The 110,836-nt window shown below is 37.9% G+C and overlaps 8 protein-coding genes across 15 annotated transcripts; 4 read left to right on the top strand and 4 right to left on the bottom strand.

Annotated features, from left to right (window-relative positions):
* Positions 1-286: 286 nt before the first annotated feature.
* olfm1a (olfactomedin 1a) lies at positions 287-21,144 on the top strand. 3 transcript variants are annotated; one of them, XM_084415433.1, is made up of 6 exons: positions 366-746; positions 9,934-10,083; positions 10,226-10,381; positions 12,490-12,709; positions 17,197-17,303; positions 20,273-21,144. In XM_084415433.1, exons 1-6 carry the CDS (start codon positions 681-683, stop codon positions 20,945-20,947), a joined length of 1,374 nt encoding a protein of 457 aa, XP_084271559.1. In that variant the 5' UTR covers positions 366-680; the 3' UTR covers positions 20,948-21,144. The 3 variants fall into 3 exon arrangements, with proteins under 3 accessions (XP_084271560.1, XP_084271559.1, XP_084271558.1); XM_084415432.1 differs by lacking the exon at positions 366-746 and adding an exon at positions 7,658-8,071; XM_084415434.1 differs by lacking the exons at positions 12,490-12,709; positions 17,197-17,303; positions 20,273-21,144 and adding an exon at positions 11,979-12,319 and having other exon boundaries at positions 287-746.
* A 33,652-nt stretch (positions 21,145-54,796) lies between these two features.
* Positions 54,797-69,737, bottom strand: lix1 (limb and CNS expressed 1). The gene is made up of 7 exons (XM_084414589.1): positions 69,663-69,737; positions 66,136-66,246; positions 61,461-61,624; positions 58,765-58,905; positions 58,064-58,159; positions 55,844-55,921; positions 54,797-55,576 (listed from the first exon to the last, which is right to left on the bottom strand). The coding sequence occupies exons 2-7, from the start codon at positions 66,176-66,178 to the stop codon at positions 55,187-55,189; spliced, it is 912 nt and encodes a 303-aa protein (XP_084270715.1). The 5' UTR covers positions 66,179-66,246; positions 69,663-69,737; the 3' UTR covers positions 54,797-55,186.
* A 1,819-nt stretch (positions 69,738-71,556) lies between these two features.
* On the top strand, positions 71,557-78,244 carry lrrc8ab (leucine rich repeat containing 8 VRAC subunit Ab). Of its 2 annotated transcripts, none has more exons than XM_084412889.1 (4): positions 71,557-71,712; positions 72,323-72,605; positions 72,765-74,886; positions 76,224-78,244. In XM_084412889.1, the coding sequence occupies exons 3-4, from the start codon at positions 72,772-72,774 to the stop codon at positions 76,497-76,499; spliced, it is 2,391 nt and encodes a 796-aa protein (XP_084269015.1). In that variant the 5' UTR covers positions 71,557-71,712; positions 72,323-72,605; positions 72,765-72,771; the 3' UTR covers positions 76,500-78,244. The 2 variants fall into 2 exon arrangements, with proteins under 2 accessions (XP_084269015.1, XP_084269016.1); XM_084412890.1 differs by having other exon boundaries at positions 72,323-72,389.
* A 205-nt stretch (positions 78,245-78,449) lies between these two features.
* ppil3 (peptidylprolyl isomerase (cyclophilin)-like 3) lies at positions 78,450-80,898 on the top strand. Its single transcript, XM_084413107.1, has 6 exons — positions 78,450-78,554; positions 78,837-78,911; positions 79,010-79,103; positions 79,312-79,379; positions 80,243-80,361; positions 80,535-80,898. The coding sequence occupies exons 1-6, from the start codon at positions 78,552-78,554 to the stop codon at positions 80,659-80,661; spliced, it is 486 nt and encodes a 161-aa protein (XP_084269233.1). The 5' UTR covers positions 78,450-78,551; the 3' UTR covers positions 80,662-80,898.
* Positions 80,899-81,188: 290 nt separating this feature from the next.
* LOC311293087 (3-oxoacyl-[acyl-carrier-protein] reductase FabG) lies at positions 81,189-85,093 on the top strand. 2 transcript variants are annotated; one of them, XM_084413106.1, is made up of 9 exons: positions 81,189-81,340; positions 81,484-81,654; positions 81,766-81,944; positions 82,536-82,629; positions 82,759-82,828; positions 83,880-83,916; positions 84,004-84,067; positions 84,160-84,350; positions 84,843-85,093. In XM_084413106.1, the coding sequence occupies exons 1-8, from the start codon at positions 81,317-81,319 to the stop codon at positions 84,316-84,318; spliced, it is 798 nt and encodes a 265-aa protein (XP_084269232.1). In that variant the 5' UTR covers positions 81,189-81,316; the 3' UTR covers positions 84,319-84,350; positions 84,843-85,093. The 2 variants fall into 2 exon arrangements, with proteins under 2 accessions (XP_084269232.1, XP_084269231.1); XM_084413105.1 differs by having other exon boundaries at positions 84,160-85,093.
* Positions 84,468-87,469, bottom strand: zbtb26 (zinc finger and BTB domain containing 26). 4 transcript variants are annotated; one of them, XR_014627885.1, is made up of 4 exons: positions 87,159-87,469; positions 85,721-86,762; positions 85,365-85,473; positions 84,478-85,054 (listed from the first exon to the last, which is right to left on the bottom strand). XR_014627885.1 is itself a non-coding variant. In XM_084413103.1 (3 exons), exons 1-2 carry the CDS (start codon positions 87,342-87,344, stop codon positions 85,518-85,520), a joined length of 1,431 nt encoding a protein of 476 aa, XP_084269229.1. In that variant the 5' UTR covers positions 87,345-87,469; the 3' UTR covers positions 84,468-85,054; positions 85,506-85,517. The 4 variants fall into 4 exon arrangements, 3 of the variants coding, with proteins under 3 accessions (XP_084269229.1, XP_084269230.1, XP_084269228.1); XM_084413103.1 differs by lacking the exon at positions 85,365-85,473 and having other exon boundaries at positions 84,468-85,054; positions 85,506-86,762; XM_084413104.1 differs by lacking the exon at positions 84,478-85,054 and having other exon boundaries at positions 85,318-85,473.
* Positions 87,470-93,075: 5,606 nt separating this feature from the next.
* Positions 93,076-100,640, bottom strand: krt1-c5 (keratin, type 1, gene c5). Its single transcript, XM_084415385.1, has 10 exons — positions 100,508-100,640; positions 99,743-100,177; positions 99,544-99,626; positions 99,261-99,417; positions 97,277-97,441; positions 97,029-97,154; positions 94,567-94,784; positions 94,418-94,443; positions 93,515-93,626; positions 93,076-93,197 (listed from the first exon to the last, which is right to left on the bottom strand). Exons 2-10 carry the CDS (start codon positions 100,136-100,138, stop codon positions 93,155-93,157), a joined length of 1,326 nt encoding a protein of 441 aa, XP_084271511.1. The 5' UTR covers positions 100,139-100,177; positions 100,508-100,640; the 3' UTR covers positions 93,076-93,154.
* Positions 100,641-103,577: 2,937 nt separating this feature from the next.
* Positions 103,578-106,379, bottom strand: lhx6b (LIM homeobox 6b). Its single transcript, XM_084415134.1, has 7 exons — positions 105,895-106,379; positions 105,674-105,799; positions 105,404-105,525; positions 104,536-104,750; positions 104,334-104,416; positions 104,068-104,163; positions 103,578-103,951 (listed from the first exon to the last, which is right to left on the bottom strand). The coding sequence occupies exons 1-7, from the start codon at positions 106,099-106,101 to the stop codon at positions 103,814-103,816; spliced, it is 987 nt and encodes a 328-aa protein (XP_084271260.1). The 5' UTR covers positions 106,102-106,379; the 3' UTR covers positions 103,578-103,813.
* Positions 106,380-110,836: the final 4,457 nt, after the last annotated feature.

Here is a 110,836-nt window from a genome sequence, read left to right on the forward strand (position 1 = left end):
AGCATATATATATATATATATATATATATATATATATATTTTTTTTTTTTTTTTTTTTTTTTTTTTTTTTTACCAGGGATACCCAAGGAGGAGTCTCCATGGCAACCTCGCCACTCTTTTTATTATCCTTAAGTGAAACCCTGGCACTCTGAACTGCGCTGTTTCTCACCCGCACTGAGAGCTCATGTCCAACAGTGATGGCAGATCAAGTGCGCGCTCTCCACTCAGCTTCTCACGCTGCGCGCGCGCTGCTCATGTCCCTCTGAATACGTTTCTTGAATTTCCCACTCCAGTCCGTGTCACATCCGGTACAGCACCACTGCTTGGCCCCGCTTCTCAAATTTCCTGCCCACACCTTCCCTCTCGTATTAACCAAGCCAAGTTTGTCCAGTGATGAAGTAATATTTTCGCCGCTTCCGTGCACATCCCTACATTCGCGATCGGATCGGTGGTCCAGGAAGAAAGAGGACGAGGAGGCGTCGAGGAGCTGAGATGAGATAAATATGCAAAGAGACGCATCTGTAAACCATTCCAATCTTATTTTCCCATTATTTTGGCGCTGAATTAAAACATAGCCTTTACGCAATTTCAAGAGGAGCATCTAATAGAGAGCCGGACAACTGGACAGAAAACAGCTCTGCATGTGATATCTTCGGATAAGGTGGCATCGGCAGCTGAAGATGCAGCCTGCAAGCAAGCTCCTGAGTCTCACCCTCCTTGTACTGATGGGCACTGAACTCACCCAAGTAGGTTTATAAACGCCATTTTCAGCGCACATCTCGGGCTAATTAGGCAGATATGCTCAAAATAAGCCGGTTTCATGTATTATCATAAGTGCAGACTAAACTATTGGGCAGCAGAGATCGGGATGGACTGATTTGATAAACCTCATTTAGAAGAAAATCACAGCGGGGTTTCTCGTATAGAGCCTTCGTACCACATGGCTAGAGGGGCTATTTTATAGTAACTTTTATGTAGGTTATTGTGCATGATAATGAATGTGTTTTCATAGTAATAGTTGACAGTTTTAGTATTTAAAGATAAATGCCTCTTGGAAGCAGTGAAGTCTCTGTGTGTGTGAGTGATCGTCAGTATCATTGTATCATTTGTATGATGATTCCTATCCAAGATAAAACACTCCAGGGCTTGTGCAGTGTTTTCTCATTATCCACACTGTGATTGTCTCTGACACTCTACAATCTCACTTTGAAGACAGAAATAGCAAGCAAATTGCTTTCTCCACACACATTGATGCTTTCTCTTCAGTAACTGTCATTTCTTACGCCTTTGACATTTTACACTGTTGGTGAGTTAATCAAATGGAAAAAGCTATACTGAAGGGGCAAGGTCATTTGCTTTTATGTACAGAAAAATAACTTAGCCTCTTTTCTAGGGTGTTTGTTTTTGTCTTTCATGGGGCTTTTTTATTATTATTATTATTATTTCACCTTAACACTACAAGCTATTAAGAAAACATGCTAATATTGTGTTCGTTTATGAACTGTGATTTATTGTATGATTCATTTAGTTGAATCAGTTGTCTGAAACTAAGCGCCCTGTGCCATGATATGTAATCTACCCCAAATTATAAATCACTGAAGGAGAAAAGAAAGCTCCTGTTTCATTTGATAATAATGCAGGTTGATACAAAATTGACATTGTTTCCAATTATTATATTATGGAGTTAGAAGCACTTCATATTACAGCATGTTAATACATTCAGAAGTAAAACATTCTTTTAGACGATATGTTTAATCTTTAATCAAAATAAGTTGATTTGCACATTATTATTATTTTATAAATTTGCTCAAAACGTTCGTGAATATGGTTGACCTGCACAGGAAGGACATTTCTCATGTGTAAATCAGTGACCTGTCAGGTATTCCCCCTTTTGTGTTAGTGCAGGTGAAAACCAAATAGAAAAAGGACAGAAAATGAAGACGATATAGAGGAAAAGGATGTTCTTACATTAAATCTGTTTAAAATGTCTGGCTGTGAGTGCTATTTGTCACCAGTTCATTAGGAACATGTATATGATGTATATATGTAGCCTAGTACAAACCAAAGATGTTTTATTAAAAAAATATAAATAATTATCTATATGCTGGGCAAGGGGGTGGTGGGTGGCAGGGCGTCTGATTGGAACTTGTCAAAATGTTAAAAATGAGAAGGAAACCTGTACTGCCCTCTTTTGGTCAAATAATATCATGACACGCTGAAAGACAATTGGTCAGCTATCCTTTTAAAATTCCCCTGTTCAGAAGCGACTCATAAATGAGTGAGTTATCTTTTTAATCTAACATCTGCTGATATTTTAGAGTTTAATTAGCCTACATGCTTAACAATCATAGTAATTTTATTTTATCTAGAATAAATAATCCCAGATAGCAAGCACAGTCGGGCCGATTCCGGCTGAAATGCGTCACTGTTGGCTCACTGTCGGCACCGGTGAACAGATAATGGGCCAGATCCGTGCCAACTGTGCATAACACATCTGGCTGACTTACGGCTTTTTCTGTATGGGCCAGCCTCGGCTGAAAGCAGTTGTACTTGTGTCAGGTCCATACTCGGTATAGCTGTGTGTATTTATAATCGGCCCGAGTTAGTTTTGTCACAAGCGGGCCACTACTACAATTAAGGAACTCAGCCGCTTGAAAAAAAGTTTTGGCGGTTAACATACTCGGTATAGCTTTGTGTATTTACAATCGGCCCGAGTTCGTTTTGTCATAAGCGGGCCACTACTACAATTAAGGAACTCAGCCGCTTGAAAAAAGGTTTTGGCGGTTAATTTAAATCCTGAGGAAGATCCTGCAGACGCAGACCAACGTTTTCGAGAGGAATCATTCATCTGAAAAAACGAGTAAGTAATTTAATTCATTTATTGTTCTAGTGCTGTTTGATGTATTAATTGTCAAGATAAATATAGTTTTGTTTTATATCTAACGTTAGATCAGATGTTTACGATGATAATACGTTAAAAATCCATTCGGTCCCGGAGAGAGTGTTGATGAGAAGGCCTAACGTTACGGTCTCTTTTTAGAATAAATTTGAGTCTTTTTTTTTTATTAGAAATACTGCTGTTCTGTATCCAGTGCACTGTGATTTTGGCTAATGAAATGATATTGAGTTATACCGGTATTCTTGTGCTCAAATTTAGTCAGCCAATTCGTCTTATTCAACGAGTGATTAGTTGGTTCATAGGAGTCGAATCATAGGAGTCGGACTAACGTTGCGCTTTCGGCGCCATAGTTCTCTATACAGGCGACTCTTTCTGATTTGATTCACTAACCTCTCAAAAGAGTCATTTATTTGTGATTCGAACTACACTGACCACAGTGTACAACTTACACCCGCGGAGACGTGTAGGCTACAATCTGAAATAAAAAAATAAGATTTATTTGCTTTTAACACTGCTGTGGGGAACTCCAAAATGGAAAAGCGCTGTAAGATACAAGAGAAGCTGCAAAATAAGTGCAGCTTCTTAATTCATTGTCTTTGGCACGTCTTGTGTTCTTGAATGTAGCGTAATCTGCGTTAGCATTTTAGAGTTAAAGAAAAATGTAAAGCGTAGGCTATATATCACTGTGTAATGTTATTAAAATGGTAGTTCTTCTTAACATTTTACTGCAGAGGGGATTACTGGGATTACTATGATTATGATCGAACATCTGAACGCACTGTTTGGAATCTGACCCAACACTTTTTACAGATATTTTTGTAACACTACAATAAGGTTTCATTCGTTAATATAAGTTTAACTACATTAGTTAAGATGGACTAAGAATGCACAATACTTAAGCATTTATTCATTTTAGTTCATTTTCATTTTAGCATTTGCTAATGCATTATTAAAATCAAAATTTGTATTACTTAATGTTAACATTAGTTAATGCACAGTGAACTCATTTTTATTATATTTTTTTATTGTATTTTTATTAGCTAATGTTAACAAAGACTGTAACAAATGTATTGTTCATTGGTAATGTTAGTTAACACATTAACTAGCCTAATTTTAACAATTGAGACCTTATTGTAAAGTGTTGCCTATATTTTAAACTGCTGTGTGAACTCTGGCAACAACATTTGTTAAACCTATGTGCTTAAACTAATGCTTAAGATTTAATATTGACCTCACAATATCTATTCCTTTATTTAACAGATGCAGTTCAGAGAAACCCTCACAGCTAATGCTGCTGAGATGGAGATCGAGGTATCATGGACTGGCAGCAGATCGAGGGGCAGACACAAGATAAGTTTAAATCTATGTAAAAACACACACCTCTTTAACCTAGCATAAACATAACACACTCTCACATTTCTAAAATTCACATCTGTTAAAGGATTGTTAGGCTGCATAAATTCGGTCAACCAGAACCGGAAACACTTCCCATAACACTGAATGTACTTGTTACATCGTAAGAAGAATGGCATCTATGCTAATGTTAGTCTCTCTGTCTCAGTCTTATCCCAAGGTTACTGTAGTCAGCCGGATCTAGGCCATATCCAGACCAGATGATGGACCTGGACCCTCAGATGACCACAACAGCCCTGAATGCCAGACCAGAACATCACAACTAGACGAGACCTAGACACAAACACTGTGAAGACCCCTTTGACACAACAGTCCTCAGCACAGTCATCGGATCAGATCCACGAGAACCAGACCAGTCCTCCGCACAGACCCAACGGCCAGCTTCAACTTTTATTGTACAAATATCTATTGTACAAGTTCTCAAATTCACATCTACATGCTCTCGAGTTTTGCTACTCTTTTACCTTGATGTAATCTTTTCCAATCTTCAAGCAAAAGGAGCTGAATAAAATACTCTGAATGATATCAATCCACAATCTGACTTGTGAAGCGACCTGAATCCTAACACACACCATGTTCGTTGTTTGACCAGAGGAGAACTGCCCCCCTGACTAAGCCTGTTTTTCTTTCTCCATTCTGTCACTGATGGAGTTTAGGTTCTTGGCTTCTTGCCACTGTCGCCTCTGGCTTGCTTAGTTGGGGACACTTATTCTTAATAATATTGATCTGCCTGCATTGACACCATTATATGAGAACTGAACTGAGCTGGACGATGACATCACTGTTTTCTGCAGAGCTGTTTAATAATGAAAATGAACTCTTTTTATAATTGATATACTTTATACAGTTATTGAACAGAACTGAATCAACACTGAACTGAATTCAGCTGAACAATGACACTATTTTCTTTTTAGAGCAGCTTTACAGCCAAATTGAACTGTTTGCATCATTGATCATTGTCCTGTTTAACCCTGTAAAGCTGCTTTGAAACAGTCATTACTGTATATAGCGCTAGATATTTAATGGTGACTTGACATTTGCAAAAGGAATTTATTTAGTGTTAAAGAGTGAAAGATAGTTTGTGTGTGAAAGAGTGATGTTTTTATTTTAATCGTATACAGTAAATATAATTTACTTGTTATTTTGTAGTTTACATATTGTGTTGTAAATAAATGTTAATAGTGTGTATTTGTTCATTGTTAATACAGGTTTATATTAAAGTGTATTAGTTCATTTTATAATAAAAACCCTTAATCTGTTTAAATGGTTGAATTTGTGTTTCACTGCCACTGTTTCACAGTTTCTGGGCCACATCTGGCCCGGGGACCCAGCCGACACTCAGCCAGATCTGTCTTACAGTGCCTGGGCCAGACCTGGTCCATATCAATAAATAAGAGTCATTTTACAGGGTGTGGGCCACATATGGCCCGGGGACCCAGCCGACTCTCAGCCAGATCTGTCTTACAGTGCCTGGGCCAGACCTGGGCCATATCAATAAATAAGAGTCATTTTACAGGGTGAGGGCCACATCTGGGCCAGAGGAAGTTGTTTAAGTCCGTTTTCAGTGTGTTGGGCCAGTTTTGGGCCGGGGACCCAGCCAGAACTGGGCCAGAATTGAAGCAAGGATGAGGCCCAGAGGTGGGCCAGACAAATTTTGCTACGTGGGATGTGTCTAGCATATCTAGCATATTCTATCTAGCATAAATTGTGTGTATGCTATGCCTACTGTGTGTACTACATACTGTAGAGAGTCGCGGTACAAGTAATCGTTATTATTACACCGATGAGCCGCACTATTAGGTTACACAGCGCGCAAATTATTCGACTTTGTAATTCTCGCGTAAACCAAATTGCATTGTCTCCAGCACATTTGCCCCTTTGTGTGTATGTCTGTTATGTAGGCCTAAATTTATAACAAAACAAAAGCAAAAGCAAAAAACTTGCCACAGGCGAACGCGCCTTCTGTTCGCAAACGTCTATTTAGCACATATTCTGAAAAATTTTTAGTCCGCCCAGCAAACACATTTGCGTTGTGGCAACGTCTGTGGCACGTTACATTTCTGCTATGGCAAGGTCGCTGTCTACGTGATCGCAAAATTGTAACTACGTAGAATTGTAAGACGCACCAGGGCTGTAGCAACATTGTTGCGCGACATTCAGCAAATGAGAGACGACGTTCTGGCCATTTTTTTTATTTATTTTTTATTTTTATGCTAGATATAGATATCCCCCATTTAGCATGTTTTGTGGTTAATTTTTAATTAGTCATATGTTAAAAAATTATATACTTTTTAAATATTGTTTATTCCTATTATTATTTAGGTTACCTAATTCAACTTTATTAAAACTGCATATGGTAATCAAATTGCACTTCCAAAAGTCATACATTTGTGAGAAAACAAAACAAAACAGGGAGTGGATTAACGTTAACTAGCATGAGCAGACATGAGAAAATTTAGCAAAGAAACGAATATGAGATTTAAAAAAAAAAAAAAAACAGTTGTGCGAGCAGTTACAAACATTATTTTATTTTTATTTTTTCTGTGCGTTTCCAGAAAAAAAAAAAAGAAAAAAAAAAAGGAAAAAGCATTACACGCGCTGAAATCAATTAGGCTATCATTAAAGTCATTTTGGCTTCATACTTTTGGCATAAAGTTAAATATTTGTCATACCTGACCAGAAGATGTTCAGATAAACGTCACATTAGACAAGGAAGTTGTAGGTTGTGTTTGAATAATTACGTATCTTATTTAGCTGAGGTAAATTAAACGCAATTCTCACGTAAGGATTGCTCGATGAAGAATGAGAGACTGCCCAATGGTCAGTTGAAATTTAAAAGGCTGATTTTCGCGCTTCAGGGCAGTGACGAGTACATCATCCAGTGTTGTCCAGACACCCTAGACACAACCTTAAGCAATGGCCCTGAACGATGGTTCAATGCCAACATTGTGACAACGCTGTAACAACCTTCACCACACAACGTAGTTATAGCAACCTTTTGGCTTTTTGTGCCAACGTTCTGTGTTTGCTGGGCGCAGGGCGTTATCCAACTTTGATGCATACTGAAACGTTGTTTCATTACACTTTTTAAATATTTAGTTAATTACTTATTAAGACATCTCTCTCTGCATCAAAGGGAGGCGCCTCTTACAGTAAGGCTATTTAGGAGCAGAGTGCATTTTGTCTATTAACTTTTTAAGTATAGCTGTCAGTGTGGGTATCGTGATACTAAGGAAAACTTTGTACATGTTCAGTGATTCCGTTCGTGCGTCGAGCGCCAGGGGGAGGTTTGTGATATTTATGAATTTTTCACCAATACTGGGTGGGCGGGGGCACGGAACCAGTGAGATGAGATCGTCTGCTGAACTGCCGTCGTTCGTTATTCGCGTGAAGAAAGGAGACAGCACATCACTCTGCTTATAAACCGAGAGAGCTTGCGTGATTCTAAAGTTCAGTATAGTATAGGTGCGAGCAGAAGCGTCCGAGATGAATTCATTTACACTGAGTGCTTTACAAAAGCACATCACCTCTGTCAGCAGCGCAGGTTATCAGAACAGTTCTCTACTGGAAAGTGTATAATGAAGGTTACTGGGAAAGAGAAGAGCAGAGATGTCGGTGCCTTTGCTGAAAATTGGAGTAGTGCTCAGCACGATGGCGATGATCACCAACTGGATGTCGCAAACGTTGCCCTCTCTAGTTGGTCTGAATAGCACCAAATTAAGCGTGGCACCTCCGGGTGTGCCGGACCGGAGCACTGGCGTGAGTTTCCTTATTCTCTTTGTTCATGTTCAATTTAGACAATATGAGCTGCAAAAAAACATTTATATTATTTATACGTTACAGATGGTTATGCTATTTGAATAATGCATGTTATGAAATGGAAAAAAAATATGTAATTCGGCTATAAAAAATACATTCCAAATAAAAAGAACAAACAAAAAAAACGTATTTTATATTTTTGTAGACTATGCCAATATAATGTTTTATACATGGTGGTGCATAGTATTCTTTTAACTAGGCTACTGTTCATTGGAGTAACATATACCATAATATGAATATGGTAATTCTTTAGTACTATAGATTGAAGTATATGGTATTACCCTGTGATATCATTACCTTGGTGGTACCGCCGTATACTTTTTATAAGGAGAGTTTCAGTGTGCAACTATATAAGTGTTTAATGTTGATTCAGATTTTGTGCATTAGTGGAATTGTTGCTATATATAATATTGTATAATAATTGTTATTGCTTGGAATTTAATCTCAGTCACAGACCTCAATTATCCAATGGGATTGCATGACTTTAACTGTACAGTACCTATTCATCTTTTACGTCACTGCACGAATCAATGTAGAAACACAAAAAGGTGGCAAACAATAGCCTACAATGACAAAAAAAAGAACACATTTTTTTGACACTGTTTGAACAGATGCATTATCATTAGTTCTGTGTGTGTGTTTGTGTGTGTGTATTTTTTTTTTTTAAGACATTAGACATTTTACTTTATTGACTTTGAGTGGGTTTGTAGTCTTGGGTTATTGTTATGAGTCACCTATATAAATGCTGTTGAAATCTATATTATTTAAATCAGTTATTTGTGAGCAAGACAAAGATACTCTTTTTTCTATTTTTTTTTTTTAAATGTATGCCTTTACTATTTTGATATTGTGGTAAGATCTGTCCTCACACAATAAAAACAATAGATTGTATTTTAATCTGAATTCAGCATTACAGTAGCAGCAGATTTACAAAGATGTTCCTTAGATTTAATAAAAAGTGCTTTCTGTCCGCATTGGTTTTGAATATGGATTATTCATTAGATTACTCAGGATTAGGGCAAGACATACGGAAAACGCTCACTCTTCCAGATGGCTCTTTTATGTAAAACCACTGGGTCATAAAATCTCCTTCGAGAAAATACCATTTCACATCAAAGAACCAATTATGAAAATCCTTAGAAAACTGTATTTTGTCAGTATATTGACCACGAATGCACTGCTCTGCTCTTGATGGACAAGGACAAACAAAATGAGAGAGAGAGAGAGAGAGAGAGAGAGAGAGAGAGAGAGAGAGAGAATAGATACTGTAGCTTGGCTCAATAATAAGTTTCCTTAGTCCTGCCACAAATGATCATATATTATTTTGTTAAGTTATAGCCTACACTTTATAAACACTTTTGGTGGAACACAACTGCATACAGTGTGACACATTACTGATTTGTTTATCATTTTTATCTCATTTTGAATAAAACTCATGCTTTCAAGATTAGCAAGTCGTTCTTACAATCACAAAATCTTCATCTATATCAGCCAGCTAAATAACATTACCTTGGTGACATATTTACTTCAGCAGAATTGACAAAAGCAACATTCCATATAAACCACAGTCACCAAGTGTTTAAAGAAACACATGATTGATTAAATGTAAGATTATTGCAACGTAAACATTAAGACATAACGTAAGAAACATAAGAACTGGCATGACCGTTTCCGTCAACTGGCCAGAAAACTTTTCCAGTCTGACCCTTGTGTAAGTGTTCAGGCAATTAACCTCCAGTCACTGACCTTTTTTCCTGATCCGTCACTGACTTTTTTTCCTCTTTGTTTTGCCCCTTGCCCAGGTGCTGCCTGCTAACCCCGAGGAGTCGTGGCAGGTGTACAGCTCAGCGCAAGACAGTGAGGGCAGGTGTGTGTGCACTGTTGTGGCTCCTCAGCAGACCATGTGTTCACGGGACGCCAGGACCAAACAACTGAGACAGCTCCTGGAAAAAGTAACCTTTGAAAATAATCCACACACACACATATCCACGCAAAGCCCTACTGTCAGAATAAATAGCTCACTTTCATAGATCTTTTCGGCAGGGTTGTCACCCAGCACATGGCTTATTACTCGTCTCTTATGTTCTCTTTCAGGTCCAGAATATGACTCAGTCCATCCAGAGTCTTGACCAGAGGACCCAGAAAGACCTGGAGTATGTGCAGAGAATGGAGGTGCAGTTGAAAGGCCTGGAATCTAAGTTCAAACAGGTGGAGGAAAGCCACAAGCAGAATATCGCAAAGCAATACAAGGTGTGTACAAATATATGAACTCATCCAAATTTTCTTCACTGTGGTTATTCCATTTGTAAATGTCATATTTAATTCATAACCGCATACAATGTTTCCCATTTAGAAAAAGGTTAACTCACTTATTTAATTCCGCTCCCAACACTGGCCTTTAACATTACATTAACTAATCGATCTTTGAGAAAACAACTGAGCATATTCATTTTCTGAATATCTGCATGCCAAGTGAGCTCAGGATATATGTAATGAATGATTTCTCCTCCTGAGTGGATGACACAGGCATTCTCCCCACAAGTGAATTACAAAACATGATTCATTTTCCATCTTAGGTATTGTTAGCTGCCTGATATCAATTGCATCTGCATGCTAATGAGGCTGTTGCTATTTTTTGAAATGGAGGCGCAGTGATTTGTTGCGCATTGCAATTTGTAGTGTGTATCCGGCTCCCAAAGTGGCATAGATTTTATAGATCTGTCTAGCACAATCTTTTAGCTCCTTCAGCATCATCTAGCCATTCAAAGTCTTTAAAAAAAATGGTGCATTGGACATTTTGTTTTTGTTTTAACTGAATGTTATGGTCAGGAATGTGCACACAAATCACGCAGCTCAGAAGGCCAGTGTTGGCAGCAGCTCTTTTTCATTTACCAAGTAAGAAAACTACTCAAAACATTTTAAGGCTTGACCTTTAAACATTTATTACATGAAAGCATCAAATATTTGGATGCAATCACTGGAAAAGGTCATCGTATACACCGTCATGATCTTTATACCAGAGCCTACATAGCGCTGTTCGCTCTCAGAAGTTCAGGTATACACAGAGCATATATACAAACATGGCATTTCAGGTGAAGTAGGAAACCATAAAGAATGAATCTGATAAGTGGAATCAAAGGACATGGGAAATGCATTTTCTTTGTTTGGACGAAGATTATTTTGCACTTTATGATCCCAGTACAATATAATATTTATTTATTTACAGTATGACATTTCAAATATTACAAAAGTTTTTCTATTTCAAATAAATGCTTTTCTCTTGAACTTTCTATGCATAAAAAAATAGTGAATTTTTTTTATCACCATTTTCTCAACAAAATTAAGCAGCACGACTGTTTTCAACACGGATAATAATAAGAAATGTTTCTTGAGGAGCAAATCAGCATATTAGAACGATTTCCGAAGAATCATGTTACACTGAAGCCTGGAGTAATGATGCTGATATATATATATATATATATATATATATATATTATAAAATAATAGTTATTTTAAATGATAAAATCTCACAGTGTAACTGTTTTACTATATTAGTTTTTCAAAAATATAGAAACATTTTGAACTAACTCTTGACTTTTTGAATGGTAGTGTGTGTATATATCTTAATCTATGTCCTCATTTGTGCGTAAACTTGGGCATAAACCGTCATGATTATTTGCACATCTGCAAATAATGTCAAGCATGCATTTGTGTGTTAGTTCATCATTCTTTTTCATATAAAATGTGTTGCATTATTTCTTTACATACAGCTGTATCTGTGAAAATGTGTGTATTAGAAAGGCTAGCGAGTTAGCTATTCAACAAAATTTTATTTTCTTGCTTGCAGGGCTAACTTTATGAATTAAATCAAAGCTGCAGAGACTGAAGAACAAGTTCAATCCCATTGTAATCCTCAGATGGTCAACTGATCGCATCATTCAGTTTATTTTAAATACAAAGCAACTTTGAATTCTGTTTGCGCTCTTTTTGTGCATGCCACTATTGCAGCCTTCCTTGAGTAGATTTTCTTATGTTATGACATCTTCTCCATGTCTTTTCCTAATTCAGATTTGTTTATGCACATTTGGATATTTTGAAACAAGAGAAACTATTGTTGTATGTGAAGCATGTAACCTTCGACACCTTGCATTTTAAACACTGGAAAATAAAGAGAGTTTTTTCAAATTTTTGCTGGTGTACTGAGAACTTGTTTTATGCCATGTTGAACTCTACATCTGTTAGACACACTCAGAAATCGTGATAGAGTAGGCAGAGAGGGCAAGTGCAGGGCAAGACAGGTGTTTGGACACAATCGTTACACGCATGCCTACTGAACCAAGCCTATTTTAACCTTACAGGCCATAAAAGCGAAAATGGAGGAACTTAGGCCAATGATACCAGTGTTGGAGGAATACAAGGCCGATGCAAAATTGGTAATGCAGTTTAAAGAGGAGGTCAAGAATCTGACATCAGTGCTAAATGAACTGCAGGAGGAGATCGGGGCCTTTGACTACGAGGAGCTTCACAACAGGGTGTCTAATCTTGAGGAGAGGCTTCGTGCATGCATGCAAAAATTAGGTAGGATGAGTTTGAGCACAAACACAAACAACCTTTATATTTCATTTCATAATATTGCATTCGACTGTGCACAAGAAGAACAATTTGTTGTTATAACACACACACTTTAGCATGCATGAAAATAAGATTGTTCTCTATTTATTTTTTATTACGATTTTAACAGCCAGTAAAAGCGGCTAGAAAAATATATATTGGTGTTGCTTTTATACAGTTTTATAAAAACAGCATAAATAAAGGCACACCACATTCTCAGTACATACAGTATAGCTAATAATCTAGCCTTAACATGTTTTTGTAAATGCAAGTTCAAGATACTTCCCTTCAGATACAATGGTCCTGACTCAGTGAATGATGATTGAGCAAAACACGGTCATTTACTGTGCTGCTTGGAGGCATTAGCATGCTGAATCTAAACAACACAACATGTGCGCCGGTCCTTCCTTTATCCCTGCCATTTTTCCTGTTTGAAATGCTGAATCTCAGCATAGCTAATCTGATACAGACAGTAGCAGCAGAATCAGATGTTGCATTATTCTAAAATGAGGAATGGATCTCATATGGATGTTAGACACAGACGTGACTAATGAGAAGCTGCTGTGCTGTTCTCTACTCTGACAAATGCCTTTGGGTCCACCTGAGCCAGCATGGCATGAATTCATAGTGACTTTACAGGTAAATTAAATAACATTATCAAAATCAGTATGACAGGACACAGTCTTTGACACGTCTCTGATTTATAGACAAATCCTCAGTTGAATGGACATCAAATGATTTTATCCAAAAGCAAAATGTACGTTTTTCACAGAAATCTTAATAACTATTCCTACATTTGAATATAGGTCAGAGGTAACAATAGAGAATTGCTCTTCTTTTTGGAGCATTTATTTTTGATTCAGATGAATAACAGATTTATTACTCATGCATAATGCAAATGCAGCCTTACTTTGATTGATTAAAGGAGGACAACATGCTGGGTTTAGTGCTTAACAATAACCCCCCCCCCCCCCCCCCCCCCCCCAAAAGAGCTGCACTCTTTGAGTTTTCAACTGAGCCAAAAGCTACATGCAGTGATAAAGAGAGCCATCTAAATATGATCATGGGATTTTATTGAAAGATTGCTATTCCCAGTACAGTAATCTCCTGGCTGCATGAATTTCTAATGCTGCATTACGCAAGGGAGTTAAATTACTGGATAAAAAAACAAAAACAAAAAAAAACACTGATAATTTGTTCACCAGTACAGTATAAATGAGATGGCCTTAATTGTAGTCAATAGTGTTTTGAGAGAAGCAACTATTTTGTGATTGTTTACCATAAAATGTCAAGCATTTTTAACAGTGTCCTGCAATAAACCATTTAAACCTTAAACCATTTCCAATTATTCTATAATTATAATACCTGTAATATGTCATATTAATTGAAAGGCTTTATTATATTATATTATATTATATTATATTATATTATATTATATTATATTATATTATATTATATTATATTATATTTTGAAATAAGTATCTTATGCTCACTGCATTTATTTAATCAAAAGTATGGTAAAACAGATATATTGTGAAATATTATTACAATTTAAAATAACTGTTTTCTATTTTAATATATTTTCCTGTAATTTTATTATTTTGATGGTAAAGCTGTATTTTTAGCAGCCGTTATTCCAGTTTTCAGTGTCACACGATCCTTCAGAAATCATTCTAATGTGCTGATTTGATGCTCAAGAAACATTTATTATTATTATCAATGTTGAAAACAGTTTTGCTGCTTAATATTTTTGTAACTGTGACGTGATCAATTATTTTCAGAATTTTTTGATGAATAAAAAGTTAAAAAGAACAGCATTTATTTGAAAATATATATTTTTCTTAACTATAACTTTCGATTAATTTAATGCATCTTTGCTGAATATAAGTATGACCCCAACAAAAAAATACTTGAATGGTATATTATGTTCTAAAATCTTAATTGAAAAATGTCAACCATTTCCAGTTCCATTTATTAAGGGGCATATGTTGTGCCATAAATGATCCATTCAGTTGGTTGCTTGGATAAAATCACCAAGTCAACGCAAAGAGTTATTAATACATTAAAACTAGTAATGGGTTTCTGCTAAGCTTCTCTAACCGATTATGTATCCAATGGCATTCCATTATGCATAGCATAGTAGATTTAGCAGAAGAAAACTTGGGATGGGTTGGCAACATTTAATGCTATGGCATTATGTAAATATGTGGGAAAATTACATAAACATGTTATCTATGCAGAGCAGCATATCTCACATTAGCGATGTAGGGCTGTGAACTCGGTGATGCTTGCTGTATATTTCAACATAATTGCATCAACAGTCAGCAATCATGAGCACTAAAGATCCCAGCCTTCAATCCACAGTATATTCAGTTTCTACCACTGCTTTGCAATCCTAGAAAAGGTACTTTGTTATTTATCTCCTAAATACACTAACATAAATTCAACTAACATTTGGCCATCGGGTCTGGTGGAAAGACTGACCGCCTGTGCTGAGACAATTAGTCAGGCTGGTACTGAATATTGTGTGTCATACATTATCTTTGAATTCAGGTTTTGGAACCGAGAATTGGGTGAGTAAATCACAACTCATTCAATCCCAAAAGGATTATGGAATTGCACAGGTCAATATTAGCAGATTATGAGTAATCGTATAGAGGTCAGTCTGTTCAAGGGCTTTGCAGTGAATTTAATGTAGGGTAAATCAGTATTATTTGATTGCAGTAATTTTATGCCAAAGCTTGTGTTTTTTAAAACATATATTATAGCCCACTGATTTGTAATTTGAAAGAAGAGCACAATATAAAATAAATAAGAGATAATGGACAGTCATGACACAGGTCATGATCGCAAAATAAACCCAGAGGTAAAGCAGAAGGGTTTTTTATCATCCTGAAAGGGTTTATTTTGTGACAATGACTGGCTGACTCACCAAACAAATAAATACATGAACATGAAATATTGAGGGAGTTTTTATTATGTAAGATGAAAGAGAGCACAAAGGGAAACAAGAGACTTGAAAAATGTCAGACATACAGTTTAGTGTCATTATATTTCAGTGATTGACCAATCAGAATCAGGTATTCTGGAGAGCCATGTAATGACACCAGATATCCAGGTCAGTGACATTTAAAACAGTTCTTTCACCAGAACTGGCTCCAGTGAGGTTTTATATAAAGCATCACAATGATCACATTTCAGTGTCAAGAACAGAATATTGTAAAAATATCATGGGGAAACAGAGGAGTATCTATAAATGTACATTTCGTTTAAAAGCAGTTGCTATTCAGTGAACTGCCAGAACAACACAACCAGAGAGAGAAAGAGAAAGTGAGAGAAAGGGATACAGCATCAATTCTCTGAAAGACATAGAGTGACAGAAAAAGAGGTCCAGAAAGAAGTATATAAATGAGAGAAGAACACGCTTCCTTGTGAGGACTCTTACAACACTGCAAACGTCTACAGAAGTTATGCTCCAGTGCGTCTGTCTGACACTGTGTCAAAACAGAGAGCATGAGAGGTTCACTGATGCCTGCAAACTTCTGCCTGAGTGCCTAACACACAGCAGAATATGACAGGAACTCCAACGCCTCCCCCATCCACCACAAGCCCATTTACCAGTGCAGAACATTGAAGTTTAACAGCATTTCGCTCTCCCATAAGAAAGCAAAGGAGCAACATGTTAAAGGAAATAGAAGAGTTCGCCAAGAATGACAATTCTTTCATCGTTTACTCACCCTCAAGTCATTACAACTCTATATTCATTTTTTGACTGGATGTTCATGTTGCTCTTTTCTACGCAATGAAAGAAAATGGTGACAAAGGCTGTCAAGCTCCAGAAATGACAAAAAGCACCATAAAAGTAACATTACAGTAGTCCCAACTCATGCACTATATTCCAAGTCATTCAGGCAATTTGAATATGCAATTTGAATTTCAAATGTGGCATATCACATTACGAGACACATGAGAACCAATGACGTTTGGTGTCACTGACGTCAAACCTGCTGTGATACATCCCGACGCACAATAGAATATTATCAGTGAATAACTTCAAATTTCCCCTGATGGTGATATGGGCGAGTTCATCAAATATTTACTGTCTTAACTGAACTTATATAGCACACATTTTTATTTTGATATTGTTGGAGCTTGACAGCCTTTGGTCACCATTCACTTTCATTGCATGGAAAAGAGCAGCATAAATACTCTTCCAAATATTTCCTTTTGTGTTCTACTGAAGAAACAAAATGTTGGTAACACTTTATTTTACAGTGTCTTTCTTACGCGTTACATGTAGTTACTATATTAATTACTATAAATACATGCAACTAACCCTAAAACACACCCTAATCCTAAACCCTAACCGTATATTAAGTACATGAAGTTAACAGGTTTGGAACTACAAAAAAAATTTGATGAAAATAATGTTTATTTTTTACTGTTATTACCAGCTTGTGGGAAGCTGACAGGAATAAGTGATGCTATAACCATGAAGACATCTGGATCAAGATATGGATCTTGGATGACGGATCCGCTTGCCCCTGACGGTGATACGAGGGTGAGTTCATCAAATCTTAACTGTCTTAACTCAATCCATTTGGATTTTTGTGTAGGAGAAAATAGCCTTGATCACTTCACACCCCTCATTTTAATCACAACTGGCTTTTTTTTTGTTTAAGTGTTTTTCTTGGCTAAAATGTATTTGACTTCGTCTTATCAGCACTCTTTTTTATCCCTACAGTGTATTTTCTTGCAAACATGCCAAGAGTGTGGTTTATTAAATTACCAGCACACATTAAGATGCAAATGATAGGTGTAAATCTTGCAAGATTTCATTAGTGTGGCAGCAAAGTCATTCCCAGTAAGAGCTGAATGATGTCTGTTAATTCCTGTGTCAGTGTTTCCCACACACAAGCGTTGGTATATTGCTGTTGGTTTGATATCTTTGTTCTCACATATACTTTAGTAGTCTGTGCTAAAACCAAAAATCGTGTAAGACTATTTTAGTTCCCTGCCTTTGCAAGCTTTCTGTCTTTCTCCAATTTCTTGAACAAATCTAACACATCCATCTTGGTTAGATGTCAGTAGCAAGTAAGTTGCTTGACAACTAATCCATGATCCCATCATATATTAATGCAACAACTTCAAAGAGGATGGCTGAAGGTGAAGCTGTGGAGTTTTTAGCCCCTTTGAGATGGATCGATCCAGTAGAAAAGCCCAGAAACAGAAAGGCATCTGGCCTGCAGATCTGTCTGAGCCTTAAATGATTGATGAAGGGTCATAGAGTTGCCCTTGAGTGAAGCCTCTCATAGCCTTAGAGTGCAGCTTTCATATATTTCAGGGTCAGACCGTTTTAAAATGTGCTTGTTTTAAAGATTGGGTTTTAGGAAATAGCTTCACTGCAGGGATATGCTAATATAGGCAAGTAAAAAAACAGACAGACCAGTCCTAAGGACTCAGGTTACATGCTGACCTTGACTGTGAAGGGATCACTGACATAAGATTGTCCACAATAAAGAAAACGGAAAAAAATCACATGTGACAAGCCAAATGAATGTCAAACATTAAGTACAAAGTAATAACGTAATTTCCTTAAACCTTGAATACATGTGAGTGTACACATTAAAATAATATAATTATACTTTAATTAAAAGCTTTTTAACAAATAGAATGAATTATTCATTTATAAATAATTCATAATTCATAAATAATTAATAATTCATATTTATTAATTCATTAATGTAATTATTTTTTATACCACATGACATTTTACAACCTGAACTCACTCAGAAAGTAGGGATGTCCCGATCCGATCCACGGCATCGGTATCGTGCCGATACTGGCCCAAAATGCTAGATCGGATATCGGAGGGGAGAAAAAAAATTATCCGATACCTATGATCCGATACCCATTAGGGGTGGAACAGTACGTATTCGTACTGAACGTACGTTCGGTGCATGGATTTTAAAATAAATAAATCTCGCGTGCACATTAATTAATGTAATACGGAACTAACGTTACTGTTAGATACGCGCATATGCGGGTTCTTTAGGGACACCTAATCTGTAGCCCCGCCTTAGCTCTGAACGCGCGTCTATATCGCTTCAAACGCTCACTTTATCATTATACGCGCGCGGCGCGTCCTATTCGGTTTGGACGCGCGAATGGATTCAAACTGTTCAAGCATCGAACTAGACGCGATATACGCAAATTTGACGCTCTATTCGCGTTTGATGTGAATGCAGCAAAATGAACAGGCTGCGATGTCAAGATTACAATGCTGGAGTGTGTGTGTGTGTGTGTGTGTGTGTATCAGAGAGAGAGAGGCACGGGCGCGATCGAACAGTGGAAACGAAACATAAAAACATACTCCGTCATTTTCATATAGGACATCATTAAAACTGCAAAAAGTGTTTAGCCTGCTTATATTTGTGTAAAACACAACATTGTGCTTTTGTCAAACTGTAAACTCTTGTCAAACTGTAACTGTCACCCAACCAAAATCACACACACACACACACACACACGCTGTTTAAAAGCAAAAATGATCTCATCTTTTGGACATTCATCATTGCATTGGTTTTCATTTCTTGTCCTAAAACACAGCACTAATCTGTTTATTTTTAAGTTACACATTCTACATTGAATAAAAAAGAAAATCAAATGTGTTTTTTAAAAAGTAGTATTATTTTATACAGAAATAAATTATTTATAATTCAGATGAGAATAAAGTTAAAGTTACTTAAAATTTTAAGGAAACAAATATATTGATCTGAAATATAGCAAATTAATTTTAAATTCATTCAGGTTACCAAACATATCTCAAGGTCTTGAATAAAGGCTGGCAGTCTTTCATTATCAGCTGTTGTTGTGGACTATATACTGGAGAAGTATTTGTTCTCCATTTGAGTGAGATGTTTTTATGTGGCTAATTGAGCAAAGTGCTTCCATTATATTTTATTATTATTAGTATTAGTTCAAGAATAAAATAAAAATATCGGATTGATATCGGTATCGGCAAATAGCCAAAGCTGCGGCATCGGTATCGGTATCGGAAGTGAAAAAGTGGTATCGGGACATCCCTATCAGAAAGGTCATATTTTCTGATCATTTAAGAGGCTTATTGATCTTTACACAGTCATGAGGGTCTTTTGTTTCGTATCGGTTCATTTGTTGATGCCATATGACTAGGCTATTTGGTTGACAGAGGTTTTCAGATATTAAATCCAGTGAAGCCATTTAATTATTTTAAATAAAAGATTATAATTTTTGCTTCTAATAATAATAAAAAAAAACTATACCAAAGTGCTTAATAAGGTGTTCTTCAAGAATTTAATTTTTTTAATGAGACTTTCCAGGACCTTTCATATCATGACAGTTGTCTCACCCTGACATTTTTTTACCCAGAACATTTTCAGAAATTAAAAACCTGCTCACTATAGCATGAGTAACTGTATGCATTTGTAAAGCATTTTTGAATAAATTAATAGTTAGGACACTGACGCTCAATCATTTTTCCACCACCAGGTGTGGTACATGGACGGTTACCACAACAATCGCTTTGTCCGGGAGTACAAGTCCATGGCCGACTTCATGTATTCGGACAACTTCACCTCGCATCGACTTCCTCACCCCTGGTCGGGCACAGGACAGGTGGTCTACAACGGCTCCATCTACTTCAATAAGTTCCAAAGCAACACCATCATCAAATTCGACTTTAAGACAGCCACCATCAGCAAGTCTGGTCAGCTGGATTACGCCGGCTTCAACAACCGCTACCACTATTCCTGGGGTGGTCACTCCGACATTGACCTAATGGTGGACGAAGGTGGGCTTTGGGCCGTGTATGCCACCAATCAAAATGCTGGAAACATTATCATCAGCAAGCTCAACCCATCAACCCTGCAGATCATCAAAAGCTACACCACCAACCACCCAAAGAGGAGCGCAGGCGAGGCTTTCATGATCTGCGGGACGCTTTATGTCACCAATGGATACTCGGGAGGGACAAAGGTCTACTATGCGTTCCATACCAACTCTTCTACTTATGAGTATATCGACATCCCATTACAGAACAAGTATTCCCATATCTCCATGCTGGATTATAACCCTAGAGACAGAGCTCTTTATGCATGGAACAATGGACACCAGGTGCTGTATAACGTCACCTTGTTCCACCTCATTCGCTCTGAGGAACTCTAAAGTGGCATTCTCCATCCGTCCGAGCTATACAGTAGCACTGAGGGAATTTATTACTGAAAATTAGAGTAATGCCTGATGATTGTTCAATAAAAGAAGGCGTATCAAAAGTAATAGTTAACGGCAACATAATGAACAGCTGCCAAAAAGTCTCTTTTTTTAAGCTCTCCTTAGATGATTGTGTTTGAATTTTCACTGCTAAAAAAAGAAAAGATTTTATTAATTAGTATTTCATCTTATTGTACATTTAAAAATGTCGAAACATGGTTAAGCAAAATTACGTACGATAATAAGCGTTTTTCTAGTATTAAGCATAAATTGAACAAAATTCGGTTAGATTTATTCTTAAAACAAAAATAACACACATATATATATATATATATATATATATATATATATATATATATATATATATATATATGTATATATATATACAGTATACTTGTACAGCTTACGAACATGATTCAATTATAGTAGAGGGCAGAGAAGCTTGATGAAAGAAAGATGTCATTAAGTTACCCAGTTATGTCCTTTGTATTAAGAGCAATCAAAACTATTTAACATCAACTAAAGAACCGAAGGCACTGACTGTTGGAGGCAATCTGTTAAAAACTACAGTGTGCTGTTGTGACTGTATGTAGTTTCTGATCTTCGCAAACATTTGCATGAGCATTTTTTAACACTACAATTCACATGATTGTATGTTTTTTTTTTTTTTTTTTTTGCAGTAATATGACCCTTGAATGTGAAAAAGAGATTAGATTAGTAATGGGTTTGCTATGCTTCCTGCCATGTTTCATTTTTGCTGTATCTTTTGTTATGGGTTATCTTTTTTTCTAAATTTGTGTTTATAAAGTGACTCTTAATTAGTAGGATGGATTGTAAGAAAAAGAAGCCAATTAGTCTATATATATATATATATATATATATATATATATATATATATATATATATAGTTGTCCACAAAAAAAGGTGTCAAAAGACCATGTGAAAAAAATATATGTATTTACAGGGTATTATTCTATGATTGTATTTCAAGACAGATTCATGTGTCAGCTATCTTAGTTAGAAGAAATAGATGGTGTCATCTAAAACTGTTATGCTTGCGTCTGTGGTGTACTTGCAATGTGATTCATATCAATAAAGCCAGTCTTTATTTTACACTTCTTGCCTGAAGCAAATGAAATCATGAGCCAGATATGTGTAGATCAAATGACAGTCTCCAAAATAAAGTTCTATAAATAAAGAAAACAATGTTCTCTTTTTTGTGTGGAGAGAAAGATTTCTGCAGATAATGACCGGACTTCAGCTTCCGAAGCCTTCTGGAGCCAAGGGAAATGTCAAATGGGACTGAATAGTCTAAAGAAAAATAAGACCAGTCTAAAGGTGGATATCATTACCAGCCTATATTCTTTCTCCATGGTAACGGGGGCAGAAAGTGATGACCTCATCTGTTTAGCTGCAGTGAAAAAGCTGATCCAGAAGCAGTGGGATATGCACTAAAGACAGAGCAACTCATTAGCCCTCAGCTCTTCTCTAAAGGCAGTGTCAAATTGAATTGTCTGGTCTGTCTGAGCTCAGCAAATGCACATTTAATTCAAGCCACCATGACACTGGCAAACCACTATTCAGGGAAGACATCGAGCCCTAAAGGTGCTTATTTTTAATGCATTTCTTTCTTCTTTCATCTCAAGGCAGCCATTAGATAAGCTAATCTAATTCCCCTCAATTCGTCAGTGCCACCAAAGTCATAATTAAGCCTCTCTGTTACGTTCTCATTGTGATGAAAGTCATCTTCCCTTTTTATAATTTTGCAATATACAACTAATATAATTATTTCACAATGAAAACTACTTTTAATGCTTCCAGATGCAAAGGACATTTAAAAAGATCACCAGAAAGAGTTCACCAGAAAATGGAAATTCTTACCCCTTTACTGGCACTCATGTTCCAAAACTGTTAAAAGATATTTAAAAAAAATGACTTTTCCTGGCTTTTTTCATGATAACAGAGGTCTAAGGAGCTATGTACCTACCATATAAATTTCAAAACAGTCAATCCACAGACAAATGCACACAGCCTGCATTAAGTAGCTGTGCCTTTTCACAAGCCGTTGTGACTTCCGTAAAAATGTGATGTCAGAACTAGTCACCGCCTTTAGTCCCACCCCGAGCACTGCCCACTGTCCCTCCCTCCTTTTGCCCAACCCCAGACAACATCGTTGTTGAGCAACAACAACACGGAAACATGTCTAGAAAATGCTGTTCAGTCAATGGATGTAGAGACCTGCACTCCTGCGGGACCCAACGCAACAGAGTGCGGCGCGGGACTAGATGTGATGGCCGAGTGACGGGCGTGAGGTACTCATGTGTGTGCGGGTTGCAGGAGGATAAAATGATTTGTGGGACTCCCGCAAAATAGAAATATCTAAAAATAAAACTTCTAAAAACAAATAAATTGCTATTCATATGTTGCACAAAAGCAACAAGAATAAAACTAAATAAAAACGATATACAGGCCAGAACGAGTTTCTATTTATAACGTACTCGGTTACTAACGTAACCTCGGTTCTCTCTAGAAGAGGGAACGAGTACTGCGTAATATCTTACGCTAGGGGAAAATCTCTTTTCCGCGAGATATTGAAGCCAAAAAGTATCCTTAATTTTTAAATAATGTAAAACGCGTTGCGGCAGCATGCAGACATAGGCAAGACGGCTCGCGCGCCTATTGGCTGCCCTGCGGCAACTGCAGCAGCCTATCGAGAGGGGCCCCTCAAAACAGGGCCCACCGAAACAGGCGTGGCCTGGGCCTATAAATACAGCTCGACAGGCTCATAGAATCTGTTTTTTCATCGCCGAAGCGAAACAGAGCGTGTTGCAGGCACGGCAAAGATACGCAGTACTCGTTCCCTCTTCTAGAGAGAACCGAGGTTACGTTAGTAACCGAGTACGTTCTCTTACGAGAGGTCTCTCTTACGAGAGGTCTCTCGTACTGCGTAATATCTTACGCTAGGGGAACACAGTGTAAAACGCTGTGCGTGCTGAGATCCAACACGTGCATGATCACCAGGGACTCGCAGAGAGTCCGGGAAAGAGAGGCTAGAACAGCATCATTCCCGTAATAAGTAGCATCCTAAAGAGCAAATTATATCAATAGTGTTCCACACAGTCAGGGCGAAAACTCAGCCTGGACTGATGAATATTATGGGTCTTACACACTGCCCATAGAGTTATTTAATCGATCAGCGAGCGGCGCTCAAGCAGTTTCAGTATTCTGAGCCGATAGCATCGGGGCAGACAATACTGATTTATTAGACCGAAAGCAGCTTAGCCTGCAAGGCGGGAACCTCTAGGTTATAAAACCTTATAAATGTAGACGGGGAGGCCCAGCCTGCCGCCATACAGATATCCTGCAAGGCAATCCCACTAGACCAAGTCGAGCGAGACACATAAGCCCTTAATGCCCTGACCGGGCAAAGGAAGCTTGCGTCCTTTTCCTCATTATAGACCGGCAGGGCCGACAGGGAAATCACCTGAGCCCTAAACGGTGTGTTGAGGGATTTTAGGAACGTACCCGTGCCTTGGTTTGAGTATGACTTTCGAGTCATTTGGCCCAAATTCCATACACGTCGCGCTCACTGAGAGCGCTTGCAAGTCCCCCATACACTTTACCGAAGCGAGAGCCAGAAGAAACACTGTCTTGAAAGACAAGTGTTTGATATCTATTGATTGGATTGGCTCGAATGGGGCACCTTTCATGGCTTCCAAAACCGTAGAAAGGTCCCACATGGGGACTGAGGGAGGTCTGGGAGGATTCAGCCTCTTAGCTCCTCTAAGGAAGCGGATGACCAGTTCGTTCCTCCCAAGTGACTGGCCAAGCGTCAGTCTAGTAAACGCTATTATGGCCGCCACGTAAACCTTGAGCGTGGATGAGCTTCTGCCCTTATCCAGTAGCTCTTGCAGGAAGGAGAGAACCTCCGTCACCCCACAGTCAAGGGGTGATAAGCCAAGAGCTGTGCACCAGCTAGAGAACACAGACCATTTCGAGGAATAGAGCCGTCTAGTAGACAGGGCCCTAGCCTGCGTGATCGTGTTTAACACTCCCATCGGTAGGTTAGCGGGTACCCGTTGATGGCCCATGCATGTAGGGACCAAAGCTCTGGGCGAGCATGCCAGATCGAGCCCTTGGCCTGAGAGAGGAGGTCCCTCCTCACTGGTATCGGCCATGGGGCAGTGCTTGTCAGCTGCATCAGAACTGGGAACCAAGCCTGGTTCTTCCAGAATGGAGCCACAAGTAGCACTGAGCATCCGTTTTCCCTGATTCGCTCTAATACCTGAGGCAGGAGCGTGATGGGGGGAAAAGCCTAGAGCGGGCAGCGGGGCCAGACGTGGGCCAGCGCATCCCTGCTCTTGGAGAAAAACTCCGGACAGTGAACGTTTTCTTGAGACGCAAACAGGTATACCTTCGCTCTGCCGAATGTCTTCCACAGCAGTTGGAATGTCTGCGGGTGTAGAGACCATTCCCCTGCCGGAACATTGTTTCTGGACAGTCTGTCTGGTCCCATATTCAGGTGGCCTGGCACGTGCGCTGCTCTCAACGAGCGCAGATTGTGCTGAGCCCAGACCAGGAGGCGTTCCGTCAGCCTGTAAAGGTTTCGGGACCTGATACCTCCTTGGCGATTTATATAGGCCACCACCGACATGTTGTCCGAACGGACCAAGACGTGGTGTCCTTTTATCTGGGGACAAAAACGCCTCAGCGTGTTGTCGACTGCCATCATCTCGAGGCAGTTTATGTGTAGAAGCTTTTCCCGTTCTGACCAATGGCCGAAGAACGGTCTGCCCTCGAGCAACGCTCCCCATCCCGAGGTGGAGGCGTCCGTAGACACCACCTTCACACTCGAGGAAGTCCCCAGGCTTACACCTGACCAGTACCAGTCGGTCGCTCTCCAAGATTTCAGAGCTGAGACGCATTTCTGATCGACCTTGAGGCGAAAAAGACCAGAGGTCCACGCTCGACGCGGTACTTGCGCTTTTAGCCAGAACTGCAGTGGGCGCATGCGAAGCAGACCCAACTGGAGTACTGATGATGCTGAGGCCATGAGACCCAGCATTTTCTGAAACTTTCTGAGCGGGACTATAGTGCCGCAGCGGAAGGATTTCGTCATGCGCTGAATATTCAGTCTGCGCTGTGGCGATAGTTGTGCTGTCATAAACAGCAAGTCCAGTTCTGTGCCCAGAAAAGATATTCTCTGACTGGGAGACAGTGAACTCTTCGCCCAATTGACTTTGAGACCTAGATTCTCGAGATGTTCGAGTAATATGGTCCTGTGTTCTATGAGCTCTGCGTGTGATCGAGCTAGCATCAGCCAATCGTCCAAGTAGTTCAAAACTCGCATGCCCCGAAGTTTCAGGGGTGCAAGCGCCGCGTCCATGCACATTGTAAATGTACGGGGTGCTAGGGACAGGCCGAACGGCAGGACTGTATATTTATATGCCTGGCCCTCGAAGGCGAATCTCAAAAATCGCCTGTGACATGCCGCTATTTGTATTTGGAAATACGCGTCCTTCAGATCTATTGCGTGAGGATTTTCCTGGTTGTGAGCATTCTGAACCGGCGTTTCGAAAGCACTTTGTTCAGCTGTCTTAGATCTAGAATGGGTCTGAGACCCCCGTCTTTTTTCGGTACCAGAAAATATCTGCTGTATAGACCCCCTTCGCTCTGAGCTTGAGATAAAGGCTCTATGGCCCCTTTGCTCAACAGTTTCGCTATTTCGCTATAAGTAGATGTGCTACTTCCTTTTCTACCATAGTTTAGATTCGCGCCGCGTAACGGCGGGCACGTCGAGCGAACTGTAGCGAATAGCCTCTCTTTATAATGTTCAGCACCCATTCTGATACCCTGGGAAGCTTTGCCCATGCACTTGCATGAATAGCTAGAGGTTGAATGAGATCTGGGCTCTGGCCGCGACATGGTGGCGACCGGAGAGCTTCGGTATGCTGTAACATAGACGCCGTGCTTACAGCGTTCGAGGCGGGGGGCGCGCTGATCACAGTGGGCAGCCTGCCCGCGCTCGACTCTCCTATGGTGGCTTGCTGAGAGAGAGCGAGCGGGGCGAGCCCCGTGGGGCTTGTCATGTCTGTGAGTGAATGTGGGCGTGGGACAGTGGGCACATTTACTACACTGAAAACACCGTCGGCCTGAGCTGACTGAATGTGCGTTGGTTTCGTTTTTACAGAAACCGTGAGACATGCAGTGTGTAGTGTTTGTGGGCACTGGGTCGTGGGCACATTCACTACATTTAATGCACAATCGACAGGAGTCGATTTTATGTGTGCGAGCCCTGGAATGTGGTGGGCTGTGCTTGTGTGTAGGAATGAGCACTGGGCCGTGGGCATTTTTACTACACTCATAACACCATAGGCCGTGGCCGGAATACCAGAAAATACACTCTTTCTGAGATTTATCTGGGTCGCCGTAAAAACGGTGTTTGTGTGCAGGCAAACGGGCTGTGGTACCGGCTTGTTTTCTGCAAAATACACTGGAACAGTCGCATTTTCTGGAACTGAACGAGCGAGAAGTTTTGGTGGAAGTCTGGCCGCAACGGGACTTGAACACCGTCGTTTTCCTAGGCGTTTCCTAGGAAGACTTTGAGGCCTCGGGCTTTATCTCAATCTTAGGCCGGGGCCCACGCGGAGGGGGGCGGCGGCCAGCCGAGCGAGAGCGTGGTCTCGAGTCCCGGGCCTGTCAACGCTGAGAAGCGGCGGCGGCGGGCGGAGGCCGCGGCGGGGAACTTCGAGCAGACGGCTGTTTTGAGCGGTCTGCTGCGGAGCTGGAGCGCTTAGGCAGGAAGTGTTTCATGGCCTGTGACGTTTTCTGCACCTCAGCGAATCTGTTCGCGAAATCTTTGACGGACGATCCAAAGAGGCCGGCAGAAGAGACGGGGGCGTCGAGGAACGCGGTGTGCGCTGACTCCAACATCTCAGAGAGCGTCAACCATAAGTGTCTCTCCGCTATGGTGAGAGAGGCCATGTTCCGCCCTATGGCCTGTGCAGCGGACTTAGTGGCGCGAAGAGCTAGGTCCGTGGCGCTCCTTAAGTCCGGCACGCTGATAGCTCCCGGTCGCTTTCCAAATGACGGAAGCGGCTGCAGACGGTGGCCGCGTAGTCCGTCAGTGAGAGACTCGGGCGAAGCAGGCGGCGAAGCTGGCGGGCGAACCAGCGAGCTTTTGCGGGTTGGAGGAGGTTCCGGGACCCGCTGAGCACGGCACTTTTTACGGCGTGGCACCGCAGCGGGCGGAGGTGCAGTCTCGGTGAAAGATGCCAGGTGAGTCCTCAGAGTCACCATGGGCATCAGCTCGCAGTGAGGGCAGCCGCCGTCAGCGAGTGCGAGCGCGAGAGCTGCGTGTTCCTTACCCAGGCAGGAAACGCAGATGACATGGGTAGCCGTCGCTGAGTGGGGCTCGACACGAGCCACAGAGGGTACGAGGCAGACGTTCGCTCTTTTAGAATGAGGGTGTGAGTCGCAGCGGCGAACACACACCAGCAGAGAAAAGGATATAATACGCCGGATAGCATAGCAGGAACGGCGACTGAAGGCGGCGAGTTGTTGACCAGCGGCTTCAGATGCAAAGGCTCGTCCCGCAGAAGGCTTTCTCTAACGGCGCGGCTTCTTCCTCTCAGGATCCAGCGATGCGAGAGCTTCGCTGAAGAGATGAAAAATCAGATTCTATCAGCCTGTCGAGCTGTATTTATAGGCCCAGGCCACGCCTGTTTCGGCGAGGGGCCTCTCTCGATAGGCTGCTGCAGTTGCTGCAGGGCAGCCAATAGGCGCGCGAGCCGTCATGCCTATGTCTGCATGCTGCCGCAACGCGTTTTACATTATTTAAAAATTAAGGATAATTTTTGGCTTCAATATCTCGCGGAAAAGAGATTTTCCCCTAGCGTAAGATATTACGCAGTACGAGAGACCTCTCGTAAGAGAACATGTTTGCAGCGTTGAGCAATGTAGCCAATCACAGACATATGTGTTGATTTCTTGAACGCAATGGCCAATGAGATGCATTTAAGATAGAATCCACTCACCGCTCAAAACTGAGTTTTTGTTCAGTGCTGAATTCTGCATGCTGGCAGTGGCAAATCCTCTGATTATAACAAACGAAGTGTTGACATTATGAAATATTTATTGTGCAGTCAGCTTCACTGATAATGACGGAGCTTTGTGAGATCGCTATGAACTGAGATGTCAGCTTTGCACTCTGCAAAACCATGCACGCAGTAGCCTATGCTTGCTTTTATGTTAAATTAACAGTGGTTTGTGAATGTTTATGCTTTAACAAATAATGTATCACCATCATTACAGGTGTTTTATTTACCCTACTTGTGAGCATCACCAAGCCACAGCAGGCTACAGCATACATGACCCTAGTCACTTGTGGTTGGCCTGGCCATGCGTCACTCAGAAAACAACAGGCCAATCAGAAGAGAGGCTCATGAATATTAATTAGACAGGCCAAAATCGACCTGTTCTTGGCAAAGCTCCTGAGAAAGGAGCTGTAAAATATATATTGAGATGGTTTTTGGTACTTATACTGCAAAGATATATTCTTAACGACATCAAAACCTAAAATAGAACTCCAAAAAGGTGTACAATATGGGACCTTTAAATAAAACATCTCCTTTTGTGTTCCACAGAAAGTCATACTTGCAACATGAGGGTGAGTAAAGGATGACAGAATTTGGGTGAACTATCCCTTTAATACCATATTGAACCATATTGCAGTTCTTTCACAGGCGGTTTGGCAGGGTATTGTGCCCCTGTTAGCCCCTGCTGGTAGATGGCATGACTGGCACCATCTGGCTGCAAAAAAGCATCTTTCTCCATTGAGGGCCATTCAAATCAGCAGTGCATTACATTCTGATGAATACATATCAATGTTTTGACATATTTCAGGTAACAGCCTGCAGTATTAACCTTTTATTTTCATATGGATTGAAATGGATTGAATTTTTGTTATCCCATGAAATTACCATTGAGATGAATGGGAAAGCTAAAAGAAAGCTCTCTATGGGTATTATAGGCCCCCTTGAACCTAACCTGCAGTGGCATTTTCTGGGCCCACTTTAAAGTTTATTGGGAGATCGTTATAGGCCCTAACTATTGAACACATTTCCAGTTTGTAAATTTTACAAGCACAAACATGACATGAACTGAACTGAAGACTTAATCTGAATATTTTTATAGTTTGTCCTTGTTGATGAATTTGCCAAATCTGACCAGCTTTCCTTTAATGTTCCTAATGTGAACTGAATAAACTACATGCTATGACCTTTAGATTTTTATGGAAGCTTGTTTCTGCCACAGAATAATACATTTAAAAAAAGGAATGGCTACTTTTTCTTTCACAATTCTGACTTTTTCTTCTCACAATTGCGTTATATAAAGTCACAATTGCGAGTTATAAAGTCAGAATTGCATGATATAAAGTCGCAATTGCATGTTATAAAGTCAGAATTGTGAGATATAAACTCGCAATTCTGACTTCTTTTCTGCATGTTTATATCTTGCAATTATGGCTTTAAACACGCACTTGACCCTTAGTATAACTTAATTAACGAGCACAGATGGTAAACAAGTGACCACACCAACCAGAGCAAACATCAGTGCATTATGCTATTGTTAACATTACTATATGGAAAACAAGTTACAGTATATTTTGATGATAGATTACTAAAACAAACCATTCTTTCTTTGGAATAACATACATTCATAAATCATTCATCAAAGACCATTAACGTGCAATTAAGTAAATACAGTATTGTAGAGTTTGATTTCATCTTGATGTTTAACATCTTCATCAAATCAAAGGTTTCTTCAAAGATGAACTAAAGGTGTAATTGTTCATGGAAACAATCTGAGACAGCTTTTCTGGTGTTTTGAAATTAAATCAGTTTAAAATGTTCTCTTTTCATGCTTGGTCCTAAAGAAATTAGCTTTCATTGCAAAAGCCATTGCCTCAAAATTGTCTGCTAGCCCAGTTTTAGTTCAGCTGCTCTGATGTCCTGTTCACTAGGATCTGAGATGTGGGGCCAATAGGGTTCGGTTTGTCCCTATGGACATCCTAAATGTGCACTTATCTTTTCAGCTACAGCATCGACTTTCTTCCTCTTACATCTTTCCACTCTCAGTTGTCTTCCTATAGTGGGAATGGCTTTTAAGTAAATCACATATATTGAACCACATTCTAAAGAGCATGTCCCATGTTGCTTTGCTCCAAATGCCTCTTAAGTTACTATTAGAGATTTATCCTAGCCAATACAATATACTCTAATAGCCACTCATTAACCTTAATACAATTTTCATATTACAGTGGTATAGAGCAGGGATGGGCAGTATTTCAGATACATATTTAAAATACATATTTGAAATATAAAATACTATTTTGTATTTTAAAGCCTTTGAAAATAATCAAGTGTAATTTGTTTTTAAAGTCCCCTTGTGGTGAAAATCAAATTTTTAATGTTGTTTATATGTCTATGTGGTGTTTTTAATATGCTTTAAGACAAACCATGTGCACATTCATAAGTCAGCACCATTGCTAAGTATTTCTTTCCTTAAAACTGCAGTGAATCAAAGACAGTCTCAAAATGGTGGTTTGAAATCGCTGGTGTTTCTGCCGTCACAAACTACCGTGTAACCAATCATGTCAACGTGTGATCATCAACGAGTGGATCTCTGACCTGGTGTGAGTGTGTGGAGGCGGGACTAATTAGCATATTCATAGAACTGTGTATACTAAATGAGGCAAGGGTCTAGATTTACATTCAAGCTATTTTAAGGCATTTAAACTGTAATTTTGTTGAACAAAGTTTTAAGGATAAAATGATTGACTACAGGGGACTTTTAAAATAAATTTAAGTTTAGTATTTTGGATTTTCAAAATACATAAAATACTTTGTACCAGTCAACCTCTTCGTTAGACTGCTGATTTCCTGTATAAACAAAGTCAGCCCCCAACCCCAACTTTCATGCACATGAGCTGCAGCTGTGGGTGAGTGAATTGTCTGTATTGATAAGGAATAAGATAAGGTAAGGTCTACTTGTTGATTAAGGTTAAAATGGAACATCATTCAGATTTGCCTTCATTTAACATGAAGAAATAAAAGAGCACTGGCAAGGGAAAAGAATAGCATAAGCCAGTCATTCTTGATAGTGAATCGTTTGTTGGTTTTATCAACTAGCTAGTCAAATGTGTTTAAGTACTGTTTGCTATACTGGGTGATATGACGATATATATTGTAGCAATGATATAAAGTGTGAAACAATTTAACTTGTTCTATGCCATTTATATATTGCGGTATGCACATATATCCATCCAACTTTTAATGGGCAAGAGTTATTGACACGTTAGAGCGGTACAGAAACATGGTGGACCTGGGTGGACAGCTGGTTGATAGTTCAGGTTTGGTCGGCGGTGGCGGTCAGCTTGTTCCCTCTGGTGGCGGACAGTGTGTTGTAGGTGAACATGGGCTTGATTCCAGACCTCTTCACTCCTCTGCATCCACTCATCCACTGCTGGAACATCGGAGGGCTCTCCAGACAATGGAATCAGTGGGGGCAGAAATCCCAGTACACACTTGAATGGTGTCAGGCAAGGGCTTCATCAAAGAGTTCTGAGCGTATTCGGCCAACGGTAAATACCGGGTCCCCTCGGGCTGGTTCTCTGAACAGTAGGTGCATAGAAATCTTATCAGTTCCTTGTTCAAGCGTTACGTCTGACCATTAGACTGTGGGTGATAGCCAGAATTGAGACTTACATTCACATTCAACATTTTGAAGAAGGCAGACCAAACTTGTGAGTTGAATTGAGTACACCTATCAGACACCATATCTTCAGGGAACCCTTAGAATCGAAACACGTTATTAAATAGGAGCTCAGCAGTTTCCAAGGCAGAGGAGAGTTTGGGCAATGAAATCAATCTTTATGCCTTGGAGAAATGCTCAACCACTGTGAGAATAGTAGTTAACCCCTTAGAGGGTGGAAAAATCTAATGAGTGAGGTGTGTACCCATTGTAGCACGTGAGGTCGAAGAGTGGGAGGCACATAAATAGTTGGGGAAGGATTGTAAAGGAGGGCCTGTTTTATCTCCTCCATAATTTGCTATCTCACAGGGGCCACAACTACTACAGAGGGTGGAATAATCTGCTCTTGAGAATGAGGATTGGAGGTGTGATCAGAAGTATCGTGAATGCGGGAAATAGCATCAGCTTTACCGTTCTTAGTGCCTGGTCTGTAGGTGATGGACAAATTAATTATTGTAAAGAACAGTGCCCACCTTGCCTGTCTCAGGTTTAGTCTTTTGGCCAGTTGCAAGCATTCCAAATTACAGTCAGCACCTGGAATGGGTGTCTCGCTCCCTCTAACCCAATGGTCTCAAACTCAGTTCCTGGAGGGCTACAGCTCAGACAGTTTTGCTCCAACCCTAATCAAACACACCTGATCCAGCTAATCAAGGTCTTCAGGATTACTAAAAACTTCCAAGCAGGTGTGAGTTGGAGTTGGTTAGATCTAAACTCTGCAGGGCTGTGGCCCTACAGGAACTGAGTTTGAGATCACTGCTCTAACCAGTGGCACCACTCTTCAAAGCCCGCCTTTATGGCTGACTGTAACATGATTCAGGAGAAGGAAGGAAGAGGACAGGGTCGGCTTTACTAAGGCTCATGGTTTATTCACTTTCAAATGGTCAAAACAAAAGTCACACTCACAGCGCTTCAATAAACTCATTCCAAATACAATCAATTATGCAGCTCTTCAGAGCATTCAGCGCACATGCACAGGCACAAGTCCTTGGTCTGTCTCTCTCTGATCACCTCACTGTTTCCCTGGCTTATATCCGGTCTCTCCACACTAGAGGTTGCACAACTACTGATTTCCGTTAGTCGATTTCTTATCAAAACAATAGTCTACTTGAATTACTCTACTTGTGGTTCATGCTACTGTAAATTAAAAGACATGAAATAGTTCTTATCAATAAATATTTATTAATTCATAGCCTAATGCAACAATTACATAAGTAAACTCTCAAAACATTATAATTATGACAACTGCAGAACTGACTCTGAAAAATATTTTACATTAAAGTATTTAAACACTTGTTCTGAGTGACAAAACATGCTCACTGCCCTTATCAAGAGACATGAGATCATCTCGAATTTGTAGAGGAACAGGAGGGACGCATACATTATGAAAGCAATGAGCTGAATGATATCTTTAGAAGCACTGATAATCTGAAAACATGACCAAGTCAGTGCATTATTTAGCGGATGTTTCATTCAAGCGGTACAATATTCTTTTGCTTGGCTGTTTCTCTTGCCTTGCTGTCTCTTTCTCACCTCACCTGGGATGAGTGAGGGTGCTAAAGTGTTGCTGTGCATACCTCTGCAGCAGCCCAGAGCAACACCTCTTTCCTGACTGATAATGTCTTTTCAGAAAACAGAGCATCTGCTCTGTGCTATTTTTACCCTCTTGATTCCCTCTCCGGTTCGGTCTTCAGGGGGGCTGAGCTATCGTGAAGATATACTGTCTGAGGCACCAAGGAAGATCCAGAAACCTATTTGACAACACAGAATTCTGGGAATCCTCCTAGCCAGGAGCTTTTTCCTCAGAGGCAAGAGATAAAAAAAAAAAAAAAAAAAAAAAATTGGATGAGAAAATAATTGACAGTACAAAAATAAAACAAAATGAGATCAAAAAAGGGAATAAACAGTACTGCAGTGACACTAGCAGATAAGGTTTCAGATGGTCATGGTGTAGTTGACTAACATGGCTTCATTAGCCCTTCTGTAACTAGATCATTTGATTCAAACTCATCTTTCTCTATTTAAAGTACCTGTGTATTTTGATACTAAACATTTTGCATGCAAGTTTATACATCTCCAGAATTTCATATAGTTTTACAGGTGGATGATTATTGGAAAACTATTCAAAGCAAGTGTAACAATAGACAACATAGAGAAAGTTGTGGACTCGGGTGCACAAGTTTATTCTTCAAACAAAGTAAAACCATCCAAGTATTCAAGTAGTACACTCCAAGTGTTTCATCACATGCATAAACATCCGAATAAAGACAAGTGAGCACATAAAGTGCAAAAGCACATCAGAGTCCAATAAAGGGAATTATTAAACAAAAGATAATGAATACAGATAACATAAAATGCTTCAGATGAGCTCTTAACCAAAATACACTAAACAAACTCTACTTGCAGGGAAAACGAGATCACACAGGTAAGAGTCCAGGAAAGAATAATCCACATACAGGAAAACCATCTGGATATATGCCAAGGATCGTTGAGATGACACAGGTAAGTTACCACAGGAGTCTATAATACTTTACTGAAGCCAGACAATGATGAACTGAACAGGTAAGGTTTATATATAGAGAGTCCAGAGGGCTGATTATATTAACATCAAGGGTGCTCAATTAGTAGGCTAATTAGGGGATGTGGAATGGGTGAGTGACTGATGCCCTGTCCAAATACCCACACTTGCAATCTTGGCCACTTGAGAGCTCGTGCACTCAGCAGGAAGTAAGTGCGCAAGACTGTCCTATGTCTTAAAAATGCCAAAATGCAGTGCCCTTAATGCACAATAAAACACTAGGTTCGAGGCTAAGCGTATCCCATCATGCATTATGTTCAGGAACTCACGAGTCCCGAAATCGTGAGATATCGAGAAAAACATTCTATTGTAAGTTAAATTAATTAGATATCACATATAATTTGGTAGTAAAACATAAAGTGGTGCACATTTTATTGGTCAAAAGATGAGTATGGGATGTGTATTTTGTACAACATTTGCAACTGCTTTTTATCAGTTAAGAAGCACCACTATTTTAAAATTGTTTTAGTTACATAGTGACTACTGAACAGACATTTAGAAGTTTATTTTAAAATGCAAAGTACTGAAAAAAAGCTCTGTAAACACTTGCATTTTTTGCAACACAATAACTTTACCATCGGGCAATGATGAATCGTTAAAAAAGTTCTATACACATTTGCAGTCTTCGCGCCTACTTGAACACTTGAGCGAAATACAGAAAATACTGTACGTCATGTAGTAGACAAGTGGTCAAGTGCAAAGACCGCAAGTGTGGGTATTTTGACAGGGCACTAGACTATGTGAGCAAGTGGGACACAGTCAAGAGTGCAAGTGGCAGCATGAAATTGACCTTTATTATTGATCTTTATTATTGGACTTTTGTTCACTTTTATTTTATTTATTTTTTGGGATATTTTGGATTATTATTTTGTTATTATTACCTATTTTGATAGTTTTTATTTTTACATTTGCATGTATGCAATTAGCAGAGGCTTTTATCCAAAGCAAAATAAATTTTTCAAAGAGCCAACAATATTCATAATTTACAATGCAAGGTTTATTAGGCAGGAAGCAAGCAAGAGAAGAGGAGAAATGCAGAGAATTTTTTTTAAAAGGAATGTCAAAAATGTTAAACATAGGATAGGCACATTTTTCAATTACCATCACTTTTTATTATTCTGGTTGAAACTCTCTTCACATCCAGCAATTAATAATAGAAGTGGTCTAAATGGTAAAAGAAATTACATAATACCCGGAAAAAAAAATTCCGACAGCAGTCATGTTGTACAAGTCAGAGCACTGTGCTTGGTTCATTATTATTATAATGTTATGTGCTTTGAGGCATGAGGTAATTTAACGCCGTCTCGTGTGACACTTTGCGCACGTTCATGTATTTTGAAGGAAGCGTGGCTTTGGAGACACTCTGAAGGGAGGGTGGGATCTCATGCTTTCAAAACTAGCTTGCGATAGGGAGCATCTCCGAAATTGGCTACCCTACCTTTAATATAAATTTTAGTATAAATATTATACTGTTTGTTGCCTGCAGATAGACCCAAGTGTATGGCATTATGGTCTTCCATATGCCTGAAATCCAGAGTAAACATCAAATGAAAATGAAAAATTTATTAATATTGGATTAAAAAACTCAAACACAGAGCAGAGATTGACTTCCTCATTTCAAATGTTCACCACACGCTGCCGCTCCTGTCCCATCATCACTTAAAAGGCTTAGCCTGAGGACTACACACAGTGTTACTTTTGAGTAATGGGGGTCCGCTTTGATGTCCCGCTGCCTCATCAGCTGGAAAGCTCTGCCTGTCTCATCCACAGTTCAGCGAGAGTGCTGTGCCAATCGCAATTCTTAATTCTTATTATTCAGCCGATGTTCATTTGTGTTTTTTTTTTTCTCAATTGTTTGGATACAAAAGAGTATTAACCCAGTGAGGGAAAGTGCTTACATCTTTATATAATCCTTTATATTTTGCTAAGAAAAGAAATATTTGCTTCTGTGTACCACCTATGCTCAAGGGTGATTAGCAGAGATGAATATTGCTGATTGCATATAATGGATCTTCATGAGGTGGGTTGTTTTCATCCTGTATGCTTTCATAAGAATCCTACTCATTCATAACTTAGCAGCTGAATCTAAGATGGCTGGTTTCTTTGATGGATACTATTTCAGGATCAGGAAGAAATAATTTAAGAACTTACATCACAAGGGGAAGCGATTCAGAGACTTCAAAGATGTTCGAACACAGGGTAGCATGTGGAACAGTGTGCATTCTGTCAAAGAGAGAAAGAGAATGAGAAATTAATCGTTCAGCTTGTGCAGAACCATCAGAGACAATAGTTAGGAAAGTAATGAGGCCTTTTGAAATGCACTTGTCCAGGAACAATAACAATAAGATGAAAGTCTTAACAGGGGAAAACGTGTATTATGGTTACAGAGAGTCTAGGATGAATTCAATCTTTTTTTTTCTTCTGAGTTTTCTCCTCAAGCCTATTACACAAGTCTTTTTCTGTGCTGCTTTTCTAAGTTTCAGAACAAAATTCAGTGGGTTTTAAATTAGATTAAACAGTACATGGCTTCCAATTCGGGTTTAAGATGTTCAAAACATAGCTACAAGCTTAAATCCCTCCCCATAAAGCTTTAATACTCTGTATTTCCGAGTATTGCGTAAGTATCCGTGTGGAACAGAATCACAGAGACACGAACCTGACACACAGCGTGTATAAGAGTGGAATTATGTAACGATGTTCCACAACAGAATTCTATTCACTATACTCAAACGGCCTCCACAGTCACCAGATTTCAATCCAATAGAGCAACTTTGTTTTTTTGAGAATCATCTTTTTAGTTTCATTAAGAATTAAAAACATCATGATTTGATTTGATTTGATTTGACTTCTAGTGCCTGATTGTGTCCAGACCATTTTTATCAGCATTCTTGGGGTGTTTTCCATTAAAAGTATCTTATCCTCCTTAAAACAAGATATATTTACTTTAGAAGCAAAATTGTGTAAGATATTTGGACTTCACAGAATATACCTTGAATTAAGTTTATACCCCCATTTTACATTTTTTAAGCATAGTTTAGATTTTTGCTTAAACATGTGGAAAAACATCCTGGCATTTTAGTGGAAAACCAGATAAAAGTGATGATTTAGAAAGTATTGCACCACTGGGCACTTAGCAACACTCTTCACCTGAGGGATCTTTTGTTCTGTTTTCTTCACTCATCAATCAATAGAGCTCACTTTCCTGCAGGATAAAGATAGTTCAGGAGATTGAAATGCACGTGACGTGCTATCAATTCTAGATCCGTTGCAGACTGCTATTTCTGGCTGAGCACTAAGTTTGAGAGAGGAAAACCTCTTTCCCTTTCACACAATATATTTCTGATGGGCATATGGAGAAGACGACATGCCAGAAATAAACGCTTTACTTGTTTTGGCATTTAAATCTTATTTTCTGTTCCATTTGTTTTTGAAATCCAATTTCATCAAACTGCTGTTTTCTGTCTCAACAGAAAGAGAGCTGTGTTCAATTACCTTCCTAGTGCTCTCGCGATCTCAACGTTAATCTATCTGACCTACAGCTGACTTTGTGTTTTCCTCTTTTGGAAAATGCAATTTGGAGATGAGGGATTTTGTCAATGGCACAACCTGTCTGTGACAGACAATTTTAGCTTGTTGTCTAGCTGAGATAAAGGAGAAGACGAGAAAGAGTGACGAGAGATTAGGAGGAGACATAGACATACTGACAGAGAGAGAAAGACAAAGCGGAAGTGTCCTCAGGAATAACTCCTCCATTATCCTTCAACATTACAGTTGAGCTCTAACAGAGAATGGACATCACATCTGAGCCACAGGCTGACATGTCAGACTTAAAGGTCCCAAAAAGATGCTTTTTTTTCCTCTGTTTGAAAACACTTCTGATCAAGATTGAATGTAAAGGTTTGGATTCATGATTATTTTATTTAAATTTAGCTGAAAAACCTATAATATGCTGTTTAAAGGCAGATTCCACTGTGACAACTTACCCCATGTAATGTGACAACATCCACCAAAAAGGTCAACACTATGTTCAATGACCTGTATTTTTTGGATAACCTTTATGTTATACAGATTAAATCAATTGCAATTATCCATAGAAAATTGACTAGTGAATTAGTTTCAGTCATATGAATGTTATATTAATTAGAGACAATAAAGAATGGGGATAGTGGGGATCGAACTGATTTAGCATTTTGTGGAATGAAGGAATCTTGTTTTAAACATTCTTTTGAGAATCTAATTTGAAATATTCCTGTATACACAATAAATCTTTTTAGTTTTTTTTGTGTGGATTGTACTCTCTATTAAACATGTTTTGCTGTACTTCAGAGTCTGCTTTTATTGTTGCTGGTTATTCATACATTTGTGTACCTGTTTCGTGGTTGTCTTGGCGTGCTTGACAGACAGTGAACAGTGTGAGTAAATCTCATGCTGAGTTTCTATTTCAGCGCGTTTCTTCAGTTGGTTTGTCTAGGGTGGATTGGACTGCTTTAGGACTATGTTAGATGGAGTGCATCATTTGTGCACACTGCTGCAATAAAGCAAGTGTCTGCATGAGGCTTCAGGGGCTCAACTGTGCATAGAGGACAAGCTGACAGTTCCATCTGCCTCACAATTTCTCCACAGATGTCCACACACACACTTGCCTGCGCACACGCACACACTCACACACAACCACGCACGACAGAGCTGTTTTGTTCAACCCATCACTCATTACATTGCTGTCTTGCTTTGGCATCCATTTCTGGCAGTGTCATACAGGGCAGCAGCAAAAAGATATACGGGTTTGAGAAAAAAAACTAAAGCCGCCCACCCGGTTGTTCTTCTGCATTACAAACGATTGAATGTTTGAAAAGACTAGCAAGGATTGAAACAGCTTAAAGGAATTGTCCAGTCATCATTTACTCTCCCACATGTCCTTCCAAACCTGTATGCTGTTACTGAATGACAGATCTGAGCGATCAATACAGTCAAGATCCAAAAATGACAACTTTTATTTGCAGAGTGGTATTCCAAGAGGACAGTTCAACAGTACTGGGACTTATCACTGTTTGTATCACTTCACTTGAATGTGTTTGTTTGTTCCAGACAATCTGTGCATTAGTGGTGGGGATTTTTCACTGACTCTTAAATGGCAGATTATATCCTTTTGTCACACTTGGTTGCAATATAATGAGAAAAAGGATCTTTTCTCAGCAGTATTGAATTTATTAACAGAACTGAAAACACTAAGAAGACCATGGAACATAACAACCACAATACACACGACATAGAAAAGACAACTGAACAAAGGAAACTGAGGACTTATATACACAGGGGTAAACGAGGAAACTAAATGAGAAACATGTGAAATTAATTAGTGAATAACTGGCACACACAAGGAAACTAGGTCAACATACAAATGCAGGGAACAGAAACAGAACAGAACCAAACCAAAACACAATGAAACTAAGCAGAACAAAACATAATCCGTACATGACGCCAGGGTGGCGGAGGACTGAAGACCAAGGTTATCCGACAGCAGCACTAATTTAATTCCATACCCAAACCGTTTGACATAAAGACCGCCACCCCGAACCGCATCTGCATTAAACCTGCATCAGGTAGACAAAAATGATTTATTTTCTCATGTAACACAAGCAATCAAATCAACATGGCATTCTGAGTTGATGCATTTAAGAAAAATAGACATGGTGATAATTAACAGAAAAAAATATGAGAAAGTGCATCCGTCGTGTAAACAAAACTTTGCCTATATGCGAGCAATCACCCGCAATGCAAATGACAACGTAAACATTATTTCACCCGTTACATCAAAATTAGCGGTTCATCTGTCGGGTACCGGCCCACGTGCAGGACTCTGGTTGTGCTTACAAACAGTAACTAAGAATGTATGCATATTGCACCTTTGAGGGAGTTGTTGAATCATTAATCCAACCGATTTCCAACTATTTTACTCTTTACGAGTAAGTCATTGAATCGTTTACTCGCCTGATTCATTGACTTCATTGTTTGTATAGCTCAGAGACGGTAGCGAAGTAATATAGACAAAGAAATGGCAATACCGTGTCTAAAATGCAAGTTACTCAATATTAAATTATTGTTCAATACAGTTTGTACATATAAACAGTCTTTAGCTATTTAAAAATTGGACTTGGGCTACATTTATGTCCAATATTTTATTCTTTTACTTCGCTAACTTCTCTCTAGCCTGGTAATACCAAACTCTGCTACTTCGCTTTGCTTCGTAGACAGAGTCTGGCATGGCATAATTGAAAAGCGCTTTCTTTCTCGCGGGGAGGCGCTTGTCTGAAGTTTAAAATCATTGGTTCCCGTAAGCCAATCACATAACGTTTGGTTATGGCGTGTGTTATGCGCATGCTCAGCCGCATCTAACTTCCACTGTAAACACATGTAGTATGATGCGAAAACAAAACCATCGAGCGAAATACCGGAGTGAACATGGCTGTGAACGACTTTTGCAGATTATGTGAAGTAAATCTATTCTACGCATCCACGGTACAATCAGTGTCTACGTCACGGCTCTCAGCCCGCCCTCTGTTCGCTGACTGGCCGGCTGTTTTCAGGCCGGAGGAAAACGGAAAGCTATTACGCTGTCTCAGACTGAGTACAGAAGCCCAAATGAAATTGAGCGGAAGTAAGAAGTCTGACGTAGTCAGGCTAACTTCCCTCCGTCTCATTCACTCGAATGTACATGATTGCTTACGTATAAGTGCTCACTACTGGCGGAACCTCTACAATGTGTTTAAATGGAATACCCTAAGCTTGATCACTTGGAATCCGCAATGGAGCAGATTTATTATTTAGATTTTTTTTTACAGATACGCAACATTCTATATGTGTGGATGCTTGGGCTGTTGGAAAAAAACAAAAACAATTAAAATTAACAATGAAATTGACATTTAACCACATAATACTTGTAGCTACCTTAGGCTGACTGTTATAGTTTATTGTATTGTCAAAGTAACTCCAATATCATATACTAGAGTTGTGTGGGGTGGAGGTAAATTAAGTGCAATCTGCTGTGATGTCACAACCATGTTGCATTGGGGTCTATGGATCTGCTTGAAGTGTATTGAGTAGACTCACTTCCTCTGTCATAATCAAGGGGTCAAGTGTCTGTCCAAATACACTTCTCTCACCCACTTGACAAACTTTGAACGCACTTCAAAATGGTGGTGGGGATTCCCCCGAGTGGAAGTGCTAGGGAAGTTTGCGAGTGTATGTCTAGAAGTGGAGTTAAAAGCAGCCTTTAATTCAGCCCTTCGCTTATCAGCTAGAGAATACCCATAATGCACTGTAAGGGTTGTGCCGAATTAATTCATGCGTCTTACCAGATGATGGTGTCCGTAACCGCAATCCATCCATCCATTTTCCAAGCCGCTGGTCCAATGTGGACCATACAACTCGCTAAGTCAGCAATAGACAGAAATCAAAAGTTCTCAAATGATACTGCTCCATTCATTCATGAGCCTTAAATAGTTTTTTCTTTCCATAAGATTAATTTAATGTAATTTGTTACATTGTTTAAAGTTGGCATTAAACTGTCACAGGTGCGTGTAGAGTAAAATCCAAGAAAGATGCGTGATGCAGAAGAAACGGGAAATACAGATATTTTAATGAACTCCAGGAACACGAAACTGTCACGAACTCCAGTCACCAGCCCAGTCAACTTAGCACACTACATTTCCCATCATCCCTCACGTTCCTCACCTGCCCTCACTCAGCCATTACTGACACCTGATCCCCATCTTCTCTGCTAATTAGCGTCTCATAAAAGCACACACCTCAGGCTGCATTTACACTGCAAGTCTTAATGCACAGATCCGATCTTTTGACCCGACTGTTTACACTCACTTTAGTCAAGTCAAGTCACCATTTATATAATGCTTTTAACAATATAGATTGTTTCAAAGCAGCTTTACAGTGATAATAGAAAATTAAAATTACAGAGATTGTTTTGCCTTTACAGCAGCTCTAGAATAAAGTTATTGTCCAGCTTAAGTTAGTTTTGATTGATTCACTTCTGTCGCAACAATCATTAGTTATTATCTTAGGGGCCGCTTACACGTCACCGTTCTAACAGAAAACCCTTAATGCTATCCGGCCGCTCATTTGCACAAAACAGTGCCTGGTGGCTCGAGAACGCAAACCATGAAATAGGTTCAAAGGTACAAGCATTGAAAAATATATAATACAGAATTTGTTATCGCTTCCGCGTAGCCACGTGAACCAGAATAATCCCGACAACGTTTTATCTGTACAGAGGTAAAGGGAAGGGAAGGAGGCCTTCACAGGGGAGAGACTAGTTGACACTTCAGGACTGCATTGTCGTCGTGTCCAGGCGCAGATCCTTCATCAGATCTGGATACGGCCTGGATCCAGCGGACTGCGGTAAACCTCGGAATAAACAAAGAGCCTAATATTAGCATAGACGCCATCTTTCTTGTGATGTAACGAGTACATCAGGATTTATGGGGAGTGTTCCCGGTTCTGGCTGACCTAATCTATGCAGCCTAATATTGAATTATAGAATAATATCTATGTGTTATGTGTATGCTAGGTCAAAGAGATGTGGTTTTAGTCTAGATTTGAACTGACAGAGTGTGTCTGCTTCCCGGACAATGTAACTGTTCCAAAGTTTTGGTGCTAAATAGAAAAAGGATCTACCGCCAGCAGTCGATTTTGATATTCTAGGTATTATCAACTGGCCGGAATTTTGAGATCGCAATAGACATGACGGACTATAATGCGTTAAAGGGATACTCCACTTTTTTCGGAAATAGGCTCATTTTACAACTCCCCCAGAGTTAAACAGATGAGTTTTACCGTTTTAGAATCCATTCAGCCGAACTCCGGGTCTGACGGTACCACTTTTAGCATAGCTTAGCATAGATCATTGATTCAGACGAGTCCAGTAGCATTTCTTTCAAAATGACCAAAGAGTTTCAATATTTTTCCTATTTAAAACTTGACTCTTCTGTAGTTAAACCGTGTACTAAGATCGACGGAAAATTAAAAGTTGCGATTTTCTAAGCCTATATGGCTAGGAACTACTCTCATTCCGGCGTAATAATCAAGGAACTGTGCGGCCGTACCATGGGTGCAGCAGGCGTAGTGATATGACGCAGCGCCTGAAAATAGGTGTAATAGGTTAGACAAACTTAGTCCCGGTCACGTTGGAAGAAGTTACCGAGCTGGGGACTATTTTTAGGCGCTGCGTCATATCACTACGCCTGCTGCACCCATGGTAAAACCATTTAGTGATTTGTAAGTAATCAGCAATATTTTAAAATGTATACGATGTTTAATAGGGAGCCAATCCAGTGTTGACAATTAATGATTCTTCCTGGTTCTGGTAAGAACTCTAGCTGCTGCTTTTTTGACCAGCTGTAGTTTGTTTATTAAGCATGCAGGGCAACCACCCATAAGAGCATTACAATAATCTAGCTTTGATGTCATGAACGCATGAACTAACTGTTCCGCACTTTAGACAGGACTGGTACCCGATATCTGTGTTTACATGAATTCCCGCCCAATAAGATTTTCGGTGATCGTTTTACTATCCACATGGTAGTTTTAAATGGCCATGCTATTAAAATTATTTATATAATTCATGTCGGGTGATCATGATTATTTTCCAGCATGGACAAGATAACAGCTGTCATGACTCATGAATGTCAATAGATATATAGTCTGGAAATAATTTTTATTTATTTACAGCTCAGATCTAGAATTCTGAAGTGAAATTAAGTAGCCCTGTAATATTTTTTTAATGAATTCGAATGAATTAACCAGAGAGAGACAGTGAGCGAGCGAGAGGGAGAGCGCGCGCACGTATACACGAGCGAGTAACCTAATAGTGAAGCTTGTTGGTTTAATTACAGTGAAGTTATCACCTCATTGCTGATAAATATAATGTAGCTGTTTTATTTATACAAGTCACAGGCAGAGGTTGAAAACCTGAATCTGTGTTTGCGCAATTCCTTTTCTTTACAAAGATAAATATAAAGTTTCCGCCTGCTTCATAATACAACATTAAAAAGCTATCTTTGTGAATAAACGTGTCGTCCTCACCTTGTGGTGGCCTTGGAATTCAATGGGGAATCAGATATGCATGTTTAGACGTAGGTTGGATGTCCAGATATCGGATATGTATCTGATTTAAAAACGCATTTGGAAGTATCTCGAGCAGATTTTTGTGTTTACACGGGTGCAACAAATTCTGATCTATGTCAGACGTGAGTAAAAGAGTAAAAAATGTTTGTGCCAGTGTAAGTGCACAGTCTCAGTTCCCTCAGCGTCCGGCCTTGCACAAGGAGTACAGACCCATTTCTGTGATCTCCTGATTGTGCCGTGCCTGTATATGATCTCTATATACTTACCTGTGATTCTCTCTCGTGTGTCTTCAAGTGTGTTGTTCTTAGGGATGTCCCGATCAGGTTTTTTTGCCCTCGAGTCCGAGTCCGAGTCATTTGATTTTGAGTATCTGCCGATACCGAGTCCCGATCCGATACTTAATACATAAAAAAAAGAATAAAGAAGAGCTAAAAAACAGATCCAGGATGTTCCTTATTTTTTATTTAATTCACCTTATTTTAACATTCAACAACTCTGTTAACAAACAGAGCACTTCTGTGAGGTAGCTTGAACAATCAAGTAATAAATAAATTCTTCACTTTTGGACTTTAGTGCAACAGTAAATATAAAAAAAGTCTAATATATAAACAAATAGCACCTCAACTTAAAATACCCGGCAGGCATGTAAACAAATAAAAAATAAAAGTGCTACAGTGTTTGCAAAGCCAGTAATGTGCTTTTAGGAACTGCACTCCTTACGCCGGTTTCACACTGCATTGTTAGCAGAGAGTGCAGTGCGTATTTTTTTCGCCGCCCATGTTAATTAAACCAGGCTTTAGAGCATTCACACCGCACGCAGAGGCGGCGCGGCAGTGCGTAGCAGAGCAGGAGTGCCGCGATCGTTTCGGCGCCGAGTCTATCTTTGCTGCGCCGCTTTTGCTGAATTAAAGTGACAATATTGATCATGGCCAAAATACACCGCAGTTTTATCCCAAAAGTGCATTGATGATATCTGTTGTGTTTTAAACAGTCAATCAAATGACCAACAGCAATTTAAAAAGAAAACAAATGTCCAAAAATAAACTTGTTGCCATAACAATAAAAACAAAGATGAACCAAAAGTTATATAAATGAAATTATTAATAAAATAAGCTTCTTGACAAGTCTTTTCTCTTAAATGTATTTGAAAACGAAATAAAGCAATGCCAACTTATCCATTATAGAGTACTCTGTCTGTAGCCTACACAACCCGCGGTTCAACCGCGTGTGACAAACGCTGCCATGTGAAAGCAAAACGCGCGTGTCAGCTGCTCCTGCTCACCATACACACTGCTCCTGCGCTGCTTATGCTCTGCTAATGCGTGCAGTGTGAAAACGGCGTAACTCTGTGCCACCGCATAACTATATATGTGTTAAAAAAATAATGAGAATATATATACATATATATCCGAGTCCTGATCGGGAGGTAACGTCCGATTCCGATCGAGTCTGAAAACACGTGATCGGGCCCGATTTCCGATCACGAGATCGGATCGGGACATCCCTGGTTGTTCTCTCCTGCAAGACTCACCAGCATGCTATACTCCATCATTATACTGAGGTGTGTGCTCCACTGAGTTACCAACCATCACCATCTGTGAGACAAAGACTTTCATTAAAATCATTCAACCATCCATCAACTGCCATAATATCTACTCACCTGTTTGTTCCCTATACCCACTCTGTGATCCAATAAAGCTGACCCTGACCAAGATACTAAAAGAAGGCCAGGCCAACCAAAATGGACTCAGTGGGAATACTCAAAATCAATCTGTGCTCCATCCTTCAGAATGGCTAGGCGATCAAATTCTATTTGGATGAATTCCTTCAATATAGCCACCTTTCAACCTGGAAGGATCAACAGTTGATGGACCTGTTTTGGTGTGGGCAGGACCCACACATAGCCCCATGAATACCAGTGGGTGACTATTACTTCAACCTTGAAACTGATTTAGAAATGGTGCTTGGGATGTCTGGCTCCCCCTGCAGTTTATGATGTGTGTGAGCCATCTCTTATGTCTGTGCCTATGGGATTTTCAGATTATGGAGTTATCGTCCTCAGCATCTAATCTGTCCAACTCCAGACCTATCATATCATCTAAACCCAGATATTGTCACGGCAAGGAAGCTATTCCCCGATCCAGGAAGGAAGTGTCTAGAAGCATGGTGTGGTGTGAACATAAGACCAGGAAAAATAGTACTTTTTTAGCAACTCTGTGCTTATTTGTTTACTCAAGATCAGTGCACTTTTCTTTCATAACAGAACAGACTTGACGAACAGAACCAGACTTCAGAACCAATCAAACGCTTCTCTAGACATGCATAGTGATAAACAAACAATCAACCACCGAGAACACTACACATGGATCAAAGACTTGTGTACTCCTGATATGGTTCTCTAGGTTAGCAGAGCCCCTAATTATGTCTACATGGGTAGCAATGAAAGGGGGCTCAGTAATCTTAAGGCTAGTAATTCTAAGTCTGAAGATCTCAACACTCCCAATTTATTCATCACGACTCCTAATGGAATTCACAGAGTCCGCTCCGGTCCCAGAGATCTGTCCAGAGTCTGTTCTAGTCAAAGCCCTCCAAGAGTCAATTCCAGAGAGAGAAATTCCAGAATCTTATCTTATGAACTCGTCACCAGCCCAGTCACCTTAGCACACAACATTTCCCATTATCCCTCACGTTCTTCAACTGCCCTCACTCAGCCATTAACGACGCCTGATCCACATCCTCTCTGTTAATCACCGCCTCATAAAAGCAGAGACCTCAGTTCCCTCAGGGTATGGCCTTGAACAAGAAATACAGACCCATTTCTGTAATCTCCTGATTTTTCGTTGCCTATATATGATCTCTACTTACCTGTGATTCTACCTCATATGTTTTCAAGTGTGTTCTCTCCTGCAAGATTCACCAGCATGCTTTTTGGAAGTATATCCTAGTGAACCAGCTAAAAACTAGGACTTAATTTGAATTTATCCATTTTATCATCAGTGTTGATGCTAATGTTTTGAATAGGACACATACATTTAACACTCCCTCCTGCCACACAAGGGAGCCATCCCCTGAATTCTAACATCCGATTCCCTCCACACCTGTACTACATTCATCATTAGTCAGACTGTGTATAAATAGCCCTGGTCTTTCACTATACCTTTGCAAAGTCTTGTTCATCACTATTGTTGTATGGTATTCCCCAAATAGGAATTGTCAATTTTGATTTCATGCTGACTTTAAAGTTTGTTTGAAAGATGTTCATTGAATTACATTTTTTAATGTAATGATTTATTGATTGTAGTATGATCATATATAATGAAGTCAAGTTATTATGACAAGTTATGACAAACAATAATATCATTAAGATAAATTAAAAAACGCAAAACTTAATAGTGAGAAAATCAACATTCTTTGAGAATGACCCTTAAACCATTTCTAGCAGAGAGACTTAAGAAGCTAACATTAAGATGATAAAAATGTATTCCTTGAAAAATAACATGTTAAAGGAGAAAGACTATCAGACCCAGGTAATACACTTGCTTAGTTGATCTCTCCTTTATAATACCAGTACTATTATGAATATACCAATACCAGTTCCAGCACAGTCTCAAATACTCTAGAGTAGTAATAATTATAATTCCTTGTTCTGTAAGGCTCTGTCCTGATATGGTTCTTGAGGGATGCAGATCCTGCCTGAAGATGAAGCTTGCCCCCTGGACGGATGGATAGGGAGGATGGAGGGGAACGTCAGCAACAGCATCTATAAGTGCAACAGGTGAGTAAGTTCAGCTCTTATAAGCTTAAGGTGACAAAAAGTGATTGGCCACACCTAATTGTGATGAATGAATAACATAGTATTAGTGTCTTCCTGGTAGAACTTATGCTAAAGATTTCCTTTTTTCTTTTCTTTCCTATTTATTGTGTATGTCTATTTAACTTCAATCTCATTGCACATTGCATCTTGGTATAAATACATTGAGACAATGCCTGCTTAAACATAACATTTTCAAATTAATGAAAAGATTAAGATTAAGACCCCTAAACCTGTTGCCTTTGGCTTGCTCAGTTGGGGATATTCTGGGGATATTTAATCTGATTTTATCAATCAATAAATTCCACTAGAAACAAACCTTGTTGTATTATTTTAATTTAATACTGTGAAGCTGCTTTGATACAATCTGTATTGTGAAAAGCGCTATACAAATATACTTGACTTGACTTGACTTGACTAAACCAAGGGTGAAGAGTAATCACTCACTGACAAGCTGGTAGAAATGTGTGATGTAACCTTGCCTTGGATTGTGGCAGTCATAATCACCTTTTGATGACTTTCAGTTCACGCAATACAAGAGTGAATGTCTATTTATCGTAGCAGAAGCGAAACTAAATAATACTTCACGAAAAATAAAGCAAAGGTGATGAACAAACGACAAGGAAGCACAAATTTAAAATTCACACACACAAAGTTAATACAAACAAGAGTTTGTTGTTGGTTGCCCACAGCACAGCAGCTCCAGACAAACAATGAAACTCAAACCCAGTGTTACTCACGTATGGAGTTGAATCAAAGCAACCTCCCCGTCTGTTTTCAGGCCTTCCCGCTTAACTCACTCCAGCGCTGGAAAGCTTTTCTAAAATTAACACAGTCCTAAAGCTGTTTCCTGATAACATCCCTTCATTTTCCACAAATTTCCAGTGATATTCTTATGAGCTTTTCTCTTTTGTAATGTCTCTCAGCCATCTCTCTTTCTACAGCCTTTCTTCAAATCTCCCTCTTGCTCGTTCTCTCTCTTCCACCGTCATACACCCCCTAATGCTGATTGGCTACACGTTAGTTGTGTCTTGTTGTGTCTGTCCGACCAACTTTCAAACAGCATTTTTCAAATATTGCTTAGCCTACCTGTCACAGGCTGGCTCATAGCCTGTAGCAAAAAATGAGGGGACACGAGCAACGGTTATAGGCTAATCAAAAAGGTTTTCTTTATTGTAAACCAGAATCTATTAACTTTAAACAAAGAAAATGAAAATGTCAATGTAAGGTGTATGTAAAGTGCAGGGATGCTCAAATCTGTGTGTGTGAACATGACTGAATGGAAACAAAGGGTGTTTTCACACCTGAAAGTCCACACCAAGGTCCGAACCAAAGGTCATGTTTTGATACATTCGGTTAGTTTTGGTTTGGTTTCACATTGCAATTATGCGAGCGCACTAAAGAACTTTACATGATGTACTTGCGTCCTGTCGTCATCATCTATGTGGGCTGCATCTTGACATTGATTGGTTTTTAAACGGACGTGCATCTGACGTCAGCGTGTTGTCAATTCGGCGGGTAACTTTGACAAGAATGAATGAACAGACGTATATTGTTGCCACTATACTTGTATTATTATGGCATTACTCCCTGCAGCACCAACTATACTCAAGGCTAGTTCAAATTCGCCAAATGAACACCCTCATTGTGCGAACAATTTATCGTCGCCGGCAGGACGCAGGACGTGTCCGTGTGCGCGCGCGCACGTGTAAAAAAAAAAAAAAAATGCTTTCACACTAGAAACGAACCAAACCTTTGTTCAGTTTGATCCAGACCGAGACTACCTCTTTTCGTTGGACCAAATTGTGTCCGTTTGGTCCAGGGGAAGTTTCACACCTGTAATTTTGATTCGGATCAAACTGAAAAGTCAGACAATCCGAACCAAACAAGGTAGGTGTGAAAGGGCCCGAAGTAAAACTATACAGCAGAGGTCTTCAATCCTGCTCCTGGAGGGCCACTGTCCTGCAGAGTTTAGTTCCAACCTGCCTCAGCACACCTGCCTTTGAATATTCAAGTGATTCTGAAGAGCTTGATGAGCTGATTCAGGTGTGTTTGATTAGGGTTGGAACTAAACTTTGCAGGACAGTGGCCCTCCAGGAACAGGATTGAAGACCTCTGCTATAAAGGAACAAACAAAACAGGATCATACCTGGAGGACATTTAAGTATCTTTTATAAACATGCCTTAGAAAAAAAACATTACTGGTGTGCATCTTGAGACAAGACAATGACAGTGACATATTTTAAGATATGTCAGTGCAAGTTGCGTTCAGTTACAGCTCAAACATGCATTATAGTCTGGGACTGTCTTAAGCCTTGTCTGTTTAACCAGGGAAAGGTGAGTAAATAATGACAGAATTCAAATTTTTTATTTTGTATTACACTTTTAACAACATATCCTAAAACAGAACCCAACATAATGATGGAGGACTGCGTAGCTGTCAGTTTAATGAGGACACTGGAATGAGGGAAAAGGCGAGGGAAGGGTGAGATGTCCTTCGCTGGGTGAAGAGTAGGAGAGTGGGTGTGTTGGGAGAGATGTCAAAGGAATAAAGGGCCACATGGCGTTCACGCTGAGCCCTGCTTCACTCAGCATGCTGTTGCACAGACGCCTTGACAGGAACTTTCATGCAAGGTTAAAAATATGCAAAATTATGAACATACAGAATGGGTCGGTCTGTCTTTCTGCATAGCATGGGACTGAAGCACAGCTCTCCTGGGATTTCAGACACCACACACTGCAGGCTTTGCAGAAACAGCATTTACACCGACACCAAACGTGAGTGGATGGCAGTTGGAGATTGCAATCGCGGTGGGATTTGTGTGAAAATGGAAAAGTGTGCTCGCAGCTGAGAGGAGACAAATAGCCGAGCGCCTCTCACTTGTTGTCTTTCACTTTCAATCATCACAATAGATTCTTGTTCCACTTGAAGGACAGAGCAAAGATAAAAGAAGCCCCCCCCCCCCCCCCCCAAGCCAAAAATGAACCAATGTGTGATTTTAATAACATTGAAAAGGTTAATACCTAAGGTTAAAAATGTAAATGTCTTTTATTCAATTTCCCATAATGTTCTCATAAAGTTAATAAATCAGGGGCATGAGAAACACCGTTTCCAATGCCATTTAAAATCTTTATCACAATATGCCATCAAAATAGATTTGATTTGTGTGGTCCTCCATCTGTCTGGTTATTAATTCAATATTGAAACAGGAAATATGATTTTCATTCCCTTTGGTCAGCTTCAAACAACCACTGAATGAAATAACTCTAATGCTCTCGATCTCATTGTCATTTCCTATCAGCCCAATGCCCGGAATGATGTAATTTACATCTCATTGTCCTGAGAAGGAAAAGAAAGGAGAAAGTCACGCTTTTCAATTTGAAAGTGAGCGTTTTTTTTTTTTTTTTTTTTGCTCTGTAAATTAAAGAAAGGCGGTTCTACCGATGGCTTTAGCCCTTTAGGTGCCTGACAATCACTGAATCTGGAAAATTGCTCTCCCTCCCAAGAGTACCCTCTAAAACAGCCAAAGACGTCATTATCCCACTCCTTTTCCCATCTGTAGGTCGACTAGATATATCATACCTCAAGGAGTGAAAAAAGGGAAAAAAAAAACTGCAAATTGGCATGAGTGAATGTGTGAAAGCAGTGTGTTACAGAGAAGCTGCCTTGTTGTGTAATTAGATAATTTATGCAAAATCATGCAATGAAAAGTGATTCAGGGTGAATAATAATGAGGCCTTTGCAGAATAAGATTGTGTAGGATCTGCAGATGAGCAGATGATTTTAAACGAAGAAAAAAAGAAGCAAAAACACCTCCTCCATGCAGCGTGGCTCTTTTGTCACAATGGGATCTTATTGCTTGTTAAGCCTCAAAAGGGAGAAAATAACAAACTTAGCCCAGTTCAAGCAGAAGAAAATTAGAGAGGGGCAAATTAGCATCTTATATAACATTATCAATTCCCACTAAGTGCACTTTATGAGGACACATAGGCCTACCCATCGCTGTAGCTCAAGATTCTTTGGTTTAGGTTCAATAGTCTCCTAGCAACCACTGTGATGAAAAACATAATAATAAAGTTGAGCAAAACAAGCACTATTATGGCCTAGTTTTTGTGCACATCTTTGTATCCATCCACATATTTTGTCACAGTAATATCTGACATTTTTACTTGATTTTAATAGCTTTTCAGTCATTAAAATTAAAGTAGTCAAAAACAAATTGCAATGAACTTATAACTAGCTTGCAACTTTTATTTTTATGTAAAATTTTGTGTACTTTAGTGTAGGGGTGAGCGGGGCACAACCTAACGCGGGACTAGTTGTAACACACTTGTTTTAAATACTTTCGCACATGCAAGCATAACACAATTGTATTTACTAGTTGCCATATCAAGAGAAAGATTTTCACCAAAATTCAGAAATCTTTGGAAGATATCACAGAACATTTATTTAACCATGGCAAAAGTAAATTTCTTACTTGTGTTAATTTTTCATCTCTGTTTTTTGTGTTTATTTAAAATATAGACAAATCTGATATTATTTGAATCTCCAATCTGTAGTTGAGATTCTATTCTTCTATACTTTTATATATATTGAGAAACCATGAGAAAAGGGTGAATAAAGACTGGGAGTCAATGTTCAGAAATTATTAATTAATATTATGATTTTAACTATGCTGTATAACTGTTTTGTGGTGTGTTTGTTGTCAAACTCAAACATTATTATTTTTTTATTATTAAAAAATGCCATTATTTTATATGAAAAACTTAATAATTGTATTTTATTGAGAAAATATGTTAGTTTGTCTTGTATATTTTTTTATTAGATCAGATAACATTTTAAGCTGTCATATGTTTATGTTACAATGTGCCCCTCACATTTACAACGTGCCCTACCTATGGGGCATGTTGTCACATTTCACTTCCATTCTTTTGGGGTAAATCAAGAAATAAGTATGCACTGTATTAATGAAACAAAACCACATAATTGTTCTAGACGTGTGAAATGAATGCGGGAAAAAATAAATACTCTGAACCCTAAGTAGGTTTACACAAACTGAGAAAGTCATTATTGTACCCGCTCTCCCTTACATTATCTCAAGAAAATATGGTGGATTTGTTTACAATAATGAGATTAGTGATTGTTGCTCGCTTAGTGATGTTTTCCCCCTGCCATTTGTTGTTTATATAGGTCTATAATATGATCAATACCATCACATGTAAAATTCACCATCAAAAGCTGCTGCACAAGAAACAGTGACAATCATGTTATGCATTGTAGTCACCACAGGAAGCCATTTAGTCCAATTTACTCAAAACATTGCAAATAGATAGGCTATTCACAATTTTTTCTACAAAAGACTAATTTTAATTAACAAATGTTCAGTAGAAGTTGATTAGGTGCGTGCAACTGTGCATTTGTTTGGAATAAAAAAAAGAGCTAATCACAGTTCCAGTCAAGGGCGTTTAATGAATAACGACAGTGCTGTTAGCGCTTTGTCCTTTTCAGTTAGGAACACGGTTCTTTATTCAAAAAAAGTAAAGAAACAGCGCCCTCTACTGGCAGACTAGCAGAATAACAAAATAACGACAATGAACATGTCCTCGTGCTACAACACCTTTTATAGTAGATAGCGCTGTAGTCTCTAAATATCTGTAGAAATTAAACACCAGCATGTTTATTGTTATTTTAAATTATCACATGTACAGAACATCTTTACTGGCCTTTTTGTGTAGGCCAGAATATGCGCTAAAAACATCTAATGTTATGAAAGAAGCCTGAAAATTTTCTATTGATACCACATGAAACACTTTTTTAAAAAACATAAAAAAGTCCAATATGTACATTATATTCATTTTATCTAGTTTCCACTGATTCTTCGTCACTCCCCTGAGAGTAAAACTGCCCGTGCTCTGAAGGATCAGTCACGCTCTCCTCCAGACAGAGTCCCTCCTGAGCGTAGTACTCGAATTCAGTTTCTTCTCTCCAGGACATCTCCTCACTGTGGTAGCCCTCCAGATCCTCAGCATTAGCGTGACTGAGGGCTAAGCTCAGGATTTCTCTTTTCTCCTTGTAGAAGCGGAGTTCCCTGCCGGTTCTCCTGGCCTCCGCCAGCTCCTTCACGGCCAGCTGCAGCTCTTGGGACAGCAGACCGGAGGATTTCTGCTCTTTCTGTAACCAGTCCAGCGCCATGTGGCTGCGCGTACGCTCGTCCAGACGCTGCTGTGAGTAGTAGTGGATCACGTCCTGTAAAAGAGACAATTAAACAAGAATGAGAAGGTTTGACGTCAGATTCACAGCATTGGATCTATTGACAGTATAGGGACTTGAGAACAGGCTTTTTTTACTGGGGTAAAAAAGCAAAACCCAGCAACCTCATAGCAACACACTAAAACACTCAGAGCACCTTTCATGGAAACGCCCTGGCAACCACCGACAGCACCCTAGCATAATGGTGGTGAACTATGCACAGCATTACTCACATTTTCTTCAACAAAGGCGAGCTATTCTTACCTGACGGCTACATCTCATCTCCCGAAAAGCCTTCAGAGTGCCATTCCAGTGCAATAGTTGAAAAACTGTCATTATTTCCTATGAAAAAAATGTATTTGAAAACAGTCAAAAGATATTATATTATAACTAAAAGGCCTACAGTTTGTGTTGATGTGAAGACAAAGATACATTGCTGGAAGCCAGTGATCAGTTTATAAAGTTTTAAATATGGATATTTATAAAAACATTGCTTCGCTTCAGAAAGCATTAACCATGAAGTCGTATGGATTACTTTTATGATGGATGGATGTGTTTTTTGTAGCTTCAAGAAGTCAGGCTCTACTCACTCGCCTTATAATGCTAGGAAGGAAGAGCCTGCAGGATATTATTTAATATAACTCCGACTGTGTTCGGTTGAAAAAAAAAAAGTCATATACACCTAGGTTAGCTTGAGGGTGAGTAAATTATGGAATAATTTTTGGGTGAACTATTCCTTTAACTTGTCAAAGATATTTGAGGCAAAATTTCAAAGTATTAGAACAAAGCGTTTAGGTGTGTTCACCAGAACTAAGAATTTGTGTTGATGTAAATAATCAAATTCTCCGAGGCATCATCATATTATGTTTATTTTTGAAGCGTGTTGATCATATTTAACACATTACGGTGTCTAAACAGATGCGTATTGCTTTAGCATTTTTTTCCTCACTGATGTCAAACTGTGGATTAGTGTAGACGGAGTGTGAAAGTTTTCAGAGCTCCATTGTGCGCACAGTGTGAAAATTATCAGGGTTTTTTTCTACATGAATTTGTGCTCATCTATAGGCTCTGGAAAGCATCCACAAGTAGATTTTGCTCAGCGTTTGTAAAACAAAATGGTATCGTTCATCATGAAGTGAAGAAAGCAGCTGTTTGTCCCGTTTTCACACGTTTGACAGATGAGCAGCATGAGTAAAGTTTTAACCGCATAAAAAATTATTTATAGCATTTATAGCAGCTACTATGAAATATTTGCATGTGAAACATCAGCCTAATTATGGAGTTATATATCACAAACTAGCTTTAACTATATATCCCACAAGCTTTCAAGTTTCAAAGAGGACACAATAGCACCATAAAGGTATTGTATTGATAAAGTGGTTCATATGACTTGTTCCAATTCTAAATTCTGATATAATACAATTTGTGTGAGACTTGGACTGAAATGTATGTCAGGAACACTTTATTTTAGGGTTCAATTCTCACTATTAACTAGTTGCTTATTAGCATGCATATTACAAGGATATTGGCTGTTTATTAGTGCTTATAAAGCAGATATTAATGCCTTATTCTGCATGATCATATTCTACATCCCTTAATCCTACCCAATACCTAAAGTTAAATGCTACAAAAACTACCTTACTAACTATTAATAAGCAGTAAATTAGGAGTTTATTGAGGCAAAAGTCATATTAATAGTGAATATGTGTTCCCCATACTAAAGTGTTACCTTTAAGTCATTATTCACAGATAATCTTCCCTTCCCCTCGAACTGTTAACTAATGTAAATGGATCACTGACCGATGTAACATGTTCGTACATAAATCATTCTAATATGCTGATTTGGTGCATTATTAACCATGTTGAAAAAAGATGTGTTGCTTAAGATTTTTGTAGAAACCGATACATTTTTGTCAGGATTACTTTGTCAGAATGAATAGAAAGTTCAAAAGAACACCATTTATTTGAAATAGAAATCTTTTGAAACCTTATATCGTTCACGACCATGATCTTTTGATTAATTGAATGTCTCCTTGTACGATAAAATAATTAATTTCTTTATTAATTCCCCAATCGTTTAAATGGTAGTAAATATTAATTCACTCAAAGGATCTGATTCAAAATTATGATTCATTGATGTACCTCACATAAAGCTATCATATAACTTCTGAAAACTTGGAATATAGTCACAGTAGTAATATGGACTAATCTTACTGTATGATGCTTTCATGGTGCTTTTGTATCCTATTTGAAGCTTGAAAGCTCCAGTCCCCATTCATTGTCACTGCATGGAAAACCGCATCTGGAACATCATTCAAAATACCTTCTTTTGTGTTCCACAGAAAACAGAAACTGACAGAAAGTCGTACAGATTTAAAATGAGTTCCAGCTAGACCAGCAGCACCTAACCAGCATAAACCAGTCTGGACCAGCTGGTCTTTTCAGAAGGGTAACATAAAGGCTGTTTTTTTTTTTTTTTCTAACCTGAAATTCCAGCATGGTTCTCCCAGTGTTCAGCTCCAGCATGAGGCAGTATGCTCCTATACTAGTACCGGGGTCAGATGCATCTGAAATGTTACCCTGTGAACAGTGGGACACAATGACTTACAGACGCGTCATCACTCAGCCCGAGCAGACACAAATACAGAAGGAGGTCTGGGTTTCATTAGACACCCCTTTGCTTTGTAATTCAGTCGGAGCAACTTGTCTTTATTGTTGGAGGAGAAAAGGCCAAGACTGCTGAGGATAAATGACATGAGAGTGAAGGGAGACCACACATGCACACCTACACACACAGAATGTGAAAAACTTGGCAGCTACTTTCAGGTTTGGGGTGAGGGAGGGTGGCATGACTTTTTTTCCTCGTAGAGTTTTTTCTTTTGGTACAAAGCCAATTTATCATTGGAATTGCTTCTTGGCTCTTAATTTTAAGGAATAGAGCCAGAGCAAGGACATGGTTCTATAACTACAGTGGGTGGCCTTCCGTACTTCCAGTTTCTATAGACTGGAAAGCTTTAGTGCTGTATACACAAAGAGTAATCTACAACTGAGCAAGAATGTACCAATGAAATTTGTTGCTATACTGTTAATAACATATACACTATAGACAAAAGTCCTAAACATCTTGTAAATCTCAGCGGTGTAAACGGCAAACTGTTGATAAGCAGCTTAGTAGTGAGACTCACGCTTGTGGTGCTGACGGCTTCTTTCACGCTGCGTGATATGAACTCAGGAGTGATGCGGCGGCAGGGCAACTCATTAAACGTGGAGTTCATCAGAGCGATACGAGCTGCATCACGTCTGGCCTCTGCTTTACTGTAGCAGTACTGTCAGTGAGAGAGAGGCTTTCAGTTTATCATCATCATGAAATGCTGAAATATGATCATTTGCACTGATTGGGCAGTCTTTAGGATTTATTTTATTCTTGATAACACAAACACTCTAGTTGGACTTCAAAAGGAATTGTACACCCCAAAAAATGATACGGTCACAATGATTAACATCGAGGAGGTCATCAGTGAATGATGGCATACATTTCAGTCCATTTCTCACCAAAAGCTACTGTGTGTCGTCATTAGACTTACAATGCAGCATGAGTTGTGTGGGACACTTTTTTTAATGCTTTTGTGTCACTTTATTGAGCAATCAGCTTGGTGAAATTAAAGGTATACAGGCTACTTCTTTGTGTCTATGACCAGTGTTTACCTAGCTCGATGAGTGAATGATCCGGAAAATAGTTCACAAATATAATATATTGTTTAAATTATTACTGCCTTTAGTTATTATTTTGGAATTAATGTAAAAATGTTAAAAACACTAACTCGATAAAATGTATATTTATAACATTAAGTGTGTCACCGTTATGTTCAGTTAGTTTCAGATTCCCGCCACTCGTTTGTCTCCTTGGTTACCGTCATTATTAGTTTATTTGTTTCATCTTGCTTGAGTTTCTATTGAAGTTGTACCCTCACATTCATTCCCTGTCTGGTCTCTCTTGTGTTTATGTGTGTTGCCACCATCTGTTTGCATTTTGGATATTTGTAATTAAACTCACATTGGAACTTTATTCTTCTGTCTGCCTGCCTGCCTTCAACCAGTGTGACAAAGTGTAACTGGGACATGAATTTACCTTTAATTTATTTAAATAAACAAAAACATAATCGTACGATTTGTGTAACGGGTAGGTTTAGGGACTGGGTCAGGGGTAGGACATTCGTACGAATTCATAAAATATGTACCAAATATGTAAAAAAAATGAGCTCACCTTGAAAATCTGTACGAATTGTCACGAGATCGGGTTGGGTTGGGTTTAGTTTAGTCAGTTGTTTTAATGTTTGTGTTTAGTTGTGTTTTCTTTTACATATTCCTGTGTTCTAATTATTTTTGGATCGTAAACAAAGTCTGATTGAATCTCCTTCATCGTGCTTGCTGACCAGAAGTGCGAAACAATATTCTAACATGTATCTTTTGCTGTATTTATTTAAGTAATAAGTATTCTTTTAAAAAAAGTAGGTATATGCTTAAGTGTAGTTCTTCTCAAGAGCAGCCACATTCATTGTCATTGCATGAAAAAGAGCAGTCAGTACAGCCTTCAGAATATCTCCTTTTATGTTCCATGCAAGTGAGAAAGACATACAGGTCTGGAACATGAGAGTATGTAAATGACAGAATTTTAGGGTGAACAAATCCAGTCCTCAAAAACATGTCTTAAACACAGAGTCATGCAGAATCCCTAACCACATCACAAGATTATTTTAGATGATGTCTGTGAACCACAAACTGCTGAGATTAGTTTCTGGATTTGTAATATTTCTGAAAACCTTTACTGTGCAAAATAATTATCAGGCCATTACATTTACAAGCAGTGCTGGGATGAAGATGGAATTCTGAGATTTGTTGAGAATGTTTTGAGGATATAAGATATAAGATATAAGAAAAAAAAAAAAGTGCTGGGCTATTGCCCAAAAGCATTGGAAGAGAAACCCTTAGCAGCAATGATGTCTGTGATCTACTTATAGGCTTACTATGCTTTTGGGAAATGCAGCCCAGGTCTTTGATCTAAAAGAAAACTCCTGTTGGAACCGAGCTACTTTGTGAATGAAATGATCAGTATAAAGTGTGAGAGTATTTCCCATGTGCTCAACCCTTGATCAATGATGATTTTTTTCTACAGTAGTATCACTGAAGTGGTGAGTATTCCCTGGTGTGATTCAATTCTCTCCAAAGGGCAGCAGCTAGTACAGAATTTCCCACAAATAACAGTAATTTCAAATAGAAACCATGGTAACAACACCAGAGACCCTTTTAAATGGGCCATTGCAGTGGTGTTTTTCATGCATTATAATGTCAACGTCATATAGATGTTTGAAACGAAGGACTGGTGTCATATTCTTTATAAAATACCCCTGATCCCTAGTTTATTTTCAAATAGTTCAATCATAGAAGAAAACAAAACCATTTCAGAATAACAAGATCTGTTCCCAATCATGTCACGCACTCTACAATGACAGATGAACAAATAAACTCATTTATTTTCAAGATTAATTTCAAAGAACATTCCATTTCAACTGAAGTAAAATGCCACATACTGATTCGCGGCTGGCAGGAGTAATTTAGCAAATAAGAACCACCTGTTGGCCCTCCTCATTTTCACACAAGAGCCTCTTCTTTTATGGCTGAACTGAATAGCTTACTGATGAGTTCAGAAAGACCTGATTTACTAATGGAATTTAACTAGAATTGTACCAAAATGAAGGGATTAAAGGTAAATATTTTGCTCAGTTATATTTTAAAAAAATCACATTAGAAAGGGTGCCTGTATGAATTTATCAGTACATCCCAAATAAAAATGGAGTGGAAATTTCATTTCAGTTCAACTTACCTTAAAATTTCCGAAGCAGCTGCCACCTGGTAAGGTGACGTAGCACATGTAGGGAGGGCTGGGTGAGGGAATGGACTCATAGACTACCAGATTCTCTGTCTCCGTCATCACACCTTTCACTTGTTTCTGCTCCCAAAACTTGTGAAGCATTCCCACAACATTCACTAAGCAAGAGCAGGAAAAGGAGAACCTTTAGAAATGTGATCACATACATTTTGATGTGCACAATATGCACCACTACAAGTAAGGAAGTATGATTTCTCTCACCCAAGACATAATGACTTTTACTGTACAAACGGTATATTGTATCCCCTAAGAAAACTTTCTGCAGCCAAAAAAAAAAAAAAAAATACTGGTATTTTTATACTTGTGGGGACTAGGGTTGCAAAATTCTGGGAATTTTCAAAGATGGAAACTTTCCATGGGAATTAATGGGAATTTAAGGGAATTAACAGGAATTTATGGGAATAAATGGGAATAAACTGGGAATTTTCAAATTTGAAGGTTGGCTCTTCATAGGGAACTTAAATATAGTTGAGGAAAGTATATTTTAGCATAATCTTGACTAAAACAAACAGATGCCATTCAAATACACTTGAATATCCATGCCATTCCTCAATCACATGCACATAGTACACTGCTTACTGCATGGCTATTGAGACCATACCCCCTACTGGCACTGTGCATGCCTCCATCACATGTACAGAAGCCCAAAGCACAAGACTATTGAAGGCACACATTTGAGCCTGTGGACTAAACACAGTGAAGTAAGTTTTGATGATATTATGGGGAAATATATTTATTAAATGTTTAAATTGCAAATATCACATACAAATGTATTCATCTAGTAGATAGTAAGTTGATAAGTTAGATGCTAAATAAGCTAGCATAACTATTTACCACATAAGTAGGGCTGGGCGGTATGACGGTATATATATCGTTACCGCGGAAGAAAATGTCAACCGTAACAGATTGTTTTATTCCGTGTATACCGCGACATGTAAATAAGTAGGTGTGGTTAACTCGTGTGCAGCGTGCGTGAGACTGAGACACTGATATTTGTCAAAGAAACATGAAGAAAGACGAAGAGGATCCACAAAAGGAATTATGTTTTCAAAATGAACGTGATATTTTCGGGGGGGGGAAGGCGCAGAAGTCAACTAGAGCAGTGCAGCACACTGAAAGTTTAGAGAGCAAACGGGGCTTACTTGACAACAAGTTCATATATCAATATTCTAACGAATAGAAAAAACCTTAAATAATGTATTTATCCCGTCTCTTATGTGTACAGTTACTTTCAGAGTGGACGCGCAAATGGTTGCCGTGGTAATGAATATTTCCAAAATTTCCCAGCTTAACTTCTCATGGAAATTTACCGGAAACTTTCCGGAAATTTTCCTCCCCTTTGCAACCCTAGTGGGGACATTTGGTCCTCATAATATTGGAAATATCAGGCACACACACACACACACACATTGGGTTTCCATGTTTTATGGTGACTTTAAATAGGCATAATGTTTTTATACTACAAACTGTATATTCTATCCTCTAACTCTAACTCTACCCCTAAACAAAACCATCACAGAATACTTTCTGCATTTTTACATTTTCAAAAAAACAAGATTTAGCATGATGTATAAGCGGTTTATGCATGCAGACACACACACACACACACACACACACACACATAAAACTGTCATTATTTAATCACCCTCATGTTGTTCCAAAACTGATTTATTTTCTTCTTTCTTCTGAACACAAAATAAATTATGAAAAATGGCTTCATGCAGAAGAAAGAAGCTCATATAGGTTTGGAACGATACAAGGGTGAGTAAATCATACATTTTCATTTATGAGAGTGAAGTATCCCTTTAAGATGATTTGTGATGAATTCAGTATATTGAGTATTTCATTTAAATCTTGTCTGTTAGTATTCAATCTTTTACCTCACAGATCACTAATAAGTTGCAGAGGTTCAGTTGTTTATAATGTCTAAGAGTCTAAGTGGTTACATAAGAGGTTTTTGACTGCTGTGTTTATTGAAAATGTGCCTGTTAATCAAACAAACTTAGTTCAGACAGTGTCACTTTTATACTGATAAAATGTTATACTGACCTATGGCTCTGATACGCAGATCTAAGTCACCCGACACGTTAGTCGTAATCATTGCAACAGGCAAATGAATGTTAAAGTGCATGATTCATCATTCAGCATTTACATTGAAATTAAAGACTTTTCTCTTTAAAGTATGCTCAAAAATAGATTCTGCCCAATTGGCTTGTCAGAGTGAAATTCAAACAGGAAGTTAAATTCTGCAGCATTTAAAGGCATGATTGTTCACTCAATGAAAATTCAGTCACCATTTAATCGGTCTCATGTCGTTCTGAACCTGTATTTCGGACTTTATTTTTCTGTGGAAACACAAAAGAAGGTATTTTGAAGAATGTTGTTAATGTTCTCTCTTTTTTTTTTTTTCTCCATACAATGAAAATGAATGGGGTCCAAAACAACACTGGGTCACGCTGACTTTTGTGATATAGACAAAATACACTGTGACATTTTGTAAAGGAAAGAAAGTCATACAGGTTTGAAACGACATGAGGATGAATAATCAATGACAGAATTTTCATTTTGAGGTGAACTATCTTTTTTAGTGAGAAGTGACATGGTGTATTTCCCAACATACATAATATACATGAACACATTTGGCAGACACTTTTATCCAAAGCAACCCACATTGCGACATATCAGGTCATGCAATGAACCCCTTAGAAATTGAACTACAGCCAGTTTGAGCTACAAGAAAGCGTCCCTAAAATGTTTGATTATTCGGTTACAACGTTTTTAAATCGCTTTTATGCTTTAAAAGATAAATGTTATTAATAATTTTGTTTGTTCATTGTAATTTTACTTTAACGTGTCGCTGTTAAAACACAATTGTTTACCTTCATGTCTGTCTTTCCATTTATACCAACATCCACTGTAACATTAGTGTGACGCCTGTCCAGCATCAGCACATGGAATCATTTTCCTAGCAAAACAAACAGGTGTCCGTGGACACATCAGGGAGTTGTGGTGTGATTTCAGTGTTTCACACCCACAGTAAGTGCAATGTTTGTGCAGTCTTGCTTTAATCAGCTCAAGCATATAAAACACACCCCCTCTAAAGGGGTCAGCAATAATATTGAGAAGGGGAACCAAAGGTATATTTTTATAAAAATACCATGAATGTGGGAACACAGACTTGTTTTTACAGCATGACATTTTCCAGCTTTTTGTTTGTTTGAAAGAGTCAGCTGCTGCGAGCACCGCCCAGTCTATGTTTGTGGTTCAACACACACTACGTGAGTGTTCAATTCCAGTCTCCTGGTGTATGAACTGCCTTGTTTCAGCTGAAGTGGAACAGAAACAAAAGCTGTGTCTGTGAATGATTGAGCTTTGGTTTAATCAAATGATTGATGTAACTGTATTTCATCAAACACCCCTAAAATCTAAGTGTTTTTTTTGTTTTTCACTGTGTCCTCCCCTGACTATTGCTAAACAATGTGTGTTAGTTACTTTTTGCAGTATCATCCTTCCTATTAAGTGGCAGCCTTATAGGCCATAGGAGGCACATAAGGTCATGTTCAGCACAGAGCGCTCCCCCAATATAAAATACAACTAAAACAAATGTAAAACTGCACTCTTCAACAATTTTATTTAAAAAACTTGCCCACAAATTTTTGAATGTTTGACCAAAACACATTAAATAATCAAAGTAATATTGTGTATTACAATAGTTTTCTATTTTAATATATTTTAAAGATAGATAACATATTCCTGTGATGTCAAAGCTGAATTTTCAGCATCATTACTCCAGTCTTTCAGTGTCACATGATCCTTCAGAAATCATTCTAATATGCTGATTTGCTGCTCAAGAAGCATTTCTTATTAATACCAATGCTTAATATACTTGTGAAATAATTGTCATAATTTTTTTTCAGGATTCCTCAATGAATATAAACATTTATTTAAATATTTAAAAAAGATCAGCATTTATTTGAAATAGAAATGTTTTGCAACTTTATAAATGTCTTTACTAGCATTTTTTATCTATTTAATCAGAGGCAATTTATTAAATTGTCATTAGAGCAAGACTCTACTTTCTGCACAACTTTCTGCACTTTAAAGGATAAATACATATCATGAGCCATCTCTTCATAATACACATAAAGAGTTGAGCCACCCGAACAGAGAAATACCAGAATTAATCTAGAGCCAGCCATTATTTATTTCAATATATATAATATAATTTTTTTTTTTTTTTTTGAACAGGACAAGTCTAAGTCCACAGTTCTCATCTATCAAGTCAAGTTTATTTAATTTTTTTATATATTTTTTATATATAGCGCTTTTCACAATACATTGTATCAAAGCAGCTTCACAGTATTAAATTAAAATAATACATCAATGTTTGTTTCTAGTGGAAAATGTCCACGTTTGGTAACGCTGATCAATAGTATTGTTGATTGATTAATTAAATTAAATATCCCCAAATATCCCCAACTGAGCAAGCCAAAGGCAACAGTGGCAACTACTATCTATGTGATACTGCATTGCTTCTTCATGAAAGTAAAGAACATGAAGCACAAGGTGAAAGCTCAGAACATCCACACTTCGGCTATGTCTTACTCACAGTCTTTGAAGGTTCTGTCATCATCAGAATCTGGTCCAGACATGATTTCCAACTACAAGTCTCACACGTCCTACAGCAATCCTCCTTCTCCGTCTCCAGCTCTCACATGCTCTGGAGAAGTTCAAAACATCAGTTAAGCTCCAGAAAGGGTGAGCATGTGGAGGTCCCCTATTAGCCTTCTCCTCTCTAGTCCCAGAGCAGTCTGTGGAGCCCTATTACGCCGGCCCCCGGGGGTTCTCTTCAGTGGCTGGCCCACCTTTTGTCAAGGGTTGAACTAATTAGCTGTGAGGTTGGTTGTTGCACTGCACTCCCTTATATTCACACACACTCTCAGCACATACACACTCTCACAGCCTGTTGCACACTCCCACTCGACTGAGTCGAATAAGCCCTGGCCCAGGAATGCAGCCCCCTTCTCCCATTCATTCACAGCATGCCTCTGCCTTCTCCTTCACAACACGCTTTACATATGCAGTGCCCAACAACTCACTGAAAAAACATCCAAGATGGACAGCAGACAACTGACTGTTTTATTGACCACTTAAATAGCTGTTTAACTTAACAAGATCCTGAAATTAGTGGGGAACAAAACATTTAAAATGTAATTATAAATCATAGCATTCATTTGCAAAGAGACTCTCCACTGTCCTTGTAATATACAGTAACCCCAAAACGGATGGACACTTACGTTAAAGGATAGTTCACCCAAAAATGAAAATTCTGTCCTCATTTAATCACCTTCATGTTGTTCTAAACCTGCATGAAGTTCTTTATTATTACCAGATCACTAGTAGTTCTTGAAGAGTGACTACTTGAGTAATTAGTGATGCGTTTTATGACCATGTTCTGAGTAAAAAAAAAACAATACTATCTTCAAGAACTACTAGTGATCTGTACCATTATTTTAAAGTGAAAATATGTTTTTCACTTTAAAATAATAGTCCAAATCACTAGTAGTTCCTGCATAGTGACTAAGTAACACTTGAGTAATTAGTTATGCATTTTATGACCATGTTGAGAGTAAAAAAAGACAATTGCCAACGTCTCAGACACATTAATGTTGTGATTAGGCCTAGTAATTAATTATTAATGCTTTATAATTTGTCATAATTACCTATTAGTCATTAAGTAATTATTGATTACCTAATAAGGAACTATCTTAGTCCTAAATTTGATATTACTTACTGATTTCAACTTGTTTCCATATTAGTTAATAGCTGAAGTGTTAATGTAGTACTACTCATTATTCCAGCATTACTTCCTGCATAGTTACCTATTAATGACGGACAATTATTCTAAAGTGTTACCGAATGTTGGTAACCAAACAGTTGCTGGTCCGCAGTGACTTCCATGAAAAACAAAACAAAAAAACGATTGAAGTCAATGGGGACCAGAAACCATTTGGTTACCCACATTCTTCAAGTATCTTCTTTTGTGTTCAGCACAAGAAGGAAATAATACAGGTTCAGAACAACTTGAGGGTGAGTAAATGATGACAGAATTTCCATGACTGAACTATCCCTTTAAGCTCACCTAAAAACAAAATTGTAATATTAGTATTACATTTAAAATTATTAAAACGTGACATTTATTTTAAATAAAGTGCAAACATGCCTTTTAAGAATAACATTTCACACAAAAAAAAACATTACAGGACACCTGTGTGAACATGAGGAGAACTGACTGTCCACAAAAAAAACATCTTTGGACCACTTCATTAAAAGTCATTGCAAAATTGGTTCAGAAAAGTGAAATTAGTTCTGAGAACAGCTCTTGCGTCATTTTGTATCTAATTAAATGACATTCAGACATTTTTAGATGCGTCTTAGGAGTCCAACTAGGAGTCCACTGTGTGTGAAAAACATATATTATTAATGCAAATGTCCATATTGTACTGAAACCTTTGTTAGTTTTTGTGGATTCATTGTCAAACCCAGTGCTAAGCTTGTTTGTGGTTTTTGTTTGCTTTCTTTTTTTTAAAGATCGTGATATAGTCTAAGAATTGATTCTGCTCAGACAGCACTGTGTAGTCTATGAGAAAACATTTCAATTTAGCATCTCTGAATGCTTGAATGCCTATTGTTCCTTGAACAAATCCAAGTGGCGGACAGCATTCCTCTGAATGGATCACTCAGTCTGGTGAACTAAAAGCACACTTTATTCCCTCTTCTCCACTTAGCATCCATGAGCCTACTTCCTCAATGTTCGAAGCTCAATTCACTTTACATCATTGCCTAAACCACATTTTTCACGAATCTGATGCCCCTTTTTAACTTTCTTGTGTCTTTCGTTCTTGGGAATAAGGGCACCATTCAGAGTCGAGCTCTATTATGAGACTGCCTTGGGAAGAGAGAGTGGTGTTTAGCATAAATGACAATCACAGTATCACAGAAAGGGGGCTTCAGCACTGAGAGAAACACAGCTTGGCAGCTGAAATGACAAAAAAGGGACAGGAGAAGAAATATCTTTTTGCAAGAATTAACAGAATGGTTTAATTGGCTGGATGTTGTTTTGTGGGGTGGGGGAGGACCCTATGTTAAATTGTTTTTAACTATTCACTCTCATCTTTGATGGTAAATAGCTGCAAGGAATTCACTGGAATGAAAGGACCACCTGGTGAGGGGAACCATGAGGTCACTGAAACTTTCCTTGCCTGCAGCTGTCAGATCAAAACCAACCGGGAACTTGAATGTCAATCAAAAAAAAAAAAAAAACCTTGGGTGGGTTGTCAGGGTTGAGTGGCTGTTAAAAAAGTGTGTGCGTTTTTTTTCTTTTACTTATCTGACTTCTTTTCTACATCTTTGAAGGCCATGCTCATTCTGTACAGGAAATAGAGGGGCGGTCACACTAAACTTTTAATCCATTCACTTCTATTGCATGGATTTTGCTGCATTCCAAAGTTTGGTGAACTCTGACCTGCAAAATTTGTGTCGCGTAAAGACGTGTGGCTCCTAGTTGAATTAAAAAAGCATAAACTTTAAAGTTTGAGGAAATGCAGCTAGGAAAATGGAGTAGATTGTGTATTTTCATATTTTGGATTTATTATTATTTGTTATATGTTAAATTTATGTTTTTAAAAAGTAGTGATGACCTTTGCAGTGTCTGAAGAAATTGTGTGTGTGATCGCCCCTTAACAGCATTTACAATGGAAATGCAAAGATGTGTCATAGACTGTCCTGTTATTGATTTAGAAATCTCACTGGAAAGATAAAGAGATAGTTAACCACTAAATAATGGAGATTTTGTCATCATTTTACTCACACGAATGTTGTTCCAAACCTGTATCACTTTCTTTCAGAATTTATGAGCTGCTCTCATCCACTGAAAGCACATAATGACCAAAGGCTGTCAAGTAAATAATAAGTAGCCATAAGCGATATGATATCTTTATGTGAGGAATGGACTCAAATTTAAGCTGTTATTCACTGAAAATCCAATGCTATAAATGATTAAAGAATATTTTTGTCAACTATTCCTTTAACCAGTGACAAAAAGCCAAAAGAGAAATAAAGAAAAGCAAAACATACCTTTGATACTTTTGTAGGTCTTTTTCATATGATGTTTAGGGTTTCTCTTACATTAAGTGATAAGGATGTTCACATGCAGTTACAATCGTTTCCAAGCATAAATAACACACTAATCAAATACATTGTGTCACCGCTGCCTTTCAGAGCATGTGCAAAACGCAGAAGCCAGTTGTGAATAACATGTTGGACGAGGCCGAGCTATAATGATATTTTCTATAGGTCTTGGTTCAACTTAGCTAAAGTCGGACTGATGCAATTTCAGTCAGCTAACAAGAATAAATGTGGGTGGGGTTTGATTTTGTCCATTGGGAATTGACTGGATTGTTGGATCGTTGTGGTTTGCTATTGCTGTTGTCCCGCCCTCACACCAATAAACACATCATCAAAGAAGAAAAGAGATGTTTTTGCATAGGGAATTTTTTTTGAGGATTGAGATTTTGAGGTCATGTGAATTAAAAAAATAATGATGTGCACAAATAAATCATTTACAATAAATACTGTTTAAAAAATAAGAATTGTAAATGTTGATTTCATGGTGACTTTAAGTAAGCTTACTAGCAGCCCATTCAACAGAGTCAAGCAGAGTTTGGAGCTTTGTTGACACAACCTGCAGCCTTTCTGGATGAAGTGGTCTTTGTTTAAGCCTCCTGCTGTGGGAAATGTAAACGGTAGAATTCTGACTTTTCCTATTATTTTGATGGAGGTTTTTGCTCTGCTTACTGTTGATCTGAGAACAGATTGTAGTGTCACTTGTGATACTGACTTGAGTTCTAAGAAGACTGGTCCTGGATGCTGGATCAGTTTAAAAGGGAGCCTCTCCCAAGTAAAAGAGTTCATAAAGAACACACTGTATGTGGCAGGTTGGGCCTGATTGCATATTATAGTAAGCAAAGTAATAGTGCCGTATGATAATTGTTGCAATGTAACCACTGATCTACAATAAAGATATAGGTCAATGAATGTAACAAAGAATACCAAACGGTTGTACGCAGAAAAGGAATGGTTGGGAGCTATAGAATTGTCACAATCCTTCGTGTTGCTAATTTGGGTTCTGCAGCCATGGCACATTATACCTTAAACATTTTCAGAAAGTGATTTCAATAAGTAATTTGCTTCTTACCATTTAAATCTACTATTTATTAGATATCATCACTCTATAGTCTTCATAGCTTGTGTCTGACAATAGTCGTCTTCTTGTGAACAATAATCACATTCCCAAACAGACCATCTTCCTCTCTTTACTGCACTGAGATTCAAAAAAATGGACCTTACGTTGGTAGTTAGTGACCCAATGCAATGTGTGATTGCTAAAAAAAAAAAAAAAAAAAAAAAAATTCATCATCATATACAACCATGGATTTTATATTATTATTATTCATTTATTAATTCCAATAGTAATAAGAAGGAAAATGAAACAACAACAACAACAACAACAACAACAAAAATAACAATAATAATAATAATATATTAGTACAATAATATATTAGTATAGTGTTAATAATACATAAATTATATAATAATTTGCTCATCATCACACAACTAATTATTAAAGGATTGTCTGACTATTTAGTGCCATATTTATCGTTGTGGAAAAGAACCATAATGACAAAATATTAGCAATATTAGCAATATGACAAATAAACGTGCTGAAACTAATACATAATACAATAATACATAGCATATTACTGTTAATGTTATTTCAGAGGTACACACAATATGATAATAGTGCAGATGATAAAATTAAAACATTATAATTAAAAGACAAATAACAATCAAATGGTTATTGACAATAATATGGTATGATGAAGGTTGTATTCCAGCTCCAATCCAGTGAGTGGCGCTAATGAGAAGTGAAGCTGAAGACAAAATCTAAAACCAGATCGCACTGCCCTCTAGTGTAATGAACTGATTATGAAATACAATTGACCCCTGCACAGCTGAGATTGCAATCTGCGCTGTTTGTCTTGGTTCGGCCACTTTCTTTTCTGGCTTTCTGAGCTCATCAGTCTGACAACAAGCACATGGAGCAGAGGTGGCAGCACACAGCTGGGTGAGTACATGATCCTGTCAAATGCCGATCAGTTTCCCTCGACGAGGAAAACAAAGACACGCTTGCCCTTTTATTCAAAGACAAGCAGCAAACTAATATTAGCACATGCAGTCATTCTTGTGTTGAGCGGCGAGTCTCGTAATAATCACACATAACGGTCTGTACGGGCCCTGTTTATCATTGTTTTCAGTTCATATCAATATTTAGAATTTAAACTCAGTGTGGGAGACTCGCATCTAGCTGAGAGGATTCAGAAATGAACTGGTTTAATCCAGTTGTCTATTCTCTTATTTGTCGATCAACATCTATATCAACATAATATGATCTACTTTCAATTAATATCTATTGTCATTTTGTCTTTCAAACCGTTTTTTATTTTATTTTTTATGTCTCAGCTTATTTAATTTGTGTCTTACATAACTGACTAGTGATTATATCATTTAAAATAAATGTTTCAAGTAAGTGGAAAGGATACAAGTGTACAACTTGTTCTTTTTTCCCTTAGGGGAGAACTAAGATTAAAACTGCTTTGAAGTGGCTCTCAGAAAATGTTTAGTGGACGTGTTTGACATTGTATTGTATGTTTTTTTTTTTTTTTTTATCACGACAGGATATCTGTGTCCCATCCAGACAAAAAGGACTGTGATGAGTGTCAGTTCCTGAATGGACAGTATTAGGTAAGATCCAACTGAGCAGACACTGCTTCAGACACTGCCCTGCCTTAGACAAACAGGATTTGAATCCTGGGGTCAGGGACTCTCCAAAGCCAGAGGAGACAATTCTTCCTTGTTATTATCGGAAATGGCTAATAATAGATGACAAGAAAGCCAGAGCATTCTTTTGGCGGAGTCTTCTTGTGTAGCAGCCTGAGAAGACAACTGTCCTCGACTTCGGTAAAATATGTTTCAGATGTTTATGTTGGAAGATGATATAGAGTTAGTTTGTAATAGTTGGACAGGTTTAATATCTGCTTGTGCATTGCATTGACAATCAAGGCATCATTTGTTAGTAGAGATGCTGTTTGTATGACAATGGCCATATTTTCATTTCAGGTAAATCATGATCCCCATAACTGAGCTGCGCTACTTTGTGGACACGCAACCTACGTATCGCATCCTAAAGCCATGGTGGGACGTGTTCACAGACTATTTATCGGTCGTAATGCTGATGATTGCAGTGTTTGGGGGCACGCTTCAGGTCACACAGGACAAGATGATCTGCCTGCCCTGCAAATGGGTAGTTAACAAGACCTGTAGGAAGTTTTTCAATTCAACATTTTCTGTGCCCTTGACCCTTGAACCCCAAGGAATCCAGTATGACCTTGATCGACACCAGTACAACTACGTCGATGCTGTGTGCTATGAAAACAAGCTTCACTGGTTTGCTAAGTATTTCCCATATTTGGTGCTGCTGCATACGCTCATCTTTCTGGCTTGCAGCAACTTCTGGTTCAAGTTCCCTTGGACAAGCTCAAAACTGGAACATTTTGTGTCCATCCTCCTGAAATGTTTTGACTCGCCATGGACCACACGAGCTTTGTCCGAAACTGTCGTGGAGGAAAGCGATCCCAAAGCGCTGGTGAAAATGAATGGCTCCTTCGATAAGAAGGCTTCGTATGTTAGCGAAGACGTTGAAGCGAGTGTTCCCATGCTGTCAGCAACCAGATCTCGTATTGAACAAGGAATCGTGGACCATTCCGACACTGGTGTCCTGGACAAAAAGGAAGGTGAACAAGCTAAGGCGTTGTTTGAGAAGGTGAAGAAGTTTCGAATTCACGTTGAAGAAGGCGATATAGTCTACCGACTCTACATCCGACAGACTATCATCAAAGTTGTTAAGTTTATCCTTATTATCTGCTATACCGGCTACTATGTCCACAATATTCAGTTCAGCGTCGACTGCACTGTGGACATCGAGAGTCTGACTGGTTATCGCATGTACAACTGTGCCCATCCCTTGGCCACTCTCTTCAAGATTTTAGCCTGCTTCTACATTAGTCTAGTCATCGTGTATGGCATGATCTGCGTATACACCCTCAGCTGGATGCTTCGACGTTCCCTCAAGAAGTACTCGTTTGAGTCTATCCGAGAGGAGAGCAGCTACAGCGATATCCCAGATGTGAAGAACGACTTCGCCTTCATGCTGCACATGATTGACCAGTACGACCCCCTGTATTCCAAGCGATTTGCGGTGTTCCTCTCAGAGGTCAGCGAGAACAAACTTCGCCAGCTGAACCTCAACAACGAATGGACTTTGGAAAAGCTTCGGCAGAGGATCACCAAAAACTCCCAAGAGAAGTTGGAGCTCCACCTATTCATGCTCACTGGGATTCCAGACACAGTCTTTGACTTGGTGGAGTTGGAGGTTCTGAAGCTTGAGCTCATTCCTGATGTCACCATCCCACCAATCATTGCCCAGCTTACTAACCTCAGAGAGATGTGGCTGTACCACACGCCAGCAAGAATAGAGGCTCCAGCGCTCGCATTTCTGAGAGAGAACCTGAAATCTTTGCACATCAAGTTCACCGACATCAAGGAGATTCCTTTATGGATCTACAGCTTGAAGAATTTAAGCGAGTTGCACCTTACTGGGAACCTTAGTGCTGACAACAATCGCTACATCGTCATTGACGGTTTACGAGAGTTGAAGAGACTAAAGGTTTTGAGACTGAAAAGTAACTTAACAAAGCTGCCTCAGGTGGTCACGGATGTTGGAATGCACCTCCAGAAGCTGTCCATCAACAACGAAGGTACCAAGCTGATGGTGCTCAACAGCTTCAAGAAGATGGTGAACCTGTCCGAGCTGGAGCTCGTACGCTGCGATCTGGAGCGCATACCACATTCCATCTTCAGCCTGCACAATTTACAGGAGATTGATCTTAAGGACAACAACCTGAAAACCATTGAGGAGATCATTAGTTTTCAGCATCTTCATCGACTTGTTTGTCTAAAGTTGTGGTATAATCAGATTGCGTACATACCTATCCAGATAGGTACTTTGATCAACCTGGAGCGCCTCTATTTGAACCGCAACAAGATTGAGAAAATGCCACATCAGCTCTTCTTCTGCCGGAAGCTGAGGTTTCTTGATCTGAGCCATAACAATCTGACTGACATCCCCTCAGAAATAGGAATTCTGCAGAACCTTCAGTACCTTGCTGTAACTGCCAATAGGGTAAGTCAAGGTCATGGCTATTGTAGTTTTGAGTTTTAATTTTGCTTTTATTTCTATTGTTTTTTTTTTTTTTTTTTTCAGTTTTGTTTAGTTTTCAGACTGATATTATTACTTTTAGATTATTTATTTTCAGAGTTTTGTATTTTAGTGCTGTTAAAATGAAATACCACTTCATAGCTTTTGTAATTGCCACTGGTGCAGATGTTGTGTTTTTGGTTTATTTTTATTTTTATTAAAAGCAGGCCTACGCAATAAAATAATAATTACTCAAAAATAGATACAATCCCATTTCCCCAAAAAATTGGGACATTTTGTAAAATGCAATAAAATCAAGATTCTGTCATTTGTTAATTCTGACATGGTTTCACTGACCAACAAAATTGCTTTTTGTAAATATAATTTATTTTATTTGGATGGCTGCAATGCACTCCAAAGAAGTTGGGACAGAGGCATGTTTACCACTGTGTCACATCAGCTTTCCTTTTAATTAGACTTTTTAATCATTTGCTGTCTTGCATTAAGAAATGTGATTTTTGAATTGTTTGACAATTCTTATGAAATTTGGCTCAAAGTGGTGAGTGCTTGCAAAGACTGAGCCTTTGGTGGGTGGTACTATTATACCCAATCATGATGCCCTCACCTATTACCAATTTACCTGCTAATTATGGACAGATATAAAAGTTAAAACAGTTTAACTTGGATATTCTATAGTCTTTTCACTTTTATTTTGCCTCTGTCATCTTTTTTTTTTTTTTGAGTGTTGCAGCCATCAAAATCCAAAAAAAAAAAATCCAAAAAAAAAAAGAAATATATATATATATATATTACAAATTACAATTAAGTTGGTCAGTGAAAACCAAATATTTTCTTTGTTCAAGAGATTTAACAAATCAGAGATTCTTTGCATTTTACTAAATGTCCCAACTTTTCAGGAAATGGGGTTGTAATAATCAGGGATGTGATTTTTCCGGATTAATCCGGAATTCCGGATTTTCCGACCTGAAAATGTGACCTACGTGAATCATGCAGATCTGTTAAAAAAACACGGCATCTCACAGCCGTCACCATGGTAACCCGGGACGGAACCACAATCGCCGTCCCCGCCGCGCAACAGGGCCACACCGGGCCCAGTATATTTTCCTGCTTTTTTGTCCTTAGCCAATCACATGCCTGAAAAATAATATAACTGGTGTAAGAATGAAGGAAAAGCGCTACTGGTCTTCTGTTGAAATTCAAGTAGTACATTCTTGTAAATTACACTAATGATTGTGATTGTACTTTCAGCCAACTTTGTTTTCTGATCTCTGATCTCTTTTATGCTTTCGTTTTCCACGTAGATTGAAGCGCTCCCCCCTGAGTTGTTTCAGTGCAAGAAATTGCGAACGCTGAATCTCGGAAACAACTGCCTGCAGTCTCTACCCTCTCGGTTTGGGGAGCTCACCAGTCTGACACAGCTGGAGCTGAGGGGCAACAGGCTCGAGTGCCTTCCTGTAGAACTTGGGGAGTGCAGATTGCTGAAGAAGAGTGGTCTAATTGTGGAGGACAATATTTTCAACACTTTACCTTCCGAGGTCAAAGAGCAGCTGTGGAGAACTGAAAAAGAGGCTTCTTGAAGCAGATTCATAAACCTGAGAGCACTTACCTGCGTGAAGTTTTTAAATGGTGTGAGAAGTATTCAAACCAAGCAATAGAAATTACATTTATACATGTTTGTCACATTTTACAGGGTTCATCAGAATGTTTCCTGGAAAACAAAGCAAAAACAGTAAGTGTGGCATGTCGTGTTTTATTGTAACATAGACATTTCTGCTGTTTGACACAGAGGAGTGAGCAGACCAAATATTACATCAGGATTATGGTGCTGTTCATTTTTGCCTTAATATACACAAACACTATTCACTTAGTATTTTATTATAAACATTTCTACTGTATTTTATACCAGTGTTACTGTGTAAGTGTTACTGTGAAATCACTCTACTTTTACCTTTTCTTAAATAATCCATGTGTACTGTTGAAGACTCCTAATTCAACCCGATTAGGGTTTATTTCTATAATACGTTTTGTTTACTTGAAATTGTTGGGCATATCCATAATATGTAAATAACTGGTTAATATATTCTAAAAACATAAGACACCAATTAACTGGTTTGTTTGTTTTATGCATGCCCTATACATTACCCAGCACATAAATATGCTGTACAGTCTTTTTGACATACTGATGTTTCGATATTCATTACCCCCAAAACATAGTAAGTTGCTATTGTCTACAGTATCCGTTAAATCGTTGTCTTTACTGGTTTAATGTGTTAGCGGAGTACTCATGGTAACATAAGTGATGTTTTGCGGTATTTATGAACTGATGCAAAAAACAAAAGCTAAGAACTTTTATAAAATGTACAGTAAGAGATAGTGTTAAATGTCTGCATCACTATCTATCTGCGTGTATTTTTGTATAAAGCATATGCATGTTATTATTACTTTTTTTCTAATAAGTTAGAAAAAGCCTTGATTACATTGTACCTTACAAATACAGCACCTTATTTTCACCGGTCTGCTCACTTTGAAACGCTTTAAGATTTATCAATTAATCATTTCTAATAAGCAGTTTACCCTTTGTAAAGGTTGTTTATACATTGTATTCGGTTAACAGACTTGTAAACACTCAACTTAAAATAGACTAGTTCCCTCAACTTTACACTAAATGTTCTCTCTTGTTCTACTTGTGACATGTTATTCTCACGACAGTGTGTGACATCGCACCGTTAAGAAGACAATCAGAAGTGTTCAGTGAAATGTTGTACATAACTTTGAGTGTGTGGTGCAGATGTCACTTATTTGCTCTAGTATGATTAACATAGCTGTTTTGTCTTATTTGAATGCCCATATTCAGTTTGTTGATATGTTAACAAACTTGTTACTGTTGATAGGTTATTGATCATGGCTCGTTGCATGTTTTCTCATATTACCTCAAATATGAAACATTGTAGAATTTGTTTTTCTTCCATAATACTATACTGTACACATTGGAAACTAAGCTAATAGAATTTCAGAACTTGTTTCTCAGGTAAGTGCTGTTCAACTTTGTACATTTGAAGATCAACACTTTTTTTTAATGTCTCTGTTATTTGAGCTTTTTTTTACTAATTTTGCTGTTTCCAGTGTTAACATATTTGTAACCATTTGATATATTTATGGTTGATGATTTCATTAATTTGTGTATTCTATAAATCCACTATTGTTTCTTTTGTTTATATTTTTTGCAAACTATAATGTAAAAGAAAAAGAAAATGCCACAAAATGTATGAAGCCATACAGTGTGAATAAACACTGTTTTCTTAGTGTGTCAATAAAAATCACTAAAAACATTTTTAATGTTTGTTCTGATTATTTTATAATAAATACTTGTTGTCAGCTTTATCTGCTCTTGAATAGCTACTAAGAATTACCACTGTCGTTTTTAGAAATGACTTATTTTTGGATAGACTGGTAGTTTTAAGTTTGTGCGTGTGCGCGCATGCGCGCGCTTGCTGTTGGAACCGGATGAAAAGGGAACCAATGCTTTGAGTCATTCAGTTCCATCGGAAGTTTAACAGTGAAACACCCAGAAGGCGGGTTTGCTTGCAGTGCCCACATGATCCAGTAAACTTTATCTTGTGCTTTAGAAGATGGTAAGATTGCTCTTTACATATCTGTGAATGCTGAAACTTACGGGGGGGAAATGTAACCCTTTATATTTGAGCTTATTATTATATAGAATATATTAATCTAACGCTTTGCCTGCTTTATGTTTGCATTATGGTAGAATCTGGCCAAATTACAGTTCTTCGAGCAGCATGTAACAATTAGTTAATTCTGAATTAGTTATTATAAACTCGGTATTATCATTCTAATTATTTATTCTATAATAATTCTACTATATTAATAAGATGACCCCTTTTTTCATCTCGCAGGCTGTCACTCTGCATACAGACCTTGGTGATATTAAAATAGAGTTGTTCTGTGAGAAGTGCCCGAAAAGCTCTGAAGTAAGACTATATTTTTCCTTGTTTCCTAAACACACGTTGTTTCTTGAAGAAGCGATATCTCTTTGTTCATTTATAATTCTGATTTAATTTTCCCCTAGAATTTTATTGCACTGTGCGCTGGTGGGTTTTACAGTGGATGTATTTTTCATCGAAACATAAAGGGCTTTATGGTCCAGACTGGAGACCCAACAGGTAACTGATCTGAGATTTATTTTCCTTCCTAAAACTTTTTTTTTTTTTTTTTAAGCTGTAAAATGTGTGAATGCTTAATGTTTTATCTTCATATATACAAAACACATAAAACATATAAAGATAAAACATATACATTTATTTATATTTATATTTATATCCAGTCTAGTATTTGGTTGATTAATTTATGAAAATTATGTTTTTCTTGCAGGCACAGGCAAAGGAGGGACCAGTATTTGGGGAAGAAAGTTTGAAGATGAATTCAGTGAACATCTTAAAGTATGTATTGTTGTGCATTATTATACTTAAATATATTATACAAAAAAAAAAATGAAGTCCATGTACATGAGTTTGAATTTTAAGGTCTGATGATGCAAGTGTTAAAATACTTGGTCAACTTTCACAGTTATTTATGACTTGATTTGGTGATTAAAGGGGACCTATTATGACCTTTTTCAAAGTCTTGGTTTTGTTTTTGGGGTCTACTAGAAATAGAATAGGTTTTCATGCTTTGAATGTTCAAAAAACACATTATTTTTCACATATTTTACACTGTTGCAGCACCTCTCTTCCCAGTCTGCCAGTAACTCTCAGGGCTGCATTTCCCAAAAGCATCGTAAGCCTAAGTTGATCGTAGAACAATAGCCAACAACGGTCTCTGTGATGCCTGTTTAGTTCCGGTCTCCATGAAGCCCCTCCTTCCGAAAAACGCAATGTTCTCTGATTGATTTGCTGGACCAGTGTGTTGTGATTGGTCAACTGCTTTGAGCGTGTTTCAGAAATGTCATGCCTCTTAACTTAACCGCAAATTTCAACACAACTCATCTAGGCCTCGTCCCATTTTTGCCATATTCCTTGGGCGGGAATTATTTAAATTAGGAATATTGTGACGTGTACATTGCTGGAAGAAAACTCAAGACTACAATCGAGGTGTTTCAGGGAGTTCAGAATCTTCAGTCAACTTCAATATCACATCAGTCTATGTTAAAAACCTCCCAACCATCTAGTCTGTGCTAAAAGTAATATTCCCAGTATCCAGCAAGCAAGTTAATTATGTCTGCACTAGATGACCTAAACAGCAATTTATACATCTGTCTAGTCTTATCAAACTCAATCCTCCCTTTAATGTCTGTCTTCTGTAGCACAATGTCCGGGGTGTCGTGTCCATGGCAAATAATGGACCAAACACAAATGCATCACAGTTCTTCTTCACATATGCTAAACAGCCTCACCTGGACATGAAGTACACTGTTTTTGGAAAGTATGTTGTTGTTTTTTTCTTTCTTTTTTTTTTTTTTTTTTTCCAGTTATTATTTTATGTGATTAATCATTTCAATGAATAAACTAGCTAATCGTTTTTTTGTATATTTAATTCTGTTACATGTATTGTATTAATGGTAATGAATTGTAACACAAACTCATCCTTTGTTACAGAATTATAGATGGACTGGAAACTCTGGATGAACTAGAGAAACTTCCTGTGAATGAGAAGACTTTCCGTCCTCTCAATGATGTCCGTATTAAGGATGTTACTGTCCATGCCAACCCATTTGCTGGTTGATTGATGCGAAATGATGCATAATGCCTTGTATTGTAAATAGAAATATTTTGTGCCCTTTTTTTTTTTTTTTGCTTTCATGCTGTTTCATAAATATGTACAGAGTCACTCCTCTGTTTCGCCAATAAACTTTTACATTGTGTTTTTAAATGTAGCCGTTTTAATGTTGGGAAATTATGAGGGGGGAAAAAAATAATTAGATGAGCAATTGTACTTTGACAAATAAAATGTTTCACGAAATTGATAGGTTTTTTTTACCTTTGTTTTGAATTTATTCTGCAGTTTGTAAGAACTACAATTTTGAAAGGCCAAAAAACGACTACAATTTTGAAATCGTTATGAAGCCAACCCGGAAATATAGGTAAACACGCTAGTAAATCCAATAAATTACGTTAATTCCGCATCATTTAGACTTATATTAAAATTACTGTAGCAGTAAAACTGAAAAATTCAATTAAAATTTGATTGACTTCATCGAAAAATAAAGCAATGGACTGAACTGTTAAAATGCTCTTGTGGGTTTATATACTGTCTAGGGTGGGTACACGATGATGACGTAACTAGTTCACTACTAGACAAGAGCACGTGAGCGAGAGGAGAAATAAAGTTGATCCAGTCAGAGAGAGAGAGAGGAGCTGTGAAAATCATTCGAATCTAAATGGCAACTCCAGGTGCATTTAAAGTAGGTCGAGTATATTTTACAAACACTCACAGACCTTCAATATTACTAATTGAAATCCCAAAACTGTCGTTCACGTCTAGTTGCTTCTGAATTGTAGCCTACCACGTTGCACACTAAACTGTCAACTTGATTTGGCGTTTTAGGTTTGCTCTTTAAACGACAAAGTCACGCTGATAACTGGCGCAAGTTCAGGAATAGGAGCTGGCACAGCAGTACTGTTTGCCAAACTGGGTGCCCGGCTGGCGCTGAATGGACGCGATGTAGAAAATCTCACTAAAGTCGCAAAAGAGTGCGAAGCTTGTGGAGCAGTTAAAGTAAAGCACACTGAAAAATGTCAAATGCAATCGAAATCATTTTAATATGCTATTATTATTTACAAATAAATACTCATCTATATCCCTTTGGCCCCTGTCAAATGCCTTTAGCCCTTATTGGTGCCAGGAGACTTGACAGATGAGGATACTGTGAAGAGGACAGTTGAAGAGGTCATTGCTCACTTTGGGAAGCTGGATGTCCTGGTCAACAGTGCAGGAATACTCGCCATGGGCAGTATAGAGACAACAGATATGGCCCAGTATGACAAGGTCATGTCTGTTAATGTCAGGTAAAAAATGTCATATGTGTGAGTGTGAGTTACATCTGTCATCTGTGTGAGTCATCTGTGCATGGGATTTAGTAGATCTGGGGTTTTCAATCATTTAGATGTCACAGACCCTAAAATATGGCTATCATGCGAGGGACCTCCAAACTAAAATTTAAAAGGCATATATAAAGAGAGAGAGAGAGAGAGTATCCTGTATAAAGACCCAATTTATACTGTAAAATATTATAAATATGTTTATAATAATGGAAAATATTTTGTGTATATTGTTACATTTTGATGTTTTACTCATAGTATTATATGATTATAATATTATAATATTTATTTATCTTAATTTTTGTTCTATTTTTAATGTTTTAATTATTTTTATTTTACTCATTTATTTATTTAATCTATTTTTTATTATTATTTAATTCAATTTCTTTTTTCTTTTTACACAGTGTTTGTCTAAACCTTTCCACGGACCCTCAGCCTCTGCAATGGGTTTATTTATAGATTTTTTTAACCCCTGCAATAAAATAATCTAAAGATGTGGATCTTTAACTTTATATAAGGACAAGAAGACACAAAGTGAAAGACTTTCTTTTCTTTCAGATCAGTATATCATCTCACTCATCTCTGCGTGCCACATCTTATCAAAACTAAAGGCTCAATTGTGAATGTGTCCAGTGTGAATGGGCAGCGATCAGTGAGTTCGATCAGTTTATACATCAGTATCAAATGAGCCATAAACCATAGAAATACAAAATATTTGCTCATTGTTTTATTCGTGTAGGCTCTGGTTGATATGCTTACACATTTTTTCTGTCTGTTATAGTTTCCTGGTGTACTTGCCTACTGTATGTCCAAATCAGCCATCGACCAGTTCACACGCTGTGTTGCTCTTGGTGAGGTGACATCTCAAGAATCATCAATATTATTCACAGAAAACTGGGGCTATTTGCCGCAATGGGGAAGTTGTCACAAGGTCTATTTCTCAATAACTACAGTTTCGAGTTAATTTTCCTTTATCTTTAAATAAATTTCAGGTTCTGTTCTGTTTATACAATATTTGTTGACCAAAACAATGGTTTGGTACTGTTGCATATTACCTTTTACATTTTTGCGGTTTAATTTGTTTTGAATTGCTTGGTTTCATTATTGTTTTAGTGTTTTAATTTAGCTTAAAAAAAAACCCTAATAGGCTGTTTAATAGCATTTTCCGTTGCGACAACATGACCTGCTATTGGAGAATTAAAGGGTTGGTTCACTCTAAAATGAAAATTCTGTCATTAAACACTCACCCTCTTGCTGTTCCATGTGGTAAGACTTTTGTTCATCTTCAGAACACAAATGAAGATATGTTTAATAAAATCTGAGCGACAAACCAAAGAGGTTCATTCTCATGTGTTACGCAGCTGAACCAATGAGGTTTGTTCTCGCACGTCAAGCAGGTTTGGTTGAGCTTCTGTTTATGTTCGCATATCAATGTTTTATGTGAACAAAAGCATAAATTCAATCTGTTCATAAAGCGATTAAGTCTCCAGAAAATTTGGACTAAACCGCTCAATTCATATGGATTAGTTTTATCTCTATGAACTTTTTTTAAGTGACAAAGTGATAGTTGCATGAACTGTTAATGGAGGGATAGAAATAGCTCAGATTTTATTTAAAATATTATTTGTGTTTCGAAGATGGACGAAAAGGTGAGTGATTGATGACAATTTTCATTTTTGAGCGAACTAACTCTTTAATGGTTTAAATGATAAATATATTTTTGTAGCCAATTTTATGTGTGTTCGTAGAAATTGATTTTGAACACTGCTCTGAGAAATATACTGGAACAAACAGTGTGACAACTAGCCCTGGTCTCTCCTACTACTAGTTTGTAATTAATCCAAAGGGCTTGGGTATTTCTACTGTACAAATAAGTGTTTTCTCACCTTATGTTAATTGTAGAGTTAGCATCGAAGCAAGTACGAGTCAACTCAGTAGGGTAAGTTTCTTTCTGCTGTTATTTTTTTATGTGCCATACAATTGCTACACTGAATACAAAATGACTTGAAATGCTTTGTCTTTACAGCCCAGGAGTAATTATAACAGAAGTTCACAAGCGTGCAGGACTGGATGAGGACCAGTATGCTCAGGTCAAATGCTTTATCTAATGTGAGAGTGTTTATTTCACTGTAATATACGTTTCCAATTAATCACACGTCATGTGTTTTTTGCTTTGCTGCAGTTCCTTGAGAAAACCAAGGTGACCCATGCTCTCGGCAGACCAGGGGAAGTAGAGGAAGTAGCTCATGCTATCGCCTTCCTGGCATCTGATGCAGCAACATTTATAACAGGTGTAAATCTTCCAGTGGACGGAGGTCGACATGCAATGTGTCCACGATAACAATCTGCCACCATGATAGAGCTGCCATAAAAGTAAAGAAATAAACATAATTGGACCCGATTTGAATGTTGTAATCCTTAATGTATTATACAAACTGCCCACGTTTATTTGTATATAGCACACATGACAAACATTAACAAAAGCAAGTGCACATTTCATGCAGTATCTGCAGTTATTTATTAACGAGTCACAGCGATTCTCTCCAAATTCTGGCATGTTTACACGGATGGAAGTATGAAAACATTCATTATAGACCAAGAGTTGCACAAAGTGTTTGAATACAGCTGTCTGCAAATGAGGAAGTGATACATGATCAGATCAAATGTACCAAAACAATATATTTGAATCTTTACAAAAGATATGACACAGTCAAATGATGCCACAGCAGCATTCAAAATCAGTTTAATACCTTGAGACCTGCAGTTTGCAAAAAAAGACATTAAACCTGATTTTGACTGCACATGTATCTACCAACCAGCAGACATTAGTGGTTCTCAACTTTATTTTATTTTTTTTACTCATAGGCCCCCCTTTGTCCAAGACCAGCGGTGTCCAATCTTGCTCCTGGAGGGACAATGTCCTGCAGAGTTTAGCTCCAACTGCTCGGAAGTTTCTAGTATGCCTAAGACCTTGATTAGCTCTTTCAGGTGTGTTCAGTCGGGGTTGGAGTCCTCCAGGAGCAGATTTGGACATTTGAAGTCCATCCTAAATAGGCTGTTATGTACCTTTGGTACATCTGTTGTAATAAAAATAAATAAATATAATGTCAATTTAATGTTGCAAATCGTTGTCTTTTTGTGTGTAATATAATTACATTTAAATCATTTGGCCTGGTTTCACAGATGGCTTAGATAAAGCCATGTGTAGGCTTAGTTAAATTGGAACATTTAAGTAGCTTTTATACCTAACGTGTCTTAGAAAAAAACATTACTGGTGTGCATCTTGAGACAAAACAATGGCACCGACATATTATTTTAAGATATGTCAGTGCAAGCTGCTTTCAGCTCAAACATACATTTTAGTCTGGGACTAGGCTTGAGCCTTACCTGCGAAACCAGGCATTTAAGACTCACTGGGGCCCTCTTGGAGGTTTGCCGAGGCTCCCTAGTAGACCCCGGCCCCTTGCTTAAGAACCACCGATTTACAGAATTGTGTCTGCAAGACAAAGTTGTGTCTGTGTAACTTACATTGATATGAATTTATAATCCTTCAAGCAAACTGCCTTCGTTGGCATTGTCAAAACTGTTTTTTCCATGGATCTGCTTCAGGTGTTTACGGAGAACTGGTTTATGTGCAAACACCATGTCACAATAATTACAACGGTGTGGTTTGTCCCCACTGTGAAGGTTCAGGTGGTCTAGCAGCGAGCACTTCTGGGTAAAAGTCTTTCCACATATCTTACATTGGAAGGGTTTGATGCCGGCATGGACACGCATGTGCCGGTGCAGGTTTCCTTTCTGGGTAAATGTCTTTCCACACAAGAGGCACATAAACAGCTTGTGCATCTTCAGATGGTTGGCGTAGTTCTCCAGTTGACGGAACACGCGAGCACATTTCGGGCACTGGTGGTACCACTGCATTCCTTTATCGGAATTCCTTGAGCATCCCCAAAGATTCCCCTTCCCGGAGCCACTGGTTCCAGGTGGGGACAGCGAACATTCAGCTGCAGGGTTAACGGTGAGCTCGGCAGGCCGGGTTTCCACTGTGGAGTTTATCAGGGAGTGTTGTGGCTCAGGTGAGCGCAGTTTCGGAGAGCGACTTGAGCGACTCTGGAAGTTCTCAGACATCCGCTCATCTATTGATTCCACCTTAACTATGCTAATGGGACTGTCCTCATCTCTATTGTTGCTCTGAGAGTTTCTAAACACAGGCGGAGACTTGGGCTGTATGATCACATCATCATCATCATCATCTTCTTCAATGAAGTTGTCTTCTCCATCATTGTCTACCTCATCCTCTTCATCACATACCGTCTCCACAGCTGGTGGGCCACGCTGTGCGTTATAGTCCGAGGGCTGTCGAGATGATGCGCGCTCGTCTTTAACCTCGTGTGGTTTTATGAATTTATTTAGAGCTTCGGTGCACTGTTCTACAATATGACCCATCTGTAGGAAACTAGCAACGGTTAAGTAGTGTACTAATTCCAGCTCCGGGAACTCAAGGGTCCCAGTGTAACAAGACAAAAGAAGCCTCTGTCCAACCTCTGCATCCTGCTGTGTAGATATTTGTACTTCATGTGAGTCCTGAAGGACAAACTGGTCTCTAAGGAAAGGGGAGCCAGCAGCAAATACCACTTTGTGTCCAGGCACTTCCAATTCATTGATGCGGATCACTACATCACAGAAACGTCTGTCTCGACGAAGAGCATCCATCTTTTGAAGCATGGAGTCCCCAAACGTGGGAAAGTTGAATTGCAGTATCACCCCGTCCTGAGCCATGGTATACTATTAGAAAAATGTACAATTTAGTAGACATAATAGATTTAAATCTTATAACCCTGCTGTAAAATCCAGCATTACTGGTCACCATCTTAAGATATGTTTATGCTGGATTTTTCAGCAGGGCACCATATACTTTGTGTCTACCTGTATATGTTTCCAAACGCACGTGTTTAGTTAAAACATTTATAAGGCACATAATGTCATGATATTTAATATCTGATAGCACAAACGTTTTAAGTTGACACGAGGATATTAGTGTGGTTAGTACAGGCCTGGAAATTGTGCAGAGCTAAACCAGAAACTGGATGGACGACAGTAAAGAATGGAGGAAAACTAACGATGAAGACACATCGTCACAGGAATGAGGTAAATATAATTGTTTATTTAAAATATGAATACCTGCGGCAATTGTTTTTTTGTTTTTTTTTTCTCTCTGGGTGTTTTGTTGTCCTGGAGATGAGCATACAGCGCCTGTGTGTTTAGTGTTTTGCTTGAGACGGAAAAGGATGTGTGCAATAAGACAGCAGAGCTTCCCGATTGGTCGGGAAAATTTAAAGGGCCAGGACACAAATACAGGTGGCTCATTGTGAAAACAACCCTTACATTTATAGCGCCAGTTTTAGGATTATTTTGACTTTTCTTAACAGCAAAATAAAGATGTATTTACGTTTAGGCCGTTTAATAAAAAAGTTTAGTCATCCAACAACAGTTAAAATACTTAGAATAGTTTACAGTGAACATCGAAACTATTCCAGCCTTACTTTATCTGACGTTGAAAGACAAGTTATTAGTATTATTACTACTACTAGTAGTAGTAGCAGCAGTATTTCTAGAGTACCAATAAAGGCTTTCAAGGTTTCATTAGTTGTGACAGAGTCCACTTTTCCATTTTTGCTTTTTGTTTTTGTGGAACCACGATGATTATGTCTAGAGGGCAATTAAGGATTTCAGAGTTTCATGGGAACTTTAAGGGATAGTTCACCCAAAGAAGAAAATGTTGTCATCATTGAGGCCTACTCACCCTCAAGATGTTCCAAACCTGTAAGAGTTTCTTTCTTCTGCTGAACAGATAAGAATGCTGGTAACTAGACAGTTGATTGTATCCATTGACTTCCATAGTATTTTCCCCTGCTATTGAAGTGTTTTTTTTTTTTGTTTTTTTTTGCTATGGAAGTCAATGGGTGCCGTCAACCGTTTAGTCACCAACATTCTTTCAAATCTCTTCTTTTGTATTCAATAGAAGGAATAAACTCAAACTCTTTTGGAACAACTTGAGGGTGAGTAAATAATGACTACATTTTCATTTCTGGGTGAACTATCCCTTTAACCCCTTTAACTGTCACCCCCATTTTTGGGCATAGACATGAAAATGCACTATAGCCTACAAACTTAAACAGCTGTAATTCATGAATGCTTTGGGATACCTAAAGCAGACATAAGGTTGGTCTCTTTTGAAAGAAGACACTTGGAGGATTATTGTTGAAGTCGAATAATTAAAAAAATATGAATGTTTCTAAAAGTTATTAAAATGTTAGTTTATTGCTATGAAAATTTGCTGTAATATTTGTTTTATTATATTAATGAATATATGGTTCAGCCTAAAAATGCTAAAAAGTAAAGCCACAAGTCTAAAAAAAATTGGTTTCTGTGAGACTTTTAGTTAGCACACCACAAATGGCCACTAGGAGACACCCTTGTTCATTGGTGATTCCCAAAGAGAGAAGAAGAGAGTTTTTTTTTTATTTTTTTTTTTACTTTTCACAAACATTTTCACTTTTCTATTCAAATTGCAACTGAAGCATATGAAGTAAATAGTGAAAGAAACGAATAATGAAATACAAATACTGGAAAAATAAATATCAAACTATTTCCAAATTTTCAACTATTTACAAACTATTTACAACTATATACAATTTTTCACAACTTCTGAACACTACAATCTATTTACATCAAGCAAGTAATTGAAGCGCTTGGAAACACAAGTAGGATGCACATCCCTGGCAGAACACAAGTTTTTTCCGAAGGCACCTTCGCCTGGGGTCATCGCTTTTATTAGTGATGTACATTGGCCTGTGGCAGATATGGCCTGAGGGTTCTCCTGTCATGTGAGGTGCTGGAGCAGGACGAGCAGGAGGAGCAGGAAGAGCAGGCTCACTTGGAGGCGTCCAGTCTGCAAGCTCCATAAACAAATCTTCACTGAATTCCCACTGTGTTTTTGCTCTTTAGTTATGAGCAGCAGCCAACTGCTGGTGCAGGATGAAGGCATTTACCACTGCGATGTCAATAAAGTGGTAGAAAATCGAGCGGTACCACTTCTTGGTCTTTTGGAGTACTTTGTAATACCCGACAAGGGCATCAGAGAGATCAACTCCTCCCATGTACCTGTGTGGAAAATAATAGAATACATTTCAAATCTAAATGCAAATGTAACCAAGTAAATAAAATATGAACTCATTTGTACAATTGTTGTACACAACACCACTGAATATATTCAACTCACTTGTTATAGTCATGCACTGCAGTAGAGGTATAGGTACAGTGAGTTCTGTCCATCCTCCAGCTCTCGTCTTCACCCTCCTCCGTACGGTGTGATCTATAGGATAAGTATAGTTAGAATAGTCGGTAGTTAGAAGCTGAGGGCTAGGGGTTCGAGCTGGTCTAAACACAACCTCAGGTGGTGGGATGTCGGGTTCATCTGAGCTGTGCCATCTTGCCTCAGTGATACCTGAAGAAACAGCAGGTTGAGTACGTCTTCCTCTTCCTCTGCTTCTCCTTCTCCCTTCTTCACTAAACCCACTGAAAGTAGATGTAGTAGCTGATGCAGATGAGGTCCTCACCATCATCATCTGAATTCCTATTGCAACAATAGTACAAACTGAATATAGTATAAAACTTACATAGCATGTGCAACAATATGGTACAAACTGAATATAGTAATAAAAAAAGAAACTAATATGGTACATGCAACTATTGTACAAACTGAATAAAGCATAAAACTAACATAGTACATACATGCATCCATAATTCAATTATATATACACATCTTAATGTATACTTATCATACAATTATATGTTTACATCATATTTACAAATTTAAAATTAGTAAAGATTGTGTAATAGAATAGAAAAAATATATATATCACACACCGTTCTAGGGTTGAATCGGACATTTCCTCTGGCAAAAGCACGTCTGGTTCATCATCACTTGAATGAAGATTTGGCTCATCATTGTTTGATGGATGATTTTGCTCATCATCACTCGACATACAAACCCCCTCAACAACTTCTAGCAGTGTAAAACACTTTTTAGGCCTCGGTGGATCCATCTTGTGAGTGTGGCAGTGGAGAATGAGAGTGCAGTTACCTGGCTCCTGCTTTTCTGCTCTGCATGTGTATAAAAGTTCAGCAGCATTTCCAAACAGGAGGTTGATTGTGATTGGTTTGCAATTAGACCTAAATAAAGTTTCTATTGGATAACGTTTGTGCTTTCAAAGAGGTGATTTACAAACTGACATGCTGAAAGCAAAGGCTCTGACAGCTTTGGCTACTGAGACTGTTTTGCCTTGCTGTTATTGGACATAACATTGTGAAGTTGGGCTGTTGCTGGTCAGAAGACTACCAATATAGCAATTACGGTAGTATATTATAGCAAATCCACACACAAAAAAGATTTTTTGTGGTCATCTCCTCCCTGGCCGCCTGAAGGGTCGTCTCCTCCCTGGTCGCCTGCACTGCCTGCTCCGCCCTGGCCTCCCGTCTTGCCGCAGTCTCCAGGTCCTCTTCCACTAGAACACTAGAATATATGTTTTATTATGATTTTTTTTTTTTTTTTTGCATGAAAACAGAAGTTTCAATGATTAAAAGTGGGTGCATCGACTTTTTGTGACAAAGGTCAGAACTAGATTTTTTAGGTGCACTCTTGTCATAAATTTATCATTTACTCTTCCTACATAATTTGTAACAAAAACAGTAGTAAAATATCTATTTAGGAGTCTTAGACCTTTCCAATGATATATAGTTTGTCATGATTAGATTAGGATTTAATAGTAGTAAACTTAGGCTTCCCGCTAGCGGGACGGTGACAGTTAAACAAACCAAGCTGTGTTCTACTTACCACAAGGAGGCAGTGATATAAAGAGGAAGCGCGTTCACTCAAGTTTTATTAATCAGTTATAACATCTCGATGACTTAATTCAATTAGACATATTTGAAGTTAGCTACAACAGTATTTGAGATGATTATGGTCGTTATGGTCTCCTGTAGAGGGGAAGATGGCTATTGACATAAAACCTGTTTTTTTTTTTAGATTTCTACTGAATGGAAGAATTATGATATTGAAAACACTGTAGCAGCTGAAAACAAACCCTCCTCATTTGGCGAAGGCAGTGCTATGCGGTTTTAAAGTTTTTTTAAAAAAGTTGTAGCCTAAATAAAAGAAAGATAGGTTTTACAAGAATATGCCTTTTATTTCAGTCTTTCAAAATGTCACGTTTAATTAATAATGTGTTACTTGCCGTTTCTACCCTAAATATTTCCTAAATCGTTTTTCCCTCAGTGCAGGTAGTATAGCTTGTAATGTCATTTGCTACAATGCTGTGGTTCACAATGGTAAGGCAGAAAAGAAAATCAGAAATGTTTGTTAAGTTTCTCAGGGATAACAGACACCAAACAAGAGTCAGAATACACTTTGGCTGATCAGTCTTAAAGGAGAACTCCGGTCAATTTTAACATTGAGCTCATTTTTTTGTACATTTGGAGTGCTGTCAATACAGAGAACAACGACAAAAATCGGTGTTGCCTACACCGAGTTATTCTATTTTTAAAATTTGCACCCTATTGACTTCAATGGGGCAAGTAGTAAGCCTGCTTTTTAGCCTCTTAACATCCTTTAAGTGTCATTACAAGTGCACAGAAAATGTGAGTGATTCCTTCCGAGTGAACACGGGTGGATCTGACTGCAGTAGATGTTAGAGATATTAATAAAAATGAAGTTAATTCAGCCAGCGCTCATTCCTTTGTTTACATCCTGTTTTCGGTGGAAGGCCATAGTAATCGATTGTCGAGTTCACGCGCGTGATCATAGGTAACTAAGCAACAGTGGAGACTCAGACTGTCAGCCCAGCCGATGACGGTGCTGTGTGGTGTTCTGAGAATATCAGATCTGATGGATAGTTCATCCGAATCAGATGTTGAACACACAGAGGAACTCGACAATCGATTACTATGGCCTTCCACCGAAAACAGGATGTAAACAAAGGTATGAGCGCTGGCTGAATTAACTTCATTTTTATTAATATCTCTAACATCTACTGCAGTCAGATCCACCCGTGTTCACTCGGAAGGAATCACTCACATTTTCTGTGCACTTGTAATGACACTTAAAGGATGTTAAGAGGCTAAAAAGCAGGCTTACTACTTGCCCCATTGAAGTCAATAGGGTGCAAATTTTAAAAATAGAATAACTCGGTGTAGGAAACACCGATTTTTGTCGTTGTTCTCTGTACTGACAGCACTCCAAATGTACAAAAAAATGAGCTCAATGTTAAAATTGACCGGAGTTCTCCTTTAAGTTTATTGTAAGTGCTTCATTGTATGTATCAGTATGTTTACCCATCTGCACAATGGTTTATATAGGATAATACGCAGGGTGCAATGCTCACCTTTCACACACCTTTATTTGTCAGATGTGCACTCTATATCCATAAAATATAATTCTTATTTGACTTTCATATTTGAATCTGCCCCATATTAAAAATGAATAATTGAGTGGGGTTTTTGGTGCTCTTGTTCAAACATGAATGTTACATTTCCATAATATGACCTAAATATGTACATCAAAAATGATAAATAGAGACATTTCATTGAGTTAATGTTTTGGTCAGCACTAAAAATGAATAAGAAATTCTGACTTGCACCCATTAAGCCTGTCAATAGAATTATTCAACGCATTCACATCTATGTGCAATCTTTGCACTGTAGCATGAAAGCCAGGCTGTTTATGACTTTAATACATTTGTTACAAGTTTGTACAAAGTGCTTAAATTGTTATATTTCTGAGATGTCTAAAGAATATCATAGCAAAACAAAGCTCTTGTTTACCAGGACTTTACCAGGGTGTGAGTATCTTAGGTATTTCGCCCAAACCCTCACAAAAGCAAGACATTTGACACTACAGAGGTTTGGTGTCAGGGCTTTTTCGGTCATCGTTCTCAAGTGAGGCTGTCTTGATTTCGTCGTTCTGCTTGGTTTCTCACACTGTGACCAGACAGGTTCAAATCCCCATCCACAGATACATTTCATTTTTCTACCACTGCCTCTAAAACTAGTACTTGATTCAGAATATCAGCTAGTATCGCATGTATTTAGTTTCACTGTGTGACTTTCGGTCTATACTTTTAAATGACCCGCTCTATCGCGACTCGCCTTACAGAATCAGACCTAAAGAAAGTGAAGAAGAAATAATATCAGTGCACAAGCTTCACAGTGAATAGAAATGCAAGAGAATAAAAAGACATTCAGACAAGAGAGAGTATGAAGATGTAAAGCCTTGTTATAGCTTGGCTATACCATGAAGAAAAAGAGGTGGTAGAAAAAAATCAAGACAGCTGACACATCACTAGTTTCTAATAACTGAAATGTTTATTCACTTTTTTTGGTGAAATGATGAACAGATCACTGATAATAGTCTTTTGATGTTTTGTACTTTGTCTACACTTATCACAAGGATGGATGTCACGTTTGAGCCTCAGACTCACTTTTTTCGTTCTTCAATCTGTTCAACTTCACTGGATTCATCCACCACCTTTCCATTTACCATGGTCTGGGTGACCACCTTGACAATCTTCCTGGTTCTCACTTCAGGCTCTTCTACAAAAGGCAAAAAAAAACAATGCTAAAACTAAGAGGCATGATAATTTATGCAAATTCAGTGTTTTAAATCTAAACTATTGAACTACTCAAGTGGTCTTATTAGATCACTTCCCTTAATTTATTGTGCAGAGTTACTCTCAAAGAGTTGTGTTATCAAAAAAGGATGTGTTGTCAAATATGGGGCAAGTTGTCACAACGTAAACTAGCCATAAAACAGCCTTTCAGCTAAATTTATGACAAAATTCTCGAAACTGCAAATATCTTAAATGTAATGTACAATATTAAACCATTCCAACAAATGTTATACATCAAGTTATAAATCAAACTTTTGTTTTAGCCAAGAACCGTAAAATCCCCGGAAAAAAACTGCCAGCTGTGAACAATACTGTAAAAAAACACATCAAACCGTAAACATACTTATGGAGTTACATGTAAATTTAACATTTTAAACATTGTACAATACGTAAAAATGTATATTTACTAAAACATAAACACAAGGTACAACTTGACTCAACTTGACATTTTAAGTTAAAGTCTTCGTTCAATTATAGCCCTATAGTTGACACTTTCCTGTACAACAGTGTTGTTTCATTGTGTCCGCTTATTTTAAAAGCTATGAAAAAATTATGATATAATTGTAATTTTAGATTGTAGGGATTTTTGTGGATTTTACAAAACCACTACTCGAGAAAATAAGCATCAACAGTATATTTGCAAGTATTAAAAAAACAGAATATATCTTGAGTTTTAGAGTTTTATAGTCTATGGACCTTTCCATTCAGACTTACTTTTAGGAGTGGCCATCTCTTTCATCCTGAAAAACAAAAAGGAAAAAAATGTCACATCTGATTTTATATGTCAGAGACACTCCAGTCCGCATCATCTGTTATGTACTGAACTGTAATGTGTCAATTGAGAAACCTCTCTCAGTTCTTACACTTCCTCTCCATCCAGCAGCCTTCGGTAGGTGGCAATCTCCAGCTCCAGGTTCTGTTTGATACGCAGTAACTGCTCGTAATCAGTTTTGATCCTTTGCATGTCCAGGCGCAGCTGTGAGAGCTCGTCCTCCAGCTGTGTAAGTGTGCTCTGAAGACGCTCGATCTCAATCGCGTACTTCTGATTCGTCTCTCCGAGGTTCCCCTCAAGAACACCAACCTGAGGTGGGCCGTAACATTCATAACATTTTCAATGTGAAAGCTCAAAGGTTTTGAAAGAAGTCTCTTATGCTCACCAAAGCTTAATTTATTCGATCAAAAAATACAGTAAAAACAGTAATATGGTGAAATATGATTGCAATTTACTTTAATATATTTGAATTTTCAGCATCATTACTCCAGTCTTCAGCGTCACATGATCCTTCAGAAATTATTTTAATATGCTGATTTGCTGCTAACAAAAAAAACATTTATAATGTTACAAAAGATGTCTATTTCAAATACATGCTGTTATTTGGAATTTTGTCTTCATCAAAGAATCCTAAGAACATTGATAATAATAAGAACTGTTATTAATAATTGAGCACCAAATCAGCATATTAGAATGATTTCTGAGGGATCATGTGGACTGGGGTAATGATTCTGACAATTCAACATAAATCACATTTTAAATTATATTGAAATGTATTAAATTTAATCAAATAAATGCAGCCATGAGCATTAGATAATTACATTTCAAAAACATTAAACAAATCTTATTCACTTTTGACCAGTTGTGCACATGGTTTAGGTCAAAACCATTATTAGAGGTCCATCAAGAAATAAACTGCCCATCTGCCTGATCTAAAACCAGCACGTGTGAACGATTATTGAACAACCCGCTGAAAGGTCTTTATCACCAGTCCAGGCCATGAGATGCAATGTGTTTTTAGACTGTCATCGCATGTATTACAGAGTGATTTATTATACAGGAGTAAACACTGTTTGCATGAGGACGAACAGCAGATGTGAGGGGACTGTGGTTTCCTGTGCTGAAGAGCTAACCTTGACACATTCTCTGGATATTTGTTGACGAACTATGGACTAAATGATTGCAGATCTATTAAAAAATGAAATCCAACAAAAGGTAAAATGAAAAACACTGCAAGAATATCTAAAACAGCTCACTAACATTGCCCTTTAACCACAGGATAGTGGATTTGAAGATTGTTTATCCAAGCAGATTTACAAATGAGTAATATAACATATAGTAATTGGTCGAAAGAAGGTTGGGAAGATCTATTTTTGCTATAACCTCTTGAGTTCAAGCAATTCAATCTTGGACATTTGTACATTGGTATACAGCGTCTTCCCAACCAAGCTACTGAAAGACCTCACTTGTGTTCTAAAGAAGACAGTCAGAGCTTTTCAGGGAGATGTTAGGGTTGAGGCTTTGGGAAATTAATTTCATCTTGGAAGAAAATGGCACCCATTTTTTATGGATGGATGAAAAGTAGTAGCACTGAGCAATTTTTCTGGAAACTTTGTTGTTATCTTGTATATAAAGTGCTCAAAAAAACTTCAGAACATTTTAGAGACAATTAAGTGACTGTTTTTGCCTCTTTCCAGGGATCAAATATCTGGTTGCAACAAAATAACATATATGTATCAACTATAAAAACTTCCCCTCTCTCCTTCAAAAAGTGACATTGTTTCCTTAAATATCATAAGGGGTTTTAAAATATAGGGTTTAGGGACCCCCAGTGGGCAGCAAGAAAGTACTTGATAATCCATAAAAAAAAAAAAAAAACCATTTACAGAAATATTTTTATATCACTCAAAACTAAAATATTAACTTAGTGAAATGTTAATCTCAAATATATATAGTCTATATAGCAATATTTTCCAGATAATAATTTAACAATTTGGTTTAGCATGATGACAATGTATAACTCAATAATTTACTTAATTAAACTTTGATAAAATATATAATAACTTTGAATATATATATATATATATATATATATATATATATATATATATATTATGAAAATAATATATATTTGTATATTTAAAATATAAAATATAAATAAGATGTGTGTGTATATATATAGCATTTATATTTAGCATTTTTTATATATTTATATTTAATGAAAGACATCTCTGCAGCATCTCTCCAGCCAAACAACTGGAAAAGTAAAAAAATAAATAAAGTGGGAGACACTTTTTTCCTGGAAATTATGGGGATACAACTATTTACTATGTCCCAGTGTTCTGAAGTCAAACACTGGCATGTACTATTAACAGATATCTTTTACGTCTTGATTTGTTTCAATAGGATTTAAAAGTCAAGCAAAAATCTAGTGGACATACAAACCGCAGCAGATTAACCTGCAACCTGTGCAAAAGCGTAAGCATATAGTCACATATTAGCCCTTTGACCAGGTGTAATGCAGGAGTGAGGATAAACGCTCATTCACATCACCTGTTTGCGCAGACTGTCCAGTTCCACCTCTAGCGCCTGCAGGAAGCGTCGTCTTTCGCTGAGCTCACTCTGAGCACATCTCAGAGCCTCGTTGCTCTCCTTCACCTCCGACTGCACGTTCTCCAGCTGTCACATATAAACCCACCACACGTGCTTCTTGTATTACAGAACACACCTGTGTTTGCAGTCAAATCATCAGTCTATAAATAGATGTTTGGGATGTGTTGGCTGTTGGATTGTACTCTGACCTTCTTCAGATACCACATCTCAGCGTCCTCTTTATTCTTCCGTGCGATGCTCTCGTACTGCACCCGTAGCTCCGACATGATGGCTCCCAGGTCTGGGCCCTGGGCTGCGTCCACCTCCACGTTCACTTGCTCGTTGGCTAGACGGGTCTTCAGTGCGCTCTTCTCCTTCAAGGAGACAGACAAATCATTTTCAATCTCACCAGATAGTTAAGCACTTAAAATGTTTAAATTGCACTACACTCTTAACCCTCCTAATGCTTTCGGGTCCGATTTGACCCAGAAAAGGTAAAGAAAATCTTAATATTTTAAGAACTGTTCACTGAAAGCTTCTTTGGGGAACCAAATATTTTTGTTTTATTTGACAAGAGTATTTGTACCATCTTTCTTTAAAAATAAATGCCAGTTGATTTGATATCTTTTTATATAATGCAATGATCTCCATACATGTTTAAGTATGTGGCTTAAGTGTCCTAATATTGTAGGCTACAATTGCCTATTTGCAGTCTTGTCAACGTTTTGCTCTGCAGATGCTCATTGTAAAGTCATTAATGTGTTTAGGGCAGTGTTATTATGGTTAATTAAAACCATAAAAAACATCAGCTAAAGATAAATCAGAAAATACAAAAATAAAAACTATAATAGTAAGATACTAAAATAACACTGGTTTATGGTTAAATGCTACATTTCAGTGGCGCCACACCTGTCTGTCCAAACACTTCTTCCCCTGCTCTATGTTTGTGGACATGGGTGTGTGTGTGTGTTTATGTGTGTGTTTTACACACTGATTATTCTATATATGTATCTAAAGAAAATAACTTGATAAGGGTGTTGCTATATGTATCTACTGTGAAGGCAACATGATCTTGCTCAAAACATCTATGTAATAGGATATTCTAACTAACATTGTCATCACAGTATGTTTATATGCCTATTAGATTTTTATATTGTAGAGAAGTGGTTAGGTTCATAGTTGGGCAATAAATATAAATGTGTATAAATATAATAGAAAGGATTCCTGAGGACTTTTATAAGTTTCTAAATCTATGTAAATTCTTTTCAGGTGATGTGTTGTCAATTTATATTGTACATTATTTTCAGCATATAAACATACAAAAATGTATGTGCAAACTTTATTAAAGGGATAGTTCGGCCAAAAATGATATTTAACCCATGATTTACTCACCCTCAAGCCGTTCGAGATGTATATGTCAATCTTTTTTCAGACGAACACATTTTCAGTTATTTTAGAAAATGTCTTAGATCTTTCAGTGGTTATAGTGTGAAGCTATGGGGTCCACCTCCTTCAAGTCCCAAAATGTGCATGCATCCTTCACAAAAGTAATCCATCCGGCTCCAGGGGGATAAACGAAGGCCTTCTGAGGGTAATCCGTGCGGTTTTGTCGTAAAAATATACATATTTAAAACTTTATAAACTAAAATAACTGGCTTCCGGTAGCGGTCGACGCGCGTTCACGGAGATGGATGCTGGCGTATGACGTAGGACGTAGCGTAGGAAGCGTAGTGACGTAGAACGAACGTGATAGCGCAGCCAGAGAGCAGAGCAAAACAAAACTCTACGTTCGTTCTACGTCACGACGCTTCCTACGCTACGTCCTACGTCCTACGCTACCGGAAGCCAGTTATTTAAAGTTTTAAATATGTATATTTTTACGACAAAACCGCACGGATTACCCTCAGAAGGCCTGGAGCCGGATGAATTACTTTTGTGAAGGATGCATGCACATTTTGGGACTTGAAGGAGGTGGACCCCATAGCTTCACATTATAACCACTGAAAGATCTAAGACATTTTCTAAAATAACTGAAAATGTGTTCGTCTGAAAAAAGATTGACTTATACATCTCGAACGGCTTGAAGGTGAGTAAATCATGGGTTAAATATAATTTTTGGCCGAACTATCCCTTTAACACTAACAAATATTAAAAAGAGCATGTTTCCCCCCCCATGTCAGTTATGTGTTTAACCTCATCATGATTCTTCTTCAGGAAATAGAGCTCCTCTTTCAGACTGTCCAGGTCTCCTCGGAGGGTTGCGATGATCTGATCATGATCAGATTTGGCTCGTCTCAGAGCATGGCAGTCTCTCTCAACCGACTGGCAAAGGGAAGCTTCTGCTTCCCATCTGTTTATAAAGAAATAATATAATAATATACAAATTAAACCTAGAAATTAAACAAAATGGTAGAAAACATTTCATAATGGATCTTTCTCAAGGATTATAAGGAGGAACAAAAAGAGCAAAACTCACTTGACCCTAAAGTCATCTGCTGCAAGCTTGGCATTGTCAATCTCCAGCATTATACGAGCGTTCTCCAACGTCTTTTTCCTCACCTAGAGAGCAGAAGTTTGATTGTAACTGTCTATAAAGACACAACTGAACATTCCTGCTACGTTACTGTCTTAACCATAGCAATAAACAGAACTTAAATTCCACTAGATAACCGAACCTCTTGTCCGATCGCATGTGCTTGAGCCATCAATCCCTCAATGTCGTGACCCTTGGGTGATCGCTCAGTCATCAGCTGTTTAATCTTCAGCTCCAGGTCAGCGTTAGACTTCTCCAGAGTGCGCACCTTTTCCAGATAGCTGGCAAGTCGGTCGTTTAGACCTTGCATGGTCTCCTTGTCACTGGCACCAACTCCCAGACCATTCAGTGAGAGGTTGCTTAGGATGTTGAGGCCATTTCCCAGAGAGGTGGAACGAGACAGGGACAGACTGCTGGCTGAGGAGAGGGACACTGGGACTTTAGAGCGTCCCCGAACTCCAAAATCACGCATAGACATGCTGGAGAAAGACGGCCGCCGTCCAAGAGAGTGACTGTGCATAGAAAAGCTGGAGGTCATTGTGCTCGCAGAACCAGAGAGGGGGTTTCTGAATGTGATCTGTTGGTAAAGAAATATGCATTTTTTGTTATACTCTGAATGCAGCTTGTCGTTCATTTATGAAAACTCTGAATACCAATAACTCTCCATCTTTACCTTTTCACTCTTCATTTGCACGTGCTTAGACAGATTTGTAATATTTATGGAGTTATTTAATGGTTTAAATGAAATGCTGCAGTGAAGAATTTACCATAAAAATTGTTGGAGATTTGGGAGAAAATTTTGCATTTTAATGACAAAACCCCTGTCTTCACACAACAACAAGAAAAGGTCATTTGGTTGCAAACAAAGAAGAACAGAGACTTTGTGAAGATGAAATGTAATACTTACATGTATTGTATCCAAATGTAGTGCAGAGCCTGTGTGTTGGTTTTGTCCAGAGAAGAACTGTTGGCTTTTATTTGTAGTTGCTCATGTGATATATGTGCTTGGACTCCTCCTGAAGAGCTGTTGACTATGGAAGTCTATTGCCAGCCAATCACATCCCTCCACAGGTAAAGGATATTTCCTGACTAAAAAAAAAAAAAAACACTGATATTTTCCCAAGGCATCATCCACAGATTACAATGCACATTTTATTTTGAAAAATGTCAGTAACAAATTATGATGCTTCCATTAAACCATTGCTAAAAGACTTAGTAATACGTACACACACACACAAAACATTTCTGAAAAAGGTTAATACAATGAAATTCAAAAATATCTTCTTTTATGTTTAGAAAAGTTTGGAACAACATGATTTGTCTTTTTTGGGTGAACTAACCAAGATAATTAACTGACAATTACGGTTTATAATAGAAGTGTGTGTCTATAATAGAAGAATATCCACTGTGGGACAGGACAGAGTGTACTGCAATAACCATAACCCATTTTTTTCTGAATCTTGTGTAACCTGATTTACTTTAGAGAAGGGGGAAAAGTCCATATCTGTACATTGACACTATTCAGCAGATACAATGACCTGTAACCTGAGAACTGCTTCACACAGAGACGGTTCTCCAAGGCCTCACTAACCAGGAAGAAGCTCAAACAATGAAAAGAGTAAGAGAGAGCAGAAAGCCAAAACCTATGAGAAATGTTTCTATTTGGGGAGGAGGTTGACCTAATTACAGGTAACACACACTGTGACTGAAAATCTGAATGAATTCTTCTATTTAGATTCAAGATTTGATTATTGGTGTTTTTCGCTAGTTTATATCGTTAACAAAAAAATACCCTCACCATGTGTTTTGGCCATTTATTCGGCTACAGTAATACCGTTTTCTAAGTATGAAGTATACCTGTGAATAGTGTTGCATAAGATGGTGATGCATGGTACTTTGATGTGAACCATGGTACTAAATGATTGCCACCATGCCCCCTCTATCTAAATATACTAAATAGAAGTATCAGTAAAGACGACCCTTCCATCAAGAACATGCACTGTTGTAAATAGAGTCAGCACCATCATGTGGGCACAACTGAAATGGCACACTGATGTTGTGCTGACTTTGTGCATGGAGAAAACAACCACAACTAAAAATGATTGAACCCTTATAAACATATTTTAACATATGGTGTATATACAGAAATGACTATTGCATAATACGTTTATTCAGCAAGGATGCATTAAATTGATAAAAAATTATACAAAAACGTATAATGATACTAAAGATTTTTAATAAATGTTGTTCTTTTGAACTTTCTTCAAAAAATCCTGAAAACGTGTCAAGGTTTCTACACAAATATTAAGAGACACGGTTTTCAACATTGATGATAATAAGAAATGTCTCTTGAACACCAATTCCGCATATTAGAATGATTTCTGAAGGATCATGTGACACTGAAGACTGGAGCAGCGACTGCTGATAATTCAGCTTTGCATCACAGGAATAAATGACATTTTTAAAATTTAGAATATTTTAAAATATTTCACAATATTTCAGTTCTTTTTGAATTTTTTATCAAACCAATGCAGAGTCTTCTTTCAAAAATGACCTCAAACTTTTGGACAGTATTGTACACTTTAAAAATGTATTACAGTATAGTAAATTGTATAGTAGACATTAAAGGTGCACTGCAGGAAAGAAATTACCCATAAATGACTAGGAAGGACAAGCAGTTTTAGATTGGTGTTTGACCATTGAGGCTTATTGTAAAGCTTAAGTGTGTCCAAATCAATACAAGACTATGAGATTCTTTCAAGAAATGGTGACATTAATGGACAGAGCAGTAAATCAATGCATCATGCAGTATTCAATGCCTGTAACTGCTGGCCTGGTCAACAATGAATTGCTCGCTGAATGAATAGTTTAATGGTCATTACTTGATTGGACATTTTTTAAATTGTGATTGCCCTTAAACACACACAGGAAGAAAAAAAAGGAGACTTTCAACGTCCACTGGAATTATTACATACCAATGAACATGAGAGTATAAAATACCTTGATGGCTGTATTATATTGGGCCATTAGATGAACTGACAGATAATTGACAATTATTGCTAGAGTGCAAGAAAACAGATGTCGCCAGAGCTGTGGATTTTAAGATGCAGTCAGAAAATTGTCCCAATTCTTTAGCAATCAGACAAACAGAGACTAGATATAAAGATGTCAAGCTTGGCATTCTTTTTTTTTTTTTGGCAAATGAATACATAAGATGAAAAGAGTACACTTTAACTACATGACAGTTGGAAAATCCTAATCCCAATCAAGTAAAATGTTTCTCGGTTCATTTTATCCATCTCACGCTTTGAGCAACTTTTGGCATCAAATTAGCACCGGATATACTGACTATTAAGGATGTTAAAAACAGATGTGTTCCGTATTATTGAAGAGTCATTTTACGACTTCTAGTCAATCATATGATAGCTTTCAAAATCCTTTGAACTCAATATTCTCTAAAGATGACAGTTGTAAATATACACCTGCTACAGCTAATAACTGGAAATTAATAAATACATAACCATCTAAACAGAACTGATGTTTCTTGATGGATTAATAAAAGATTGGTACACTATCGTTTGAGGTCAGCAATATTTTTTTTATGTTTTTTTTTTTTTTTTTTGTATTGTCTCTTGTTCTCTAATGTTCAAGGCTGCACGTATCTGACCAATATAAAAACAGTAATACTGTAAAAAAAACAGTTAAAAAACACACACATATATTACAATTTAAAATAAAATTTCAAGTAAAACTGATTACTGTTTATACATTTCATAATGTAACAAATATATTTTAAAATGTAATTTATTCCTGTGATGGCAAAGCTGAATTTTCAGCATCATTACTCCAGTCTTTAGTGTCACATGATCCTTCAGAAATCCGATTTCTGAAACATTTCTTATTATTTTGGCTTAATATTTTTATGGAAACTGTGATACATATTTTCCTGTATGTAAAAACACGCATTTAAATGTATTTATAGGCTAATATAAATATTTTGTAGCATTACAAATGTCTTTATGTCATTTTGATAAATTTAATGCATCCTTGCTTAAACAAGTAATCATTTCTTTTTAGAAATCTTACTGAACCCCAAACTTTTGACCAGTATACAATCAGCACTTAAATCAAACAATCCCCACATAAATTATTATACATCAAAGATCTCAAGGAGCACATGATATGCTGAAATAGAGGACAGCCTCAGTGAGTCTCAGGTCTGCCTGAGGGGCAAGAAGTACTGGTTATCTGACAGAAAGGGCACTGCAGAGGTCTGGTATCCGTCCCATGGAGGAACACTGTCATGAAGTGGGTTCCTCTTCTGTCTGGCTCTACAGTTTTGGAACCAAACCTACAAGAATTCAGTACTAGTGGTTAATTTTTATTTTATTTTTTAAATTCACATTCTATAAAGAACACTTCAATTGAGAGAGTCACTATAAACTTGAGCCTATAAATGTTCTGTACCTGTATGACTCTTCTGCTCAGCCCAGTCATCTCTGCCAGCCTCTGCAGAGTCTGTGCATCAGGGTTCTTGTCTTGGATAAAGTGGGTTTGCATAATCTGTATAAAGCAAATACACATGCAAGCCCAATCTGATATGCACAGATTTTTGTACACATTTATTTGTGGTTTAGGATGTATCCTTAGACTTCAAAGAAACATTCAGAAGCACATAGTTAGCTGTTACAGTCCGTTTTACCACAGGTAGAGAAAAAGCATCTGAAGTGTACCTGTAGCTGTTCTGAGGTGAATGACGTACGAGGTCTTTTAGGCAGCTTTGGGGGACACTGTGTGACTCCGTACAAATCATTTCCTGTTGTGATACAAATAGCCTCATGTTTAATGTTCTTACTACTTAATATGCAAGATATTGTTTTAATGTTCTTTTTTCCGTTGGTGTTATGTATGAAAAAAAATGCAAACAAAAATTACCATTGTCTGACATGGGATGTAGGTTTAGCATTATGTCGTAGTGAATGCGACAGAGAACCTGGTTCTCCATCAAGCCGAACTCCTCCCCTGTAGAAAGCTGCCTTTTACAGAAGAAGCAAGCGAAGCAGGTGAGATGATATATGCCCTTCCCTGCCCTCCGAACCCAGTCATTTGCACTGACTTGATGGCCACATCGGACACATATGGCAAAAGTACTGAAAAGAACATGTATTATTTTCATGCCGTTATCGACATTTGTCACAATAATTTATTTTAAGAGTTTTCAGAACTTCAGTTTTCTCAGTTTTCTTCTTCTTCAGTAATATAATTCAGGTTGCTGTTTGTAACTTTGGCTACACTTTCATTAAAAAAATAAGGACATTAGTGAAAGTCCTGATATTAAAGCTTTATTATAAGTTAACATATGAAGAGTTCAGATGCAAAAGCCTCTAAGTGCCATCTGAATTTTTTTATCAAGCTCGTATAAGTTCAGTAATTTCACTTAAATGACAATTAATAGGTAAGCCATTTAAGTGAAATTACTGAATTTAAATATACAAGCTTGATAAAAATGATAATTTTGGAAGAAAATTTCAGATGGCACTTTAGAGGCTTTTGCATCTGAACTCTTCATATTATATTATATTATATTATATTATATTATAGGCCTAAATTAAGATAAATTGTTTCTTAAACATTTTACCTTTTATCCTAAAAGTTTTCTGTTCATTATAAAATTATCAAATACAGTACAATTATATAAGCACTTGCAGTATTGTTGTCAACCAACACACAATAAATGTAACTAAATTATGAAAATCCCAAGAAATGGAGGAAAGCTTGGGGTGGGAAAGATTAAACACTTTACCTGTTATAATCCTTTCTACAGAAAATCTCTTTATTTCTGATAAAGCAGCTGTCTTGGTGACCCAAGGAAACTGCGCACACCGAGCACTGCAAACATTTCAGGTGCCACGTTAATCCATTCACCTGAGAGAAGAAATAACGTTAAATATCTTTAAACGCTCAAAAATATTTGTTATTTGTCGTATTCATTTAATTTAGTAGTCTTAAGAGCACATTATATGTTGACAAACGTATTATCACTAATCTTTCTGCGTCATTGTGAGGTTCATACCTTCAGCACTTGTCGGTCCACGATTTCTGTCCCGCAGCGCGCGCATATGATTGAAGACGACATCGATGAACACCTTGATGTCAAAACAGGTCCTTTCTCCATTAAACTCCGACAATGATGGTTCGACTTTGGAAAAATATATTTATAATACCCAAGTTAAAATATATTTTTTGTAATAATTAAGTTAAAATAAGTGAAAACGTAATTAATTCCATACTTACCATTTCTGTGCGTGAGGATAGCTTGCTTGAAGCGATGAGGAGACTGGAATTTAAAACCCGAGTCACCAAATACCACTCACACAAATCCTGAATATGGAAGCTAATGCTACACTTAGGTGCAATTATAACAGAATTATTGATCTTAACCTCTAAGCCCTTCAGAATTGTTAGCATGTGCCATATAATAAGAGAACAGCGAAAGTCCATAATTAGAATGACTTGAAAAGTTCAGGATTGGAGACAGCCAGAGTGTAGCCTATTTCAGCTGTCAGTCAAAGGCAATAAGGCCATCATCAAAGAACATAGACAGGAAATTCAATACAAGCATTTTGTGGCATTTACAAGCCAGCACTTGACATGGTTTAGATGGTTAAAAAAATAAAAATAAATGCTTAACGTAAAAAACAAACAAAAAACATTTTATTCCATTTTAATACATTTATATACGGTGTATTTCAAATATCTGTGAGAGATTTGGTTGTAGATCTCTAACCTCTTTACTGTCAAAATATCTTTTATTAATAGACTTCAAGAATTATTGTTGAAATGACTTCTTGTTACAACCAACCTCAGTAACTTGGTTTTGTTGTAAATTCACGAGTTCACATCTACATATAATTAGTACAATAAGTTTATGCGTATTTGGCGTGCTGTCCGGGGGGAGGGCTCCGAGCTCGGAGTTAGGCCCGAACCCAGAGTACTCCCCCCCAGTTGGTAAGTGTAGATGGAACTGTAAGGGGCCGCTCACATATCGCGCATAAAAACGCGTCGAAAACGCTAGGTGCGCCGCGTTCTCCTTTTTCCAAAGCGCTCGGGTGGTTGCGCTCCGGAGGCGTCTGTCGTTGCTAAGCTTGGTTCTTGTCACGTGACCTGCGGTGCGCTTGCGGCATTCTGAAAAGTTGAGATGTTTTTATCTCGATGCGGCGCGGACGCGCTTGGAAAAAACGAGCGCGTCGCACCGCGACCGCGTCGCTTCCATTATGAGCGCGCATACCGCGCGGCTACATTTGAAATAACGAACTTGCGCGCGCAAAAGACGCGATATGTGAGCGGCCCCTTAGTGAGGAGATGGGGTGGAGGAGGGATGCTGACAAACTTTCAATGAACAGAGATAGGTCTGCTGTGAATTTATACTTTGTCATTGAGTTGATTACTGATTAATCTCCAGCTGTGCATAATTTGGTTAATTATCTGAACCTGCTCCTCCCGAACTTTGTTAATAAAACATCATTTAATGCATTTTTTCCAGTAACGTTTCTGCTTTAGCATATGAGAGTGGGGATGGTTGCAACACTTTTTGCATTTCCTTGAGTTTTTTCAGAGACTGTTTGTATTGGAAAGCCAAAACTGTTTATACTTGACAAAGTCAAATGTTGCAACTAACCGCATAATAGGGGACGGTTGCAACAATTCACAAGGAATGTTCTTTACCGTCATTTTCACATTTATTTATTTTACTTGTGCACAAGGTCTTCACTAAGTTAATTTGGCTGTATAAAGACAAAGAGTAGTAAAAGAAATTCAAGTGGTTTTGAATTTACGTGTGGTTGAATTTTTATTCAAGTGGTACAACCAGGTTTTGGTAAATTATTACAATAGATTTAAACAAAATATGTTTTTTAAATCAAAATCAACACTGAAATTTAATAATACCCCTATCTGTTGAGCATTTCCTCTCTTGTGGCACACTGAAAACAGAACAGATCAAATGTAGATCAATGTTTAGCCTACTTAAAAAAAAAAAAAAAAGGGGAGATACCTGACTATTAGGATTCTTTATATAACACATACAATTATAATCTTGTTATTGTCACCATTATTTTCTGTTAGTGTCATTATCATGGTCTTTTAGTTTGTTTTCATTCTCATTAGTGTTCCGTCAATTATCCTCATTTGTGTTTGCTTTATAAGTTGATCCCTCACGTTCATTCTCTGCTTGGTCTACGTTGCATTTAGAGTGTGTTTTCCTTCCTGTCTGTTTATTCTTTGTATTATCATCATTAAACGTTGTGTTGGAATTATACTTATCATCTTTGTCTACCTTCCTGCAACCACCTTTGAAAGTTATGCTATGACAAGAGTTTACATCAACGTTGTGATAGGGACAGTTTCAACAGTGTGTTGCAACATTGACGGATATACCATGATAACACTATGTTAGCTTGACACTATAGCTTTGACACATGCCTTTTAGAAGCTAAGAAAGCATTGATTATGATGATATGACTTCATAATGCTTCATGCAAACAGTTAACACTGTATGAAAAGATTTGATCATAAAAAAAACTTTTTAAACTTGAAATACAGGGGGTTTTTGGTTTTGTTTTTCAGAATGAATGCTCACATGGCTGCTTTCTTCCAGGAAGGAAGAGGGGCTAACTGAGCATGTGTAACATGAATATCATCTCTCTCATTTCCGATTGGTGAAATAAGCCATGTTGCAACTGCCCAATGTGTTGCAACCGCCATCCCTATAGTATGCAATATCTATTTACAGTATTTGAAAAATGTTTGTTTTTAATGATGTTTTATAAACAAAGTTCTGGAGGAGCACGTTCAAATAATCAATTCAATCAAATCGTCATCAAACAATTACCATGTCTACATGAGAGGAAGCATATATGAATTCACTCTGTCAACTCACCTAATATTCCTTGACAGTTTCCAGCATCCCTCCACCACTCCGACTCCTCACTCTTGGCTTGTTCTTCTTGAACTCTGGGTTCGGGCCGAAATACCGAGCCCGGAGCCCTCTCCTCAGACAGCCCATACACAAAATAAATACATTTGAAATATATTTTCAGAATATATTTTGAAATATATTTTTGGAATATATGCAAATATTCGAAATTGGCCCAATAAATATATTTTTGTTAAATATATGTAAATATATATAATTATATATTTTTTTTTTTTGAAAATATATTTTAGTTAAATATGTGAATATATTTATATGTCAATATATTTACTAACAGCATATATGTTCATATATGTTTTAACTTTTGCAAATTGTTTCATCTGAAATATATTTTGAAATTAAAAAAGTTAACATTTTCACAAACAAACAAACAACACATTTTCAATTTAAATCTGAGTTCAGCTATTTTTGAGTTAAAAACCAGATAGAAAGCAACTATCTGTCATTTTACATTGCAGTCATTTAAATGTAAGTACAGTATTTATTATAGCTGTGTGTCATAATACAGTAGTGAAATATGGTAGCCTACTGTTGTGTATAGGGGAAAAGGTAGAGGAATTACTATGATCAAAATACATTTTCGACCCTTCTTTAGCAAGCTAAACATATATTTTGTCATATATTTTACATTACATGTTATAAATGTAAATATATTTCACACTTAACATCATATATTTTTGTTATATTTCAGAATATACTTCAAAATGATAAATATAAGTGAACAACAATGCAAATATATTTCAATGTATTTGGAATATATGCCACATATATTTTTGACACTTTAAAATATATTTCAATAAATATATATATTTTTTTCTGTATGGGAGCAAGCCAAATACGCATTTATTCTATCTGACTTATTTGCAAGTGTAAACTCGTGAATAATGTGCAATACTTTGTGAATCACAGTGAATCACTCATTGCCACATCCTTCCCACATTCAAATTTGGATTTTAACCAAAGGGGATGGGACAGATCCATCCATCTTTATGATGCAATTCTTATGTTTTCCTTCACTGGCATTTAAGTACAAAAATGTTTTTAAGACCATTATATAGTTACACTGTAAAAAATTTCAAGTGACCGATAACATCTAAATTTGTCAATTAGTCTGACGTATTATTTCTCATTGAGCCAATGTTAACAGACTATTGCAACAAGAATTTCACTTGGGCCAATTGAAAAATGTAGATGTTATCGGTCACTTGAAATTTTTGATTTGGGAGGGTTAGAATTTTTTTACAGTGTATTTTAGAAAAGATGTAATCAAATGTCTTACCGCAAAATCAGTAATATTGGAAAGATATTAGAAAGATACACTGCTTATGAGCAATATAAATATGCTAAAAGGTGCATCCTAAATGACAAATCATCAATTACACACGGTGCTTCCAGTATGCAGCTGAATGCCAGAGAGGTGTTTACATGTACTTTCCTGTTGATCAGTTCAGTCAGTTATTCTACAAACACTTGGGTTTGAATATGTTTAGCTGTAGCAGTTCTGTAATCATTAAACACTAGAATTCAACAGTAATATACTGTTAGCATGCATAAACTTTAAGTTCAGCTGACATCATCATCTACAGATCTGATGAAGAACTGCTTTATATATATGTTCAGGAATTCAATTATGAAGTTAAGTCTCCATGATGAGGCAATACGTTGTTAGATGTAGAAGTAGAGTAGTAGATGATTTGATTAATGCTGAAAAGCACATTAACCAATAGCTGAAAGTGCTGAAAAGCTTAAATCACTCAGCTATAGGTTGTGAAGATATTCTTTGGTCTTCTGTGATTTTGTGGTAGGGAAGAGAGGGGCATATTTACAATATAGGGTAATTTATGAGAAACTTACCCTGGAGGGGCTGAATTGTGTGATAGTTGGGCGGTGGAGCAGACAAACAGAGATTGTAAAAAAAAAGCTTTTTACTTGCGAGTCCCTTTAAACTGTTGTTTATCAGCTAGAATCCATTTTGTGGGGAAATTTCTTTCAGTGGTTTACAATGCGTTGGTCAGTTCCAAAACTGATAGGCCTAAGTGTGTGAACAAGTTCAATTAAAGATATGCATATTTTCTCCAAGATTGTCAATATTATTTTTATTAGTATTGTAATTGCCTAGATCATCATTGGAATTTTACATGCACCCCATGTTATTTCCTTTTAGAAAAGAGGGCAGTGGCCAATCCTTACTATTTCCCTGAAGTCCAGCCTCCTACACCGGGCCTACAGCCAGAATGGTAAGCA

Source organism: Rutilus rutilus, assembly GCF_951802725.1.
Source record: "Rutilus rutilus genome assembly, chromosome: 7".
NCBI lineage: Eukaryota > Metazoa > Chordata > Actinopteri > Cypriniformes > Leuciscidae > Rutilus > Rutilus rutilus.

Bases quoted from the DNA above. Each gene is read 5' to 3' on its own strand.
- LOC311293087 (XM_084413105.1), top strand. From the start codon at position 81,317: ATGGCAACTCCAGGTGCATTTAAA. The intron at 82,630-82,758 runs GTGAGTTCGATC...TGTCTGTTATAG, and splicing joins GTGTGAATGGGCAGCGATCA to TTTCCTGGTGTACTTGCCTA. The intron at 82,829-83,879 runs GTGAGGTGACAT...TGTTAATTGTAG, and splicing joins CACACGCTGTGTTGCTCTTG to AGTTAGCATCGAAGCAAGTA.
- lix1 (XM_084414589.1), bottom strand. From the start codon at position 66,178: ATGTCTGGACCAGATTCTGATGATGACAGAACCTTCAAAGACT. The intron at 58,160-58,764 runs GTGAGTCTCACT...CACTGTTCACAG, and splicing joins AAGCCGTCAGCACCACAAGC to GGTAACATTTCAGATGCATC. The intron at 55,922-58,063 runs GTTAGAAAAAAA...TTTTTTTCATAG, and splicing joins GAACCATGCTGGAATTTCAG to GAAATAATGACAGTTTTTCA.
- lhx6b (XM_084415134.1), bottom strand. From the start codon at position 106,101: ATGGACTTTCGCTGTTCTCTTATTATATGGCACATGCTAACAATTCTG. The intron at 105,526-105,673 runs GTATGAACCTCA...TTCTTCTCTCAG, and splicing joins TGGACCGACAAGTGCTGAAG to GTGAATGGATTAACGTGGCA. The intron at 104,751-105,403 runs GTAAAGTGTTTA...TGTTCTTTTCAG, and splicing joins TGTAGAAAGGATTATAACAG to TACTTTTGCCATATGTGTCC.
- ppil3 (XM_084413107.1), top strand. The intron at 78,912-79,009 runs GTAAGACTATAT...ATTTTCCCCTAG, and splicing joins AGTGCCCGAAAAGCTCTGAA to AATTTTATTGCACTGTGCGC. The intron at 80,362-80,534 runs GTATGTTGTTGT...CCTTTGTTACAG, and splicing joins AAGTACACTGTTTTTGGAAA to AATTATAGATGGACTGGAAA.
- zbtb26 (XM_084413103.1), bottom strand. From the start codon at position 87,344: ATGAGCCACCTGTATTTGTGTCCTGGCCCTTTAAATTTTCCCGACCAA. The intron at 86,763-87,158 runs GTATTCATATTT...TTTTTCTAATAG, and splicing joins CAAAAAAACAATTGCCGCAG to TATACCATGGCTCAGGACGG.
- lrrc8ab (XM_084412889.1), top strand. From the start codon at position 72,772: ATGATCCCCATAACTGAGCTGCGCTACTTTGTGGACACGCAACCTACG. The intron at 74,887-76,223 runs GTAAGTCAAGGT...TTTTCCACGTAG, and splicing joins TTGCTGTAACTGCCAATAGG to ATTGAAGCGCTCCCCCCTGA.
- olfm1a (XM_084415432.1), top strand. From the start codon at position 7,922: ATGTCGGTGCCTTTGCTGAAAATTGGAGTAGTGCTCAGCACGATGGCG. The intron at 10,382-12,489 runs GTGTGTACAAAT...TTAACCTTACAG, and splicing joins ATATCGCAAAGCAATACAAG to GCCATAAAAGCGAAAATGGA. The intron at 17,304-20,272 runs GTGAGTTCATCA...TTCCACCACCAG, and splicing joins CCCCTGACGGTGATACGAGG to GTGTGGTACATGGACGGTTA.
- krt1-c5 (XM_084415385.1), bottom strand. From the start codon at position 100,138: ATGACCTCCAGCTTTTCTATGCACAGTCACTCTCTTGGACGGCGGCCG. The intron at 99,418-99,543 runs GTGAGTTTTGCT...CTTTATAAACAG, and splicing joins GCAGATGACTTTAGGGTCAA to ATGGGAAGCAGAAGCTTCCC. The intron at 93,198-93,514 runs GTGAGTCTGAGG...CACTTTCTTTAG, and splicing joins CAGATTGAAGAACGAAAAAA to GTCTGATTCTGTAAGGCGAG.